This window comes from Cinclus cinclus, chromosome 11, assembly GCF_963662255.1.
Source record: "Cinclus cinclus chromosome 11, bCinCin1.1, whole genome shotgun sequence".
NCBI classification, from domain to species: domain Eukaryota; kingdom Metazoa; phylum Chordata; class Aves; order Passeriformes; family Cinclidae; genus Cinclus; species Cinclus cinclus.
This window is the reverse complement of record NC_085056.1, coordinates 22,129,910-22,271,010: the sequence shown is the minus strand read 5'-3', so window position 1 is coordinate 22,271,010 and position 141,101 is coordinate 22,129,910. Positions and strand designations below refer to the sequence as shown.

The 141,101-nt window shown below is 50.1% G+C and overlaps 1 protein-coding gene across 1 annotated transcript; it reads left to right on the top strand.

Moving 5' to 3' along the window:
* Nucleotides 1–59,541: 59,541 nt before the first annotated feature.
* On the top strand, nt 59,542–135,613 carry LOC134048162 (hydrocephalus-inducing protein homolog). The gene is made up of 68 exons (XM_062499761.1): nt 59,542–59,839; nt 60,705–60,727; nt 62,910–63,029; nt 63,796–63,897; nt 65,046–65,165; nt 66,913–67,047; nt 68,447–68,646; nt 71,800–71,930; nt 73,243–73,438; nt 76,714–76,906; nt 77,970–78,069; nt 79,257–79,375; nt 80,558–80,781; nt 83,207–83,274; nt 86,917–87,149; nt 87,860–87,960; nt 89,206–89,341; nt 89,789–89,953; nt 93,506–93,744; nt 94,860–95,118; nt 95,402–95,432; nt 95,790–95,890; nt 97,243–97,386; nt 97,877–98,193; nt 99,751–99,915; nt 101,149–101,446; nt 102,315–102,443; nt 105,320–105,497; nt 106,025–106,200; nt 106,912–107,045; nt 108,040–108,176; nt 108,813–108,934; nt 109,022–109,213; nt 109,614–109,766; nt 110,813–111,052; nt 111,304–111,496; nt 111,973–112,140; nt 112,369–112,611; nt 113,695–113,840; nt 114,915–115,013; nt 115,317–115,500; nt 115,962–116,100; nt 117,357–117,393; nt 118,561–118,806; nt 119,304–119,462; nt 119,899–120,086; nt 120,261–120,443; nt 120,683–120,802; nt 122,075–122,234; nt 122,340–122,512; nt 122,668–122,866; nt 123,524–123,623; nt 124,195–124,294; nt 124,788–124,956; nt 125,241–125,479; nt 125,804–125,864; nt 126,490–126,694; nt 127,070–127,302; nt 127,861–128,012; nt 128,945–129,137; nt 129,693–129,801; nt 130,388–130,642; nt 130,988–131,130; nt 131,480–131,701; nt 132,861–133,030; nt 133,540–133,640; nt 134,511–134,643; nt 135,451–135,613. Exons 1-68 carry the CDS (start codon nt 59,542–59,544, stop codon nt 135,611–135,613), a joined length of 11,064 nt encoding a protein of 3,687 aa, XP_062355745.1.
* The last annotated feature ends 5,488 nt before the right edge of the window (nt 135,614–141,101 follow it).

Genomic DNA, 141,101 nt, shown 5'->3' with positions numbered 1-141,101 from the left:
GGGGATTCTTCTGGGGAAACCAGGCACAGGCTGCTTTGGAGGACAGGAGGGATTGGTGGCATAAACAGCTCATGCCTTATAGGTGGTAATCTCAGTGTCTGACACAGAAAGTAGCTCATCTAAGCTGGAATCGAGGATAATTCTAGTTAATTAACCTTTCAAATGCTAGTAACTTTGGAAACATCTGTTTTAAAATGTCTTGTCATCTCTCTGAGCACAAAAGAAGATGTCAGAAGATTTCTGGGAACCTTGAGCTTTCTCTGAAAGAAAGGAAATGTGACATTTGAAGAGTTGTTGCAAGGATTTCAACTTCCATTAAAACCTATGCAAATGAGGATGCCAAATTCCCTGGATGGCACCAATCATCTGAACCTGGGCCACTGTGGCACTGCACAGAAATCAGTCACCAGGAAGGACTGGCAGTGCAGGCTGTGCCAGTGAACCTGAAGTTGGACAAAACAGTTGTTTCAACTCTCAGGCTGCTTATCTTTTAAGCTGAGTCTCTCCCCACCACAATAACTAGTTGTTCAACTGTCTGCCTGGTCTTAACCTGACATTTCTTCCAAAGCTTTTCCCTTGGGGCCAATAATTTGTACTTCGAAAGTTTGTCTTTACCTTGATCCTTTTGAATTTGGAGGTGAATGTGTAACTTTGTTTTCTTTTCCAAAAGCCCAGCATTTCAGCAGGAGAGTGGTAGCTGTCCCTAAAGAAAGTAACTTAGGCAGTGTTGAGCTGCTTAAGCTTTTCTAGGTTTCCCTGTTGAGGTTTGTTTTGGTTTTTCAAAAAATCTTTCTTGCTTGCTTCCTGGAACAGAGACAAGAATTACAGAGCACTGGACAGCTGGCAGACATCTACCCGAGTCCAAGGCTGATAGAGTTTGGCATGATCCCAGCACTACAGCCTAATTCACAAACTTTTACCCTCTTCAACAAACGTCTTGTCCCTACAGACTTCAGGGCAGAGATAGTAAGTATCTGTGGGGCTGTTTTCCAGGGAAATTGACTGGTCAGTAGCAACCATTACTTGGTTTGTAGATGCAAGCTAGATCGCCCTGTGTGAGAGGAGGCAAGATACTCCAATATTCCATCTGAGCGAGGCAAGAGAAACCTGGTTCTGGAGGTTTTAGCTGGGGCACCCCTCAGTGAAATCAGGGGCAGAGATGCTGGAGCACAAATTAGTCTGGGTTGTGTTGACAAGTTCTCCCTTAATTTTACGGAAGGCATTTAGCTGGGTGTGTCACAGTTTTGGAGCTCTGAGATCAAGAGAAACCTGTGGTCCTTTGCTCCCCGGAGCGCATGGATCGCCGTAATGGTTTCCCTACATTTCCCTAGGGGTTCCATCTATCCATTTGCTTTGTGCCAAACTGCTGTTAATAGAGGAGGGCAGGCTACAAGGTCTGTCCTCAGACTGCTTGCGGGGAGGCAATTTTCACAGCTCCTGTGGGTCGAGCCAGTTGGGCTGTCCACACAAAGACATGTCTGGGGGTTGTGCACCCCCACATCCTATGGTCTCTGTGCCTGACACGGTGCCAGAGCTGCTCAGCCAGCTCCCGAGCCCATGCCCAGAGTGGCTGCTCCCCGACCAACGCTGGGCTGGGTAGCAGGAGGGCAGGGCTTGCTCTCTACAGCACACAGATACGTGGAAGCGTGGAGGACAGAGGCAAAGAGAAGACAGGGATCTTCCCTGTGGAACCCAAGGCAGCCTATTCCAAGGAAGGCCCAGGCACAATAGACACAGACACTGAGTGTGCAGGAACTTTTATACAGGGGAGGTTCTAGGGGAGGGTACAATCCTCAAGCAATAGGGGGAAGATTGGGGAGGAGCACAAGGCAGGGTTTACAATGCTTTAACCAATGAGGAAACACAGGGGGAGGGAGCAATTCAAACAAACCCATGGAGCTTCAAAGCTTAGGGGATTGCCCAAGGGGATTTCCAAAGCAGGGGCTTGGCACAAGGAGGGATTGACAGCTTGGCAGGGGGAAGGGCAAAGAACATTCCACAGCAAGGGGCAGGTACAATGTGGGATTGACAATTCAGGAGGAGGAGGGACAGAGAACATTCTGTAACAAAGGGGAGGTCTTAGGGAAGATTGACAACTGGGTAGGAGGGTACAACTTGGACTAGACCAGCAATAGAGGGGGGAACAGGGGCAAACCATTAAAGAAAAAACACACCGCAACATGTGCCGCTGAAGAGCATCTTTGGGGACCAGCTGCAGAGAAAGGCAGCTCCTCAATATGTGGAGGTTGCATTGGGCAGAAGGAGCTGGGGCTACTCCCCAGGCAGGGGGAGCAGGGCTGGTGCAGCCAGTGGAGGGCTTGTAGGCTGGGGCTGGGACTGGGGGGATGACTGATGGAGGGGGTGATCTGTGAGGGGGTTGAGATTTGTTCTTCTTCACGTTGGGTGTGTTGAACTTGTGGAGCTGGTTAAAACCTGATACTACGGACTTGTTTGAGTCTGTGGATAAAGCATCAGGCCGTGTGGGAGAGTCCAGGCTCAGCCTCCTGGGCCAAGGAGGAGGGCTGTGAACTTTCCTCTTGCTGCTTTTCCTGCTGTTTGGGGATAAATGTAACCTTAAAGTGAGGGATTTTTCCAGGACAGCTTTCTCTAGCTCCACAATGAAATTCTGCTTTCAGCCTGTGCAGGGAGCAATGCACCTTGGCTGGGTGGGCCTGGCGTGTCAAGGATGGGTTTCACAAGCTCGTACCAGGGCCGGACCTGCAGAGCTGTGTCCGTGCAGCTGTGCTGCTGCAAGGCCTTTCCTCCCTGCCTGGGGCAGCTTCCCACTCTCTTGCCCAATCCATGAAGTCCATGAGAAAGCAGATGAAGAGAAGAGTGGTGGGAAGAGTGGGCCATGTCCACACGGCGCATGTTATCCAGTTTCCTTTTTGCTTCCTGCTTTTCTGCCCTGCTGTAACCATTCAGAGGTGACTTTTCCAAAGCAGAGGGCACTGGGGCGCCTCTCTACAGCTGATGATCAGTGGGAAGTGAGGGCTTCAGTCCTTCAGGGGATGTTGAGAAGCACTGATGGCCCTTTGGGAAAGAACAGTTTGGTGTTGGGGTTTTGCTGAACTGGTTTTGCGGAGTTAATTCTTCAGGCTCTCAGCAGTATCCTCCAGCTCTGTGGTTTCTGGAGTGGGATTTGAACGGTCCTGGCTTCCTCTGGCCTCGAGCCTTTGTAAGAAGCCACGAGAGACAAAGCAGCTTTCCTTGGCACATAGTGCAGAGAAAGACTGGGGAAGGAACAGTCTCCTGTGGAGGAGTGTCCCGTCGGTCGGGCAAAACTGGGATAATTAGGAGAGTCTGTTAAAGGAGGGGGAAATACAGGTTGTATAAGCTCTGCTGTTTCCCGATACTATAGCTTAAATTTAGGGAAATTAAGCCCTTACGATTTTTTATCCTCCCCCCTTTAGTCTTTCCTTTTCTTATATCCCCCAGAACACCAGGGTGTGTCATTTCCATCCTAAATGCGTAATATGCTTTTCTTACAGGCCTGCAATCTCCACTGCTATGTCATTGAACCCAGAGAAGGAGTGATCCCCGCTACGGGTGATATTCCTGTGACCATCACAGCAACGTTGGATGACACTGGGATTTTTGCTGACACTATTCAGCTTTTCATTGGGAACAGCCTTTGGACCACCTTCATGTTGCTGGCTGTGGGCACTGGCACCGCAATTGCCATGGACAAACCATTCATCCCAGAGCTCAGCTTGGGACACCAGTTCAGGTAGGAGATCTCTCCACTGCCACCTCTCCTCCTGTCTCAACAAGGAGCAGTTTTGCTGTAGTTCTTCAGAAAAGATCTTCTTCAATTTACAAAGCCCTGACACCTTCCCCAAAGGCAGAGACTCCTTTAGAAACATGGGATGGCCAGTTGAATGTTGTTAGATACCCTCAAAAGCCACTGAAAGGGAAACCAGTTGCTAAATGGCCAGTGAATTGTCTTTAGTTCTCATACATTGTCCTGACTTGACCAAGTAATGCTCTCACAGGCTCCCCAGAACAAAAGGTTCTGAAATGGTGCCTGGATGAGGCGGTCCCTCCGTGTGGCTGAGGGACCAAGGGAAGATGGCATCACAGCCTTCCCTTCCAAAATGGTGCCTCTCAGGCAAGCAGGGGCCCTGGGAACAAAGAGACAGGAGGGTGATAACGCCCAGCCGGAGGGCAGGAGCCCTCAGAGCAGTTCCAGAGGCAGATGGAAACTTGCTGGTTTGTGTGGGGTCCACAGCACCGCTGCTGCCGCTTCCTCGTGCTGTTCGTGGGCTCTGCTGCTGCCCTGCTCTGCCCAGGACCTCGCTTGGTTTTTCGCTGCCAGCAGAGTTTGCAAAGTTCACTTTAAAACAGCCTCTAATTGCGAAATGGATACCAGTGCAAAAGTTTCTACAAATGGCTACCAGTGCAACCCAAAGGTGCTATGAACCTGGAGGAGAGTCCCTGCTGCCCTGGTTTCCGGTCCTGGAGCAGGCAGATGATTTTTACCAGCTTGCTGGGATCATTCAGAAAGTGTCTCTGAGCTGGCTTTTAAAAATGCCTGCAATCACACCCCCCCACACAAAAGGTCCCCAAGTGCAGGATCTCAAAGATTCAGTAACGGTTTTGGATGTAGAATACAATTATACAATATTCAGTCACAGTATGAAGCAGCCCAGAACAAGCATTTTGGAGGAAAAACCAGGGCCTGAAGGGCACCTTATCAGACACTGTTTCTGATCCACATTAAGAGTTGGAAATGCAGACAGTCTCCAAGCTATTAACACCTCAGACTGCTCACTGCGAGCACTCTGTTGACCAAGGAAATAGCTACTCCCATACTGTTTTCCATCCTGGCCTCTATTCTAGGCTCGTTCCCTGTATTTGTCAGTTCAAAGTAACAAACAGGGGCCACCATTTCCATCGGCTCTTCTGGAGTGTGGAATGTCACAGCCCCCCTAAGAAGAAGGGCCAGAGCATCCCAGCCCTCAGTAGCCCCCTGGCCGAAGATGATTGCCAGAGCCCCAAAGGCACCAGCCCCGTGTTTGGGCTGGAGCCACTGTCGATGGAGCTGCAGCCGGGCGAGTCTGTGGACATGGTGCTGCGAGGCTTCTCCCCCATCGAGCAGGTGAGGTCCCCACCAAGGGCTGAGCCTGGGGAGCCATCAGATGCCCTCCCCTGGGCTTGTTCCACATTCCTTGACACTTGCCTGGGGAGATGAGCAGGGGCCTTCAAGAAACTGGTTTAAGGCCACATGTTCCTGTGGCAGCACCAGTTGCTTTCCTTGCTGGCCACCATCAGACCAGCTAAGGCTTTCTTGTGATTCCACAGCTACAAAACCCAGGGCTGATCCCAAAGCAGGGGCGGAAGGAAATGTTGCCCTTTTGAGGCAAACAGTGTTTCATGCTTAGTCAGCAAAGAAGGGCAGAGAAATAACTTACAGTTAGACTAGGAGCCCAAAAAGAAAGTGAATTTAAAAAGTGCCAAGCGGTTTATCTGGGGTAAGAACAGAATAAAACATAAGCTGTGTGAAGGGAGGGAGTTTCTCACAGGTGCCTTTTGTGGTTTTTGGGTGCACTGTTAGGGACAATTGAGTGGAGAATAAAGAAGCTGCCTCACAGGAAGAATAAAGGCACAGTGGCCATAACTCTAAGGCAACAATAGGGCCTGTGGTGGGTGGTGGGTGCTGAGCCAGGGCAGGGCATTTTCTGGAAGCTCTGCCACCACCCAGCAGTGACAAGAGACCCTTGCATGCAGGAGGTGCAGGATTATGTGATGTGTGAAGCTGTCACTGGGACAGCCAACAGGACAGAGAAGATAATGGAAACAACCATTACCTGCAAGTTTATTGATCCCTCCATAGAAATATCAGCCAGACAATTCTCTTTCTGGGTGGAGAAGGTAAGTTTCTGGATTGCATCCTGACATTTAACAGTATGGCTGAGGCGGGGTGTGTGCTTGTGTTAAAGCCACTCTTTACCTTTCCTGAGGCACTTTGTGAAGTGAGTGAAGATGCTTTTAGGGATGAGAGTGGTATTTAACTTCCCCAATGTAAAATTGCAGTTACAGTTTCACTGCCAAGGGGGATTGTGGCCACTTCCAGAGAAATGCCAGTCTCTCTGCTCAGTGTAAAGGGAGGTTTTTCAGGAACCTCCAAGGCACAGGGATGTCTGTACCCCGATGCTGTAGGGAGGCTGGGAAAAATGGAGATTCCTGTGAATTCCTCAGGCTGACAAGGAAAAACCCATCATCTCCTGTGTCTCTTTGCCCTCTCTGCTGTTGGCATGGATGCTTTATGATATAGCTATAGGGTATAGCTCTGTGCATTTCCCTGAGCCTCACCTGCTTCAAAGGACCCCCAGACATCCTGCAGCTGCAGCGATGATAACACTGAGGCAGAGCAGGTGTCCTTTAGTCTCTGGATCCCAACTCCAGCATCATCTTTTCCTCTCCTGACAGTTGTCTGAAAAAGAGAGGATGTTTCCTTATTTGGTGTCTGTAGTTTCAGGCCTCTCTTCCAATTCCTAGGCTTCCACTGAAGTACAGAATCCCTGGAACAGGCAGTTCAGGTGTAACTAGAAGCTTTTCAGCTCTCCCTGATTCTGCCTGGCTTCTGCTTGATGCCACACACACAAACTGATTCATTGCATGCCATGGCACAGCACCTGCCTGATATCAGTACATGCAGAACTAGTTTCCCAAACCCTCTGGTTTCTGCAAACCGTGCAGGAAGCCCATCACAATGGATAGAGAGGAAGGAGGAGCCTAGGCTGCTCATAGCTTTGAGACCAGACACTGTGTCCCTGTAGCAGAGGACACATGTTTCAGATGAACTGCTTTGATGAGGCTGCTAGAGCCATTAAGGTTGTAAGAAATGTCTGTATGTGAGTGATGACCATCTACTGCTGTTCTGCCCAACAGAGAGACAAAACTGGAGACAAATGGTCTGGATTAACTTTTCTGATTTAGATCTTGTTTAAGCAGTTGCCTCCTCTCAGGGGGCTATTCCCTCATCCATGTGTGGGAGTGTTTCCCTGTCCCCCAGGGAATGCTGTGGTTCTAAACATGAAAAACATCTGCTTTAAAGACAAATCTCCTGGAAGGGTAGAAACAAATAGAAGGGGGAAATAGAGATGTATGCACTTCTAGGGCTGAAAATTGTGAGATGCAGCAGAAGCAGAAGGAGGTCTGTGGCTAGCTGAGGCTTCTTTTTCCTTGTCTCCCGTTTCCATAGAAACCCAGTGATGATGTCCTGACTCTGCAGTACAAGCCTTTGGCTTTAAAGAACACCTGCTTGCTGCCACTCGACCTTATGCTGGACTTGGAGCAGCCGTTTCTGCTCTGCGATGCGGACCAGCAGCCCCTCCCGGATGGCCAGGTGAGCAGCCCTGGACTCCTCCAGTGGGGTCTGAAGAGGAGGGATGTGGTGGTGCCTTTCTGTTGGGAGAGCCTTGAGTCAAGAAGTTTATTCTGTAGTGTCAGCAGTGGATTGGCCTGAGCTGCATCAGCAGAGCTGCTGAAGGAATCAAAATCTTATCTGAATTGAGAAGGTCCATCCTGGCTTTAAGGCACAAGGAGAAGGAGCAGGCAACTAGGTCTGGGCCAGCCATGCAGTAAAGGTGTCTCCTGGAAAGCATCCCAGCTCTCCAGCAGCCACCCCCTTGTCTTGCTGCTGAGCACAGAAACAAGGGCTTGAGGGAATTCTGGACTAGACTGCTGTGGCTGCAGTCACACCCTTGCTGTAAAGAAATGCATGATGAACCAAGAAGCCCATGCTGGGAATCACATTTCAAGCATTTACTGTTTCAACTGTGAGACCTTGGGACGTCATCACACGGGTGATTAATTACTGTTCATCTCCTTGCAGCCTGTGACAGTGGATGTAGGACAGACCTGTCATCTCTACATTGCATTTGACCCATCTTATAAACTGGATTTTCATAGCTGGAAGGAAGAGAAGGTTCTGAAGATAAACATGGTCAACGGCCATCCTTATATGGAGTGTATCACCCTTCAAGGAGAAGTCCACTTCCCCAATCTCCAAATCCAGCCCAGCACCCTGGAGTTTGGCTGCATCCCAGCTGGCACTGAAGAAGTGCATTCTCCGGAGATAACCAACTGCAGCCCACTGCCTGTCCAGTACCACTGGTCATTCCATTCAGACGGCCAGGTGAGCAGGCTGAGGTATGTGCACCTTTGCCCTCTCCTTGAAGCTCTTCTTCCTGGCGTCCCGTTTGTACTTTGCAAAGAACAAAGCTGTTTGTGCACTGTACTGTAACAGTGGATAACAACTGGACATAGCCAGTAGGACAGCTGGATATACTTTTCAAACTTATTCTTAGTATTCATTGAAGTCTCATCCTTCTGTACACTTCAGCTCTGCTGTAAATTTCAGAGACTTTTTTTTTCATAAACTTCTAACAACTTACTCTGGATCTATAATCACTGAGACCAAAGTGAGCCAAAATGCCAAGTGGGATTACTCTTTCTCAAAGCCTGCAGTCACACAGAATGAAGCAGTAGATAAATCCTCGTGTGCATCCCCATACACATAATAGTCCAGTTACTGACAATACTACTTACAAAGGGAGATTCAACATGTGCAGTAACATTTTTACTTTTGCTACAAATTGCCTGAAAGAATAAGCTGCAAATAATAACTTGAACCTGTTTAAATTCAGGGATGGCATTGCAATACCCTAAAAAATTCTAAGGGTACCTGGTGCTGGTGCAGTATTACAAGAGAACTGTAAGTGTGTATTACTAGTTGTTATTCGTCTTAGGTAAAAATGGCTCAACTCAGCTTTACAAAGCAGGAAACAAGTCATGGAGAGTTGAAATGAAGGAGTTAGGACAGTGTCACCTGTCTGTTTTCTGTGAGAGATGCTCTTAAGCAGTAGCGGTAGTAATGTACTCATCTCCTATAAGTTTGCTCCTTGTCAACTACTATCCACCTCTGCAATTTTTTCTGACCTTTTTGTTTTCTCATTTCTGCAGTTGAGTGTCAAAAGGAAACAGAGAACTTAAATGTTACTTCCAAAATATTATGAATTGTTTTCAAAGTAAAAAATACTCAGAGCGTTTAGAAAACGCAACGGAAGGGTTGGAATGCATAAACAGTAGAAGATCTTGAACAGTATTTTTACATTATACTACGTCAGCCAAACAAATGGACAGTAGGGCTTGAGCAACAAGGATATAAATGAAGTTTTGTTAAAAGGGCTTGTTTTGGTCTCTATGTGATAACTGTCATCCCCATGATGGAAATACTTCACAATCCATTTAAATTTTCCTAGGCTGTATTATTTAGCGATCAGCCGTGATTTTTTTAATTTCTGTTGTACCCATCACTGAATCATCTGAGCACAATGTCCGAACAAGACAAACGGCAAAGTAGAAAAGGGCTGCAATAACTGAGCAGCCAACAGGATAAGTCATATTGGCATATATTGGCTTTGCAAAATCCTGTGTGAGTGCTTTCGTTTCTTCTCCTCTTTGGTTTAAAATGCAACACATTCTCATTACTTCTGATGACTCACCTCTGAAAGAAAAGGGCAGTAGATGCTTTTGGCAGGGTAAGTTGCATTTACAAATTGGTTCACCTTGTTGGCAGCAGGACTGCATTTTTTCTTATAAAAGCTGCTCATCAGCTTGAGTGGGGAGAAGGTGCAAAAGGGTGAGAGGGGCTGATGGATCTCTGATGGTCTGAGGATCCAATGGAGCCAAGAGCTGGAAGGTGAAATACCATTTATTGAGTTCAGGGGTCTTTAGGGGAAAGGAGTGTGTGCCTGAAAGCTCTGTTCTGTCAGCCACATTCACCTAGTCAAAGGGTTTTTTCCTGCACCCGTGTGTGTGGCCAGTGCCACGGGATGGCAGCTCTTTCTGCTGTGGGGGCACTGCAGCCTCCAGCTGCAGAGTATGCAAACTGAGCTGCATTGAAATGTGTTCCCCAGGGCTCAGTGTTGGGGCTGGTCCTGGTTAACACTTTAATCGACGATCTGGATGTGGGGATTGAGAGCAGCCTCAGTAGATCTGCAGGCTCCCGGTTGGGTGGCAGTGTGGATCTGCTGGAGGCCAGGAAGGCTCTGCAGGGAGACTGGGACAGACTCGATCCATGGGCCAAGCACAGAGGCGTGAGGTTCCACGAGGCCAAGTGCCACATCCTGCAGGTCAGCAGTCGCCTCAGCGTGAGCCAAAGCGTGCGCAAGGGGGCAAGAGGCCAATGGCCCCTGGCCTGTATCAGCACCGGTGTGGGCAGCAGGAGCAGGGCAGCGCCTGCCCCTCTGTGCTGGGCACTGGTGAGGCCACACGTCAAGTACTGTGTCCAGCTCTGGGCCCCTCACTTGGAAAAGGACATGGAGGGGCTGGAGTGTGTCCAGAGAAGGGCAGCAAGGCTCATGAAGGGTTGAGAAAATGTGCTGCGAGGAACAGCTGAGGGAGTTGGGTTTGTTCAGTCTGGAGCAGAGGCTCAGGAGGGGCTCCAGGGCTCTCTCCAACTCCCTGACAGGAGCGTGCAGTGAGGCGGGGCCGGTCTCTTCTGCTGGGCCTGCAGTGAGATCCAGAGGAACTGGCCTCACGCTGAGAGAGGAAATTCAGGTTAGATTTTAGGGAAAAAATAAATTCAGTGTTCAGGTGTTCAGGCCTAGGAACAGGTTGGCCAGGCAGGTGGTGGAGTTGCTATCCCTGGAGGTGTTCAAGAGGCCTCTGGATGTGACACTGGGAAATGGTTCATTGGTTTCGGGTTTGCAGTGGCAGTGCTGGGCTGACCTTGAACTGACGCTCTTCAAGATCTCTTCCACCCCTGACGCTTCTCCCATTCCAAGTGCTTCCCGCCGGGCTGAGGGGAAGGCTCAGTGCGGTCCCGAGTCCGAGGGTGGCCGCGCCCTGAGGCGCTCGGGCGGCGCAGCGGCTGCGGCGGATCCTGAGGGGCCGGGCCGGGCGCCGCCCTCAGATCCCCTCCGCGGGGCTGCCGCTGCCCCTCAGTCCGGGGATCCTTTCCCTCAGCCAGGGGATCCTGTCCCTCATCCTGGTGATCCTGTCCCTTATCCCGGCGGGCAGCACTCGGCAGCGCAGACCCGCCTCTCCTCGGGGTCTGCCCGGAGCCCCCCGCGCCGCCAGATCAAAGGTACCTGAGCCGTGCCCCATTTTCTCCCTCGGGAGTCCCCAGCCCTCCCACAGAAGAATGCAGCTGCCGTTTCATCTTTATAGACTGATGCCTTCCTGTCGTCCCCCCCCCCCCCCCCCCACCCCGTTTTAATCTTAAAATTTTGATATGTTCTTTTCCTTTTTTATATTCGGGTTGGAGTGCTTGCTAAGGCTTCAAAGTGGAGCTCTGATAATGAGCTGTAAATCACACACGGCTCCTCTGAGGGAGGACGATGGGAGGGAGCTGAAATAGGCCAGGACACCCCCAAGTCCTGCTCACAGCGCAGCGTCCTCACGGCCTCAGCTGCTGCTGTGGGCTTTGGTTTCCATAGGGAGCCAACAATCCACACTTCTCCCCTCCGGGCTTTGGTCCCTGGATTCCAAAGGATGAGTCCCACCGAGGCTGCCTGGTCTAGTGACCGTGCCAGCCATGTGCTCTAGTGCTGCTGAACACACACATTGACAGATCTGCACTTCTGCGGGAATGGCTTTGGAGGTTTGAAGGGATGTTACTGGGTTATTTTCTGTAACTGATGGAGAAGAGGTAATCTGTTGTATATGCAACATTTGCCAGGTGTTTGTTGAAGCAAATCTAGTTGCTTGTCTTCCCACCTTGCCTTGTGATGGGACAACAGAGGTGTGCTATTTGCATCTAATGAATGGAGGCTGCCTTATAAATACTCTTTTGTGTACCTTCTGTAGGTTGGAAAAGTAAAAGATCCAGGAAAGGTCAAGATGTACCCTTGTATACCTACAGTTTTAAACCCCTTGTGCTTCCTATATTGTATAATTGCATAAACGTGTATTAAATTAAACTCTTCTGAAATGCAATTAGCTCCAGAGTGAAGTCTTTTTTACAGCCTTCCTTTTGTTTGGGTGATTTTTGTTGTATTTTAGGCTGGAGGGGTGGTAGCAGTAGGACAAAGAGGTGAGGAAGACTCGCAAGCTCTTACCTGTTGTGGCAGGGTTGGATTTGCAGGAAAACGAAATGAAAGTCTGTTATCACTTCTGAAAGGCTAAAGGGAGATGAACTCTCTGAATTCTCCCTCTCTAATGGAAGCAGGAAAGGAACAGGGGCTATCAGTAACTCTAAACAGAAAGCAGGGCTGGCTATTTTCATTAAGATGACCATGATACTGCTTTGAGCCTTTGCTCCACTTTGAGAAGGTAAACAAATCCATTATTAAGCTGGATTTGCCACTGATAGGAAGTTTCTACCTGGAGCTAAGTCATTTTTTGAGTAAATGGCATAGGCTACTGTGATGCAGGACTCAGCACTTGGACTTGTTAAACTTCATGTTCTTGGATTCAGCCCCTCTATCCAGCCTGTCCAGGTCCTCCACAGAGCCCTCCTACCCTCCAACAGATGCTCCCAGATTGGTGTCATCTGCCAAATTACAGTCCACTCCCCTCTCATCCCACTTCTTTTTTAGTCCCTTCTTCAACCCCACCCCTCTCCCAGTTCACAGCAACACTGATCAAACCAAACAGAACAAGTCCAAACAATCCAAACAACAACACATAGAATCAACTACTTTCATTCTTTAACCTAATAACCTTTTGGCTTCAGCAAAATAGCGCCTCATCCCTCACAATCCACCCTTTCCTTTTATTCTCCTTTTCTGCTGAAGCCCTTGATTTAATTATCCCGTCTGGCCAGCTGTTGGGGATTGGTTCTTTCCCTTTTCCCTCTGTGGAATTTTCCCCATTGTCATGCTAAGATACCTGTTGGCTGGGCCCTGATGGCAAGGGGGAGGGGAGAGAAGAGGGAAACCCTGCGAGATTCAAACAGCCAGAAGAGGAAGCGGAAGGCTCTGGCTCGCCCCATTTCCCCAGCAGAGTTTGGACGAGAAGGACGATCGCCGCCTCTGACCCATTCCTGCCTTCCCAGCGGCGGGAGCCATCCTCACTGCTGTCGGACCCTGCACTGCTGCCTTCTCGCTGTAACCTGCCACCATCCAGCACTCTGCTGAGTCGGGACCGACGCCGTGAGCGGAGGGCTCTCTCTCCATCTCTCTCTCCCACCTGGGACAGCGCTGCCATCACCCCCAGCCCTCCTGAAGCTCTGCGGGACCTGCCCGTCCCCAGAGCCGGGAACTGCAGCTCAGGGAAAAGGTGCCTGCAGCCAGAAAGGGACTGGGACTGAGTTACTGTTCTGTTTGTGGGCAATTTTATAGCTGTTGTTTTTCTTGTTTGTCTTGTTAGATATACTAGTAAAGAACTGTTATTCCTACCCCCATATCTTTGTCTGAGAGCTCCCTTAATTTCAAAATCATCATAATCTGCAGGAAGGAAGGAAGGATCATATTTTTCAGTTCAAAGGGAGGCTTCTGCTTTCCTTGGCAAACACCTGTCTTTCAAACCAGGACACCAGCATAAACGGACTGCTTTTGCGATGCAATTACAAATAAGATCGATCGGTCTTTTATTAGGTAGGTGTTACATTCAGTCTATTTAAAAGTTCCTGATTTGTCAGTTCACGTTGCTGTCCGTAGTTCTCCTCCAACTCAAGTAAAGTGAGCTGTAGATATACTTGTATGCAGTGCCTCCCATCAGCAGTTCCATCCGCGCTTGCTCGGATGAAGCAAAGCTCAGATTGTAACTGTGGCCACAAAGATAACCTTCCTCATCCATACCTGCTTCCTAAGTTCTGTGCACTAGAACAGCACGCTGTAGGGATATAGAGGTGAAGCACAGAAGCCGTGACACTCCACCCAGCAATTTCCAGAGTCTTGGAACATCATTTTCTATTCCTCTTTTGTCAAGGTCTGGTATGATTTCTATTCCCACTGCTCAACACCCGAGCGATTCAGCCCACAGTGGAGCAAAAGTCTCGCTGGTGGCAAATGCAGAGGTCAGTCCAGTCTTACCCTTGACTGTTTACTATTAAATTATCTTTTGAAGATTAACTTTCAAGGGTCACTTCCTTGTACCACTGTCCAGGTTTGGGGAGGAGGTTCCACTGGTCCTTTGACTTGAGAGGTGTGAGACCACTCCTTTTCTGCAGTCCTGATAATTGCTTTGAGATGTTAAAAGTGCCTTAAAAGGATCTTCCCATGCAGGTGTTGAGGTATCATCTTTCCAAGATTTTATTAGAACCAAATCTCCAGGTTCTACCTGGTGTACGTGAAAATCTGGAGGTGATGCCTGGGGTAACAACCCTTTTCTTTTGAAGTCCGTGAGAGAAAGTGTGATTGCCTGCAAATAATTTCTGAGATACAAGTCATTAGTTTCAGCCCTTCCTCCCTTCCCAGATAAGGTAACCCAAGTAACATTTCTTAGGGAGAATCTCCTTTGTCCTTTCTTGGAGCAGTTCTGAGCTGTAATAATGCTAATCTGGTTTCAGTCATTAATTTGATAATATGGTTCTTAAGGAAAGCATTCATTCTCTCCACACATCCAGAGCATTGAGGGTGCCATGGGGTATGAAATTTCCAATTTACATCTAATGCAGCACAAGTAAAATGTGTTCCCTTATCTTAGTCCATTCTTTCAATGATCCCATGTCTGGGAATTATTTCTTCTAATAGCATCTTAGCCACTTTGGAGGTAGTTGCAGCTGAAGTAGGAAACCCTTCTACCCAGTGGGCGAGGTGATCAGCTATTACAAGAAGATACTTCCATCTCTGGAGTTTGGGAAACTCAGTGTAATCTATTTGCCTATTTTGAAAGGGTCTAAGGGCTCTTCCCTCACTAGGGTGTATTCTCATCACTTTCTTCTTTCTCTTTGAACAAATCAAGCACTGTTCAGTCACTATTTAGCTACTCTATAGACTCCCTCACAGCAATAAGTGTTTAAGAATTGATGACACAGCGCTCGACTTCTTCAGCGTATTCCTTGGTGTAGCTTAATTAAAACTTCTCTAGAAATTGCTTCATTCATTATTTGCCTCCCTTCCCTGCCCGGCTGGGACTGGAACTACACCACAGGGAAAGTGCCTGCAGCCAAGCGAAGGCTGTGGTTGGGTATCTGGTTCTGTTTGTTGTTGCTGCCAGTGCTGCTGCTTGTTTGTCTGGTTAGACATCCTAGAAAAGAATTGTTACTCCTTTTCCCGTATCTTTGCTGGAAAGCCTTTTAATTTCAAAGTTAGAATAATGTGGAGGGAAGGGGGTCACATTCTCCATTCCAGAGAGGTCCCGCAGAAACCTGTCTTTCCAAGCAAGACAAGCTGACAATTAACAATTTATTGCCAATTGTTTAATTAAAAATTAGTTAATTAACTTAGGTAATTAAAGATAGGATAAAGGTGTTCACTGGAGCTTGCAAGGGTAGCTGCAGAGGTCTCTGGTGAAGGGTGGAAGAAGCCAGTAGAAGACACGATGTTGCTGGCTCCTGCTGGATGCTGCAGCTAACACAAACGCTGTCACTCAGGTGTTAGTTTCCAGTGCACCTGCTTCTTGGGTCCTTGGCCTTTGTCTGTCTGCCGTAACGCAGAGCGTTTTGGTTTATCAAGACACTCCTGCTCCTGGGCTCTGCCTTTCACAATCACCTCTACCTTCTTCAGAGCTGGCTTCAGCTTATGAGTCCTAGGAAGAAAGGGACTGGTATTAGTCAGATGAACATTTCCAGCCAGCCACTTTTCTGTCTCCTTGCACTGCACACCGTGTTGCATCCTCTGTCTGTGCAAGCAGTGAGCAGCAAATTAAACAACTGCACTCGCTGCAGGGAGGCTGCAGAGGTGCAAGGGCAGCAACATGACCAGCTAAGTGCCTGGGGACCAACCACAGCACATGGGGTTCCATGTGGAGAAGCAGGCCTTGCTTGTTCCAAAAGGAAGCAGAGCTAGGGACTGGCTGGTCCCCGTATCTCTCGTTACAGATTTTGCAACCCTCCAGGAGCTTAATGTTTCATAGAGTGTCTTTTCACAGTGTCTCCCTAGCAAGGCCAGATGATGATCTTTCTGTGCTCCTCTGGGTGTTTTGCTGCCTCTCTGGGGCTGCCTGTCTCCAAGCCCACCTCCCCATCCCAGTCAGAGGGACTGAAGGGAGGGTCTTAAGGGATGAACCAGGCTGTGCTTGGTGATGGCCAGCAATAGGACAGGAGGCAATGGGCAGAATCTGAACAGGAAATTCCACTTGAACCTGAGGAAGAACTCCTCTCCTGTGCAGGTGACAGGTTGCCCAGAGAGGCAACAGTGAGGGAGTGTCCCTCACTGGAATTATTCCAGAGCCCTCTGGACACAACCCCGTGTCATGTGCTCTGGGATGGCCCTGCTTGAGCAGGGAAGCGGGACCAGATGACCTACTGTGGTCCTTTCCATCCCATGCCACCCTGTGACTCAGTGATACCCATCCGAAGCGGGAGTTCTGGGCAAGTGTGTAGACGTTGCCCACCTGAAGAGTATGGTGGTCCTAAACTTCCCCGCGTGCTTTGGGGAGAACAGCATGTGAAAGACCTGCTTTTGGCCAGGAGGGATGATGCCGTGGCAGGGGTGAATGGAGAACAGTGGCAGGTCTTTGATGTCATCTGGGCAGATTTCCAGGGAGGAACTAACACACTGCAAATAGAGGTGTTTTTGTTTGAAGCGCTGTAGCTTCTTGAAGTGGTCCTTCTGCTTGGGCTGCTGCTGAGAATAATGCTGCTGATGCTGCTGCTGCTCAGAATCCTGCTGCTGCTGATGCTGCTGCTGCTCAGAATCCTGCTGTTGCTTGGCAAGCTGCCGCAGTCCAGAAGGATGCATCTCAAAAGGATGGTCCTGCTGCCACCAGAAAGGATGCAGCAGCTTTCTGTGATGGCTCAGAGGATTGGAGGAGAGGAACTGACCTGCAGAGAAGAAGAGAACACCTTTCAAAGACCAATCCTATGTTCCCAGCAAATCTGCCTTCTGCTGCAGGTAAGTGGAAGAGATCTGGAATGCACTTGGAACATCTCTAGCCGAGTACTTTCAGCAGGAAATAGAGCATCTGGGAGCAAGGTCTCTGCCTGCAGCACACATTCCTGTGCCAAATGAGAAGAGTTGGTTTTAGACAGTGACTTTACATTTGCCCTGGAGTGGGGAACTGCACACAGACAGTGGCTGCAGGGCAGCTCACTCATTACACCATTGTTTTTCCCAGTCTCAGACTTCTCAAAGAGATGACCTGATGTCCCCTTTCCCAGTCCTGACCCAGCGTGTGGCTCTTCCCAGAGCCTGGCTCAGCTCCTTTGCAGAGCAGAAGGGGCAGAGCAAGAACAGAAGGGGCTGAAAGGCAGAGGGGGACAAGGAGAAAAATCTCCAGCTGCACTTGGGAAGATGCTGATGAAAGTGAACGTGTGGACAAGGATGCAAAAGCAATTCAGGGTCAAGTGGCAGGGTCTGCTCCCCAGGCCCTCAGCCACCAAGTGAAATGCCCTTACCCGTCCGAGTGGTTGAGTATGGTTTCTTCACTGCTTTACTATCTGCAGCTTCCATCCAGCTGTATTCCAGGGCTATATTTCCTGTGTTGTGTATCCTGAAACTGAAAAGCAAGAAGGAGGAATAAAAAAACCAAGTCCAATAAATATAAAGCAAATAGTGCAATAACATTGTCTGATGGACTCCTGGTACCACTTTCTGCTGAGGACCATCTTCTTCTCCAGGCAACTCTACTGTGCTCAGACTGCTGTCCTGCGTGGCCCAAAAAGTATTTCCAAGTCTGGAAGTTTAAGAGGAAAGGGCCAACGCGGTGCCCAGGACATTGAAGCTAAGAGGCTTACTCTGCACTTTAGGTCTTGGCTTGACTGCAAACTTATTCTTGAGCAGATGAGGACAAGTGACATGCAGTAAAAACAAACCCATGGCTGGTCTCAGCAGAAAGATATGGCAGCACTGAACCTCTGCTGACCACCGTCTCCTGCTTGGCTTTGTATGCACATAAATGGGCTTGTGCTGGTTTTGGCTGGGGTAGAGTTCGGGGAAGCGGGCACTGGCTCAGCCCTGGCAAAGGCAGCTCCCGCTCACAGGGCCCTGCTGGCCTCCAGCACTCACATGTCTTTCCTTGTCTGGTTGGGCAAGGTATCCTTGAGCTGAACCACTATCAGGTTCCGTTTGAACTCGGTGTAGCCAACAACAGCACTGAGGTACACCTTGGCCTCCTGGATGCTCTCATCCACAGTGTAAGCCGGTGCCGGTTCTGGTTCTGGGGCTGTCTGGACCATCTGCAAACAGAGGAGGGAAGAATCACTGAGCAGAGCCCAGAAAGTCAGGCTGACAAGGGAATCTGTTGGCCCCCAAGATCAGCCTCACAGAGGGACTAGAAAGGACCATTCACTTTTACTTTCCTGGAAAGATGACAAGACTGGGACTGATCCGCTACAGTAGTTGTTCCTACCTGTTGATCAAAGCAGTCACTACCACAGCTGTTAATATATCCATGGAGACTATAGCTGCATTCCAGTCCCTGTACTTCAACCTTGTAAGAGGGACTGGCTTTTTTCCTGGTCCCCTACAAATCCAGCAGGTCTCACAATTAGGATTAAGTTTGCCTGCTGGAGCTCTGTGGATGGAGAACCCCAGGACTGAAGACCTCTAGAAAGCGCCTTTTTCTTCTTGTCTTAAGAGCAAGTGCTCTCCAGGTGTCATGTGTGGAGCAACAGCCACACTGCTGGGAGCTGGGAGTGGGCACTTTGGGAAGTGAAAAATCTCAGTAGCAAAGTCTCCAACTGCAGATGTGCTGATAGAAAAGAGGATGGTTTAGAGGCCTTAAAATGGTCCAGATACTCGGACAGGACTTTCACCCAAGATGAGTATGTTTGGTAATAATGACAATAAAAGCAGGAGTCTCTGGAGATGATCCTTCTCCAGACTCCTCCATTCTGTCATACTGAGCCTGGGCTACTCCATGATGAGATATCCCACACAATACAGAGACCACAACCATACTCTGGTATCCATGCAGACAAAACTCGGAGTTCACCAGTATGTGCAGCAGAAGTGTATTTCTCTCCACTTCAAAAGAAGAGACATAGTGCAAGAGACTTAACTGCTCGTTGGTGAAAAGGCACCTAATGAGATGAAGAGATTTCTAACACCATTAAATGGGATAAAATCATATAACGTTGTCTCCCATTCAACATGGGCTGCAACACTTGTGCTTGTGGCACAGACTGATAGTTTGTGTGTGGCTAAAGGTCTCTTGTCAAAAGGCTCTTGTGTGATTGTATCTGGTCACTGTGCATCTCCCCTAGAATGCACTGCTGCTGAACCCCACGGCTGCCCAATGTCCAGAGGAAGCAGGAGCTGCTCAGCCAGCAGTGATAGTGTTAGGGTGGTCTTTTTGTAAAAGCTAGGTTGGCTTTTTGCTGTTTTGCTCCTTACCTTCTCTTTCTCAGGCCAGCTGGCTGACATGTCCTTCCTGGTGGTATCCTCCATTGTGACAATGGACATTCGGTCCTCCCAATCCTGAACCATCCTTTGTGGTAGCTCAGAGTTGGTCTTGATCACCTTACATTTCACAGGGTGCCTCCTGAAGGTGGCTGGGACATCTGATTTCAAGGTGACTGTGATGTCCTTGGCATAGCCAGGATGGAGGTGTCCCATCTAGGGAGAATCAGGCAGTCAAGACCAAACTGGAAGGAAGCACTGCCAAGGGCAGGACTGACAGCAAAAGGGACTGATGTGGTGAGGTGCTGTGCCAGGAATCTGCACCTCGGTGTGGATTTATGTGAACTCTGATAGACAAAAGTGAGAACAGAAGGTGCCACCTCCCATAACGTGAAGCCTTTTCTGCAAGGCTGGCAGCCTTGGCCCAGCCAAGCCAGGGACTGCATCTCCTACATGGATGGCACTGGAAGTGGCTATCACTGCTATGTCAGGACTCCCTGCCAGCGCCCAGGAACAGCAGGGCAGGGCTTGAGCAATGGGGAAAGGGAGAGCAGTCCACGCTCACCTTGGGGGAGAACTGGAATGCGGCGTCTGCCTCCCACTCAAAGCGCATGACCTTCGTACTGGTATGGTTGGTGATGGTGAAGGTCCTGCGGTAGGGCCTCCTGACAGGACAGTCCCCAAACTGGATGTGATTCAATCTGACAGCTGTTAAGGAGGAGAGCAAGAGATCTCAGTATGCAGGGAGCTCCACCCGCCCCTTTCATGTGCACAGACAGCTGTATGTTCAATGCTTCCTTGCTCCAAGCCTTCCTCCCCGTGGGAGGGAGTTCCCCAGGCCTCTCCCCATCCCACCACTTTCAGAGAAACACTCTGACACATCCCTAAGCCAGCGACATGCAGCACAGCACATGCTGCTCTGCATGCATGGCTGCCACAGCCATGGGCCACCAAGTCCCGTGGCTGACAGCCCAGGCCTGGCTAGAGAAAGGACACACTTGATCAGATACTTTCTTCTTCCTTGCTCCACCTTGGCAGCCTCTCCTCTCTTACCATCAATAATGTCTTTCTTCAGACTGCGCTTAGCTCTCCTCTCATCTGTGTCTTCCTCTAGTCCATCAAGGGTGAATTCATCCTTGTGGCCTTCACCCACCAGCTCTATTAGGGTCTTCTTAGAGTAGATGTCTTCCAGTAACACACAAATCTTCCCTTCCAGATGTTGAGTCAAGGTGGGTTTGAAAATGACATCAATATTTGTCGATTGCCCATGATGCAGAAGGAAGAAAGGCTTCTCTGGGGGCTTGCTCTCTGCACAGCAATGGAAATCAGAGTTAAGTGATACAGCTCTACAGAGGAAATACTTCCATAGGATATATGAGGAAGAAGAGGTTGAAACCAGCTGCCCTCTAAGCACAGGTTCTACCCCAGTGGTTCCAAACCCTCTTCCTATGTTCACGAGACTGCCACCTCCAGACACATCAGCACTTAGAGCAGCTGAACCTCACGTTGATGCCCAGCTGTCATTCCATCTGCTTCCAGCCAGTTCCAGCCATATGGAAAGCTGAGCCAGAGAGTGCTTTTGGCTTCTGCTGGCTGTTTGTGTGCTCAGGGGCTGCATCTGTTCCAGCTGGTACCTTCCCAATGCAGCAAATACCTCAGAGGGTCCACTGAGGTAGTGACAGTCCCCCACAGCTCAACCCACCGTGTCTAGAAGAACTGAACAACTTCTCACAACTTTCTAGGAGGAAACCCTGCAAAAGGTCCCCAAGAAAAGCTGGGGGGACAGAGAGCCCAAGGAAAGAAACTGTGTCTAACATCTGGCTGCTGCTCAGAGAAGCCAAGAGCAGGGCACATGTTTTCCCTCTGTGCATGATCACGCTTCATGGTTAATAAATTTACCATTTCCAACGCAGTCCTCTTCCACATCTTCAGTGTAGAATCTCTCGAGTGTGGAGCCCCTGCCTTTCAAGAAGAACGCTCCGTGCTCATCCTCCAGGTGTAACATAAACTGAGAAAAGGGAACAGAGAGCACAGTGATACTGGTGTGAGTACAGGATGGCACAGGGACTGACACCGCAGTGCTGCTGGTCCCGCAGGGGAACCCAGCACCACTCCCACTACAAACAGCCCTTAGCACAATAGGTTAAGGCAAACCAGCCAGGAAAAAAAGGGTCTTCAGAGACATCTGGATACCACTAACACAGAACCAAACGGGACAGAAAGTAATGAGCAGATTGTATTTAAACCACAACTAAGTTTGCTTGAAATGTAGTAAACTAGGATCAAATGCAATCTAATGGAACTGGGAAATCACACATCACCGTGAGAACAAAAGGTGACGAGAGACAGGGGGGAAAACACTCCATCACCACTCCACCTGTGTTTAACTTAAAGAAGAAAGACTGGATGGAAAATTCCCAAGAACTCCCTTCTTGGATGTCAGTCACTTGCTTAAAATTAATTTCTCACACCTCTTCTTAGGTGTGCCATGTTTTCTGGGACCCTTCCCCTGTGCCACAGGCATTTGTTCCCAAATCAGACCATTCCTTGAGCAGGTTCTCACCTTGACAGGTACGATGCCATTGTTATGGATGACCAGGGGGAGCATCTCTGAATCCCCCACCCGGAGTCTCTTGAAGCGCAGCACAGCATTTCCCCTCTTGCTGCGAGCACTTGGGCACACGACTGTCACCTGTGGCTCATGCCCCTTCCCACTGATGGTGAAGGTCAGGGTTTGGGGCTTAATTTGCACAGAGCTGCAGGAGAGGCACAGAAACAATTTCAGCTGGCACTAACCCATTTCTCTCTGGGCAAGGGAAGCAGCAAGCGCCACCCACAATGTTTTCCCTGCCTGGTGCCCCTGTACCCCACAACACAGCCCCCCACCAGCCTCTTCCCAATCCACGCAGGGCCATTCACAAGAGGAATCTGCTCCAAAGAACCAGAGCCTTCCACAATAACAGTTAATAATTTCACTTAATTGAATCATGCAGTACAGCAGGTAAATAATGAGGCACTAGATGAGATATGGCAAATCCCCTGGCTGCAGGGAGATGAGACATCTGCAACAAGCAAAAGCACAGCAGGAAAGCAATATAAAAGCAAGGAGGCAAAAGTAAATCATCACCATCAATAAAGATAATTTCCAAGAACAGTAAAATAGCAATTTTGTATTAGGAATGAGACTTCTCTTGTTCCAATTCAGCCACTAAAGGGTTGAGGAAGAACAGGTCAAAGCCCCACTAGAGAGGTCCCAGGGCAGAGGAACTGGGCTCCTCTTTCAAACCAGCTCCAATCACTCACATAAAACCGCTTAATGAATGCCAGGGAACCACAGAGGATCACTTAATTTTACAGAATCTAAGAGGAAATTTTGACTGCTGACTTGCTGGCACCAAACTGTTCATCTCAGCCTTTGTCCTTGGAAACCTGCAGCTCAGCTGCAGCACATCTCAGTAACTTCCAGTTGGCTACCTAGTATTTCTGTGTCTTCATAGTTCCTCCTCCAGGCTAAACCATCAGCCTCATTTTTCTGCTCTTTCTAACAGCTACTGCCTCCCAGATCAACTCATGCCAAGTACTCTGCCTAAGGCTACTGAAAGCATTAGAGCTAACAAGAGATCTGTGCCTTCCCAGTGGAGAGGCAGTTTTCAGTGAGGCCTCCCCCAGTATTCCACTGGCAATTTACCTTTTTGGGATGACAAGGGAAGCCTTGAAAGTACAGCTGTAGTTCTGCTTCTCTGGTGGGGTGAAGGTCACCGTAGCAACGGCATTGGATGAGCCAGGAATGGACATCATGTCAGGATACAACTTGAAAATGTTATTGATAGGGCTTTTTTCCTTGGGGAAACCCAGAGAGAAAAGTTAGGAGAAAGCACCTTTCAACATGACACAGTTTTATTCATAAATGCATTACTGAGAACAGCCCCAGACAGTGTGTCATCCTTCCTGCTTCCCGAGGCAGGCTCCCTCTCTCCCAGGGAATGCTGACCTCGTGCTAAAGCATTGTGTGTTTTGAGTGCTGGCAGCTGCCCCAGCATATACGGAAGGTGGGCGCTGCATGGAAAAACCCTGCAAATAACCTAGAACTGGCCTTCAAAGAGAAGGAAAAGCCAGGGAGCCCGAGGAAATGCTCTGCTTTGAGCCCTGGCATGTCAGTTCATAACAGCCCCTCTCTGAGTGTGCTTCCCACTGAAGACCCAGAGGTGTGAGCCAAAACCTTGCTTGGGACATGCAAAATTCAACACAGCTGTTCCCTGGCTCTGCTGCTCTCCCTTGCACTTTAACCTGCACTAAGCTAGACTAGTCTGGGCCACAGGAAGCAATCCATCTGGAGAACAAAACAAACTCTCACAAGGCCTTTAGAGGGCAGCCATCACCTTGGCCTCTTGATCTTACCTTTCCAGGCAGGGGTTTGTTGGAGAGGACCACGTCACATGGCAGACCACTTGTATTGTAGATGCTGAAATGAGCTTCAGCCTCTTGCCCAACCAGAACCTTGGTGAAGACAAATTTGTTCTCTTCTCTGACAAACAGACCCGTGCCTTTGACTGACCGCAGCTTGCAGCTGAGGTTGGTGCTGCTGCAGATCGGGTACTCCTCGAAGGTTAACGTGACATCCTCAACAAGTGCTGTGGACAGACAAGAGGAATGAGCGTGGAAAAGCCTCCCTGATGAATTTATCTGCACCCTGCTGGCCTCTCAGAAGGCTTGATGAGCCCCTTCTGCCGATGTGACTGCTAAACCCAAGCTTGGGTGGGGGAGCTGGCTGTGAGGATGGAGCTCAGTCATCCTCAGTCTCAGAGAGCATTGCTTTCCTTTTATCCTTCCGTGCATCCCTCTCAGCCTGGGAGGGATGAGTCCACTGGTGGACTTGAAGAGGGCTGGAACCTCTTCAAGGATTTTAAGGTGGGACACCAGGGTTAGTGTGCCTCTCTATCCTAGCAGCAAGTTGAGGTGCTGATCAGCAGCAGGTGTGACCAAGGGAACCTATGGACAGGATGTACCTGGGAGGCAGGATTCGGCAATCAGGGTAAAGGGAATGCCCAGGGGATTGTCCATGGGGTCTCTGCCCATGATGTCAATGTAGAGCTGCTCCTCACATGTCCCCTCCTGCCCTGCGAGGCATTCCACTGTGATCTTCTGCTGGCCCCACGGAGCGACAGAGCCGGAGCAGGGGGACACCGTGAACATGCCAAGACTGAGGTAACCCTGCAGAAAAAGTTCCAAGAGAGGCTGATGGCTAATAGCTGTGCCCTGAGCACCCCAACAAAGAGTATGTCCTGCCTTGGCCTCCAGCTGGGGCCAAGTACCCAGTCCCAGGGCAGGGAAGGATGAATCCATGGCCCAAAGGCAGCTCCAGGCTGAGACCAACCAGCCAAGAGGAGCTGCAAGCCTGTCACAAGTGACAGAGAGAAAGGAGTTTGTGTGTAAAGAATGAAGGTGGTAGCTGTGATCCTTCAACCTCCAGAGGTAACACAGGACAGTAGAAATGGCTGTGAGAAATGATGGGAGAGAGGTAAGGGACTGGGAAGAAGAAAAAGCAATGTGTTCTGAGCTCTGTGGACTGGGAGTTTAGTGGGGGATGTTTTTGCTTCTGTGGTGTTCACACACCTATGCTGGCTAGCAGCTGTCAAACACAGGACCTGCTCCCCTCTGTTGACCCCACAGCTCCAGGTCTGAGCCAGAGTACAGGACTGTCAGTGGGACTGAGCACATCCTGGACTCCATCCTGCAGACTACATCCCACCCTGTGGTGATCAGCCCCCAGCCTGGGCACAGCAGCATGTTCTCACATCCCCTGCAGCAGCACTGCTGGGGAGCAGGAGTCACCCACCTGTGTCAAGGAGCTTGATTTCAGCTTTGTCGCTGGTGGAGCGGATTCCTCTTGCTTTGAGCTGAGGAAGGAGAAAGGAGAGGTGTCTGTCATGCTGAGCTCCCCTGCCTTTCTCTGAGGTCAAAGCTGGCTTTCCTCCCCACAGAGGAAAGCCTTCCTGCTGCTGATGGCTCCCAGAGAGCAGCCTGCAGCACCCAGTGCTGCAGAGAGCAGCTCTACCACCAGCTTCATAGTACACATGGGGATACCAAGGTGATGTTTTGCTCCCTCTCCCCAAGCCAGGGATGCAGATGGATGATAGCCCAGGTCTCCTGGCTGCCTGCCACATACCAGCCATGGGGTGGTGCCTCCTCAGACAGGAAGGGTGGTGCAGGGCTTCTCATACCTTTTGCTTTCCAATGCAGATGCATCCTCGGGTGCTTGGAGGATGTGGAATTTGAAGTTGAGCATGCCTCTGTTCTCCAGCACGACAGTCTGGGTCTTCTTGGTGCCCTTGAGCATGGCCCCAAAGTTGATGGGTGAGGCAGGCTCAATACTGTACTTGCTGTACACAGCTTTTGCCGACACCCTCACTGGGATGGTGGCAACAGTCTGGCTTCCTTCCCCTGAGCTGGCATCTATCACCTGTGTGCACAGGAAGGGGTGGTAAACAAAGCCAAGAGGCCAGCTTGCTCTACCCCAGTCGCCAGCCTCCACCCCAGGCCTCCATCAGTTTACCACTCCCTGTTTAAGCACCTCCTCCAGAGTCAGATTCTCACCTCCACTTAGGAAGCCTCCCAATGGTTTTGAAAGACTTTGTGTATGTAGGAAAGAGGATTCTCCAGTTAAAGCCTTCCTTCCTTTAGATACCTATCCTGTTGATGCTCCCAAAACACTGTGTGATAACAGAGCCTGGCCCAGGGGGCTCACCTGGCAGTACAGGATGGGTTTGTTCTTGAGGAGCATTTCCCTTGTGGGGTGGAAGAGCATCTCAACATTCACACCAGGCTGGGAGGCAATCAGCATGCCCGACTGAGGCTCAATAGTGAAGTGGGATGCCAAATCTTGCATCCTGGGACCTGCATTCTTCAGCACAAAACTGAAGGGGAGAAAGGGAAGGAATGGAGATCTCTGCAGTTAAAAGTATACATCCCACTAGCACAGCCAGGACTTTGTATAGGATTAGGGAAAAAAAAGAAAAGGGAGAGTCCAACTCTGCTCAGGGAATCCTGGATCTTGTCAGAGAGTGCAGGCAATCACGAGGTTACTGCAAGAACCCTTGACACCAAAATTTTTCATTCACTTCTTTACAGAGTTTCAGAAAGAGAAAGGAGGTGACCATCAAAGAAAGGCAATGAATCTCAGCATTTCAGTGGCTGACATTTCGGGAACTCTCTTTTGGGTTCCTCTTGGGCTGTGGAAAACTGCTGGTTTATGGCTGGGTTCTTTGGTAAAATAGTTGAGATTAGAGAGCCCAGGTTTTGTATTTATCAAGAGGTAGCCAGCATTGAAACACGTTCTAGCCATTGACAGAGGCAGAAGGCAGGCCTGGCAACCCCAGGAAATGTTCACTACCAGGTAGATGGACTCACCGGTACTCAATGTTGTACATCCCTTTGTTCTTTAGACTCAGGACTTTCTTCACATTTTCCAGGACATGAATGGTTCCAAATTCCAAGCTTCCATCTGGACCTGCAGAAAACCCGCAGAACAAGGTCAAACACGGTATTTGTGAGCTGCTGCAGAATACACCAGGTCACAAGCTACATGGAGGTCTTGGCACAAAACCCTTTTCAGCAAGTTTCTGTTCTTGAAAGTGTTTTCCAGCTACTTGTCTGCCCATTCTCTTCTTACTCAAAATATCTGCAAGCTTAGTAGCTAAGCCTTAGGAGCTTGGCTTCCATTTCCTCACTTCCAAGCACAAATCCAATTACTTTATATGCTGTGCTGAGCCTGTGGCAGTTGCCAACTGCCTGTTCACATCTCTGTGGTTTCAAAGCCCCCAAATCCAATCTGCACGTGAAGCTGTACACTTGAAAGGTCAGAGGGGAGAGACTTAAGGCTGTAAGTGCCCTGATGAGGTTTTATTACACACAGCTTGCAGGGTATGTGCTTTATGTATCCATCCCATCCCTGCATCCCATCCCATTCCTGCATCCTATCCCATCCCTGCATCCCATCCCATCCCATCCCATCCCATCCCATCCCATCCCATCCCATCCCATCCCATCCCATCCCAAGTGCTTTGGTCTCCCACCTCCCAAGGCAGTGCAGTGCACCTGGACTGCTTTCTTTGGGAGGCATCCACTGACCTTCAGGCATGTCGATACTCAGAGAAACATCACAGACCTCTGCAGAGATCTCAATGTCTTCAGCCTGAACAATCCCCAGGATGTTTCCTGTATCTGAAACCTGAAGCAGCAAGAAACAAACATTGTTCAGATGATTCTTTTAGTAGACAGCCTGTAAGTCCTTGTCTCTGCTGGCGGTTTCCTCTGTGGCCTCCTTGGCTTCACAAATGTTGGTGGACTCCCATGCTTTGTTCACCTGCTGCAGTGGGATTCTGCTGCAGAAAAAAGCCCTATCACTCTGTGCTCCTACAGCAGGGAATGCTGCTGCCAAAGCATCCTTGAGAGGCACAGGGATGTAAGAACAACCACAAGAACTGTGAGGTGTCTCAGAGCAGATGGCATTGACATGCCTCTCCAATCACCTAGCACCCTCTCTGAAACGCAGCCCCTAAACCACGGGGAACAAAATCCCAGCGGGAGTGTTTGTTGCACTATGCAAGAGGTTCAGACAAAGTCCAAGAGGAATGTAGAGATAACACTGCAGTCTGTACAACCAAACAACAGCCTTCAGCCACTCACAGGGACAAAGTGGTTGTGGTACAGGCTCAGGATGCAGTGTCTGGTTATTTGGGGGGATGTGGATGCACTGCACGTCCTGGCAAACGCAGTGTAGAGGCAGAGGTTGGGGTCACAGCACCCTTGAATCTGTCAGGTGCAGCTCTTCCTGAGTCCACCCCTAAGAGCACACAGCTGCAGGGCAGGGCCCAGTCCCTCTCACCTCTAGTCGCAGGGTCTTCTCAATGCTGCCAATCTGCTCGGCCTTGAAATTCAGGGTCACTTCAAACTCTGAGTGGGGATCAATGATGCCGTTATCTTGTGACAAGGAGAAGGCCTCAACAAGGTCATCCAGCCCAGTGAGCTGCCAGGCCATGGGCAGTAGGGTGTTGTTTTTCAGGACCAAGGTCCTGCTGTCAGTCCTGCAGAGACAGGAAGGCACTTGGCATCAGCTGCTGGACGGTCACACCAGCCTCACCACTGAATGCAACTTGCAGCAGCTCCATCCATGCCCTGGAAACCAGGTCAAACATTTTCTCTTTGTCACAAGTCCTGGAGTGCTTGTGGGAGGACTGACCTGTGCAGAAGCAGCTTGTCAAAAGACAGCTCCAGGGGGCTGACCTCCAGCATCACGTGCACCCCATGGCAGCACAGGCTGAAAACCACTGGGTCTGGGTTCTTCTCAATGCAGCAGATGAGTTTGTCTTCCAGGAAGCCAGGGGAAGTGGGGTATGCCCAAATGGTCAGCTCCTAGACCCGGCCCCACAGAAAGAAATAGAAAGAGCACTGTGTGTGAGCAGGAGGAGCAGCTCCTGGGCACTTGTACAGTGCCAGCTCTACCTGCCCTCCTCCTACCTGCTTCTCCTTTGGTTTGAGTGTCATGCTGGGAGGGTCCAAAAGGAATGTCACTGCTTTCCCATCATTCTCAAAGGAGAACTGGACCTCTGCATCCACAGGGGAGTTGTTGAGGATGGTTAAATTCTCTGAGTTGCCGGGACAGTTCCGGGCCTTGTACCTGTCCACAAAAGGGGAAAAGGCTGCAGAGGAGACTGTTGCCTTTGCCACATGTCGAGGAGAGCTCCATGTGCACCCAAAGAAGCGGTGCTGGAAGACCCAGTTCTAACAAACAAGTGAGGGAAATGGATCCCAGTCAGGGGCATGGACGTGTGCTCATCCTTGCCTTACTTTGATGCCTTCCCCTGGACTTGGTGCCTCCACCCCAGAAGCCTGATGATGCTCAGGCCACTTCAAGAGTTTTTAATACAATGTAAATTCAAGGGTGCCTAGAAAAGCAACAGTACACCAGGCACATGGGTTCTTTCCCCTTCTTGGGGTGCCTTCCCTGCAGGGTATAAAGAAAGAAAACTCTTTCTTTAAACTCTTCTCTTTTGGAAAAAAGTTTAGCTAATCTCTTTCATAAAAGTCATAAAAATCCCTTGGATTTCATGCGTTAGCTCAACATCTGAGAAGGAAATTTAAAGCATCAATTCCCAAGAGGAATGCAAATAGATAACAAATGACCCTTCTCTCAGGTGTGGAAATGACTTTGGAGTGAAAGGGTTAAAGAGGCAAAGAGAAATCCCAGATTATCCATCAACCTGGCTAAAGATTGTCTGGTTGTTTAAACTATTTTGATTTCATTTCCTTACATTGGCAAAATAGACCTAGCCCTCCAGATCTCCCATGGAGACAAGAACTTAATGTTAAATAGTATTTAAAAAAAAAAAAGTGACAGTAAAAGTAGAAATACACAACAGCTTCAGTGACAGCATGTTTAGGCAGACTTTACCTAGCAGTGAGGATGCAATGTCATCACAGGAAAATGTACATGATGCTGTACATTCCCCCTGACACCCATTGGCAGGTGAACCATAAATCTTATTATTAATTACAGATTAATGAAAGGTTCACAAAACCATCTACAGAAGAATTGCTCAATCAGGCTACCTGCAGAGCTCAAAGCACCTCTAAAACCACCATACAGTTCATTCCCTACAGGGTGAAGCTGAGATGTGGAGGGGGACAGAAGTTGCCCCCCAAGTCTCCTTTGGTCTGGAAGCAGCATGCGGCTCTGGCCACCAAGGTGGCCACCAAGACACCCACCGGGTAGGCAGAGCAGCTCCTCCAAGGCCCATTTGCCTCTTATCTGCTCAAGTTCACACATCTGTGGTCCTTCAATCCCATGTGTCTCCCAGGACTCTGCTGGGGACTGCCCTGGATTGTGCCAGCAGGACAGCATGTCTCTCCAAGCATGTCCAGGAAAGAACAAGGCCCAGCAGGGAGCACATACCACTCTCTTGATTTCCCACACAGCAGAGGTCCAAAGTGGAATTGCTTTGTGCTCTCAACATATTCCTTGAAGATGATTTCATCTGCCTCCATGGTCTCCCTCCACTGTGGAAACACCAGCCTGGGCAGAGAAAGTGGGGAAGAAGGAATTACGAGATGCTCCAAGTAGGAAATGTAGTCAGAAAGCCATAACCCTTCCTGGTGGCTGAGGCACCATCTGCCTTCCCAGCTCCCAGCACAGGAAGAGATGCTGGGTGACCTCAAGCAGCACCACCTGCCCAGGCCAGAAGCACCAAGGGGCAGCCCTGGCTGTGAGTTCAGGGGGCAGCAGTGTGGGAGGCTGCCAAGGGCCAGCCTTACCGCGGGTTCTGGCTGATGCTGGGGTACACGCCCGTGCCACTGCAGGGCAGCTCGTACTGGCGCTTTGTCTCCACGAGCTCAAACCTCAGCGTGTGCTCAAACTTCCCTGGCCTTTTGGTGGAGAAGTGGACCTTCAGTTCCACCTCACCGTGGCCAGGCACTATCCATCGGTACCGTTTCAGCCTGGCAATTAAAGAGGAGGCTTCAGACATTGCTAAGGAGCAAATGAAACAAGGAGGGTGCACTGGCCATCCCGTGGAGGCACTGGCACAGGGTCACTGTGGAGCTGGGGATGACGGACCTTGTTTGGCAAGAGGACCAAGAAGCAGAGGCATCACCTCTTCCCATGTGGCTCACCTGTGGAATTCTGTGGGGGTTGAGGCTCTTTTCAGCACACTTTTGGATCTGGTTGCAGAGGAATCCTGGGGACTTTCTGTTCTGTGTGTGGAGATCTGGTTCTCCTTTGGAGAGTTGTCTCTGCTGGCTGCTTTATGTGTCTTTGGTTGGCCCTCGGCAGAACTGCCCTTGGCATCTGGGGCCTTGGCCTAAGGGGAGAGAGAAAAGGGAGGGACAGGTGAGCCCTAAGACATCCCCATCCTGGAAAGCAAAGCAGGTATTTCTCAACCAATGGAAGAGAGAATAAATAAACAAATAAGTCCACCTGCCCAGGGTCTTGGTCTTCCTTACTGGTGTTTGTTTTACCTAGGACACCCCTTCTCACTTCAGGACCCTGTTCTCAAAGGAAGTTGACAGTTTTAGGTGATTTTTTTCCCTCTTGTCTTACAGAACTGCTCTGTCTCCCGCAGAGCTGTCGCTTTTGCCCCATCCCTGACAGAAAGGAGACCTGCAGACACGGGGCCCCATCACATCTTCACTACCTCGCCACAGTGATCCTTCTCCATCCAACCTGTCCCCCATGCCCCCATCTAGCCTGGTCCCTGCCCTGGCACCTTCAGTGCCAGCACCACTGGAGCACCCACCCGATTGTCTTCCATAGCAGCACCTTCCGGTGCAACAATGGTGAAGGGCTTCACACACTCTGCAGAACCCAACCACTCCTCTGGGTAGTTGACTACGGAGAAGACAGCAGCAGGGGGCAGGGGAGGCCCTTCGGGATGCAGTCCCAGATGTCTCAGCATCTAAAACAGAAGAGAAAATCCTGCTTATACTTCTGTTGCCTTCATCCTCACAGCTCCTTCTTTCAAGGCACTGATCTTTTGGCAATGGGGTTTTTGATTTATCTGAAGTATACAAGTGCTTTGTTATGCCCAGTGGGGTGAGCAGGCTCCAGAGCAGAGGCAAGAGCTACAAGCAGGACTGGGACAGAAACCTCTCCCAAGTGACTCAGCTGAAGAAAACAATGACCATGAGCTGCCCTGTCCTGGGACCATTTCTAATGATTTCCAGGCTGGGAAACTCTGAACAGATGGGATACTTGTACACAGAGCACTCCCACTTTCTGCCCACTGAGGGATGGATGGTGATAACCTCCCCATCCACACAGATGCTACGGAGTCATTGTGGAACATCATCAGGGGCCTGGACAAGGCTCTGTGCCATTGTCACCTGGGGGGACACAATACTCCAGGATCCAAGACCACAGCATGCTCAAAATCTGAGCCTTGCAAGGTTTTACCTCATCTTTTGTTGGCAGCCTCCCATCCCTCAGGATCTCCCTAATCATGGCCTTCGGATTTGTGACCTGGATGTCCAAGCACCGCACCCTGACATGCTCATCTCTGACTGTCCCTTCTGCAACTTCACTTTGTGTCTCCAGCTGAGATGACTGAAGACTCCTTTGGCCTCCACATTTTTGTTCAGGCTTCTTCTCAACCTTCTCCTGAGACTTATAGGTCTTCTGACCTTTGTTTTCAGCTGAAGGCAGGGATGTATTTCTGTTTTGGATCACAGGTAACTGCACAGAAGAACCCTGAACCTTGTCACCGTAGGAGAAAAGCTGTGTGAGGTCCTGCTGCGATGACTCATAGATTTGAAACCTCTGGATCAAGTTCTTATCCATCTCAGCTGGGTACTCTGGGATTTCGGCTTCCCCCTTGTCATGGGCTTTGGTTTCCCCCATCCCAGGGGCTTTGGTATCCTGCTTGTCAGGGGCTTTGGGCTCCCCCTTCTCTACGTCCTTGAGTTCCCCCTTCTCTGGGGATTTGGGTTGTTCCTTCCCTTGGGCTTTGGGTTCTTCCTTCTCTGGGGCTTTGGGTTCACCCTTCTCAGAGGCTTTGGGTTCTTCCTTCTCTTGGGCTTTGGGTTCATCCTTCTCAGGGGATTTGGGTTCTTCCTTCTCTGGGGATTTGGGTTCATCCTTCTCAGGGGATTTGGATTCTCTCTTCTCTGGGGCTTTGGGTTCATTCTTCTTTGCAGCTTTGGTATCCCCCTTCTTTGAGTATTTGGGTTCCCACTTCTTTGGAGGTTTGGGTTCCCCCTTCTTTGGGGCTTTGGTTTCCCCCTTCTCAGGGGCCTTGGGTTCCCCCTTCTCAGGGGCTTTGGTATCCCCCTTCTTTGGGGATTTGGGTTCCCTCTTCTTTGGGGCTTTGGGTTCCCCCTTCCCAGGGGCTTTGGTATCCCCCTTCTTTGGGGCTTTGGGTTCCCTCTTCTTTGGGGCTTTGGGCTCCCCCTTCTCAGGGGCTTTGGTATCCCCCTTCTTTGGGGCTTTGGGTTCCCCCTTCTTTGGGGCTTTGGGCTCCCCCTTCTCAGGGGCTTTGGTAGCCGCCTTCTTTGGGGATTTGGGTTCCCCCGTCTTTGAGGCTTTGGGTTCACCCTTCCCAGGGGCTTTGGTATCCCACTTCTTTGGGCCTTTGGGTTCCCCCTTCTTTGGGGCTTTGGTATCCCACTTCTTTGGGGCTCTGGGTTCCCCCTTTGGGGCTTTGGGTTCCCCCTTCTCTGGGGCTTTGGGTTCCTTCTTTTCTGGGGATTCTGTTTCCTCCTTTTCTGTGGATTCCGTTTCCTCCTTTTCTGGGGATTCGGTTTCCTCCTTTTCTGTGATTTCCCAGATCCTTTGGCCTTTGTATATACGCTCCTCTAGGATTTCAGTTTCCTCCTCTAGGATTTTGGTTATCATATCCTCTAGGATTTTGGTTATCTTTTCCTCTAGGTTTTTGGTCTCCTTCTTCTCTGGGGCTTTGGGTTCCCCCTTCTCTGGGCTTTTGGTCTCCTTCCTCCCTGGAGATTTGATTTCCTTCTTCTCTGGGATTTTGGTTTCCTTCTTCTCCAGGGCTTTGGTTTCCTTCTTCTCTGGTTTCGCAGACTGCTTCCCCAAGGAGACACCCTTCTTTTCCTTCTTCCGCTTCTCTTCCTCCTTCTGCCTCTCTTCCTCCTTCCACTTCTCTTTTTCCTCTAAGGCTTTTGCCTCCTCCTCAAGCTTTTGAGCCAGCTGCTTCATCTCCCTTCAGCAAACAAAATAGAAAACATCTCTGAGAGTCACCACCACAAGCCTGGGCTCACTAGTCCTGGCTGGCCCTGCAGTTTATTCCTTGACCCTGAGGCCAGGCATAACCATGAGACCATTTCCCTGAATTTTCCTCAACCCACAGAGGTTGGGAACACCCCAAGTGAACTGTGGAAGGGGACCTCCAGGACCAGCCAAACCTAAGCATTGCCATTGTAAGGTCTCGACTGTGCAACCTCCCTCTTAAGGCACACCCAGACACCTCCAGCCCACTGCCAAAGGCTGATCCACCAGCTCTCTGCACTGATGACTGAAAACGCCCTTCGTCTCTTGATTTCCCAGTTTAAACCACTTCACAAATTGCTAACATCTGCTTGTCCCTCCCTACAATTCTTACTCGATTCATGCAGCCCCCTTCTCCCTGGACATAGCCTGCTCCTTAATGAGAATAATCCTATCAGTCAGAAAGCAAAGGCTGCAGGAACTCTTCTCCTGCAAGACAGGCTCTTGTCAGCCAGATTTCCTGCTGGAACCCAGCTGTAACCAAGGCAAACTTGTGCTATCTGCCATGGAAACAATTTGAAGCAGCCTCGTCTGTCTCCTCCCCATGAAACCAACTTCAGCCTGAGCTGAAAGAAGTCCTGATACACAGGCTTGCTTTAAGCAGCCTCACCTCCCAGCTCCACACTTTTCCTGTTTGTCCTGAGCTGGGCTGCCTTGCTGGAGCAGAGCTTGCCTACTTCTGCAGTTTCAGGGGAGCCTAAAGTACATGGGCTTTTATGGGTGGTGTCCCACCATAAGGAGAACCTTGGCAGGTCAGCATTGCAAGGATTTCATCTGTAGCAGGACCAGGACCCAAACCAAGGGTTTGTCTGTGCCCCACACCTGCCCGTACCACAATCCCACTGTTTTGGTGAAGAAGGGAGATGATGAATAAAGTGCAAATCAACACCATAGACTGAAATACACTTCTACAGGCAAGCCCTGAGCCCAGCTCCCTGCAGGCAGCATCTAAACTGGGAGAGCTCACCACTAAAATAGAGAAGATATTCTATCTCAGTAGAAGAAGGTCTTTCCTCTCTTGGGAGCCAGGGAGCTAAGAGTGGCCATCCCTGTGCTGCTTCTTGCCTTTGCTATCAAACTGAGCTCAGAGGCCTTGGAGCAGGGAAACCTTCCAGGGACACTACTCTAAGCAGTAACCCATGGAGGGCTTACTCACCTCTCCCTCCGTAGATGCTTTCTTCCCTGTATTATTTTATCCACTAGAGCTTGCTTCTCCTCAGGGAGGGCATAATACTCATCCTCATCCATTTTCAAGATACGTTGCATGTTCCTCTGAAAAGCTTTTGTCTGCTGCAATTCTTTAGCACAAACCAGAAGAGAAACCATGAGTGACCAGAAGCAGAGCTGGGTGCTCTGGGTCAGCCGCAAGGATTCACAGCTTTTCCCAACCCAGCCTATCATACCAGGAGATGTTGGGGAGCTCATAACCCTGCTCCAAAATTCAAACAATCACCCAAACTATGGCCGGGCGGTGAGTTCCTGTGCTTTGCCTGGCTTAAGCGCACCAAGGCTGAGGACAGTCATTTGTCACTGAGCTACAGCAGTTTGCACTTGTGCCCAAACTTTAATGTTAGAGATTAGGGTGAATCGTAAAACCTCAGATCTGCAACTCTGAGTTCTGGTTATGCTGAGGCAGAAGGTGGAAAGATTAATAAAAATGTTTCTTACAAGCTCTGCTGCAAACCCAGATACGCAGAGATAAGGTTGAGGGCTTGAGAAAGATTTGAGAGGGAGGGAGATATCTTACCTTCCTTCTCTCTTTTAGCGTCCCTCCTTTTTCTTTCATCTTCCTCCTTGGTTATCCAAGAAGCACAATCCTGATGCAGGTTCACTATGTAGATATGATGATGATTGTTAACAGCTTTGAGTACACAGAGCAGAGAAGATTCCAGGCTGCTTGTGAAGAGGCTCTCCAAGCCATCAAAGACCACTCCCTTGGAGCAGTCTTCATGCTGCAAATAAAGGGAAGAACAAGTCAGCCATTGCACGCAGGGGGCTCACAGCTGGACAGTTAAGAGATGTCACAGGGCACCAGCTATCCTTGTTCCAAGGGCATTAGCTAAGAACAGCTTGGATCTGTCCTTAGGCTCTGCCAACTAGGGGCATCTGCAGCTTCCCCCAAGGTTCCCTGCACACAGTCCAGGATCCTCCAGCAGCATGTACAGACCTCCTCCTCTCCAAGTCATACATCTCTGCCTGTCTCTCCAGAGCAGGAATGTCTCCTTTTCCCCCACCCCACACACCTTCAGCCTCTCACATAGGATGTCCACCAGCAGGTCCTCGGGCAGCACACAGCTCAAGCAGTTCAGCTTTTCCCCATGACTGCTGATGATGTTCAGCTGTTGTGGTGCAGGAGCAGTGGAAACTGTGAACTGTAATGTGGAGCATTGTTAGGAAAATAAACCACGGTGGAAAGCCCTGAACAATTCCCACTGCTGGGCTTGCAGCTGGGGTTCCTCACTAGTGGAGAGTAGAACAACCCTGCAGTGCAGTATGTGAGGCTCCAGGGGATGGTCCTGGAGGGTCCATGCCTTGGCCAGCAGAGACCCAAGCTTGCAAGCCCCCAGTGCAGCCTTCCAGCACTTTACTCACTGTCTGCAGCCATACTAGCCAGGACTGCACTTCACCAGCAAACCACTTAGAACCAGTATAGCTGTCTGCCAGAGCACATTCCCAGCTCAAGTCATACCCAGCCTGCCAGCTGGGCTTGGCACTATGGACCCACATAACAGGCCCTGGCTGGCACACAGCCTCCACGGTAAGCAGCCCCTGCCCATCTCAAAAACAATGCAAAGGTCCCAGACATCAACCAGAGCAGACTGTGTTTACCTTTTTGTTGGATTTGCTGGCTGGCTCCTTTTTCTTTTGTGCTGGAATGTTCTTGCCTTTGGCATTTTTCTTGATGATTTTTTCTCCAGAGGCTTGTTTATTCTTGGTCCGAGCAGTAAGCTTTTTACCTGCATAGGGGACAGATGGTTCAGGGGGGCTTTGAAAAACAATTAGGTACCTTTCCCCACAATGGGCGTAACCTTGGGCCCTTGAAGAAATGTGGCACTTTTTCCCCAGTCTGCCGGGCACTGGCAGCACGGTTTCCCAGAAGCAGCTCCTTCCCTCCTTCTCCTACCAGCATGGTAAAACATGCCATCCCGTATTTGATTTTAAAGCCAGCACTATGTCCCTCCTAACAACTGTGCATGCAGGTGACACTCTTGCACAGCAGCTCCCCTGCAGATCAAGCCAAAGATTTGTCCTTCAGGACCATTTTTCCATACACTGCACCCATCCTGCATTCTCATGTGGGGACCTGAAGCCCTACCCCACTTGCATCACCTGTCTCCACTGAAATGAAATCTTCCTTGTGGGAAAATCCCAGCTGGAACCCAGACTCTTCTTCCTTCCACCAGCTCCCAACCCAGCCAGGTTCAAAACTGAGCAATGCAAAACTTCCCCCTTGCACTGAGCCAGGTCTGCCTCACCCTGCAGAGCTCAGGGTACACACTTCCCAGTAAGTTTCATTAAAGTCTTCAGTCTTACACGTAGAACAGCCCAGCATGCATGAGCTGTGTGCCCTGACAGTGGGCATAGGTAAATCTCTGGAGAAAAGAGCTCATCTGTAGCATGTCTCTCATTGGAAATTCCTCTGGGAGGTTGTCCTTCCCTTCTTCTCCTTTGCAAGGTTAAACCCATAGTCAGTCCTCTTGTGCTTAATGAGCCACTTCAGAAGGCTTTTTCCTTGTTAAAGTGGGCAGCAGTTCTGCCTGCTGCCCATGAGGAGCAAGCTTGACTCAGCTTAGAGGAAATATAAAATATTTGGGAAAGGGACAGAAGTGCTTCACCACCCGCAGAAAAATAAACATGTACCAATTATGTGCCAAGAACGGCAGCAAAGGGGCTATAAAAGAACCCCTGACTGAGCTCTTAAAATTTATTTCTTTTTTTTTAGACAAGCCAGAGATGCACTTCACCCATGTTCCCTAGGAGACCCAAGGACTGAAAAGGTGCTGCTCTGAGTAAGCAGAAGTGGACAGTTATGGTAGGTTTCTCAAGCACTGGCTCTGGGTCCAGCATTTCTCCTTACCAGCATCATCTTGGTCTTCGCCTTTCAGCTCCATGGCAGCCTTGGTGCAAAGCTCCCGGGCGCGGCGCCCTGCTTGGCTCTGATCATTGGCGATGGCCTCTTTCACCATGGTGTCAATGGACAAGTGAGCAGTGTCATAATAGTGACACAGGGCCGCCACTATCTCTGTCTTTCCTGAGAGAGAGGAGGACTGCTTGGTGACACTTGCATACGAGGAATTACAGGGACAGGCCTTGGAAGAACCTCAAACAAGATGTCGAAGTAAAAAGGACAGTGGGAAAGCAAGTGTCCCTCTGGGGAGGCCATGAGGGAGGCAGCTGGAGTGTGGGTACAAGCTCTGAATTCTAGAGCCAAGAGGATCATCTCCACCTCCTGTTCAGCTGAGGACTTTGGCTTAAGCACCATGGTCCACCAGGATGTGTTCCTCCTGCCTGCCCCTCTCCCTGCAGCCCAGGGCTGCAGCTCACATACCTGCCCGGGGTGGCCCATGGACAATAACAACAATCCCTCTGTCCTGCTGTGCTTCACAACTCTCTGAAGATGGGTCGATGCCCAGGTGGCGCATGACAGCCTGAGAGATAGGGCTCCCAGTCACTTCCACCATGGGCTCAGGAGAGGGTGTGACAGCCCCATGATATGCTGCAGTGCAAAACCAGGGGGAAAAGTCAGCCTCCCGCCCTCCTTTGATCCTCATCATCCTCCCCATCTCCTCAGATCCCACGAAAGGAGACTTGGTGAAAGCAACATGAGCTTGTTCTTTTGTTGCTCGGAAGGTGCAAATATAAAAGAGCCAGGGATATTAGACCTGGTCCTACTGGCTGAAGAACTCATCCAATCCTAGTCTTTGTGGCTAAGGGACACAAGGGAATATCCTGATTTTATCCCCAGTCTATAGCAGCAGAGAGGAGCTTCCTTTGGTGACATTCAGGGTAGAGAGAGGATGCCCCAGCCCTTCACCCAAGAGTTCCTCCACCAAGCTGGGGAACAGGCAGCTGCTAAAAGCATGGGCTTTCCCTGGAGAACAAGGTGACAGACAGTTCAGGGTGTATGGGCTGGACTCCCTGCTGTGGCCACAATCAAGACAGACATGGCCAAACCCTCACTGTTTTCCTGACCTGGTGCTGCCTTGTCTATGGCCTCAGCCATGTCCTTGGCCTCTGCCATGGCCTTGAGCTCTGCCTGTTGAGCCTTCGGCCTCTTCTGTGCTTCACAGTCCTCCAGCACCTCTGGGGGCAGCATCCCACCCACGGTGCGTGGAGGCATTAGAAAGTTCTTTTGGTACTCAGACCCCGCTGCCATCCACAGAATCTGTGCAGGTAGGGAAGAGAAACCATACACAACGTTCCTTTTCTCGCCTCTCTTCACACACACTCAACAAACCCATTTTCTGTCTCCTCCCATCCTCCCAACAACACAAACTAGTTAAGTCCTCCCACAGCACATCAGCAGACTTGGCTTTACTCTGGGGATTGCCTCCATCTCCCTGGCACAAGCCTGGGAATGCTGGAGTGCTGTGAAGCTTCGGCAGCATGTACATGGGGACCAGACCTGCCTTCTCACCTTCTCCTCCTCAAGGTACTGCTCATCAAAATCCAGTGAGTAAAACTCAACAGGGAAGTTGCATGGGTTCTTCACCACCACTGTGGCATCCACCCCATCACTGTCCACCAGCACCCATCCCATCTTGAGTGCTGGGGGGCTAAACTCCAACTGTGGCTCTAGACCTTGTCCTGAGAGGTGCAGCTTTAAGTGATTGCTGCTTCCACAAATGTTAAGCTTCAGCTCATTCTTGTAAGACCTCTGAAAAGAGAAAAGTGCAGAAAACTCATCCACAGAGTCCCGGGTGACAGGACCCCAAATACAACGCTTGCCCCAAGGTCAGGGTGTTACCAGTCCCTCCAAGGTGAATGGAAACCAGGTATTTACTTATGCTAGATACTACAGCCTCTGTGTCCTGGGTCTGAGTAACTGGGATGAATCCTGGTGTGCATTCTAACTGCGTGTTTGGGTATCAGATGGAAGTACAATGGACTGTCAGGCGTTTCCACCTAGTCATGCAGGAGTGCAGTGCTCATGAGAAGGGCCCTCGGGGTTACAGTGTCCAGACACAGTCCTGGCACTGCCAAGTCAGGCAAACACCAGCTCCAGGAGAGAAGCAAATGAGCTCTCACTGGCTAGAAATAAGGGTCATCTTCTCTGCTTAGTGTCTGGCTCTGGTCATAGCCAGACACAAGATGGTTACATCTCTCGAGCAAATAAAGACCCCTGCGACTGTTAGCGGGCACAGAAGCACTTGTGTCCATACTGGTACACACTGTCAGTTTCCAAGAGCCAGCAGCCACAGGCAAACTGCTCTTGGGAATACTCCATCCTTTAAGTTGAATCCCCAGCTGCATAGGAATGAGCAGGCAGGCCAGAGCCCTGGCTACTGCTGGCAGCACACCAGTACAGGTGATTGTCCTGCCGTGCCCAGGAAGGTGTCTGGTGACTGTTTTGTCTGTCAGTTCTGCAGCAGGACGAGCCTAGACTGGCCATTCCAGGACTGTCCTCTGCAAGTGTGCAGCGGCAAATACAGCCAGGCAAGAGGGAGGCACAAGGGGAGTTGGGCACATCCCCCTCCTTGTGCCAGGAGGCAGCCACAGAGCCCTGATGCTCTCTCTCTGTGCAAGCTCCCTGTGGGCATTTCGAAGCACATCTCGCAGGAGTACTCTTGGGGTGAACTGAGCCATGCTGAGAACGGGGCTTGCAGAAAGCTCCCTGTGAAGGCAGAGCTCATACCTCTGCACCAGGCCCTCATTTCCAGATAGCCCTGACAGGCCTCCTGGGCTGACACCTGCCAATCTCACCTCCTGCTTGGGTGTAAACTGGATTTGTAAGTTCTGCCACCTTCCTGGATTGAGGGTTCCTTTGGAGGGCGTCACTTCAAAGGGACAGGGCTCATCCTCCAGCACCTGCTGCTTCTGACACATGGCTGGTGTAATGTGTTTGCGTTGATTGTCCTGGGCACAGAAACCAATTGTGTGAGGTCTCCTCAGTGTGTGAGGACAGAGCCTCAGTTCTTGTAGTGCTCTGAGACACTGATGATACTGTGCTCAGAGTACCCACAGCCAAACCAAGTGTGGCCCCCATAGCCTGGAGCTGCAGCAAAAACCTGTGAACTGGGCAGGCAGATAGGGAGCTACTGTCCTGAGAGAAGGAATGGGTGAAGATGGCAGAGAAGCAAAGCATCAGATAATGGAACAGGTCCAGGCAAAACAGTCTTGATTTAGACCCTCAGAAGCTTCCTCAGACACACTGTAGATCCAAGTGCTCAGGCAGCCACAGGAGCAGAAAAGGCAAGAGACACAAAGAAAACCCAACCAAGAAGTTACATGTTCGACGTCGCCTGTGCTTTACCTTCCTGACAGGCTTGATGGCAGTAATGAACCACTTGCAGGGTATTTGGAACCAGTTGTAGAGCTGGACTGTCTCAATCTGGCACTGCCCAACGAGGGTATCAGAGAACTGCAGCATGTTCTTGGAGAGGTTGAGCGACAGTCCCAACACAGTGGCATGGAGGCGGATGTTATACGTGGGGCCTTTTGCCACCTGGAGAAGGACAGAGAAGTCAGCGGAGGGTGCAGGTGACATCTGCTGCTGCACCCAGCCTGCTGCATGCCCCAAGAGCTCTGGTACCTCTATGGGCAGCAGCACATCCACATCACCCCATGGCCGGCGGGTGCTTTCAAAGCACACCTCAAACATTATGGTGTGTCTGTGAGGCAGACCCTGCATCTGGTCCAGATTCACTCTGAAACCTTGAACAGATGAAAACAAAGCAGCTGAGATACTCAAGAACCACAAAATGTGTCTTAAGCACGTTAAGGTCTTACAGGTGCCCTGGCTGAGAAGTCTGGGAAAAACCCCATGCCATGGTGTGACCTGGACAAAAAAGAGTGCACCTGAACACCCCTCAGACACAGTGAGCCCTTGTGTGATGGAAACACAGCCCTGCCTCAAGGCCTCTTTTGGAAGACTCTTTTGATCCACCAGAGGATGTCACAGGCTGTTTCCTCAATAAAGGCTGAATACAAGTGCTGTGACAGTGTGGACTCCAACCAAAGCACTTCCAAAACACAGCAGAGTCTGCTGGTTTGCAAAACAAGCCCACTGAGTGCCCAGAGAGACTTGATGCTTGTGAGAGCCAAGGGCAGAAGATGCTGAGAGGTGATCAGGGTGATGAGCCCTTCTGGCCTCTGCACTGAAGCATTAGGGCAGTCACAGACAGCCCAGGTCCCCTGGGCATGGCTGGCCAGGAGAATTCTGCCTCTAAAGCTCCCAGCAGGGGCACTGAGAAGAAAAAGCTCAAAAACCTCACCAAGTTCAGTGGCTTAAGCTAATCTGTCTGAGACACCTCCTTCAAGCCCACAGGAAGTGTCTCCAGCACTGCTTACCTGTGTCCTGCAGGGCAGATACATCGACCTGGAAGGACACTGGGATCTGCCCAGGGTTGGTGATCACCAGGGTGCGTCTCTCAGTGTAACCCTTACGTACAGTGCCCATGTCCAGCACATATTCAGGCAGCTCAACTCTGCAAGGAGGAATAAGGACAGTCCTTAAACCACAGCCTGGCTGCATGTCCAAGTGGATGGGGGATACAAATAAAGTGGCTAGTTCTTTATTCTCTGCTGTAAAAACTCAGCTCAAGCCCATGAAATCCATGGCCTGATCACCTGACAATGACTTTGGGAAGTCAGGAGTACAGGTCCTAGGTTTTATCAGCTACTAATGGTACGTGAAAATGAAATTAGTTTTAAATGGACACCTGCCACAGCTGCTCTGCCATGAAAAGCCAGTATAGGTGAGTACACTGGGCCTTCACTGATCTCAGTGAAACTGCTTAGCCTGTGTATAGCCTGAGCCTGAAATTGCTTTGGGGCCTAGCAATAAGTTTGGCCTGCACAGATCTTCATTGTTCTGCAACCAGATTACATGATCTGCTCTGCAGAGAATCTTCTTCCTGAATTGAAGCATCCTGTACTTGTGCTGCATCATGGTGGTGTAAAGGGACAGACCAAGTTACCTAGATAAGCCCTGCCTGCCCACCAGGATTCAAGCCATCTGATTTTGGGTTTTAAAGGGTTTGCTGACATGTGCAGTTCCCTTCCCTTCTCTTTTTTTTGTTTTGTTTTGTTATTGTTGTTGTTTTTGTTTTTGTTTAGTGTGCTCTGTTACTTGGAACCAAGACATCAGCTGGGAGTTGTCTCTTTCAGAGCTAGTCAGCAGGGACAGAATTTGTGCTGTCTGGAAGGCCTTGAAGGTCTGCACTGGGTCCCCTCAGCTCAAGGGACAGAACCCCACACCTGTGGGGAGCTGAGCAGTCCAAAGCTCAGCGTAGTGCTGGGGAAAAGAGGACACTCCGCTGCTCACATGGAGAGTGTCACAGCCACCAGGACCACATCCTGTCTCAAGTCCAGGCTATTCCCAGCTCTGCAGACACAAGGAGCTCTCAGGACAAGGGGACATTGCTGGGTGTTCCCCACGAGGCACCTGGTGATGGGGATGGGAGTCCCTACTCACTTGACAAGACTCTGGCGCAGCTTTTTGTCAGGGAACCTGCTGTATGGGGGATGGGATGGGAGCTTTTCCTGCAGCTCCAGGGCAGCCTCCTCTATCAGCATCATCACCGTCTCTATCTGCAGCTCAGTGTTTGGCTGAGGAAAGGGAAGACAGTGCCTGGTTAGCAAAGGTCTTTCCCAACGTTGGCATCTGAGAAAGGATCCCACCCTGCTCTTATGGACAGGGGGTGTGGGGTCCTCCTGTCTGGCTGCTCAGTGTCGGTGACACCTCCTGCTCTCTTAGCCAGGACCTCATCTCCACAGCAGTTAACTCCAGCATCTTCACCTGCCCAGCCACTGTTAGCAAAGTTTGCCTCATCTGGCCAGGCAGACAAGCCAGGAACCTTCCAGAGCTCCAGAGACTTGCCTGCCCCCAGCCAGTACCAAGGCAGCTTGGACAAAACCTGTCTTGAAAGGGAACTGGGACCAAGCTCATCTTGGAGGTGAGCACTACCAGCACAGTCCCAGGGCACAGTCAAGCAGCTGCTGTTCAGGTCTGTAAATCTAGCAGGGCTTGGGTTGGGACCAACAGACTCCCCAGCAATGACCTGCATCTCCTTCAAAGCACCATCAACTCCATCCCTTGAGCATGGCCTTCAGGATCTCTCCCTGGGGTAGCCAGGAATCTGGTGCAACCCCAGAAGAGAGCATGAGCAGAGTGGAAGCCCTAGGGGCAATGCTGTGGTGACACATGCTTGTAAGTGGGCAGGGAGGTCCCAGGTGCCATCAGGGCACCGGTGGGCTGTAAGGGGCTCGGGTGCCATGGAGAGGGTGGCATGTGCCAAACGGGGCTGCAGCTGCTCTTACTACAGTGCCAAAGCCAGGTGCGTGGGGCTTCAGGTTCTGAGTCTTCAGGGTCTGAGTCTTTGGAGTCTGAAACTTCAAGGCCTTAGTCTTCGGACTCTGAGTCTTCTGAACAACTGATTGATTCCTCTGACTGAATTGTTGCAGGGGTTTTATGAGCTTCTCATATTTTTCATTTCCTGAAGGAAGAAAACGTCCACAAAGTGAAGTGTGAGCAATGTGCCAATCCCATTTAAGCTGGGAAGTCCCCACCTCTCAACACTGGTTTCTTCCAGAAAGAAATCCCTCCAGCCATCTATGGAAGGTGGATGCTGCTGTTCCTCTCTGAATCCTCATTTTATTTGCTCCCACCCATCAAGTTTGTCCATCCCCACAGAGGAGCATCTCATTGCCTGCAATGTCACGCAAATCCAACCCTGTCAGAAGCCCTGCCAGCCTCTCTTACAGTTTTCCCAAGCCTTTCAGTCTAGCCATCATCCTTCAGGACCCTGCCAGATGTGCAGGCAAGCTCTGCAGGATGGCTTCTGAGACAAAGCCCACGTGGGATCCTCTGCTCAAGACTCATGAAGCAGTCAGAGGGCTTGAGTTGGTCCGGGAGTCCTGTAACCCTCAGGCTTGGTGGAGCTGAGCATGAGATACCCTATGTGCATATGGTAGGGAACAAAACCAGAGGGACCCTTCCTAGGGGCAGACAGGCAGTGCCCACCTTTGATGTTCCAGGGCAGGTTCACACTGATCACAGGAAAGAATGCTTCTCCTTTCAGGCAGATATTTTCTGGGTCCAGGTCACCCACTTTAAGCTGGAAAGTCCTGCTGAAGGCTCCTGGTACTCCTGGCATGTAAGAGAATTTCAGCACTTGCTTCTCACCAGGTGCAATGGAGCCCTGCAGGGATGGGAGAGGAGGGAGGGAATGCATCAGAGTGTTTGATGGGGGGATGGCTCAGGGGACAGACAGGCTGAGAGGACAGGTCCTCATCTAGAAGAAACCATCAGACCACATCACCTTCATGATAGACGTATTACAGTCTTGGCTTTGGCGATTGTTAAAGTGAATATTACGTGTTTCATAATGTTTTCTTTTGTAAAAGATGTTTTGCTAAAGTTTAGAGTTCTTTCAATGTGAATGTTATCTTGCATTGCAATACCAATGTTGGTGAAGAGTTGATGCAACATTAACATTTAACCAGTGGAGGAATGGAAACCTGTTGAATGTGCTGAAGAGTGACAAATGACCAGGACTAGGACAACTGCACGTGCTCCAAAAAGGTGGGACGGAGGAGGAACTATGTTAAAATATTTCAATACATATAACCATTTGTAAATATGTATGAGGCTGATGCAATACCCCGGGTATATAAGGGGTCTTGATGTGTGGTGTGGTGTGCCTCTGGCTGCAGCTAAGCACCCAAGTCAAGCACCCAGTGCTGTTACTTTTGCTTTATTGATTTTGTCCCCCTTTAGATTTTAACTGAGGAGTGGGCTTCGCTTCTCACACCTTCTACGTCTCTTGTGCCCATAAGGTCGAGCCTCCAGCCCCAGGGTGCAGTGTGTTTTCCCAAGGGCTCATAAGGCTGCAGCCTCAGCACAGCCTGATATAAACACAGCTCTGCTGCCAATGGGGTTTGCCCTCTGCCAGCAAGAGCCCGCCTCAACAAAAAAATTAAAAAAAAAAAAACAAAAAAAAAAGGCTCTTTTGCTGCTGCTGTGGAAGAGAAATCCCTGCGCTCAGCAGGGCCAGCAGCTCCTCTCATCCCTTGTAGGAGACAGGCATGAAGAAATGGGAACGCCATCGGCTTCCTCCTCCCGCTGCAAGGAGGGACAAAGGCAGGAGTGCTACTTCGGCTGGGAGACATCCAGGCAGGACTGAGAAGCTTGGACAGTGGTGGGATGCTGCCAATTTTTCTCCTTGCTCTTCCAGCCCTGCTGCTCCCTAGCTCCCTCACTGCCCCACAAAGCCGCTGCACAGCAGCAGAGCTGCAGGAGGCAGGGAGCAGCAAGCCTAGGAAGGGATATGGAAGTGCTGCTTAGCGCTGGCAGCAGGGAGGCAGGGCCAAGGGCTATGTCCTGTGTGATCTCACAGCCTGGCTAAGGTGACCCTCAGCAACGCTCCAGTGCCAGCACAGCCTGAGATCTCAGCTGTCAGAGTCCCAGAGTGACTGTGAGGAACCAGTTAAATTTTAATTTATGCCTCAATATATGTTAAGAAGACACTTTCTGATACGGGGTGAAAAATTACTATGGGGGCTGTACCCTAACCCTTAACACCCTCCACGAGGAAAGGAAGTTTCGAGGAGAAAATGCATGCAGGCTCCACCTCTGGGGGGCTGCGAGCAGACTCCAAAGCCCAGGAGAATTTTGCCTGTCTGAACAATAGTCTTCCTAAAAGGGCTGAATTACAGGAGGAATCTTTCCATATGAAAGCAGTCAACGCTGCCAGTTTTTCCCTGCCGTTTTTGGCTTTTTGTTGGGCTGGGAACAGCTGGAGGGTCCGGCTCCCGGCAGAGCCACTCCCCGCTCGCCGCGGCACCCTGGTGCTCGGCTGTTTGCCCGCGGGCCAGCCGCGCCTGCTGCCGGCTGCGGGTGGTGGCCAGCACTGCGGCAGGCGTGCCCGCTCGGGGCGGCTGGCCGCACACAGCTCCATCTGCCGAGCGGCACACGGACAGAGCGCCCCAGGGTTACAGCAGCACCGCTCTGTGCCTGCCAACTGTTACTTTGCGTTTCTCACTTTCTCTCTCCGCTGTTTTATCCCCTTCTGGTTGGGACCGCACACTTTCTTCATGAAAAAACAGTTTTCAGATATAATACTTGTTTTGTTTACACTTTGTTTTCATCTGAGAAATCTAGCAAGTAGAATTGTTCTCTGTTCCCCTTACAGCAGCACAAGACAATAACTGTGAAGGGCAACCAGCCTGCTACTGGCACTGTACCACTTCAGCTCTGGAGAGGCAGAAGCAGGCAAGGAGAAACGCCCCTCCAGGCTGGGGTGAGAAGTGCCTCCCTCCCAGAGGCCTTTGCAGGCACATGTTAATATCTTGAGTTCTATTGGTTTGTACAGTTGTTCCACCCCTGTTCACCTTGGATGTACCCTTTCTGGAAAGTTCTTCCTTTCCTTGATGCCCCTTGGCTATAGTTTGCCCTATTGCTCCAGCCCTGTTACCCTATTGGTTCCCCTGGTTGGCTGCCCCTCCTCTGCACCGCTTTTCCCTGTCCCTATAGGACCTTGATCCTCAGGACTCGCCTCTTTCGTCCCATATTTAACCCTGTGCCCTAAACCCAGTTTTGTCTTTGTCGCTGGATTCCCTTCCAGACCCAATAAAGCTTCACTCAGATTTCCATACAAAGACCTGCCCTTCGCCTGTTTTGTCAGCCACTTCTTGTTTTTAGCAAGTGTGCTCCGGGCTCCAAAAGCACAGCTCGTTCTCAGAGGAACCCAGTGAAGCGCATCACTTGAGGTGACCAACAGACTTGTGCCTCCTCCCACTGGTGTGTGCCCTGTGACAGCAGAGCCACCCACCAGCCAAGGCCATGAGGGAGTCTGTCAGGAGAGCACTTGCTTCTCTGCACCCAGCAGAAACAGCAGAAATTACTTACAGCCCTCTCTCTCTAACAGCTGGGTTTGGGATTTTCCCCTCTGTTTTTTTTTTTTCGCCCTTCCCCCCCTTCTTTTTTCCTTTTAACACTCTCCTGGGCCACTTGACACAGGACTGGGGTCGGTCACTTGTGGTACTTACAGTGGGGGGGATGACCAGAAACACGCCAGGCAGATGTTGCTCTGCAGTGCTAGGATTTAGCACCCAGTTGAATTCAGTGTTGCCAGTGTTCGCCAGGGTGACTGTGCTGTGACGAATTTCATTAAATATCTGGAGAGAAGGCATAGGAGTGGGAAGTTACAGACCCAGGCCTGCTGCTGGGAATCTCCTTCCTCTCTCCTGGGGCTGAAAGCAGACACATAATGGGAGCAGGGACCACGGAGGAGATACAGGCACGGGGGGACCTAAGGAACTCCCAGGCACAGGGCACCTGCACAGGAGCAGGGAGCTCTGGCAGCACACAGAGGTGTGGTAAACAACCATGTGAGGGCCAGTAATAAAGGAACCAGGGGACCCAGGCCCTCTGCACTGTGAGGGTTCACCAACAGCCAGGAGAAACAGAAACAGCACTGAGGCATCCCAGAAGAAAAGGCACCTGCATGCAAGTATTGGCAAGCAACATACATGCAACAAGGGAGTCACACAGGGCAAAACAGACAGGGCCAGCAGCTGGAAATATCTCTGTGCTTTCAACTGAAAAAGAGTGAAGTGGGAGTTATTCTGGGACAGACTCTCCAACTAGAGCAACTGGAAGCCCAACTTGTTCCCTTGATTATTGTGTGGATTAAGCAAGACCTTTAGACAAGAGCATGTCCTTGGGAGATCAGTCTTTAGGAGTGGATCAGCAAAGGGATGTCTCAAGACATGTCCCTCCGAGCATCCCCCCTGGGGCCCTGCCTGCCCCAGGAAGCAGTGTTAGGTACCCTGAAAAAGAGGCATTCCCAGCCTTTTGGAGAGGGTTAGAGATGGCCATTTCAAACCAGCTTGGATGCCAGATGTGTCCCTCAAAGGTTGCAATTCCAAGCCCCAGAGCCAACAAAGGGGCTGGGAAGGGGGAGGAGCCCTGGACTGAGGTGGGCAGGAACCCATCGGCCGTGGTTCAAAGGCAAGGAGCTGTGCCAGGGCACACGTGTGGTACCTGAAAGCCGCAGTTGATCTCCTGGAGGCTCAGGGCGTAGCTGATGCATGAGGCCTCCCCAGTCAGCTCCACCTCGTAGGTGGGGCCTCCCTCTACATGGCACAGCGCCGTGACACTGGCGATGGTGTTGAGGTGGCCAAAGAAGCTGAAGGAGACCTTCTGTCTCTCTCCTGGCTGCAGCACACCTGACTGCGGCAGGACACTGAAAACCTGGAGGACAGGAACGATTGAGATGTTCAGTGTGGAAATGGATGCAGAAGAGCACCTTGGAGCAAACTGCAGCTGTAGCTGGAGGTGCCTATTCCTCAAGCACAGCCAGAATCATCCTGATCTCATCCTGTGTCCATGCCACTGACCAGTGGAGAGACCACAGGGAAGATCTTTTCCCATACTCACAGATCAATGCATTAATTGTACATTCAAGTGAACTGGGATATCTCCTGGCAGTAGAAATTCCCTCTGATGCACAACTTGCCTTTAAAAAGCGTTTCCTACTGCTTTTAGAAAAGGAGGAGACTCAGAGTGAGAGCTCTTGGAGCTCAGGGATCTCAGTGAAGGACTCCAGCCCAGCTGCTCTGACTCCTGAGGCTTTTCCCCTTGCTCTCTGATTTATATGCTGCATTCACAAGGTGCTACAGCAAAAGGTCCTGCAAAAATGTCCTATGGACCACCTGATGAGCTCCAGGGGGAACAATGCCCTCCATAGGTGCTGCACAGTGTCCTTGGGCAGCCCTATGACATGTCCTGCACGGCCTCTCCAACAACCAGTTGCTTCAGCAGCGCTTTGTGATAGGTCTAGAGGGATGTGAGGCCCCTCTGTGGGCAATGCTGAGGGCTGCCAACGGGACTGGGAGCTACAGCTCTGCTTGCCATACCGAAAATGTGGAAGTGAGACAGATTCCCTCTTACATTCTCCACTTTGAGGGGAGTGTGCAGTACGTCCGTGGATAACCTGAATCCCCCCCCAAGCCTAGTGGGATGTAATACTTTTCACAAATATATGGCAGCACCTGAAAAACAAGCCATTTTCTATGCTAGGAGGAAGAGACAGCCACTTTGCAAAGTCTCAGTTTATAAGACAGCTTCAGGGCCACCACTGCAATACCAGCTCTTGGGTAAAAGCAGAGACCTGAAAACAGTTGGTTTTGGCTGGGTTGGGAAGAGGGTACATGGAGATCAGCACTCATCACAGCTTGCTCTGGGAAGGAAGCTGGAGGTCTTACCATCATAATGCAGATAAAAGCCTCATCTTATCTTTGTGAAGAAAACATGGCCACAAAGTCCCACACTCCGCACAGGTCTGTAGGATCTCAGCAGGCTTCTCCAAAGAAAACTCTCTCCCTCCCACACACCCCATGTCCAGCCACTGGCCCTGCTGCCCAGCGCACTCTCGGGGCACAGGACAGTAGGGCAGCAAAAAGGGAGGACAGCAGGAGCATGACTTGGTGGTGGTAAGCTGGGGAGGCAACACAAGCAGTAGGTGTACAAGAAAATCTACCTCTGCTCCTAAAGACTGGACAGGCACCCACGATTCTCTGAGGGCTGTGGCTGGGTCCTCCCCATTTCTAATCTTGAAGCGTCTCCTTTGAGATGCCGAGTAATCCAAGCAGGTTCTCTTCTCCTTTGGTGGTTGGGGTTTGAACTTAGGTGGGTAACGCTCATGCCTGGAAAATAATGTAACTAAGAACAGGGACCTGCCATGGGAGGAAGGGACACCTGCACGAATAGCTCCTGGTCAGGATGCAGCTGCTGGGTGGGTGCTGGTGCGTTGAACTGAGAAAGGCTTTGATCCAGCCCTTCTCAATCCAGGCTGGAGCAGCTCTGTTCTAAAGACAGCCCAGGGATGATACTGGTAGCAGTGGTGCAGGCAGCTGCAACTGCTTGCATTGAGGAACTCCAGAGGATGGGGATTAACACCTTGTGGGGATGCAAAAAGCACAGTGGGAGAGGAAAAGACAGAGAAGGCAAGCCAAGAAGGTGAGATCTGAGGCACCAAGGGGCACACCTGGCCAGTGATGAGCCAGCACAGCCCCCCCAGTGCCCAATGCCAGAAATTCTGCAGCTCTACCAGGTATTTATCAGGGATGTTTCCCTGACACTCTTGGGGGGTTGGATGATATTTTCCAACACTCCCAAGTGACTCAGGTCACATTCCCCATTTTAAATTGAAGCAGGTGCTCAGGGTAACTCTGCTTGTGCTTCTAATGCCACGTCAGAGACACAGTTGAGCCATGCCTGCCTGTCACCCTGCCGAGCTGCAAGTGCTCCCCACACAGTCAAACACAACCTGGATGTTCCATTCCCAGACCGGCATTCAGTGCCTATAATGACCTGCTCCCCAAAGAAGCCCTGTCTTTAGCTTTGTAGCTTGTTATCTAAAGCTGGGTTTTATTTCTGGATGAGGGGCTCTCTCATCATAACCCCCAAGAGCCCCCTAATCATCTGTTCTACTGTCTTTAGTTTTAATGAATGGTTTGAGGCAACTTCTCAGGACCATGGTGCCCAGACAATGACATTTTTCACTCTAAAGTAGAAACTCTCTCGGAGGCAGGGATAGGAGATGATGTGATGAACAAGTCCTGCTGTCAAGCAGTACAGTCCCCATAAGGGACATGTTGCAGTGGGGAAAAGTTAAAAATAGTAATAAGTGTCACCAAAAAAGAATCCAAGGTGTCCACTGAAAGCGGAGCCCTGTGAAAGAAATCATCCTGACACTAAAAGAGTTGCCTCAGAAAAGAAGGAAAGGGAAGGTAACAAGATGTTCAGCATCAGCCCAGGCTCTAAGTAGCTCTTTCTCTGGTGTTGGGACTTTCTGGGCATCCTCCAGCACAATGCAAGGGAGGAAGATAAGGAGCAGACAGGAGCTCCTGCAAAGAGAACCCATCCCAAAGCAGAGGGGTCAAAAGGGCCTACCAGAAGCACTGTGGGAGCTGGGACTAGGGGCCCTTCATCAAGGTGGACATTGCCTCAGGCCACAGAGGTCTGAGAAAGCAGCTTTCAGCCCAGCTTTAGCTTTCTTTCCCAAGGAAACCACTACGGGTTTGCCCCAGGAAGTATAAAATTGGTGGAAAACCAATTCCCTGAGCATCCAGCTTGACCACGGCTGGTCACTGCTACTTACAAAAGGAAAAGTCAGAAGCAGTCTGTCAGATCCTAGGCAAACAGCTTTGTTCTTTGCAAAGCAGAAACAGGACACCAGGAAGAAGAGCTTCAAGGAGAGAGCAAAGGTGCACATACCTCAGCCTGTTCACCTGGCCGTCTGAATGGAATGACCAGTGATACTGGACAGGCAGTGGGCTGCAGTTGGTTATCTCCAGAGAATGCCCTTCTGCAGTGCCAGCCAGGATGCAGCCAAACTCCAGGGTGCTGCGCTGGATTTGGAGATTGGGGAAGTGGACTTCTCCTTGAAGGGTGATACACTCCACATAAGGATGGCCGTTGACCATGTTTATCTTCAGAACCTTCTCTTCCTTCCAGCTATGAAAATCCAGTTTATAAGATGGGTCAAATGCAATGTAGAGATGACAGGTCTGTCCTACATCCACTGTCACAGGCTGCAAGGAGATGAACAGTAATTAATCACCCGTGTGATGACGTCCCAAGGTCTCACAGCTGAAACAGTAAATGCTTGAAGTGTGATTCCCAGCATGGGCTTCTTGGTTCATCGTGCATTTCTTTACAGCAAGGGTGTGACTGCAGCCACAGCAGTCTAGTCCAGGATTCCCTCAAGCCCATGTTTCTGTGCTCAGCAGCAAGACAAGGGGGTGGCTGCTGGAGAGCTGGGATGCTTTCCAGGAGACACCTTTACTGCATGGCTGGCCCAGACCTAGTTGCCTGCTCCTTCTCCTTGTGCCTTAAAGCCAGGATGGACCTTCTCAATTCAGATAAGATTTTGATTCCTTCAGCAGCTCTGCTGATGCAGCTCAGGCCAATCCACTGCTGACACTACAGAATAAACTTCTTGACTCAAGGCTCTCCCAACAGAAAGGCACCACCACATCCCTCCTCTTCAGACCCCACTGGAGGAGTCCAGGGCTGCTCACCTGGCCATCCGGGAGGGGCTGCTGGTCCGCATCGCAGAGCAGAAACGGCTGCTCCAAGTCCAGCATAAGGTCGAGTGGCAGCAAGCAGGTGTTCTTTAAAGCCAAAGGCTTGTACTGCAGAGTCAGGACATCATCACTGGGTTTCTATGGAAACGGGAGACAAGGAAAAAGAAGCCTCAGCTAGCCACAGACCTCCTTCTGCTTCTGCTGCATCTCACAATTTTCAGCCCCAGAAGTGCATACATCCCTATTTACCCTTTCTATTTGTTTCTACCCTTCCAGGACATTTGTCTTTAAAGCAGATGCTTTTCATGTTTAGAACCACAGCATTCCCTGGGGGACAGGGAAACACTCCCACACATGGATGAGGGAATAGCCCCCTGAGAGGAGGCAATTGCTTAAACAAGATCTAAATCACAAAAGTCAATCCAGACCATTTGTCTCCAGTTTTGTCTCTCTGTTGGGCAGAACAGCAGTAGATGGTCATCACTCACATACAGACATTTCTTACAACCTTAATGGCTCTAGCAGCCTCATCAAAGCAGTTCATCTGCAACATGTGTCCTGCAGCCCCTGCTACAGGGACACAGTGTCTGGTCTCAAAGCTATGAGCAGCCTAGGCTCCTCCTTCCTCTCTATCCATTGTGATGGGCTTCCTGCACGGTTTGCAGAAACCAGAGGGTTTGGGAAACTAGTTCTGCATGTACTGATATCAGGCAGGTGCTGTGCCATGGCATGCAATGAATCAGTTTGTGTGTGTGGCATCAAGCAGAAGCCAGGCAGAATCAGGGAGAGCTGAAAAGCTTCTAGTTACACCTGAACTGCCTGTTCCAGGGATTCTGTACTTCAGTGGAAGCCTAGGAATTGGAAGAGAGGCCTGAAACTACAGACACCAAATAAGGAAACATCCTCTCTTTTTCAGACAACTGGCAGGAGAGGAGAAGATGATGCTGGAGTTGGGATCCAGAGACTAAAGGACACCTGCTCTGCCTCAGTGTTATCATCGCTGCAGCTGCAGGATGTCTGGGGGTCCTTTGAAGCAGGTGAGGCTCAGGGAAATGCACAGAGCTATACCATATAGCTATATCATAAAGCATCCATGCCAACAGCAGAGAAGGCAAAGAGACACAGGAGATGATGGGTTTTTCCTTGTCAGCCTGAGGAATTCACAGGAATCTCCATTTTTCCCAGCCTCCCTACAGCATCGGGGTACAGACATCCCTGTGCCTTGGAGGATCCTGAAAAACCTCCCTTTACACTGAGCAGAGAGACTGGCATTTCTCTGGAAGTGGCCACAATCCCCCTTGGCAGTGAAGCTGTAACTGCAATTTTACATTGGGGAAGTTAAATACCACTCTCATCCCTAAAAGCATCTTCACTCACTTCACAAAGTGCCTCAGGAAGGGTAAAGAGTGGCTTTAACACATGCACACAGCCCCCCTCAGCCATGCTGTTAAATGTCAGGATGCAATCCAGAAACTTACCTTCTCCACCCAGAAAGAGAATTGTCTGGCTGATATTTCGATGGAGGGATCAATAAACTTGCAGGTAATGGTGGTTTCCATTATCTTCTCTGTCCTGCTGGCTGTCCCAGTGACAGCTTCACACATCACATAATCCTGCACCTCCTGCATGCAAGGGTCTCTTGTCACTGCTGGGTGGTGGCAGAGCATCCAGACAATGCCCTGCCCTGGCTCAGCACCCACCACCCACCACAGGCCCTATTGTTGCCTTAGAGTTATGGCCACTGTGCCTTTTTCTTCTTGTGATGCAGCTTCTTTATTCTCCACTCAGTTGTCCGTAACAGTGCACCCAAAAACCACAAAAGGCACCTGGGAGAAACTCCATCCCTTCACACAGCTTATGTTTTATTCCGTTCTTACCCCAGATAAACCGCTTGGCATTTTTTTAATTCACTTCCTTTCTGGGCTTCTAGTCTAAATTATCTCTCTGCTCTTCTTTGCTGACTAAGCATGAAACACGGTTTGCCTCAAAAGAGCAACATTTCCATCCACCCCTACTTTGGGATCAGCCCTGGGTTTTGGTAGCTGTGCCTGCAAAGGCCTATGGGAGGGAGGCACCTGTCACCATAACCTTAGAGGGGTGCTTCTCCTTGCCTGCTTCTGCTTCTGCAGGACTGCAGCATATGGCCCTAGTGGCAGGCCCCTGGACCTCCACACCCCTTCCCTTCCCTTCCCTTCCCTTCCCTTCCCTTCCCTTCCCTTCCCTTCCCTTCCCTTCCCTTCCCTTCCCTTCCCTTCCCTTCCCTTCCCTTCCCTTCCCTTCCCTTCCCTTCCCTTCCCTTCCCTTCCCTTCCCTTCCCTTCCCTTCCCTTCCCTTCCCACACCTTCCCACACCTTCCCACACCTTCCCACACCTTCCCACACCTTCCCTTCCCTTCCCACACCTTCCCACACCTTCCCTTCACCTTCCCTTCCCACACCTTCCCACACCTTCCCTTCCCACACCTTCCCTTCCCTTCCCTATTCCAGCATGTGTTAGTAGTAGAGGAAAGTAATGACTGAAGGAGGGGTGAAATGCCACAGATATTTTTCTCCCTTCGTTTCAAATTAATACGTCTTACATATAACAATAATTAATTGTGTTACTGGGCTGCCGGCTTCGTGTCCTCTAATTTAATCCACTGACAATCTGGTTTTCTTTTCAAATGTGAAGGATAACTTAATTTTTTTAACCTTTCAGGACATTATTGAGACTGGTAGAATGTGGACACCCTGAGAGGCGTTCCCTAGTTAGGGAGACCCAAGAGGTTTCTCTAGACGCTGCTCTGTTATGCCAATGTAGCCCTGTTTTGTTCCCTCAGTCAGCCCTGTGCCCCCTCCCTGTCCCTCAGTCTTTCAGTCACTCCCACACTGTTTCCCCATCGGCTCCCATACCCAAACTCCACCTTTGTGCCACCCCTATGTCCCCTGATAATTGATCTCTGATGCTCTCCCTGCCCCGACCACCCATATGCTTGAACCTAGACCCTCACCATGAGGCTTTTGCCTTGCCTTTGACCCTGGAGTATCCACGTGTGTGGCTGAAATAAACATCTCTGTGGAACCCATTCAAAGGCCCTTGCCACCTCTTTACCTTCCACCATATTAACAGCTAGCCAGGCTACAACAGTGGAACAATGAAAGCATTGCTTTCAAAAATAAAACACAAGGAACCAAGGATGGTAGAAGTTGTAAGGTGCAAGGATATAGCCACTCACTAACATATTCAAATCATCTGGGTGAATACTCAGTGTATGCTGACAGGTGCTTGTTTAACTTCAAGTTTGGGGGGGAGGAAGCAAATGCAGGATGTGATCCTTATCCAGCTGCTTAAAAATTAAGTTGCTTAAACTGGGAAATTCACCCATGCACCACCATCTCCACTGCTCAAATTAATAAAAAAAGGTTTTATGGCTCTTCTGTGTAGTCCATGATGTCTGATGGATTCCCTGTTTCTTACTTCATGTTTCAAGGAAATTCATCCCTTTCCATAGATTTTCTAATGACAAGACCCCGGATATTTTCTAATATCCTTAACTGTAGAAGTTTCCAGAATTTAAGTGTCTGTCAGCACTTGGAAGTTGACGTCAAGTAGCATTCTAGATCTACTTTTAGTAGATCACTAAAACAAAATTTTGTGGAATATCCCTGAGTCTGTCAAGTAACTACAATGCTTTAGAAAAAAACATTGCTTTATGCAGCAGTTATTCAGACAGTACTTCTAGTGACTGTCCAGGAGGTTCTCAGTTTCTTCTGAAGTGCACAGGCAAACCAAGAATAGAAATTATTTTGCAGAAGAAATTGTCTTTTTCTCCCTCCCTTCCTCCCTACCCACTGAAATCATTACCAGCCATTTGGACATGCTTCCCCCTCTGTGCTATTCTAGTGTCCTGGGGCATTGCTACATGGAAGGGAAGTGATCTGAGACACAGGACTGGAGGGAACTGGAGGGAACAACGTAGAGCCACTTGGATATAGAGAATGGACTTAGATCAGAGCCTTTGCTTCTCCCTCCACTCCAAGGCTGAGCACTACTTCCTTCTCTGCAATAATCTCCCTGTTTTGACTTAAAAGCATGATTCTAGAAGCCTATGGGGAGGCGTGGCAGAAGGGAAGTCTACAGCTTAGAGCAAGAGGTATTTTAATAACCAACCTTCTCTGCTCTGCCTTACAGCCAGCTTGTTTAAAGGATATGTCAGGGTCCAGGTTACACACAAGACTGTAAGTATTGTGTTTTCCTAGTATCTTTTTTCTGTATTTTCCCAAACACAGTCTTACAATTTCATTTCAGGCAGCACATCTGACAACTGGCACATAAGTTTAATGAAGGCCAAGAGAAATGGGGAGAAAGGACATAAAAACCTGTGAACTAATGACCAGCTATTCCATCCTGAGACACCTCATGACCACCTTCTTTTTTTCCTCTGCTTGGCCTGAGCACAGCTGTAGCTATTTGATATACAAATTTAACTATTTAGATAGCAGAAACAGAATCAAACCTTATCTCTTTTGCTTTGCTTTGACCCTCGAGGGCATATGTTTTGATTCTGCATTATTAAACCTGCCTTATTCCCAAACTGAAAAGTCCTACTCAATCACAGTTCATCTACCGTCACTCAAGTAAAATCTCGCTCCTTGTCTCCTCTCCTAGTTCTAACTCATAACTAGGTTTTAAACAACTACTTTGTTAATAAAAATCATTCATTTAGCACCTTAATTATCTCACTGAGTAAAGGGAATAGTTCAAATTCTAACCTCTGCCATCAGTTCACAGCTCAGATTCTTAAGGGAGCATCCTGAAAGAGATGATGCCTATTACTCTTAGCTCGAGTATGTGTTGAATAGAAACTGTGCACTTAAAAGCTACTTACACCACTGAAGTATAAAAAGAACTGTATTTTCTTACAGATACAGGCTTTGAAATTCCAGATAAATTTGTGGTTGGGTATGCTCTTGACTATAATGAATACTTCAGAGATCTAGATGGAAGTACATGCACATTCCTCCACTGCCAGGTGCCAGGTACCTACCTACCACAGGTACCCAGGGAGAATATTTGCTTCTACTCAGAGCTTTTCAACAATTAAAAACCCTTCAATCCCAGCTAGAAACTTCCACTGAAAGAGCAAAACCACTTTTAAAGTGACGAGTTGGTAATGCAATGTAGGTGCATAAGAAATGTTTGTGCTTCACCTTTTTCTAATTCTACTGCACAAGTCTCATGGCTCAGCTATGCTGCAGGACATTCGGAGCGCCCAGGCTGTTGAGCAGCATACAGTCTGCAGCCCCATCTGAAAAGAAAATAACTTGTAATGTGACTTTAACTGGATGTTTGTCTGTCTTAGTTCAATCCCATGTTGCTCTTCTGTCACCAGTCTTTAAAGCAGCCACGCAGGAGCTCCGTGTGAAGGTTTTCTGTACACTGAGGGATAACACGGCTGTAAGATCCTTCTTCCCTTGTTCCATTACAGCTTCCTTAGGCTGCACAGAGTAGTAGACCCGGAAACATCCTAAATTAATAGGCTTGATGGGTTTTCTTCCCCCTCCTTTGTTTTCAAAAGTACTTCTAAAATTCTGGGGAACTTGGAAAGTGTTTCACTTCAAGGTCTTTTTACTAAGACAAACCACTTCTGAAGACACAAACCATCTGTGCTATTGCTCAACAGCATGAAGGAGTATGCAGTTATTTAACAAACCTAAGTTCTTTAAAATATATAAACCTATGTATTACAGATAAACTTGGAAAGAATATTAAAACCCCAAGTTTACTGCAAGTAGGAAACTTGGAACCATTATGGTTCCAGCGCGTTTTAACTGCAATGCTGGTAATACAAACTGAAAATCAGTCTTGCATTTCATTCGAAGATAGAGGTTGATAAATATTGTACTTTTTGGTTTTTCTTTTAGCACATCTTTATTCTGAAAGACAATGACAAAGAGAAATAAATACAGGATGTGGTAATGCCAGTCTTCTGGAGCACCAATTCCTGGCTGCTGATTAGGTGCTGAACCATGACACCAGGAAATTACTTCTGCTGCTTGTGTGTCCCTAAGAAGAACGGGAAGCTGCACGCTAGTGCCCAGGACCTGCAGCTCGCTGACTGGCACTTGCACGATGCGCCGAACACAAACTGTTGAGACCCTGGGTTTTCCCGTTCTGACGGGCGGCGCGGAGCTGGGTGCGAGGCTCTGGCGGTACCGAGCGCTGCCGCCGTGCCCGTCACGTTCCGGGCCCCGGAGCGGATCGCTCCCGCTCGGCCCGGGGACCGAGGGGCACCAAGGCTGGAACAGGCGGGGACCGAGCGGGGATCGAGGGGGGGAACGAGACGGGACCGAAGGAGGGAGCGAGGCCCGGCCGGCTCCGCCGCCCCCGGGCCGGCCCCGCCCCGCCTGTCGGGTGCCGCGGTTGCCCGGTAACCGCGAACGCGGCCCCTGCGTCTGCGGCGGCTTTGTGGCCTCAGCACCCGCTGAACGCGCTCCTGGCCCGCTGGTCGCAGCCTGAGCGTGTGCGGGCGGCCACACTGCGCCAGTGGCCAAGTGAATTGTTCTCAGAGCTTTGGTCTCTGAGGGCGAGAACTGAACTCGCAGAGCTTTGCTCGGGCCCTGCGAGCCGATGCTGAATTAGGTTTGAAGGTAAAGGTTGACTAAAGTTGCACTTTTTGGTTTTGTCACATCTGTGCTCTGAAAGAGAATGCCGAAGGGAAATACAGGATGTGATAATGCCAGTCTTCGGGTGCAGCAGTTCAGTGGCATGTACTGAACAGGGGCTGAGTGGATGAACAACATATGGTCTACTGATTGGGCTTTTTTTCACTGAAGACATGCAACTTTTCCGAAGTATACTAGTCCATACATTGGTTTCCCTATAGTGACTACTTACACTGCCTAAAGGTGAACGAGTTCTGTTCAAGTTTCAGTGAGTTGTTACCATCTGGTTACTAAAATTATTAGGGAGACACTCCTGAATTAAGGAGTAAATGAGACCATATGCCAAAGTAAAGAATCTGCATTTCATGGAAATGGGAGGAAGAGAGAGAGAAAAACAAGTAGAAAAAGGGAGGGAGGGTGAAAGGCGTTTGGGAAGGGGGGGGACAAAGAGTGTCAGAGACGATTAAGTAGAAAATATCACCATACCTCCCTGGGGTGGGGCAAGTTTGACTCTTGTCTCTTGGTACTTTTGAATAATATAGAATCTTTAGCACCAGTACATCCTTCGAGTCTGCCATGAACTGGGCTCTGGATTTTCAGATCTGTTGTGTTACTTTGCATCTCATGCAGTCATCTGGTGCAAGGCCTCAGGCGTGGGTCTGGGGGCACTTTGGTGGGCTATGACACCCCCTCAGCTGCCCCCGTGGGAACGTCCTCTGGATGTGGTCTCGTGGGAGTGGGGAGTTTTAGAGCTAAGCCAGTTTGTGTGATGGAGGATGGGTGTCCACTGCCTATTGCCAGAGGTTACACCACACCCAAAATTTCCTCCTCCTCCTCCCTCTCTTGACGGGAGGTTTGTGTGCAAACCTGGCCTCAGCAGAGGAGCCTGTGGCTATGACTTCCCCACCCTGAACCCAGACAGAGCTGATTTTCTGGACAGCTGCTGCGTTTGGCTTTGTTGTGGATACATTTTTCTCCCTCAGCCTTGTTTACTTCTCCCCAGACATGAGATAATAGGACAATAGTGTTGCCTGTACCTTGTCTCAAGTTCCTTTAGGCAGCTTAGCTCACAGTCCAAAGTTCCAGCCAGGAGGCATTTTCAGCGAGGGGTGAGCTTCAGTGGTCACAGCTTCTTCATACAGTTTTGTCACAATGGGCAAAAAGTCCTTTAAAACAATATTTAAGCCATTCGGCATAGCATTCCAGTCTCTCACAAGTCCTGTGAGGAGCAGCTGAGAGAGCAGGGGTTGTTTAGCCTAAAGAAGAGGAGGTCCACTCTACCTATTTTAAAGTAGTATTTTAGCTACAGCTTTGTCTCTTTTAACTATTATTAATTTTCAGATTTTTAGCTCTGCTTTTCAGTATGATCCATCTTTGCATTGCAGAACATAGCCATATATTTAAAGTCCAACTAGAGGCCTAACAATACTAGCTACTTACTTCAGACAAGCACTTAGCTACTTTCAAATAATATAAAATTTTTAGCACCAGTATCCTTTGAGTCTGCCATGAATTGGGTTCTGGGTTTTCAGAGTTCCATTGTTGCTCCTTCCAGTTTTGTTGAGGCATTATCGTTCATCTGCGACATCCTGCCTCCACAATGGCTTCTGCATCCCCAAAAAAGACGTCGACACCTCGTCTTTTCTCCAGGGAAAGACTGAAGTCTATTACTGTAAGTACCCACTGGGGCTGTGTTGAGGCTGGAAACCCCCCTCGTGTCCCTCCTCTCCCTGCCCTGCCTGTTGTGCAGCAGCACTGTGAAGCTGCAGAACCCCTCCCCACCTCTCTGTGCCGTGTTCCTGTGGCTGGGGGCTGTCCTGGTGCAGTAGGGAACATCGTGTGTTTCTTCAGGAACAGTCCAGTGTCTTGCCTGGCTGTGCCACCACAGCCAAGTTAAGCCAGGTTCAGCCAATGTAAAGCTGAAGCCCTGAGCATGTGCTTCTTTCCCTTTCCATTTCCCACGGTGATTCCTTCTGTCAGGCTGGACACTCACCTGTGCTGCTCTGACCAACCTGCTCCTGGGCATGTGAGGAGGGGGGGGGGGGGGGGAAGCTCAAACTCTGCCCAAAGCCTTGAGAGACACGGCTGGTCCCAGCTGGGGGAGCTTCCACACCAGCTGCTCTGTCTCATCTCCTGTGTGGGGCACAGATCCAGCCCTGCAGACAGCAGAGGAGGAGTCAGGGCCACAGAAGTCCCATGGCTGGCTGGAGCTCACTTGACTGAAGATGCCCCAGTGCTGAGGTTCTGTCAAGGAGATCCCTTTGGTTTCTTCTGTGGAGGCATCTGTGAGCCCAGACAGAGAACACAAATGCTAATTAACAGAGAGAACTAAAACTTGGACACGCTCCTGTGCACCTCACTCTTGGTACAACTTGGCTTTCTTGTGTCTCTTGGACTCACCCAGCGGTGTTCTATCCACGCTGTGAGTTTTGACTGTTGTGCAGGGATGGAGTTAGGGGAGTTCTGAGAGTTCCTCCCCACTCTCTGAAAAGGTCACTGCCTCAGTCCAATGACAGAAAAGAGGAAACAGATGCCCAAAGAGCAGAAATCCCCAAACATGTCACATCTAATCACAGAGAAGCTAATGGCACAGAGCCATGTGTTTGGAGCATGTGCATTATGAATTTACTGATGCTAAGTATTTCAGCAGGTAACTTCCAGGGCTTCCAGAACTATCCTAGATGATGGGGTCACAAATTATTCACCGGTGCCACTTGTTCAAGGAAAGCCTTTCTGAACAAGTGCATCTCTGAGGTTCTAGCTAACTTTTTTCTTTTTTTTTTCTTTTTTTATTTTTTTTTTTTTTTTTTTTTTTTTTTTTTTTTTGCCTTTCAGCTGCTTCCTTCTAAGTTCCTGAAGGAGAAGTTTCTCAATGTGAAGGAGGTGGCCAGCACTGGGGCGAGTTTTCTGCCCAAAATTGGCCCATTTCGACACATGAGTGAGACTTGTCAAAAGGTAGCCTTTTCCTGCTCTTTTCTATTCTGTTTGATGCAAAGTTGGAAGAGGGCATGTGCTTGTGACAGGCTTGTCTCCAGCAAAATACTTCAGTGTCCAGGTCCTGTTGTCATTGCCAACTGCTGGTAGTGGTGGACTTGGAGTCCTGATCTGCACCAAGCCAACACAAATAACCTCTGCTGAAGCTGCTGGTGTTTACTGGAATGTAGCTGCCATTGCTAAAACAAGGGGGGAAAGGCTGGGGACACAAAGACACAAAATTGCCATTTGCCATTCTCCTGCTGAAATAGCCACCTCTTGCTTTGGTGTGGTCACCATCAAATGCTTGGGGTCATAGGATTCCCTCCAGAGTGGCAGTGTTGGCCTTTGAAGGCCGAGGACCTGCAGTAATTCCTTCAGATTTAACAAAACTTAATGTGTTAATGTTTTGGGTTGGAACAATGTGTTGGGACCCGGATGGGGTGTTTGATTTTGCAGGCTGCCAGATGTACAGGGGACTCCCCCTGGGCAGAGGCAATGGATGTGCTTTATCTGGATCAGTGCCTACATAGAGAGGTGTGTTTAAAGCTGCCTTTCTTGCAGGACTGGCTCAGTATAAAGCACTGTCCAAACAGGTAGGTGACCGAGGTGGGCTGTTGAGCAGGAAATTGGCAGCAAGAGACATGTAATACATGGGTTAAGGATTGCCCTGGAGAAGGGCCTTAGGAACACCTCAGAGAGGGGCACAACTAAGGGACAAGTGTGCTGCAGCCATTCCCTTCAGCAGATTGTGTCTCCTGTGAAGGCACACAGGAGACCTGCTTGTGTCTCTGCACTGACAGCAGTGCAGCTGGAGAAGGCAGACAAAGCAGGGGAGAGTTTTCTCAAAGTAATGTCTGCTCCAGAAACATTTGCTGCTGTTGTGTCATTCCAGACATGCCTCTGCAATGATATCAAATAAGACAGCAATAATAGATTACAAGAAAGCACCCATTTAAAGTTCATGGAAAAAGGAGATACCAACTCTACTCTTACCCAAGTTGCTGAGAAAAGAACTGAACCTTATCATCATTCAGCATTCACTTCATTTGTCTTTTTCCCAACTTCTCTATTACTTTACTTTTGCCTTTACCTATGTTAGGAACGCACTGACGCTTAAATACAAGGGGACAAAATCATTGAAGCAAAAGAAAACTGTTTATTAGTAATGTTTCAGCTGAGGCAGGCGTGTCTCCCTCACCGCTGAGACAAACACACCCTCAAGTAAAATGGCAATCTTTCTATACCCTTTATACCTGTCCAGGGCACTCCCTGTCCTCTTTGCCAGTGGATGGGTACTGGGGAACTCACGTACTCTCCAGACCGCCAACTTTCCTGTGCCCTCCCCTCTCATCCTACTTCCTTTTGGTCAGGTCTTCAAGCCCATCCCTCTCCCAGCTCACAGCAATAACCAACCAACCAACCAGAACAATCCAAACCACAAACAACACATAGAACCAACAACTTTCATTCTTTCACTTAATAACCTTTTGGCTTCAGCAAAATATCACCTCATCTCTCACACCTCCTCTGGTACTGTTCTCTTCTTACTGATGTCTAAGTTCTAGATCAAAAAAGATATTTGCAACTGCGTTGGCCTCGGTTTCTCAGAGTAAAGGACATCCCAAAATTGTTTCCCAAGGGTCTGATGTAAATTTGCGGGTTTTACTGACTCCATGAGTGCTCAGTCAGTGCCCCAGACCTGTGTGATCACATGGGCACAGAGCTGTGCGTAAGGTAAGTGCTGCCTGGCATTCTGGAGAGGAAACCTGGAGAAATACATGCCAAAAGAGCAGCTTGGCTTGAACCTGCTCTGTGTGGCCCAGCAGCTCTTGATCAGCTCAGAGCGGAGGTGGGTGAGCTACTGTTTCCCCAATGTGTCCGGGGCACATGTGCTCACCCAGAGTGTGTACTTCAGTGGGGATCAGTGTAAAATTCTCCTTCATGAACCTTCCTCCCAGCAGCTGAACCTCTCCCTGCTCTCTCTTGCCTCTCCAGTTGTTGCCAGTTCCTCCGATAGAGAGCTTGCTCCAAGTTTCCCCACCAGAGATGGTATTTCAGAAATTCATCGCTCATGAGGTCTCGGAAATGGTACTGTCTCTCACAAACAAGGACAAGGTAAGTGCTGGGACGTGGAGCTTCAAGACTGTGCTGAATGAGGAGAGTGGTGTAATTCCCACAGTGTACAGCAAAGCGAGTTATCTGCTGCAGCACATGCAGAAGAAAATGTCGCAGGTGGAAATCTTTGTGTGCTGGGAATTCTCCACTGACTTTGGCCATGCATTGATGGTATCCACTTCAAAGGAGTTTCCTTCTCTTGAAAGCTCTGGATTGATAGGAATGCTGGGGGCTGTACAGCTCTTACCTGCTCTCATGCTTTGTCTTGAGTGTATGCCACATCCTGTGTCTCCTTGGCTAATCTGGGTTCCTGGGAGGACTCTCTGCCTCTCTCAGCCTGTTTGGCTCCCTTTGTGCAGCTCACAGTCAAAGCCCAGAGGCTGAGTCTTCTCCAATTTATGCTGGAATCACTTCTCTATGGCATTGGCACTGCAGGAAATGTGTTCTGAGACATCCCTGCAATCAGACTGATGTAGCAGAAGCAGGAGGAGGCCTTTAGGTGCCACTTCAGGCTCCTGCTAAGCTTCATCCAGCTCCACTCAGGTTTTCCAAAAGCAACATGGCGCTCTGCTTTCCTTTTGGAGAAACCACAGCACATCCAAAGCCACATGGTCCTAGAGGTTTTCATCTTCGCTTGAAGAAGTTGAGATTGTTTTGCAGTTTCCCAAGAGAGCTGAATGGGAAAAAGGTGAAAATGTCAGCAGTTGTGTTCCACTGTAAAGAGGAAAACTGAGACCATTTGAATTTCAGTCAGGGAAACATTTTCTCAAATGAAGCTTGTGCCAAGGGTGGGCTGGTGGGAAGAGACAGGAGGGTCTCAAAATCAGCTGGTTTTGACTTTTTGAGAGCATGTTACAGGTGCTCAGGGTTGATTATCTAAGTGCTGCAAAATGCACGTTTGCTGTGTCTGTGGTTCCCAGAGGGCAGGACCTGTCAGGAATGCCCAGGAGCCCAGCTTGCCTGCACAGGCAGCAGGAACCCCTGGAGAGCCAAGACTGGCTTTTAATACTGGAACCAGAGTGTGAGTCAGTGCGGGTCATGTTTCTCCAGGAAGAAAATGCCTTTGTAGCCCATAGTCGATGGGCACAGCCTGGCTGTGTTTCTGTCACCTTTAACAAGCTGATTGCTCTCATCATTTTGTGATTCTTCCTTGCTACTTTACTGCCCATTTAAATGCTCTTTGCCAGCTCCTTGTTTTAGGGATTGTCTTGCTGTGTTCCTTCTTTTGCTTTTCAGTTTGCTTCCATTCCCAATAAGGCCACAATATTTGGTCTCCTCTCTTGCTGGTCTGCCTGCATGGCCGTATCCCCAGAACTGCCTTACCCAAACCTGACCTGCTAGAAGGGAATTTCTTCCTTCCCTCAGGACAATGTGCTGTTTTGCTTTCCGGTAGCACATCCCCCCTCTGGAACACGACAGCATGGCTGTGTGCAGGCAGAAGCCAGCAGGTGTTTTGGCCTTGTTGAAGATGCAGATCACTTGGTTCAGGGGCTCTGTCCCCATCCTGCTGGTGCTGACCTGCTCAGCCCTTCCTTCCCACCAGACATTGCCCTACTGCCCCTGGCCAAAATGCTGCACCCAGACAGAAGGGGTTCAAGTTCACCCTTGTGAATTATGTGCCTGTACCTCCACAGCTGCAAGTGCTTTGGAAAAGGGGTCAGGGAAGGATGTCACCAGGACATGGACAGGTCTCCTCTTGATCTGTTTCCACAAGCGGCAAAATCATTGTTTCATGTCTTTCCTGCAGTTTACTCGGCTGGTGAAGGTCTACATGGAGAGATCACCTTATTTTGAGCTGTTGTGCCCCAATGATGCATACCGCATCATCCCACCAGGCACATCTTCCCATGTGCGCATCCGCTTCACCCCCGACGAGACCAAGGTGAGACTGGAGGAGCCAAAACACAGAATTATCTCCAATGCCATTGTTTTCCCTGCACTCTGGGTACGGCCCACTCCATGCTGTGAGCTTGGCTCCAGGCTGGGGACAGGCAGCCTGCAGCCAGTCACACCTTGGCATGTGCTGTCAGGCACTGCAGCCAGGCCTGACGGGCTCTGCCTGCCCTCCTTGCACATTGCTGAGCATTCCCGAGGGAAGATGCACAGGGAGCAGTCTGAAAATAACAGAGGGGTGTTGATGGATATTCAGCCATCTCTAGGTACACTGGAAAGGGTTTAATTAGATGGAAAACAGTAGCGGAACAAAGAGCTTTCCTCCTTCCTGGCTGGCAACAGCTTCCCTGCCTCACCCTGGGCTGCAGCAAAGATGGTGCTTTTTCACACCCTCTGTTCTCCAGCCTTGCAGCTGTGCTGTCCCAGAGCACAAGTGACCATGACACAGCTGCAAGGCCAGGGCAGAGCACGTGCTATTCCTGTGAGCCCAGCCTGGCACAGGCACACTGAGCTCTAGGGGCCCTTAGTCAGCAGCAGGTTGCTGAGCTGCAGGGGACTTGGACACCTGCCTGAAAGAGCTCGTGTAGCACAGGTACAACCTGCGGGCAGACCTGTGACCCCAGAGCCTGTGGCGGTGACACTGCTGTGGCTCTGTCTTCATGCCTGTCACTGTGGTTGCTCTGTTAACTGGAACCCATTCCATGCCAAGCATGCTTTTGTGTGGAGGTTTGAATACCAGTGCTGAGGCCCTGGCAAGTCTGATCTCAGCGCTGTGATCTGGAGGCTTGTTCATGCAGAAGGGTTTAGGACATGGCATGGAAGGGAGGAGGGAAACAAAGACAGGCTCTTTCCAGTAGCATCCTGCTGCCTCTTAACACTGTTATTCTCCTGACTTGGTTGGAGAGGCAAAGTTAGAGTGCAGTTCTGAGCCAAGTGATGTTTCTACACCAGGCCAGAGGTGCAGGAGCTCTTTGGGTACAACTGTTTTCTCATCTTCCTTTTGCTGCTTAGAGTCACTTTAACACTTTGTCCTATTCTCAAATAGCGGGGATAGAAACCTAAAGAGGAATGTCCTGTGTTCCCTAACCCCATGTTCCTTAGAAGGAACTTAGGAATTACTTAACATCATGAAAATTTAGAGTAAAAATTGTGGTGGCCTAGAGCAGTTCTCTGTATGATCCAAGTGACACAAGATTTTAGTGCCACTGAGACAGGTTTTGCAAAGTGCACTGCTGCCTTTAAAATGTGACAGTTTAGTACAACTTAAGCATTCATTTTGGGGTGGAAGAGGTAAATTGATGCCCTCGAAGGGTTATAGGAAATGGCTTTTCTTCTGCCATGGGGATGGCACTAAATGCCCTGTGCTGAGACAGTTTCTTTTCCTGCAGGATTATTCCCACGAACTCATCTGTCTCACTGCAAGGGACAGGATAGTTGTGCCTATTCAGGCCATTGCTGCCCAAGCTATCCTGGACTTCCCTGACCAGCTGGACTTCTCACGGTGCCCAGTCAAGTACAGCAGCCAGAAGACTCTGCTGGTTCGCAATGTTGGTAACGTGGAAGCTCATTACCAGCTGAGCACCCAGAGGTGAGGCAGCTCACGTGTCCTTGTGCAAAACACCTTGAGGTGATAACAGAGCTGGTAAAGAGCAACAAGAGAACCAGAGCATGGGAGCTGCTGCCCTGCAGGCCTGGCTGGAAATGGGCAGGATGTGTGGGGTTTGCTGGTGCTTCTCATGTTTTAAGCAGGATGCAGCCTTTGAGTTTTCTGTGTCCCAGATTTTCTGGAGGCTGCTGGAACCCTCCTGGGCACAAGCAGCTTCTGAAATGGTTACTCAGCACTGTCAGCCAAACAGACCCGTTCTCTGGGAGGCCAGAGGCATGTGGCTTTCCTGTGGTCCCTGCATCAAATGCCCAACATGAGCTGTGTTACAGGGAGCTGGTGCCATTCCTGTCACTTAAAGCTGATCTGATTTCCCTTGTCAGCTGAGGGCATCAGTCACCTCTTCTGTTCTATGACAAGCCTTTGCAAGCCAGTTAAAATTTTCAAACAGATGATTTAAATCTCTGAATAAGGTCTTGCCCCCATTCTTTGAGATTTCTTTTTAAATACTCTGAAGTTCCTGTATTTCTGCTGGGTTTTCATTTTAGTTTGTGTACAATGTTTGCCAAAAGATCATGAATTCTTCCTTGGGAACCTTCATAAAGGGTGAGCTCCTCTAATGCCTGTCAACATACCACATGCCCTTAGGAACATGCACAGGTGTGTAGGAAATACAAGATATTTAGTGAATATGTGAAAAGCAATTGGGCTGATTTAGAAGATAGAAGTATAGAAGTACAGAATAACTTCTGCTGGATGGGACCTCTGGAAATCATCTGAGCAGACCCACTGCTCAAAGCAACACCGGTGTCTGGGGATTGCAAGGTTCCATTGGGAGATCTGGACCCGCCTTCAGATGCCATACAAGAAAACAAACATACAAATGGACCTAGTTAAAAAGCAGAAGAAAACAACCCATTAAAAACTCCCTCCCTACCTTCTCTTTTCTGCCTGTTGGGTGCAGTAGTGATTCATTGAAAGGGTAGATCTAGATCTAGATCAGGATGAGAACTATCTTAAGGAACAGCTCACAATTAACAGACAAAAGGCCAAAATTTAGCCTGCCAGCCCCATCTCTTGGTAGTGGTTTCTTTTGGTTCTAGCAGTGTCAGCGATGTCTTCTTCACAGCTCTTCTATCTGTGGGCTCAGGGAACAGCTTCGTGATGTTGGCTGAAATTCAGAGGAATTAACTGCAGAGCTTGTGTCCTTGGGTCTTGGGGAGCCAGGTCTATGTGAGAGATGACTGCTACAGCACTAACAGGGGAGTCTGCTGGGTACAGCCTGGGGTGGGATGTAGGAGATGCAGGGGCTGATTTGCGCTCAGTTTTTAGTCCTGACAATTGAGTCCTGAACTTGGCTGTATCCTCTTCTCTTGATCATTTGAAAATAAGAAGATCCCCTCTTTCTCAGGTGACTTCTGAAGTCACCCCCAGGACTGTTATTCCCATCCTGTCATCTGAGGGCAGGAGTATGTAACATGGGGCAAGAGTGGAAATGGGATGGATTGAGATGGGATGGCATGGCATGGCATGGCATGGCATGGCATGGCATGGCATGGCATGGCATAGAAAGTAGTGCTGAAGTGTGGCCAGAAATTCCCTTAACTGGTAGAATCTCTGTTCTGGTGAAATTTTTGGCAAAAGAATAAGGAAAAAGTCCTGTGCCTTGCCCACATCAAGCCCCAGCAGAGACCTGCAGCAGTCCTGGCATCACTCCTGGGGCAGATGCAGGAGCACGTACAGTAATCCAGCTCTGGGGCTGGTGGGGTCTTGTCTTCCCTCCCCTCTTTCCAAAGTCTCTCGTCCAGCATATGAACAGTGCTGGCCCAAGGCTTCTCCCTCAGCCAGTAGTGATGTTCTCACTGGTGGTAATGGGAACAGCTCAGGCCCATAACTGCAGCAAGAGGTCCTTAATGAGCACAACCTCAAGCAAGTTCATCAGCTGTCACTGCTCACATGAATAAACTTCAGCTTGCCAGATGTTCTCCTTATTTTTGCATGCGATGCATGCATCACCTAACTCCACAGAACACACTCTTAAGTGACAGATTGACCACCAACAAATCACCGAGGCCAGGAACTTTTGTTTCCTCGGTGGGACTGTAGAAGAGCACAAAGCCCAGTAGCTGCTGGGCAGAAGCACATTTCACCTGAGCTGTCCCTGAGCATCAAAGTACGGAGCCTTGTGTTTGTCAGGCAAGAGCTGTTGACCTGGTGACCAATCCTAATTGCTCCTGTTAAATCCAAAGTGCACCAACACATCTGCATAATTATTTCCAACACATTGCACAGAGTTTGTCTGGTGGGCCAAACAAACAGTTACCAGCCTGGATGACAACCCAGAGTCCCAGACTGCATTGCTGGTAAATACTCAGAAACCTCCTGTTCTGCTTCCTTGATGTGCTCCTGATAAGGATGCTACATTTAGCTGTGATTGGATCCTTCACACTGTACATGGCATCCTCCTTTTGGGTCTTGTTTCCAAAGTCACTGTATTCTCTGCATTTGCCCTCTGTTTCAGAGTGTGGACTGCTCCTTTTCTTAGAGCAGCTTCCATTGAAATGCTGATAAAATTTGCCCTTTCTAGGCTAAATCGGGATGTTATCAAGGTAAAATAAACCAAAGAACCACACTATAAATTCACAGTAATTATTCCTTGCTCTTCAAGGAAAAGTTAATTCTCCCTGTCTGATTCCTAGGCTGTAATCTCACAGGACAGGTAATGCCCTAACATTTGCATCTCTTGAAATGAGGTTTATAGGCAGCAGGAAAAGGGAAATTCCTGAGGCAGTCGGTGTCAAGTTGTGCATGCAAATAGCTCTTAAACTTCTCTGTGCTTTTCACAAACCATTCTCTGATGGGATTGCTGGCAGTCAGACCCTTGAGTCTCCTTGCAGGGGGCTGAATTCAGAGTACGGGGGACATAAGGTCATTTTATCCCACAGGATCATTTGAGGGCTGGATCTCCTCAGAAGTGGGTCAGTAGCTGTTCCTGATCCTGTCTGTTCTGTCTGTCTTCTGTTGACTGTGATCTGTTTGCTCCCTGCTTGCCCAAGTGAGCTGAAGTGACCTGCACTGCAGAAGGAGTATCATCCCCAGATGTGGCCCTGAGTCCTGATCCCTGTCTTTGTGTTGCAGTCCTTTCTGCGTGGTTCCAGACAGGGGAACTCTGGCCGCTGGTGACACCATGCAGGTGACAGTGGGATTTCACCCGCTGACGGTCGGTGACCATTCCGGGTCCCTGGTAGTGTGCTGCAACACAGGTGAGTGCTGGGCACTGCATGGGGCACAGGACAGTTCTCCACCATCACTCCCTGTTGTCCCATCCCCCTCGATTCCCTCTAGGTGTACCACCACCCCTGTTACAGCTTTACCCCAAAGAAAACTGAGAACTCATTGGTGTTTAGGGGGTTGATAAAGTGGATCCCCTCTAACAGGGCTGGGATTTTTGGAATCCTGTTTTGCTGGGAGTTGCTGAGTAGAGGAAGGAGGAATCCTGATTCTCCCCTATTGTGTGGCTATGCCTGGGTGCAGTTAAATTATTTTATTGTTGGGCAGTGCTGTATGTGAGGCGTGAGGTCTCCAGCACAGTCTCTCCAATGCAATGTATTCCTTGCACACCTCTGTCCCCATCTGCTGCTTCTCCATTGGCACGGACCCTTTTTCTGTTTTGGCCTCTACACACATATCTAGTTTCTGTCCAATAACATTTTCAGGCCCTCGAGTTCCTGTTTGGTGACAAATCAAGACAAATTTTTCCACGTCCCCATTTCCTAGGCCGCTCATGGATGTTGCAAATTTCTCACATCTATCTCCCATTTGATTTGTAGACTGAGAAATCCCATTCATTCTTCATATAGACGCTGCTCTGTACTTATTAATATTTCTTTTGTCCCTTTTAAATTTAATTTTAAATGGGTCTTGAGATCAGAACAATACAAAATATTTCAAGACTGATGTGGCTGTGGGTTTGGACAGGGAGATAATGATGATGATGATTTTCATGGTGTTCATTTTGTAGAGGTTTGTCATCTTGCAGAGCCGGGCTGGTTGTGTTTCCTCACCTGTGTCCCCTCCTGCTGTGGGCTGTCACTTCACTGGTTCCTCTGGGCCTCCTTTTTCTGCCCACATGCCCCCAGGCATATTTGCTTGTCAGCAACAAGGGGTCCAAGGGATCAGGAGAGACAGGAGTCTCGTGGGATGCCCAGGGGAGACCCTGGGCAAGGCCAGACTGAACAGGGCTCCTCAGCGTCACCTGGAGGGCTTTGATGCAGAAATCCTGGTGATCTGAGTGGGTCACCTGAGCACATCTGCCCAATCTCACTGTTCATACTGTCACCTTGGTGCCAAACCTCTACCAACACAGTGAGAAATAAGGTGTTTGAGGAGGTGCCCAGGACATCCTCACGCTGTACACACAGAGCTGTCAGGATGTGATAAATGTACTGATCCATAGAATGGTCATTCAGCTAAAAACTGTGACACTTCCTTGTGCAAACTGTGGTTTGCTCAGCTCCTTGTGCTTCCATCAGCAACTGAGCTGAGCAAAGACTCCTCTTTGCTTTGTTCCAGGTGAAAAAGGTATCTGCACAAACCTTCACGGAGAAGCTGTAGATGTCAACGTTGGGTTGAGCGCCAATTCCGTGAAGGTTGAGAACACTTTCATCACCACATCAAACTACACAACCGTGCTCATCGAAAACAGGAGTAACATCACAGCCCACTTCCAGTGGAAGACTTTTCCTACTGAGGAAGATGAGAATAAACTGAAGAGAAGGTTGGTTTGAAAGATGCATTTCAGAGAGATACATGGCCCAAGACTAAATCTAACGTATGGCCTCAGGGGGGTGTTGGTGCTTTTGAATGGTTTAGGCCAAGTAAACCATCCCTGGCATTAGGATGTGTGTCTTGGGCTTCAGGAGCTCAGCACTCAGCATTCCATTTCCATTTATACTCCAGCTAAGGATAGCATTTTGGGAAGGAAAGGTTGATTGCAGTGACTGGATTTCCTGAAGTTCTGATTGGGCTTTTGACTCTAATCTTCTTCCCACATGATTTGGCAACATCCTTAAACATTTCCTGAGTTGCCAGCCCCTCTTTCCAAAGGTGATACACCTACTTCCACCCCCCCCCCCCCCGCTTAGTTCCTTCAAAAGTTCCTTGCCCATCCAGGCTGGTTGTGTTCCCTGTCAGCTCATCTTTCAGCACACAGGGACAGTCTGTTCCTGTGCCTCCAAGACTTCTTTCTTGAAGTATGTCTATCCTTCCTGGACCCCTTTGCTTTTAAGGGCTGTTTCCCAAGGTACTCTCCAAACCCGTCTCTTGAACAGGCTGAAGTCTGCCCTCCAGAAGTCCAGAGTGGAAGTTTTGTTGATGCCTCTCCTTGTTTCACTGAATATTGAGAACTCTTTCACAGTCACTGTACACCAGACAGTGGTGAACAGATGAAGTTCATTAGTTCTTAGGGAATCTCCTGCTGATATCCAGTATCTGGGTCCCAGGGAGGCAGCAGACTTCCCTGTGGAATGGATCTGGTCAATACACAGGGCCCTCAGTTCCCCTTACAGGGGAGTCACCCACTACCCTTCTTTTCTTCTTAATACTTGAGGCTGTGATCTGGCTGACAGACAAAGTGCAACTGGGACATTCTCCAGACAGAATTTTTTCTTTAGTGTCATTTGCCTGACCCTCTGGATGCAGGGCCTCATACCTATTCTGTCAGGGCACTGGGTAGGTGATAGGGGTCAGGATATAATTTTATTGCCTCTCCAATAGAGAGCCATTTCCATTCCCCACTGTCTCCTAGGTCTCCTCCTTCTGCCTGATTGCAACAAGGGCAAGGCTCCTCTGACTCCTGCTGAGCTTCTCTCAGGGTTGGAAGGGTGTAACTCCACCAGTTAATTTCTGTTTTGCTCTCCCTAATGCTCCTCAGCCTTTGCACTTCCTCCTAAAGCTTTGCCTCCAGACAGAGCAGATCATTCACCTGCTGACACTGCACGCAGGTGTCTTTTGCACTATCCTCTGATATTAACACCAGGCTCAGACCCTCCTTGCAGCCAGGGGCTGGACAGCTGAGTCCTTCCTGGGGGGTTCTGTTTGAGTTAGTACACTCTTGCTGGCAGAAGCAGCAATGGCTTTTGATCATTTGTAAACCATTGCTGGGGGGGGAGGGGGGGGAAGAAAAAGAAGAAAGAAAGAAAGAAAGAAAGAAAGAAAAGAAAGAAAGAAAGAAAGAAAGAAAGAAAGAAAGAAAGAAAGAAAGAAAGAAAGAAAGAAAGAAAGAAAGAAAGAAAGAAAGAAAGAAAGAAAGAAAGAAAGAAAGAAAGAAAGAAAGAAAGAAAGAAAGAAAGAAAGAAAGAAAGAAAGAAAGAAAGAAAGAAAGAAAGAAAGAAAGAAAGAAAGAAAAAGGCAATCACCTCTCAACCAGCCAAAAGACACAATCCACTACACAACGAGGGTGGATGGCTGCACCCTTTCTGCTCAGCTGCTTGCATGAACTGAAGTGCAAAATTGAAAAAACACCACACAAACTGCTGTGCCAAAACTGCCATGTAAAAACTGCTGTGCCAAAACTGCCATGCCAAAAAACTGCCATGCCCAAAACTGCCTTGGCAGAACTGTTGTGCCAGAACTGCCATGTCCAAATTGCCAAGCTCCAGTTTCCTTTGGGTCAGGTTGCTCACACTCCCCAGAGTAATTTAAAATTGCCTCCAAAGCACCAGGAGATGGACCCTCACCCACTTGAATGGCTGGCAAGAGGATCCTTTAGTGCCCTGGACTTCTTGGTTTTCCACTGTTCTCTATCTACTTAGACAGCATCTCACTTCCATACAAGCTCCCTGTGCTAAAAGAAAATCCTCTTACCTTCTCTGGCTACTTTCCTGGGCTGTTGATTTCCATTTTTTCTCATTTGGCTGCCTCAGCCTGAATGCCAGTTGATCCACTTTTCCCTCTGAAGCAACTAGGTTTCCCCAGGGTAAATTTCCAACTGGTTTTGGTTTTGTGGGTTTTTTTCCCAGTTACATCTGTCCACATGCTAGTTAAACTATCACCAGGACATTTTCTCCTTCCTTCCTTCCTTCCTTCCTTCCTTCCTTCCTTCCTTCCTTCCTTCCTTCCTTCCTTCCTTCCTTCCTTCCTTCCTTCCTTCCTTCCTTCCTTCCTTCCTTCCTTCCTTCCTTCCTTCCTTCCTTCCTTCCTTCCTTCCTTCCTTCCTTCCTTCCTTCCTTCCTTCCTTCCTTCCCTCCATCTTAGGGATGGTTTTATCTCCAAGACCACTGTCCTGCTGTCACAGAAGCTTCTGAGATCTCAGAGCAGAGAGGACTTGTTTATGAGAGGAGGTAGTGCAAGATCCTTTCCCTCTCAGGACATTCTACTACCATGTACTGGCATGGGACCCAAAAAGCTCTGGATCATGAAAAGGTCTCTCCAGGAGTTTGCTGTCTCCCTCCTGCACAACAAAGTCCCTCGCTCTCTCAGAGCCTCTCTTTTCATCCATATAAAACCTTGAATGTCACTGAAGGGGTGCGGTGTCTCAATTAATTGATTTCCTTTGGAAGTGCTCTGGGATGCTCTTGTGAAAGACAGAGTAGGGAACAGGCCAGGTCCAAAATGGAAGAAACAAAGAGTGATGCTGGTAACACGTAGCTGCAACCCAGAATTGTCTCCCCTTCCCAGGGAAGTCCTGCAGTGGACACTCCGTGATCTTTATCTGCCTCCCCACAGCAGCTCAGGGGTAGGAAAAGCCAGTTGAGGTGCCTGGTGGATTCTCCCTCAGTTTTGGCAGAGGCTTTGAGCCAGGGGGTTCTTCTGAGGGGTGCTGGCTTTCCAAAACTCTCCTGAGCTTGCAAGTGTACAGTAAAACTACCTGCTGTGCCAGTGAACAAGTTATCCTCTCATTGATTTGGGACCCCCGTGGTTTGGGGTCAGCACTTGCTGGGGAGCTGCTGCTGCTCCTCCCCAAGTGCTTTGCTCTCCTGCACTCAGACTTCTCTCTGCAAATGCGTGGTTTATTAAATGATCTGCTGGCTTTGTCTCTCCCTGTGGCTGCAGGCAGTGCTATTTTCTGCAGCCACTGACAGAGGTATCGCTGGAAAACTTCATTGAGGAGAAGAATATAGAGCAGGAGAAGGGCTATTGTGAAGATAAAACTGCCCTTGTGAGCCACACAGTCCAGGAGGAGATGGCAAAGGTGAGAGAAGACCCCATGCTGTTCTCCGATGACATTTTTTCCATTGAACCAGTGGTAAGTGATAGCATTTTCCTCCTCTTCCTCCTCCCTCTCTTCCTCCTCCCACCCTCCCTCCCAATCCTCCTGGATGCCGATGCACTCACTCAGCAGATCCTCAGGTGGATCCATGTGCTGGGAGGAAAGACATCAAGTCTCTGGTGTGGCTGCAGAGCTCGCTGCTAAAAGCAGTTCTGCCCTGCAGGCTCAAGGCAGGGAGCCTGACAAGGCTGAGCTCTGCTGCCAGGGCTCCAGCTCAAGGGCACTCGTTGCGTGTCCTTGCACTGTCCACAGGGTCCAGTTCTTGTAGGTACGTGGTGTGCAGGGTTTAGCAGAGGGTGTTGGAGCTCTGCCAGTTCCCATCTTGACCTGAAGCATGCAATGGTTTGCTGGGAAAAGGAGGCCAAATTCAGCCCAAGGTTAATCCTAGAAATGCCAATCCCTTCCTGCATCCATGACTTGCACTATTTCTGAGTCTCCCTTCCTGTGTCATCTGTGAGCCTGGACTCAAGGCTGGAAGGTCTAAATGGGCCTTTTGAGTTCTCTTGCACACAGGGACAGAAAGCCTTTCCTGTTTGTGCAAGCAAACCCCCATGTCCTCCCATCTGCCAGAGCCCTGATTCTGAGTATTGGTATTGTGAGAGATGATGAATGCCTGGTGCCTGCACAGTGCAAAATCCCTTCTCATCCTGGAGTAAACCCTAGAATAATGCCAACCTCCGCTTTCTTTCAGAACACGTGAAACTATTCTTTTTATTTCCAAGGAAGGGGATCATGTTCTCTTCTTGAGAAGAGCCACCAGTGCACAATGGCAGTTCCACACTGCTGTAGCTGACAGCAGCATGATGTGACCAAGAGCTTGTGTCAGAGCAGTAGGATTGTTGTGGAGAGTGGGAGCTGATCAGCTGAGCATTAACACACACTTCCAGCACTGTGTTGAGCTGGGTTTGGAGTGTTTCCTTGGGCTCCTTGTGTTGTTCATTCATCATTGATGCTCTAAATAAAGGCTTAGAGGACTGAGGTTGAAAACAAGAAATGTGAAGTTGGAAGATTAACGTTTTGCTGTCTCTTTGTGCCTTAGGAGGGAGAAATTGGGCCGAACTGTTGCACCAAAATCAAGGTGACCTTTAAACCTGTAGAAGCACTGGAGTATCGAAGTGTGGCTTACTGCAACATCTCAGGTACAGCTCCTTTCCCCTGCTTGTCTCACCCACAGTGAAGCCATGGTGCAAGCCTGAGCCCGCTGGGCTCCCCTGTAACTGCTGGGAAGAGTCCCTGCTCAGCAAGGCAGAGCTGGCACATTCCCACTGTCCCTGCAGCTTCCAGGGAGTCTCTCGTGCAAGGCCAGGGCTCAGAACACCTGTGTCTGGATTACTGATCCCAGAACAAGCCAGGCAGTGCAGGGAGACGTTTTCATGCCATGACTTTGCCAGCATTTCCACAAAGGGCAAAGAGCTACAGAGCAGAACAGCTTTAGTGAACCAGCACTAAGCCCCTCTAGACCACTGACCTCCAGGATGGGTCCATTTGACATGGATCCATCATCAGGCAGTAGGAGCTGAGTTAGAAATGTGCTCCCTGCCCCTGGATCACATCCCACTGCCCAGACACCAGCAGACCAGAGGTGGCTGAGCCCTGCTGAGCCCAGGGTGTTTGTAGAAGGACCACCCTCAGCCAGCAGCTTCTTCTCTCCCTGTGTGGGAATTGTCGCCTTGCAGCTCTGTCTGTGGAAATAGAACAGAGTGCCGAGTGTCAGAAGTTGAGGGCTTTGGCAACAAAGTTGTGTGCTACTGGGCTAGACAGTTTGGCAGTTGCCAAACCATGAGCTTTGTGCCTTCATTGAATGGATTTCAAAGCTCCTCTAAGTGCATGAGAAGGAAAGCATAGAATCTTAGTAAGTTAATGATATTAAGGATGGAATGGACCTTAGTGGCAAGACCAAGTAGCTCCAAGCCCCATCCAGCCTGGCTTTGAACACTTTGGGGCTGGAACCTCCACAACTCTCCTGGGGAACCTGCTCCAGTGTCTCCCCACCCTCACAGTACAAAATTTCTTCCTAATATCTAACCTAAACTTCCTTTCTTTCAATTTTCCCCATTACTTCTTGGCCTGTCACTACAAGATATCAGGGATGTTTTAAACTCGGCAGATGGGTGGCTAAAATTGGAAAGCAGCCCAAGGAATGGCTTAGAAATTGGAAGTCAGCCCCAAGGAATATCTCACAAGGGAAGAGAAGAATCCAGATCTTCTCCTGTAGCAACAGGAGCTGGTTGCATCTAGCTCAGAGTCAGGGACTAGCATTGAGGCAGCCTGGAAAATGCAGTATAACAGAGAGAATTATTGTACTGAAATGGACATCTCTCCCCAGGCCGAGAGAGCAGGCTGCCCCTGCACCTCATAGGGGAAGGCCAAGGACCCTTCGTTGAACTCAGCTCTCATACACTGAACCTTGGGAACATTTTTGTCAACACCCCCTACGTCTATGAGGTGAGCAGCAGGCCTAGGGATGGATCCTGATGGCTCCTGAGGCAGCAGCAAGCCTGGTGGATCTGTGGAATTCCTGCCAACCTGGCTAGTTGTGAGCAGGGAATATTTGATGTACTGGTCAAATCTGGGAGGTCAGGAAGGTGTGTCTGTTGTTCATGAAACCCCAATCCCTGCTTTTGTGTGGCCTTCCTTGGGGATCAGCTGGGAGGCTTCCTGCAAAACAGCCCCCTGGCATATGAAACCAGCACTGGGTTCAAAAAGCTGCATGTTCAGAGGCTTTTGTGGCAGCTCCAGACACAAGGCACCTTTGTACTGAGCTGTTCAGAAGCAGCTGGAACAAACTGGCTACGTTTGAGCTTCGGTCCATTGCAAACGATTTTCAGTCAGGTGTCTCCTGCTTATTCCTGGAAGTCACAGGAAAGCCATCCAGCCCTCTGGCTCAGTGCTGGCCCTTTCAAAGGGCTTGGCAGTTCTTCCCTTGCTGACCAGTCCCGCACCACACTTCAGCCTTGGTGCATCTCTGACTCTAGAAAGAGAAGAGTGTTCCTAGGAATAAAGCAAAGGATTTTTCTACCTATTTGCCTTCCCCCTCCCCGCCACAGTAGTGTCAAGTTTGCAAAAGAAAACGGAGAACAACTAAAAGAGGTAAAAAATGAGGCACTACATCATGCTAGACACTTTCAAGAGCTTGGCTGTGGAAGAGAAAGACATGCTGAGTTTTCTTACCAAAAGATGGTGCTGTCTATACATTTTGATGCTGATGCCTCATTTTCAATGTATTGTTTTCATGATATGGGACAAGGTGAATGAGTAGATGGTACTGCTGGAGCTCTGTTAACTGGGGCAGCAGCAGCAGCTCTGTGGTGATTCACTGTGCAGCTGCAATCACCCCATGCTGCTCTCAGGGCCAGGTCTGAATGAGCTTGCTGATGCTGACCAGAGGTGGACTGCTCTGTGTCCATGGGATAGCCCCAGAGTGACTCTGGTTATGTGGAGTTACCACTGCTTTGCATGCAAACCCAAAGGCAGAACTTGTCCTGTTGTATTTTTTTGATTTCTGCCATTCAGCATCACAAAGCATCTTCTGCTGCTTTTTCTGGGTGTTAATTGTGTCATTAGACAACAATTCACACAAAGGGAAGACTGCACGTGCATTTCCGTTTTGCTTTCTTGCTGCTGCAGGTGAAACTGATTAACCAAGCACCTATTGATGCTCCCTTCACCTATATCTGTACAACTGCAAACGTGGGCTACTGCTTCAAGTTTGCACCTGAGGAGGGCATCATTGCACCAGGTGGGATCCAGACCATCCAGATCTCCTTCAATGCCACCGTACTGGGGAGGTTTGAGGAAGAATTCCAGTTCAGTGTGGCTGGATCTCCTACGCCTGCAATCCTGACAATCAAGTAAGGACTCTGGGAGCTTGCTGGGCACATCTGTAGCTGTCTCTGGGACATCCCCCACCGACCTCATTTTGGGGTCAGGAAGAGAAGAAAAGTGCTGCCTGAGGTCCTCATCTCTCCTCTGATTGTGGCATTGCCTTAGGGGGGAGGTGCCTGCTGCCCTGTGTGCTACCTGAGAGCTGGAATGACACCTCCCTGCAGGGATCTCCCTCTGCCTTGGGCCATAGCAGGCAGTGGGAGGGATCAGCTTTGGGCAGTAGCTGCTCTGGGATGTCCCACCTGAACACCCAGCAAGGCTCCCAGGGCTTTGGAGATGGGCCAGCCTGGGTGATTCTGCACCAGCAGCAGTGATTTTAAAAACTTCTGTGAATAATCCATCCCAAATGGGCAGCAGCAGCCTCACCTCTCATGGTCATGCTGTGGGGGACAATCTGTGCTCCCAACTCCTGTGCAGAGAGTGCTCTGGTACCTCCTTTCCACAGCCAGGAAAGGGCTGATCCCGTGGGCTGGTGCCATTGCAAGAGATAATCCTGGTCCAGTAGAAGGGAGAAGGGGTGATAACAGGGGAGGCCGAGCTCAGTCCTCAGGACCACAGCAGCATGAGGGCTTGTCCCTGCTAGCCCGAGCCATGTGCTGGAAGGATGATGTAGTGTAAGCAGGAAAGCTGATGCTGGCTGCACTGGAGCTTTGGAGCTGGGCTGTTGCTGTTGGGAGGCCCTGGATCAAGGCAGCAAAGAAACAAAAACAATCTGCAGTCCATTATACCAATGAGATAAGGGAGATGGATAAAAAAGGACAAGCAAGTGATCACTTAGCAAGAGAAAAGTGGTGAGTAGGTCTTCCCACAGTAGAGAAACAATTATGCTGGCTTTGTCTTTGGAGTACTGCTTTTTTATTTTGGAAATTAAGAGGGAACCATCCACCATCAAATGATTGATTCTCCTCTGTCCCTCCCCCAAAGTGGTCACAGGATGTTATTGCATAAGCAGCTTTCTCCTTGAGCAAGGGCAGGTGTGCCCTGTTGAGGTGTGTAGAGCAGAGCCAGTGGCAGTCCCGTGAACACAACAGAAGGCACAGTTCACTGGTCCTGGATTTTTAACCAAAGGCCGAGTGGGCATTGATTGGCATCAGCCATGAAATAAACTCGTGAGTGTTGTGCAGCTTCAAGTGCTGATTTCAGTGGATGTTGGGGCCTGTCTGCTGAGTTCAAGCACAGCTGAGGTGGTGTGGTAGATTCAGGACATCCACGTCCTGAACGGATGAAGTGCAGTAGCTGTTGGCTGTGCCAGCTGGTGCACTTGTGACAAGCTGATCCTTTCCTGAAGCGATGCACTTCACTGGGCTCCTCTGAGAACGAGCTGTGCTTTTTGGAGCCCCGAGCACACTTGCTAAAAACAAAAAGTTGCTGACAAAACAGGCGAAGGGCAGGTCTTTGTATGGAAATCCGAGGAAAGTTTTATTGGGTCTTGAAGGCAGTCCAGGGACAAAGACAAAACAGGGTTGAAGGCAAAGGGTTAACTATGGGACGAAAGAGGCACGTCCTGAGGATCAAGGTCCTATAGGGACAGGGAAAAGCAGTGCAGAGGAGGGGCAGCCAACCAGGGGAACCAACAGGGTAACAGGGCTGGAGCAATATGGGCATATCAGGAGCAATAGCGATCAGGAGAAGGGAGAACATTCTAGGAGGAATAGCAATGAGGTGAACAGGGGCTGGACAGGGGTGGAACAACTCTACAAGCCAAGAGAACTTCAGACATCACCATGTGCCTGCAAAGGCCAATGGGAGGGAGGTACTTCTCACCCCAGCCTGGAGGGGTGTTTCTCCCTGCCTGCTCCTGCCCCTCCAGAGCTGAAGCGGTACAGCCCCAGTGGCTGGCTCCTGAGCCTCCGTGCTTTCCTCTAGGATTCATCTGTTGACTGGGTAGAATTGTTGCTGCTGTTTCCAGAGAATTCTTGAGGCTCCCTTGACTCCATGTCTCAAAACTCTGTAATGATTGTGTAGGTTAAAATCTGCTGAGAAAGTTCCTCCATGGGAACACCAGTTACAGTTAAGAAGCAGCAAAGCAGGGAACCTGTGGCTGGAAAGGCTGGTTACAGAAGTTTGTGGGGACACCTTTATGTCTGTCATCTTACAGATGGGGAAACTGAGGCACAGAGCCATGTCTGGGTGTGTGTTCAGGGTCCTTCATGGGACCACCAGCAACTTGGGGGCTTTTCCTGCCTGCCCTGTGCCCGAACCCCATCCGTGGCTGTGGCTGCTAGCCACTTGGGCTTTAGCTGCCTCCTGTCCACATGACACTGTGCTGAGCACATGGTGGTGTGTTGATCTGAAACCCACAGTGCCCCCGACTAGGTTTTCTGCCCCCAAGCCACTACAGCCAGACACTTTGCAATTGCCTTTAACCAAGCCATTTCCTCCTCATCGCAGGGGACATGTCTGTGAACCGACTGTACACTTCAACGTCGATGAGCTCAACTTCGGTGACATTTCCTTTGGTGAGTGTTCCCTGGGCTTAGACACAGCATGAGGGATCTGTGCATTCCAAAGTGGACCACTTGAACGTGAAGGCATCCGTCACTCATGTTCTACCACTGCAGCAGCCTCTTCAGGGTGTGAACTCCAGGACTGCTTGTGCCTCAGGTAGCATTTTGCCATTGTGAGATCAAATAGTACCAGGGAATAGAAAGGCATTATTTTCTGGTGTCTCCATCCTGGTGTAAAAGACAAGATGTCTGCCAAGAAAGGAGGGAATCTTGCTGAATGGGAAGATGACTCCCTCCCTCCAAATTATTGTACCTGTGGAATTCCAGGGCTTCCAGGCAAAACTATGGGAAAAGGAATGACAGTTCTTTACTAGAATATAGCAGAACAGCACAAACAACAAGGCAGTAACAGAAGTTTCCAACCAGCCAAGTACTGTTTTTCCCCTTTGGTGTAGTTACGATCACAGGCAGGAGGAGCTGTGGGATCTGGCAGGGCAGTGATCCCCTCCCAGCTGGCAGGGAAGGTGTGGGAAGGTGTGGGAAGGTGTGGGAAGGTGTGGGAAGGTGTGGGAAGGTGTGGGAAGGGAAGGGAAGGGAAGTTCCGGGAAGGGAAGGGAAGGGAAGTTCCGGGAAGGGAAGGGAAGGGAAGTTCCGGGAAGGGAAGTTCCGGGAAGGGAAGTTCCGGGAAGGGAAGGGAAGGGAAGTTCCGGGAAGTTCCGGGAAGTTCCGGGAAGTTCCGGGAAGTTCCGGGAAGGGAAGTTCCGGGAAGGGAAGGGAAGTTCTGGGAAGGGGAGTTCCGGGAAGGGAAGGGAAGTTCCGGGAAGGGAAGTTCCGGGAAGGGAAGGGAAGGGAAGGGAAGGGAAGGGAAGGGAAGGGAAGGGAAGGGAAGGGAAGGGAAGGGAAGGGAAGGGAAGGGAAGGGAAGGGAAGGGAAGGGAAGGGAAGGGAAGGGAAGGGAAGGGAAGGGAAGGGAAGGGAAGGGAAGGGAAGGGAAGGGAAGGGAAGGGAAGGGAAGGGAAGGGAAGGGAAGGGAAGGGAAGGGAAGGGAAGGGAAGGGAAGGGAAGGGAAGGGAAGGGAAGGGAAGGGAAGTTCCGGGAAGGGAAGTTCCGGGAAGGGAAGGGAAGGGAAGGGAAGGGAAGGGAAGGGAAGGGAAGGGAAGGGAAGGGAAGGGAAGGGAAGGGAAGGGAAGGGAAGGGAAGGGAAGGGAAGGGAAGGGAAGGGAAGGGAAGGGAAGGGAAGGGAAGGGAAGGGAAGGGAAGGGAAGGGAAGGGAAGGGAAGGGAAGGGAAGGGAAGGGAAGGGAAGGGAAGGGAAGGGAAGGGAAGGGAAGGGAAGGTGTGGGAAGGGAAGGTGTGGGAAGGGAAGGGAAGGGAAGGGAAGGGAAGGGAAGGGAAGGGAAGGGAAGGGAAGGGAAGGGAAGAAGGAAGGGAAGAAGGAAGGAACTCTGCAAACTCACGGGCAGCAGGGGATCTCCGCAGTGCCAAACAGCAGCAGGCAGAAGCAGGGAAGGCAGGCGAGTTTGATGATGGTGCTGAGCTGCAGCCTAGTGAAGTGCTGGGGACAAGCACTCAACCTCCCACAGCACCACACGGCTGAGCTTCCCCATCCCCGAGTGGAAGGAAGGAAAGGTCCGCTCCCTGCAAAACCTCAGGTCCCACTTCAAAACTGCCCATGGCATCATGCCATAACTCCCAAAAAACCATGAACAGAAAAACCCACCCCCCCACAGCCAAAACCCCCCAAACCCCTATCCCCTTCCCAGACCGAGAGGGAAATTCACTACAAAGGCTAAACCCATAACAATGAAGTTCATGAACTTTTCAAGAAAACTAATTGCCTTTCTTGAGCTGCTTATTCCCGACTCTACATCACCCCTGAGGCACTTGTTAAGTTGCTTTTTGAATCAATGAAGCAAGAAAGGCAACAGGTTCTGTAATAGCAGATTCTTGCTGCTTAATCCGATTTCATTCCTGAGGTCTCTTCAGCTGAAGGCAGCTGTTGTAGTTTTGCTTCTTTTTAACTGTTGATTGCTGTCTGCATGTGGTGACCTCAGTCTCATTGGAGGTTTTGAAATCTGTGTTTGTCCTTCTTGTGGCCTCTCTTGCCTCCCTGCTGGAGTCACTGCTGGAGCTGGCACTGATCACTGTTGATGTGCACAAAGAAGCCCTGGGCTGTGCCCGCAGTTGTTTTTTCCCCCCATCTGTGTTCAAATGACTCTTGGTGAGCAGGCCTGGAGAGAAGTCTCCTCCCCACCGAGCTGGCCAGCCAAGCCAGATGTCCACTGCAGAGCAGGTTGTGGCTGGTGTCCGGGCTCTGCAGGACATCCTCACCGTAGCAGCGTGCACTAGAGGGTGAAGTGCCGCTACCTTCCTGAAAAGTGCCTTTAGTAGAAGGCGGTCAGGCAGGCACACAAACACACACTAAGTCCACACGGCCGCAAGGAGCAGAAAGGAGCCCACGGAGAAAAGACGAGAGGGATCCTCTGTATGGAGTTCTGATGGAGGTTTATTGTAGCCACACACCAAAGGGGTCCAGGAGCAGAAGAGCCAGAAAAAAGGAGGGTCGAGGCTTAAGTACAAGGCAAGAGGGGGCAGAGTAGAACACGAGGGTCCAAGGGGCTGAGAGCACAGGGGCGGTACAAAGGTGGGGCAAAGGGCAACAACCAACAAAGAAATGGGGGTGGAACACTGTGGAAAATTTGGGCCAATGGGTAAAGAGGGAAAGGAGAACTTTGCAGAACTGGGGAGGACATTAGGGATGACATAACTGGGGTACATTAACATAGAGGAGCAAAGAATTGTGGGGAGAATCCCTTTTTGTCACCCTGGGTTAAATGCCCTTTAGACGTCTCCTTGTCTTTCCTTCCAGGGCATGGAGATTGGTATCTCCCTGGCAGGCCCCTGGGTCTCCACGCTTCACCATGTGTGGCTGTATCTCTGGCTTTCCAGCAGGGAAAGCAAATCTCAGAGCTAAAGCGGGGTAAACACTTGCAGGCAGCAATCACAGGGAGCAGCACGGGTGTGATGTCCGGGTTTTTTGGGATGAGGTGGGACATGTTACTAATTGCTAATCTCAAAGCAAGGCTCGGGTTTGCCTCCAGCTGAGTGGGCTCTGAGATGTCACGTGCTCAGTGTGTTTGGCCCAAACCAAGAGATGCCTTAAGGATCCTGCAGAGAGAAACTGCATTAGGGTGCTTTGCATCATATTCTAGTTCCTGATTCCATCCTCACTTTCTTTGATGTAGCTTCTCTCAATGACGACTCACTGTTTATGTATCTTAAAAATTGTGAGAGTGTTGGCAGACTTAACAGGGAATTTTACAGCTTGGATTTTCAGAGTAAATGCTTGGTGTGGGTGCACACTCATCAGTGGGAAATAACTGGTGCCGGTTTGGGGCAGGTGAGGGAGCTCCTCCCCATCAGAGAGAAGCTTGCAATACTCAGCAGGGCTAAGAGTGGGCATTTTCAAGGCTGCAGTCTGGAATCAGCATCAAAGAGAACTAAATGACAATTAATTTCTCATGCAGCTTCTCGGTGAGCTGTAGTTCAGACAATAAAGAGCTGAACTCCAATGACACTTTAATCCTACCAGGATATGCACACCAGGAGTCATGACATAACTGGTGCCTAAATGGAATTTTATGTCCTTTTCCTAGGCTTTCCGTACACCATGACCTGTTGCCTCACTAACCCCTCCCCAGCATCCCTGAGGTTCAAGCTCCGCATGTCTGACGATGGCACTCAGCCTGCTGTTAGTAGCTTTGATCAAATACAAAAGCAGAGTGACCCATCCTGGAGGCAGGGAATTCATTTTTATGTGGAGCCAAGGGAGTTTACAATGAATCCCAGCCAAGGGACCATCGCTCCCCAGGGACACCAGGATATCAAGGTATGGGAAGAATCCAGCTGAAGCTTCACTGCAGTGTGGGAGGGCTTTAGCTCTGCTGCCAGCTTTGAGCATCGTGTGAGTGAGATCTGCACTGGCGTGAGGCCTCTGTTAGCTGGGTTAATCGGGACGCTCCTGAAGAAGCACTGTTTTGTTTCCAAAATCGTACGCCGAGATCACATACAAACAAAAAACTCTGCAGCTATGAACTGCCCAGCACCTGCTGGGCCACACTTTGCCCTCAACTTCCTGCTGTAAAGCTGATTCTGTGCAAGTCAGCAGATTTCCTCTGCATTTATGTCATTGTAGTGAGATGAAAAATTGGCCCCTTAATTTGAATACAGTGGTGTGTAGAGCTTTCGTCTAATGTTTTAATTTATTTGACCTATACCCTGATAGCAAGGTGTGTTTAACAAATCTGGTATCGCCAGGAGTCTTTTGTTACTCTCAGAGACTGTGCTCTACACATGGACCAGCAGAAGAATTAAGGCAAAATCCTCCCTCTCCTTTAGCATGAAAAAAGAACTGGAGGATATCACACGTGGGTAACGAGCTTTTGTATGGAGGAATTTACTCCTCTCCTCTCCTCTCCTCTCCTCTCCTCTCCTCTCCTCTCCTCTCCTCTCCTCTCCTCTCCTCTCCTCTCCTCTCCTCTCCTCTCCTCTCCTCTCCTCTCCTCTCCTCTCCTCTCCTCTCCTCTCCTCTCCCACCAGGTGACCCTGTGTTCCAACACCGTGATGGATTTCTGCCGGAGAATGCTGGTGGACCTGGAGGGTATTGGCAATGGAGTGGCATCAGTGACCATCATGGCCAGGTACCAGCACTTCCCTGGCCTCCCCCAGCACGCTGCCTTGACCTGGATTTTCTGGCTGGAGCTGCCAAGGAGACGTGTTGTTTAATGACCTCATGTTCTGCCCAGCCGGATGAGAGAACAGCAGTGCTTGGAAAGCAGCCTGTGCTGAAAAGCACCCCTGCTCACAGCCCAGCATGGTCCTGGGCCTTTTTCTAAAGGGACCAGGAATGATGTGATTTATTGGCCTGGTTTTTGGTGCTTGAAGTGGAAGAAATTTCCCGGGGGACTCCTCTCGTCCTTCCTGCAAGAGGTGGAGTTGTGCTGGGTTGTAACCAACCTGCACTGGTTTGGGACACACCAAGCAGCTTGCTGAGAGTCAGGGCCTGCTTCTGTTAATGAGGGCACGTGACCGTGGGGAAGTGGCTCACAGCAAGAGTGGTGAGGGCAGGATCTTACAAGGGGGAAACAGCCCTTGAAGTGACAGGCCAGCTCTTGTTTTTCTCCTTGCCTCTGCTTCCCATTTTGAGCGTTAATGTTCTCAGACTAAAACCAAAAGTTGTTCTTGCTGCAGCTGCATTCCATTCTGCTATGCTGCCGCAGGCGTCAGTTTAATGACAAGAGAGATGCAGTTCCCTGGTGCTGTTCCCTCTCCCAGGCAGAGCCATCCAGTCAATGCCTGGGCTGCATTTTTTTTAAGCACGTGCAACTGGAAACAGGCATAGACCTGTGGACTGAAGGACTGAGGGAGATGTAGGAACTGGGAAGGGGTGATCACCCACTCTGCAGGACAGGTGGTGTCTCATGCCCTCCAAGGTTAGGGCAAATTGTTGAGTTCTCAGGCAGGGCAACAGTGCCAAGGGAGAGAAGGGAGTCATTTTTATTGAGACACTAGAGTCGTGTGTTCCTTGAGCCTTGGTGAGCACTGCTCCTTGTTGGGAAGGTTCCCCCAGAGCTCATGGATCACTGGAACTGTTACAGGAGTCCTTGTAAGCCTTCTTGGGTAAAGGAGGGGCTGAGGCAGCTGTGGGACAGCTGTGCTCTGCTTGGGGCACTTGGCAGTCTCTGGGTGCTGCCTCTCAGGATTTGCCCCTCCTTGACAGGACATGTTTGAGTGGGAAGACTTTGAAGGCAATTTATCAGTGTCGGGCTGTTAAACGTCTATTTGACAGTGACAAACGTGTTATGCTCCATTTCACAATCTTCGAGGGTAAACGTTCCCCATCCTCTCAGTATCTCTGATTCCCCTGGGGTCATCTCATTGCCCAGATGTCTCGTTCCTGAGCTGCGAGTGTACCCTCACGTCCTGCTGTACGACGAGTGCCGCCTCAAGGTGCCCTACGAGAGGAAGTTCCTCGTTGTGAATAACACCGACCTTCCTGGCTGCTACGGGCTTATTCCCCAGGTTTGGCATCACATGCGCCTCCTTCTTGCAAATATTACTGAGGAGATTATTGCAGGGGAAAAGGGTTTGGATAAGTCCTTGCTGGTTTCTATTCAGTCTTAAAGATCTGCTGAGAGCAGGATCCTACCTGAATGTAAACTTTAGGATGCAGTGTAATCTCCTGAGGAAACAGTTTATGTTTTAGTCTTCAGGGTCTTTTCTTGTGGGACACCTTAGAGGGCTGTGAAAAGCTGCTGCACACACAGACACCCATGCCTGTGTTGGCAGCCTCCTTGCAGGTCCCCCTGAGGATGCTAAGCCTACAATTCTTGCATCTTGTTTCTGCCTTTTATCTTTGCCCTGGGGATTTTTAAAAATGTGTGTAAGTTGCCGTTGTGGTGGATGTTAAGGAGTTTGAAATTTCTTCAGAGGTCCCTCCTAAATTGCATTTGATTCTGTCCCTTCTAGAAACGCAAGGAGGACACTCCTGTGTTCTACTCCAGCCCCAAACCCTGTGGGATTGTCCAGCCTCACAGCATCGCAGAGATTCCAGTTACAATCGAAGTCCAAACATTGGGCGAGCATCGCACCAGTGTTCTTATCAGCGTGTTTGGGGATGAGAGAAACCCACGGGTGAGTGCAAGGGGAGATGTGTGCCTTTGTGCAACTCGTCCTGGCAGGCTGCAAAGGGTATGGGGATTGTTCTGGGGAAACCAGGCACAGGCTGCTTTGGAGGACAGGAGGGATTGGTGGCATAAACAGCTCATGCCTTATAGGTGGTAATCTCAGTGTCTGACACAGAAAGTAGCTCATCTAAGCTGGAATCGAGGATAATTCTAGTTAATTAACCTTTCAAATGCTAGTAACTTTGGAAACATCTGTTATAAAATGTCTTGTCATCTCTCTGAGCACAAAAGAAGATGTCAGAAGACTTCTGGGAACCTTGAGCTTTCTCTGAAAGAAAGGAAATGTGACATTTGAAGAGTTGTTGCAAGGATTTCAACTTCCATTAAAACCTATGCAAATGAGGATGCCAAATTCCCTGGATGGCACCAATCATCTGAACCTGGGCCACTGTGGCCCTGCACAGAAATCAGTCACCAGGAAGGACTGGCAGTGCAGGCTGTGCCAGTGAACCTGAAGTTGGACAAAACAGTTGTTTCAACTCTCAGGCTGCTTACCTTTTAAGCTGAGTCTCTCCCCACCACAATAACTAGTTGTTCAACTGTCTGCCTGGTCTTAACCTGACATTTCTTCCAAAGCTTTTCCCTTGGGGCCAATAATTTGTACTTCGAAGGTTTGTCTTTACCTTGACCCTTTTGAATTAGGAGGTGAATGTGTAACTTTGTTTTCTTTTCCAAAAGCCCAGCATTTCAGCAGGAGAGTGGTAGCTGTCCCTAAAGAAGTAACTTAGGCAGTGTTGAGCTGCTTAAGCTTTTCTAGGTTTCCCTGTTGAGGTTTGTTTTGGTTTTTCAAAAAATCTTTCTTGCTTGCTTCCTGGAACAGAGACAAGAATTACAGAGCACTGGACAGCTGGCAGACATCTACCCGAGTCCAAGGCTGATAGAGTTTGGCATGATCCCAGCACTACAGCCTAATTCACAAACTTTTACCCTCTTCAACAAACGTCTTGTCCCTACAGACTTCAGGGCAGAGATAGTAAGTATCTGTGGGGCTGTTTTCCAGGGAAATTGACTGGTCAGTAGCAGCCATTACTTGGTTTGTAGATGCAAGCTAGATCGCCCTGTGTGAGAGGAGGCAAGATACTCCAATATTCCATCTGAGCGAGGCAAGAGAAACCTGGCTCTGGAGGTTTTAGCTGGGGCACCGCTCAGTGAAATCAGGGGCAGAGATGCTGGAGCACAAATTAGTCTGGGTTGTGTTGACAAGTTCTCCCTTAATTTTACGGAAGGCCTTTAGCTGGGTGTGTCACAGTTTTGGAGCTCTGAGATCAAGAGAAACCTGTGGTCCTTTGCTCCCCGGAGCGCATGGATCGCCGTAATGGTTTCCCTACATTTCCCTAGGGGTTCCATCTATCCATTTGCTTTGTGCCAAACTGCTGTTACTAGAGGAGGGCAGGCTACAAGGTCTGTCCTCAGACTGCTTGCGGGGAGGCAATTTTCACAGCTCCTGTGGGTCGAGCCAGTTGGGCTGTCCACACAAAGACATGTCTGGGGGTTGTGCACCCCCACATCCTATGGTCTCTGTGCCTGACACGGTGCCAGAGCTGCTCAGCCAGCTCCCGAGCCCATGCCCAGAGTGGCTGCTCCCCGACCAACGCTGGGCTGGGTAGCAGGAGGGCAGGGCTTGCTCTCTACAGCACGCAGATACGTGGAAGCGTGGAGGACAGAGGCAAAGAGAAGACAGGGATCTTCCCTGTGGAACCCAAGGCAGCCTATTCCAAGGAAGGCCCAGGCACAATAGACACAGACACTGAGTGTGCAGGAACTTTTATACAGGGGAGGTTCTAGGGGAGGGTACAAATCCTCAAGCAATAGGGGGAAGATTGGGGAGGAGCACAAGGCAGGGTTTACAATGCTTTAACCAATGAGGAAACACAGGGAGAGGGAGCAATTCAAACAAACCCATGGGGCTTCAAAGCTTAGGGGATTGCCCAAGGGGATTTCCAAAGCAGGGGCTTGGCACAAGGAGGGATTGACAGCTTGGCAGGGGGAAGGGCAAAGAACATTCCACAGCAAGGGGCAGGTACAATGTGGGATTGACAATTCAGGAGGAGGAGGGACAGAGAACATTCTGTAACAAAGGGGAGGTCTTAGGGAAGATTGACAACTGGGTAGGAGGGTACAACTTGGACTAGACCAGCAATAGAGGGGGGAACAGGGGCAAACCATTAAAGAAAAAACACACCGCAACATGTGCCGCTGAAGAGCATCTTTGGGGACCAGCTGCAGAGAAAGGCAGCTCCTCAATATGTGGAGGTTGCATTGGGCAGAAGGAGCTGGGGCTACTCCCCAGGCAGGGGGAGCAGGGCTGGTGCAGCCAGTGGAGGGCTTGTAGGCTGGGGCTGGGACTGGGGGGATGACTGATGGAGGGGGTGATCTGTGAGGGGGTTGAGATTTGTTCTTCTTCACGTTGGGTGTGTTGAACTTGTGGAGCTGGTTAAAACCTGATACTACGGACTTGTTTGAGTCTGTGGATAAAGCATCAGGCCGTGTGGGAGAGTCCAGGCTCAGCCTCCTGGGCCAAGGAGGAGGGCCGTGAACTTTCCTCTTGCTGCTTTTCCAGCTGTTTGGGGATAAATGTAACCTTAAAGTGAGGGATTTTTCCAGGACAGCTTTCTCTAGCTCCACAATGAAATTCTGCTTTCAGCCTGTGCAGGGAGCAATGCACCTTGGCTGGGTGGGCCTGGCGTGTCAAGGATGGGTTTCACAAGCTCGTACCAGGGCCGGACCTGCAGAGCTGTGTCCGTGCAGCTGTGCTGCTGCAAGGCCTTTCCTCCCTGCCTGGGGCAGCTTCCCACTCTCTTGCCCAATCCATGAAGTCCATGAGAAAGCAGATGAAGAGAAGAGTGGTGGGAAGAGTGGGCCATGTCCACACGGCGCATGTTATCCAGTTTCCTTTTTGCTTCCTGCTTTTCTGCCCTGCTGTAACCATTCAGAGGTGACTTTTCCAAAGCAGAGGGCACTGGGGCGCCTCTCTACAGCTGATGATAAGTGGGAAGTGAGGGCTTCAGTCCTTCAGGGGATGTTGAGAAGCACTGATGGCCCCTTGGGAAAGAACAGTTTGGTGCTGGGGTTTTGCTGAACTGGTTTTGCGGAGTTAATTCTTCAGGCTCTCCGCAGTATCCTCCAGCTCTGTGGTTTCTGGAGTGGGATTTGAGCAGTCCTGGCTTCCTCTGGCCTCGAGCCTTCGTAAGAAGCCACGAGAGACAAAGCAGCTTTCCTTGGCACATAGTGCAGAGAAAGACTGGGGAAGGAACAGTCTCCTGTGGAGGAGTGTCCCGTCGGTCGGGCAAAACTGGGATAATTAGGAGAGTCTGTTAAAGGAGGGGGAAATACAGGTTGTATAAGCTCTGCTGTTTCCCGATACTATAGCTTAAATTTAGGGAAATTAAGCCCTTACGATTTTTTATCCTCCCCTCTTTATTCTTTCCTTTTCTTATATCCCCCAGAACACCAGGGTGTGTCATTTCCATCCTAAATGCGTAATATGCTTTTCTTACAGGCCTGCAAACCCCACTGCTATGTCATTGAACCCAGAGAAGGAGTGATCCCCGCTACGGGTGATATTCCTGTGACCATCACAGCAACGTTGGATGACACTGGGATTTTTGCTGACACTATTCAGCTTTTCATTGGGAACAGCCTTTGGACCACCTTCATGTTGCTGGCTGTGGGCACCGGCACCACAATTGTCATGGACAAACCATTCGTCCCAGAGCTCAGCTTGGGACACCAGTTCAGGTAGGAGATCTCTCCACTGCCACCTCTCCTCCTGTCTCAACAAGGAGCAGTTTTGCTGTAGTTCTTCAGAAAAGATCTTCTTCAGTTTACAAGCCCTGACACCTTCCCCAAAGGCAGAGACTCCTTTAGAAACATGGGATGGCCAGTTGAATGTTGTTAGATACCCTCAAAAGCCACTGAAAGGGAAACCAGTTGCTAAATGGCCAGTGAATTGTCTTTAGTTCTCATACATTGTCCTGACTTGACCAAGTAATGCTCTCACAGGCTCCCCAGAACAAAAGGTTCTGAAATGGTGCCCGGATGAGGCCGTCCCTCCATGTGGCTGAGGGACCAAGGGAAGATGGCATCACAGCCTTCCCTTCCAAAATGGTGCCTCTCAGGCAAGCAGGGGCCCTGGGAACAAAGAGACAAGAAAGAGGGTGAGAACCCCCAGCAGGAGGGCAGGAGCTCTCAGAGCAGTTCCAGAGGCAGATGGAAACTTGCTGGTTTGTGTGGGGTCCACAGCACCGCTGCTGCCGCTTCCTTGTGTTGTTCGTGGGCTCTGCTGCTGCCCTGCTCTGCCCAGGACCTCGCTTGGTTTTTTGCTGCCAGCAGAGTTTGCAAAGTTCACTTTAAAACAGCTTCTAATTGCGAAATGCATACCAGTGCAAAAGTTTCTACAAATGGCTACCAGTGCAATCCAAAGGTGCTATGAACCTGGAGGAGAGTCCCTGCTGCCCTGGTTTCCGGTCCTGGAGCAGGCAGATCATTTTTACCAGCTTGCTGGGATCATCCAGAAAGTGCCTCTGAGCTGGCTTTTAAAAATGCCTGCAATCACACCCCCACACACAAAAGGTCCCCAAGTGCAGGATCTCAAAGATTCAGTAACGGTTTTGGATGTAGAATACAATTATACAATATACAGTCACAGTATGAAGCACCCCAGAACAAGCATTTTGGAGGAAAAACCAGGTCCTGAAGGGCACCTTATCAGACACTGTTTCTGATCCACATTAAGAGTTGGAAATGCAGACAGTCTCCAAGCTATTAACACCTCAGACTGCTCACTGGGAGCACTCTGTTGACCAAGGAAATAGCTACTCCCATACTGTTTTCCATCCTGGCCTCTATTCTAGGCTCGTTCCCTGTATTTGTCGGTTCAAAGTAACAAACAGGGGCCACCATTTCCATCGGCTCTTCTGGAGTGTGGAATGTCACAGCCCCCCTAAGAAGAAGGGCCAGAGCATCCCAGCCCTCAGTAGCCCCCTGGCCGAAGATGATTGCCAGAGCCCCAAAGGCACCAGCCCCGTGTTTGGGCTGGAGCCACTGTCGATGGAGCTGCAGCCGGGCGAGTCTGTGGACATGGTGCTGCGAGGCTTCTCCCCCATCGAGCAGGTGAGGTCCCCACCAAGGGCTGAGCCTGGGGAGCCATCAGATGCCCTCCCCTGGGCTTGTTCCACATTCCTTGACACTTGCCTGGGGAAATGAGCAGGGGCCTTCAAGAAACTGGTTTAAGGCCACACGTTCCTGTGGCAGCACCAGTTGCTTTCCTTGCTGGCCACCATCAGACCAGCTAAGGCTTTCTTGTGATTCCACAGCTACAAAACCCAGGGCTGATCCCAAAGCAGGGGCGGAAGGAAATGTTGCCCTTTTGAGGCAAACAGTGTTTCATGCTTAGTCAGCAAAGAAGGGCAGAGAAATAACTTACAGTTAGACTAGGAGCCCAAAAAGAAAGTGAATTAAAAAAGTGCCAAGCGGTTTATCTGGGGTAAAAGCAGAATAAAAATTAAGCCGTGTAAAGGGAAGGAGTTTCTCACAGGTGCCTTTTGTGGTTTCTGAGTGCACTGTTAGGGACAACTGAGTGGAGAATAAAGAAGCTACTTCACAGCAAGAAAAAGGCACAGTGGCCATAACTCTAAGGCAACAATAGGGCCTGTGGTGGGTGGTGGGTGCTGAGCCAGGGCAGGGCATTGTCTGGATGCTCTGCCACCACCCAGCAATGACAAGAGACCCTTGCATGCAGGAGGTGCAGGATTATGTGATGTGTGAAGCTGTCACTGGGACAGCCAGCAGGACAGAGAAGATAATGGAAACCACCATTACCTGCAAGTTTATTGATCCCTCCATAGAAATATCAGCCAGACAATTCTCTTTCTGGGTGGAGAAGGTAAGTTTCTGGATTGCATCCTGACATTTAACAGCATGGCTGAGGGGGGGGGGGGGGGTGTGTGTGTGCTTGTGTTAAAGCCCCTCTTTACCCTTCCTGAGGCACTTTGTGAAGTGAGTGAAGATACTTTTAGGGATGAGAGTGGTATTTAACTTCCCCAACGTAAAATTGCAGTTACAGCTTCACTGCCATTGGGGATTGTGGCCACTTCCAGAGAAATGCCAGTCTCTCTGCTCAGTGTAAAGGGAGGTTTTTCAGGAACCTCCAAGGCACAGGGATGTCTGTACCCCGATGCTGTAGGGAGGCTGGGAAAAATGGAGATTCCTGTGAATTCCTCAGGCTGACAAGGAAAAACCCATCATCTCCTGTGTCTCTTTGCCTTCTCTGCTGTTGGCATGGATGCTTTATGATATAGCTATTTGGTATAGCTCTGTGCATTTCCCTGAGCCTCACCTGCTTCAAAGGACCCCCAGACATCCTGCAGCTGCAGCGATGATAACACTGAGGCAGAGCAGGTGTCCTTTAGTCTCTGGATCCCAACTCCAGCATCACCTTTTCCTCTCCTGACAGTTGTCTGAAAAAGAGAGGATGTTTCATTATTTGGTGTCTGTAGTTTCAGGCCTCTCTTCCAATTCCTAGGCTTCCACTGAAGTACAGAATCCCTGGAACAGGCAGTTCAGGTGTAACTAGAAGCTTTTCAGCTCTCCCTGATTCTGCCTGGCTTCTGCTTGATGCCACACACACAAACTGATTCATTGCATGCCATGGCACAGCACCTGCCTGATATCAGTACATGCAGAACTAGTTTCCCAAACTCTCTGGTTTCTGTAAACCGTGCAGGAAGCCCATCACTATGGATAGAGAGGAAGGAGGAGCCTAGGCTGCTCATAGCTTTGAGACCAGACACTGTGTCCCTGTAGCAGGGGCTGCAGGACACATGTTGCAGATGAACTGCTTTGATGAGGCTGCTAGAGCCATTAAGGTTGCAAGAAATGTCTGTATGTGAGTGATGACCATCTACTGCTGTTCTGCCCAACAGAGAGACAAAACTGGAGACAAATGGTCTGGATTAACTTTTCTGATTTAGATCTTGTTTAAGCAGTTGCCTCCTCTCAGGGGGCTATTCCCTCATCCATGTGTGGGAGTGTTTCCCTGTCCCCCAGGGAATGCTGTGGTTCTAAACATGAAAAGCATCTGCTTTAAAGAAAAATCTCCTGGAAGGGTAGAAACAAATAGAAGGGGGAAATAGAGATGTATGCACTTCTGGGGCTGAAAACTGTGAGATGCAGCAGAAGCAGAAGGAGGTCTGTGGCTAGCTGAGGCTTCTTTTTCCTTGTCTCCCGTTTCCATAGAAACCCAGTGATGATGTCCTGACTCTGCAGTACAAGCCTTTGGCTTTAAAGAACACCTGCTTGCTGCCACTCGACCTTATGCTGGACTTGGAGCAGCCGTTTCTGCTCTGCGATGCGGACCAGCAGCCCCTCCCGGATGGCCAGGTGAGCAGCCCTGGACTCCTCCAGTGGGGTCTGAAGAGGAGGGATGTGGTGGTGCCTTTCTGTTGGGAGAGCCTTGAGTCAAGAAGTTTATTCTGTAGTGTCAGCAGTGGATTGGCCTGAGCTGCATCAGCAGAGCTGCTGAAGGAATCAAAATCTTATCTGAATTGAGAAGGTCCATCCTGGCTTTAAGGCACAAGGAGAAGGAGCAGGCAACTAGGTCTGGGCCAGCCATGCAGTAAAGGTGTCTCCTGGAAAGCATCCCAGCTCTCCAGCAGCCACCCCCTTGTCTTGCTGCTGAGCACAGAAACATGGGCTTGAGGGAATCCTGGACTAGACTGCTGTGGCTGCAGTCACAGTGTTGCTGTAAAAGAAATGCACGATGAACCAAGAAGCCCATGCTGCGAATCACACTTCAAGCATTTACTGTTTCAGCTGTGAGACCTTGGGACGTCATCACACGGGTGATTAATTACTGTTCATCTCCTTGCAGCCTGTGACAGTGGATGTAGGACAGACCTGTCATCTCTACATTGCATTTGACCCATCTTATAAACTGGATTTTCATAGCTGGAAGGAAGAGAAGGTTCTGAAGATAAACATGGTCAACGGCCATCCTTATGTGGAGTGTATCACCCTTCAAGGAGAAGTCCACTTCCCCAATCTCCAAATCCAGCCCTGCACCCTGGAGTTTGGCTGCATCCTGGCTGGCACTGCAGAAGGGCGTTCTCTGGAGATAACCAACTGCAGCCCACGGCCTGTCCAGTACCACTGGTCATTCCATTCAGACGGCCAGGTGAACAGGCTGAGGTATGTGCACCTTTGCTCTCTCCTTGAAGCTCTTCTTCCTGGTGTCCTGTTTCTGCTTTGCAAAGAACAAAGCTGTTTGCCTAGGATCTGACAGACTGCTTCTGACTTTTCCTTTTGTAAGTAGCAGTGACCAGCCGTGGTCAAGCTGGATGCTCAGGGAATTGGTTTTCCACCAATTTTATACTTCCTGGGGCAAACCCGTAGTGGTTTCCCTTGGGAAGGAAAGCTAAAGCTGGGCTGAAAGCTGCTTTCTCAGACCTCTGTGGCCTGAGGCAATGTCCACCTTGATGAAGGGCCCCTAGTCCCAGCTCCCACAGTGCTTCTGGGGGGCCCTTTTGACCCCTCTGCTTTGGGATGGGTTCTCTTTGCAGGAGCTCCTGTCTGCTCCTTATCTTCCTCCCTTGCATTGTGCTGGAGGATGCCCAGAAAGTCCCAACACCAGAGAAAGAGCTACTTAGAGCCTGGGCTGATGCTGAACATCTTGTTACCTTCCCTTTCCTTCTTTTCTGAAGCAACTCCTTTAGTGTCAGGATGATTTCTTTCACAGGGCTCTGCTTTCAGTGGACACCTTGGATTCTCCACTCCCTTTTTTTGGTGACACTTATTACTATTTTTAACTTTTCCCCACTGCAACATGTCCCTTATGGGGACTGTACTGCTTGACAGCAGGACTTGTTCATCACATCATCTCCTATCCCTGCCTCCGAGAGAGTTTCTACTTTAGAGTGAAAAATGTCATTGTCTGGGCACCATGGTCCTGAGAAGTTGCCTCAAACCATTCATTAAAACTAAAGACAGTAGAACAGATGATTAGGGGGCTCTTGGGGGTTATGATGAGAGAGCCCCTCATCCAGAAATAAAACCCAGCTTTAGATAACAAGCTACAAAGCTAAAGACAGGGCTTCTTTGGGGAGCAGGTCATTATAGGCACTGAATGCCGGTCTGGGAATGGAACATCCAGGTTGTGTTTGACTGTGTGGGGAGCACTTGCAGCTCGGCAGGGTGACAGGCAGGCATGGCTCAACTGTGTCTCTGACGTGGCATTAGAAACACAAGCAGAGTTACCCTGAGCACCTGCTTCAATTTAAAATGGGGAATGTGACCTGAGTCACCTGGGAGTGTTGGAAAATATCATCCAACCCCCCAAGAGTGTCAGGGAAACATCCCTGATAAATACCTGGTAGAGCTGCAGAGTTTCTGACGTTGGGCACTGGGGAGGGGGCTGTGCTGGCTCATCACTGGTCAGGTGTGCCCCTTGGTGCCTCAGATCTCACCTTCTTGGCTTGCCTTCTCTGTCTTTTCCTCTCCCACTGTGCTTTTTGCATCCCCACAAGGTGTTAATCCCCATCCTCTGGAGTTCCTCAATGCAAGCAGTTGCAGCTGCCTGCACCACTGCTACCAGTATCATCCCTGGGCTGTCTTTAGAACAGAGCTGCTCCAGCCTGGATTGAGAAGGGCTGGATCAAAGCCTTTCTCAGTTCAACGCACCAGCACCCACCCAGCAGCTGCATCCTGACCAGGAGCTATTCGTGCAGGTGTCCCTTCCTCCCATGGCAGGTCCCTGTTCATAGTTACATTATTTTCCAGGCATGAGCGTTGCCCACCTAAGTTCAAACCCCAACCACCAAAGGAGAAGAGAACCTGCTTGGATTACTCGGCATCTCAAAGGAGACGCTTCAAGATTAGAAATGGGGAGGACCCAGCCACAGCCCTCAGAGAATCGTGGGTGCCTGTCCAGTCTTTAGGAGCAGAGGTAGATTTTCTTGTACACCTACTGCTTGTGTTGCCTCCCCAGCTTACCACCACCAAGTCATGCTCCTGCTGTCCTCCCTTTTTGCTGCCCTACTGTCCTGTGCCCCGAGAGTGCGCTGGGCAGCAGGGCCAGTGGCTGGACATGGGGTGTGTGGGAGGGAGAGAGTTTTCTTTGGAGAAGCCTGCTGAGATCCTACAGACCTGTGCGGAGTGTGGGACTTTGTGGCCATGTTTTCTTCACAAAGATAAGATGAGGCTTTTATCTGCATCATGATGATAAGACCTCCAGCTTCCTTCCCAGAGCAAGCTGTGATGAGTGCTGATCTCCATGTACCCTCTTCCCAACCCAGCCAAAACCAACTGTTTTCAGGTCTCTGCTTTTACCCAAGAGCTGGTATTGCAGTGGTGGCCCTGAAGCTGTCTTATAAACTGAGACTTTGCAAAGTGGCTGTCTCTTCCTCCTAGCATAGAAAATGGCTTGTTTTTCAGGTGCTGCCATATACTTGTGAAAAGTATTACATCCCACTAGGCTTGGGGGGGGGGATTCAGGTTATCCACGGACATACTGCACACTCCCCTCAAAGTGGAGAATGTAAGAGGGAATCTGTCTCACTTCCACATTTTCGGTATGGCAAGCAGAGCTGTAGCTCCCAGTCCCGTTGGCAGCCCTCAGCATTGCCCACAGAGGGGCCTCACATCCCTCTAGACCCATCACAAAGCGCTGCTGAAGCAACTGGTTGTTGGAGAGGCCGTGCAGGACATGTCATAGGGCTGCCCAAGGACACTGTGCAGCACCTATGGAGGGCATTGTTCCCCCTGGAGCTCATCAGGTGGTCCATAGGGCATTTTTGCAGGGCCTTTTGCTGTAGCACCTTGAGAATGCAGCATATAAATCAGAGAGCAAGGGGAAAAGCCTCAGGAGTCAGAGCAGCTGGGCTGGAGTCCTTCACTGAGATCCCTGAGCTCCAAGAGCTCTCACTCTGAGTCTCCTCCTTTTCTAAAAGCAGTAGGAAACGCTTTTTAAAGGCAAGTTGTGCATCAGAGGGAATTTCTACTGCCAGGAGATATCCCAGTTCACTTGAATGTACAATTAATGCATTGATCTGTGAGTATGGGAAAAGATCTTCCCTGTGGTCTCTCCACTGGTCAGTGGCATGGACACAGGATGAGATCAGGATGATTCTGGCTGTGCTTGAGGAATAGGCACCTCCAGCTACAGCTGCAGTTTGCTCCAAGGTGCTCTTCTGCATCCATTTCCACACTGAACATCTCAATCGTTCCTGTCCTCCAGGTTTTCAGTATCCTGCCGCAGTCGGGTGTGCTGCAGCCAGGAGAGAGACAGAAGGTCTCCTTCAGCTTCTTTGGCCACCTCAACACCATCGCCAGTGTCACGGCGCTGTGCCATGTAGAGGGAGGCCCCACCTACGAGGTGGAGCTGACCGGGGAGGCCTCATGCATCAGCTACTCCCTGAGCCTCCAGGAGATCAACTGCGGCTTTCAGGTACCACACGTGTGCCCTGGCACAGCTCCTTGCCTTTGAACCATGGCCGATGGGTTCCTGCCCACCTCAGTCCAGGGCTCCTCCCCCTTCCCAGCCCCTTTGTTGGCTCTGGGGCTTGGAATTGCAACCTTTGAGGAACACATCTGGCATCCAAGCTGTTTTGAAATGGCCATCTCTAACCCTCTCCAAAAGGCTGGGAATGCCTCTTTTTCAGGGTACCTAACACTGCTTCCTGGGGCAGGCAGGGCCCCAGGGGGGATGCTCGGAGGGACATGTCTTGAGACATCCCTTTGCTGATCCACTCCTAAAGCCTGATCTCCCAAGGACATGCTCTTGTCTAAAGGTCTTGCTTAATCCACACAATAATCAAGGGAACAAGTTGGGCTTCCAGTTGCTCTAGTTGGTGAGACTGTCCCAGAATAACTCCCACTTCACTCTTTTTCAGTTGAAAGCACACAGATATTTCCAGCTGCTGGCCCTGTCTGTTTTGCCCTGTGTGACTCCCTTGTTGCATGTATGTTGCTTGCCAATACTTGAATGCAGGTGCCTTTTCTTCTGGGATGCCTCAGTGCTGTTTCTGTTTCTCCTGGCTGTTGGTGAACCCTCACAGTGCAGAGGGCCTGGGTCCCCTGGTTCCTTTATTACTGGCCCTCACATGGTTGTTTACCACACCTCTGTGTGCTGCCAGAGCTCCCTGCTCCTGTGCAGGTGCCCTGTGCCTGGGAGTTCCTTAGGTCCCCCCGTGCCTGTATCTCCTCCGTGGTCCCTGCTCCCATTATGTGTCTGCTTTCAGCCCCAGGAGAGAGGAAGGAGATTCCCAGCAGCAGGCCTGGGTCTGTAACTTCCCACTCCTATGCCTTCTCTCCAGATATTTAATGAAATTCGTCACAGCACAGTCACCCTGGCGAACACTGGCAAGATTAAATTCAACTGGGTGCTAAATCCTAGCACTGCAGAGCAACATCTGCCTGGCGTGTTTCTGGTCATCCCCCCCACTGTAAGTACCACAAGTGACCGACCCCAGTCCTGTGTCAAGTGGCCCAGGAGAGTGTTAAAGGGAAAAAAGAAGAGGTGGAAGTGGGAAAAAAATCAGAGGGGAAAATCCCAAACCCAGCTGTTAGAGAGAGAGGGCTGTAAGTAATTTCTGCTGTTTCTGCTGGGTGCAGAGAAGCAAGTGCTCTCCTGACAGACTCCCTCATGGCCTTGGCTGGTGGGTGGCTCTGCTGTCACAGGGCACACACCAGTGGGAGGAGGCACAAGTCTGTTGGTCACCTCAAGTGATGCGCTTCACTGGGTTCCTCTGAGAACGAGCTGTGCTTTTGGAGCCCCGAGCACACTTGCTAAAAACAAGAAGTGGCTGACAAAACAGGTGAAGGGCAGGTCTTTGTATGGAAATCTGAGTGAAGCTTTATTGGGTCTGGAAGGGAATCCAGGGACAAAGACAAAACTGGGTTGAGGGCACAGGGTTAAATATGGGATGAAAGAGGCGAGTCCTGAGGATCAAGGTCCTATAGGGACAGGGAAAAGCGGTGCAGAGGAGGGGCAGCCAACCAGGGGAACCAATAGGGTAACAGGGCTGGAGCAATAGGGCAAACTATAGCCAAGGGGCATCAAGGAAAGGAAGAACTTTCCAGAAAGGGTACATCCAAGGTGAACAGGGGTGGAACAACTGTACAAACCAAGAGAACTCAAGATATTAACATGTGCCTGCAAAGGCCTCTGGGAGGGAGGCACTTCTCACCCCAGCCTGGAGGGGCGTTTCTCCTTGCCTGCTTCTGCCTCTCCAGAGCTGAAGTGGTACAGTGCCAGTAGCAGGCTGGTTGCCCTTCACAGTTATTGTCTTGTGCTGCTGTAAGGGGAATAGAGAACAATTCTACTTGCTAGATTTCTCAGATGAAAACAAAGTGTAAACAAAACAAGTATTATATCTGAAAACTGTTTTTTGATGAAGAAAGTGTGCGGTCCCAACCAGAAGGGGATAAAACAGCGGAGAGAGAAAGTGAGAAACGCAAAGTAACAGTTGGCAGGCACAGAGCGGTGCTGCTGTAACCCTGGGGCGCTCTGTCCGTGTGCCGCTCGGCAGATGGAGCTGTGTGCGGCCAGCCGCCCCGAGCGGGCACGCCTGCCGCAGTGCTGGCCACCACCCGCAGCCGGCAGCAGGCGCGGCTGGCCCGCGGGCAAACAGCCGAGCACCAGGGTGCCGCGGCGAGCGGGGAGTGGCTCTGCCGGGAGCCGGACCCTCCAGCTGTTCCCAGCCCAACAAAAAGCCAAAAACGGCAGGGAAAAACTGGCAGCGTTGACTGCTTTCATATGGAAAGATTCCTCCTGTAATTCAGCCCTTTTAGGAAGACTATTGTTCAGACAGGCAAAATTCTCCTGGGCTTTGGAGTCTGCTCGCAGCCCCCCAGAGGTGGAGCCTGCATGCATTTTCTCCTCGAAACTTCCTTTCCTCGTGGAGGGTGTTAAGGGTTAGGGTACAGCCCCCATAGTAATTTTTCACCCCGTATCAGAAAGTGTCTTCTTAACATATATTGAGGCATAAATTAAAATTTAACTGGTTCCTCACAGTCACTCTGGGACTCTGATAGCTGAGATCTCAGGCTGTGCTGGCACTGGAGCGTTGCTGAGGGTCACCTTAGCCAGGCTGTGTGATCACACAGGACATAGCCCTTGGCCCTGCCTCCCTGCTGCCAGCGCTAAGCAGCACTTCCATATCCCTTCCTAGGCTTGCTGCTCCCTGCCTCCTGCAGCTCTGCTGCTGTGCAGCGGCTTTGTGGGGCAGTGAGGGAGCTAGGGAGCAGCAGGGCTGGAAGAGCAAGGAGAAAAATTAGCAGCATCCCACCACTGTCCAAGCTTCTCAGTCCTGCCTGGATGTCTCCCAGCCGAAGCAGCACTCCTGCCTTTGTCCCTCCTTGCAGCGGGAGGAGGAAGCCGATGGCGTTCCCATTTCTTCATGCCTGTCTCCTACAAGGGATGAGAGGAGCTGCTGGCCCTGCTGAGTGCAGGGATTTCTCTTCCACAGCAGCAGCAAAAGAGCCTTTTTTTTTTGGTTTGTTATTTTTGGTTTGTTTTTTTTTTTTTTTTGTTGAGGTGGGCTCTTGCTGGCAGAGGGCAAACCCCATTGGCAGCAGAGCTGTGTTTATATCAGGCTGTGCTGAGGCTGCAGCCTTATGAGCCCTTGGGAAAACACACTGCACCCTGCGGCTGGAGGCTCGACCTTATGGGCACAAGGGATGTAGAAGGTGTGAGAAGCGAAGCCCATGCCTCAGTTAAAATTTAAAGAAAATTAAGTAAGAGACAACAGGGGACAAAGTCAATAAATCAAGTCACAGCACTGGGTGCTTGACTTGGGTGCTTAGCTGCAGCCAGAGGCACACCACACCACACATCAAGACCCCTTATATACCCTGGGTATTGCAACAGCCTCATACATATTTACAAATGGTTATATGTATTGAAATATTTTAACATAGTTCCTCCTCCGTCCCACCTTTTTGGAGCACGTGCAGTTGTCCTAGTCCTGGTCATTTGTCACTCTTCAGCACATTCAACAGGTTTCCATTCCTCCACTGGTTAAATGTTAATGTTGCATCAACTCTTCACCAACATTGGTATTGCAATGCAAGATAACATTCACATTGAAAGAACTCTAAACTTTAGCAAAACATCTTTTACAAAAGAAAACATTATGAAACACGTAATATTCACTTTAACAATCGCCAAAGCCAAGACTGTAATACGTCTATCATGAAGGTGATGTGGTCTGATGGTTTCTTCTAGATGAGGACCTGTCCTCTCAGCCTGTCTGTCCCCTGAGCCATCCCCCCATCAAACACTCTGATGCATTCCCTCCCTCCTCTCCCATCCCTGCAGGGCTCCGTTGCACCTGGTGAGAAGCAAGTGCTGAAATTCTCTTACATGCCAGGAGTACCAGGAGCCTTCAGCAGGACTTTCCAGCTTAAAGTGGGTGACCTGGACCCAGAGAATATCTGCCTGAAAGGAGAAGCATTCTTTCCTGTGATCAGTGTGAACCTGCCCTGGAACATCGAAGGTGGGCACTGCTTGTCTGCCCCTAGGAAGGGTCCCTCTGGTTTTGTTCCCTACCATATGCACATAGGGTATCTCATGCTCAGCTCCACCAAGCCTGAGGGTTACAGGACTCCCGGACCAACTCAAGCCCTCTGACTGCTTCATGAGTCTTGAGCAGAGGATCCCACGTGGGCTTTGTCCCAGAAGCCATCCTGCAGAGCTTGCCTGCACATCTGGCAGGGTCCTGAAGGATGATGGCTAGACTGAAAGGCTTGGGAAAACTGTAAGAGAGGATGGCAGGGCTTCTGACAGGGTTGGATTTGCGTGACATTGCAGGCAATGAGATGCTCCTCTGTGGGGATGGACAAACTTGATGGGTGGGAGCAAATAAAATGAGGATTCAGAGAGGAACAGCAGCATCCACCTTCCATAGATGGCTGGAGGGATTTCTTTCTGGAAGAAACCAGTGTTGAGAGGTGGGGACTTCCCAGCTTAAATGGGATTGGCACATTGCTCACACTTCACTTTGTGGACGTTTTCTTCCTTCAGGAAATGAAAAATATGAGAAGCTCATAAAACCCCTGCAACAATTCAGTCAGAGGAATCAATCAGTTGTTCAGAAGACTCAGAGTCCGAAGACTAAGGCCTTGAAGTTTCAGACTCCAAAGACTCAGACCCTGAAGACTCAGAACCTGAAGCCCCACGCACCTGGCTTTGGCACTGTAGTAAGAGCAGCTGCAGCCCCGTTTGGCACATGCCACCCTCTCCATGGCACCCGAGCCCCTTACAGCCCACCGGTGCCCTGATGGCACCTGGGACCTCCCTGCCCACTTACAAGCATGTGTCACCACAGCATTGCCCCTAGGGCTTCCACTCTGCTCATGCTCTCTTCTGGGGTTGCACCAGATTCCTGGCTACCCCAGGGAGAGATCCTGAAGGCCATGCTCAAGGGATGGAATTGATGGTGCTTTAAAGGAGATGCAGGTCATTGCTGGGGAGTCTGTTGGTCCCAACCCAAGCCCTGCTAGATTTACAGACCTGAACAGCAGCTGCTTGACTGTGCCCTGGGACTGTGCTGGTAGTGCTCACCTCCAAGATGAGCTTGGTCCCAGTTCCCTTTCAAGACAGGTTTTGTCCAAGCTGCCTTGGTACTGGCTGGGGGCAGGCAAGTCTCTGGAGCTCTGGAAGGTTCCTGGCTTGTCTGCCTGGCCAGATGAGGCAAACTTTGCTAACAGGGGCTGGGCAGGTGAAGATGCTGGAGTTAACTGCTGTGGAGATGAGGTCCTGGCTAAGAGAGCAGGAGGTGTCACTGACACTGAGCAGCCAGACAGGAGGACCCCACACCCCCTGTCCATAAGAGCAGGGTGGGATCCTTTCTCAGATGCCAACGTTGGGAAAGACCTTTGCTAACCAGGCACTGTCTTCCCTTTCCTCAGCCAAACACTGAGCTGCAGATAGAGACGGTGATGATGCTGATAGAGGAGGCTGCCCTGGAGCTGCAGGAAAAGCTCCCATCCCATCCCCCATACAGCAGGTTCCCTGACAAAAAGATGCGCCAGAGTCTTGTCAAGTGAGTAGGGACTCCCATCCCCATCACCAGGTGCCTCGTGGGGAACACCCAGCAATGTCCCCTTGTCCTGAGAGCTCCTTGTGTCTGCAGAGCTGGGAATAGCCTGGACTTGAGACAGGATGTGGTCCTGGTGGCTGTGACACTCTCCATGTGAGCAGTGGAGTGTCCTCTTTTCCCCAGCACCGTGCTGAGCTTTGGACTGCTCAGCTCCCCACAGGTGTGGGGTTCTGTCCCTTGAGCTGAGGGGACCCAGTGCAGACCTTCAAGGCCTTCCAGACAGCACAAATTCTGTCCCTGCTGACTAGCTCTGAAAGAGACAACTCCCAGCTGATGTCTTGGTTCCAAGTAGCAGAGCACACTAAACAAAAACAAAAACAACAACAATAACAAAACAAAACAAAAAAGAAAGAGAAGGGAAGGGAACTGCACATGTCAGCAAACCCTTTAAAACCCAAAATCAGATGGCTTGAATCCTGGTGGGCAGGCAGGGCTTATCTAGGTAACTTGGTCTGTCCCTTTACACCACCATGATGCAGCACAAGTACAGGATGCTTCAATTCAGGAAGAAGATTCTCTGCAGAGCAGATCATGTAATCTGGTTGCAGAACAATGAAGATCTCCTGTGCAGGCCAAACTTATTGCTAGGCCCCAAAGCAATTTCAGGCTCAGGCTATACACAGGCTAAGCAGTTTCACTGAGATCAGTGAAGGCCCAGTGTACTCACCTATACTGGCTTTTCATGGCAGAGGAGCTGTGGCAGGTGTCCATTTAAAACTAATTTCATTTTCACGTACCATTAGTAGCTGATAAAACCTAGGACCTGTACTCCTGACTTCCCAAAGTCATTGTCAGGTGATCAGGCCATGGATTTCATGGGCTTGAGCTGAGTTTTTACAGCAGAGAATAAAGAACTAGCCACTTTATTTGTATCCCCCATCCACTTGGACATGCAGCCAGGCTGTGGTTTAAGGACTGTCCTTATTCCTCCTTGCAGAGTTGAGCTGCCTGAATATGTGCTGGACATGGGCACTGTACGTAAGGGTTACACTGAGAGACGCACTCTGGTGATCACCAACCCTGGGCAGATCCCAGTGTCCTTCCAGGTCGATGTATCTGCCCTGCAGGACACAGGTAAGCAGTGCTGGAGACACTTCCTGTGGGCTTGAAGGAGGTGTCTCAGACAGATTAGCTTAAGCCACTGAACTTGGTGAGGTTTTTGAGCTTTTTCTTCTCAGTGCCCCTGCTGGGAGCTTTAGAGGCAGAATTCTCCTGGCCAGCCATGCCCAGGGGACCTGGGCTGTCTGTGACTGCCCTAATGCTTCAGTGCAGAGGCCAGAAGGGCTCATCACCCTGATCACCTCTCAGCATCTTCTGCCCTTGGCTCTCACAAGCATCAAGTCTCTCTGGGCACTCAGTGGGCTTGTTTTGCAAACCAGCAGACTCTGCTGTGTTTTGGAAGTGCTTTGGTTGGAGTCCACACTGTCACAGCACTTGTATTCAGCCTTTATTGAGGAAACAGCCTGTGACATCCTCTGGTGGATCAAAAGAGTCTTCCAAAAGAGGCCTTGAGGCAGGGCTGTGTTTCCATCACACAAGGGCTCACTGTGTCTGAGGGGTGTTCAGGTGCACTCTTTTTTGTCCAGGTCACACCATGGCATGGGGTTTTTCCCAGACTTCTCAGCCAGGGCACCTGTAAGACCTTAACGTGCTTAAGACACATTTTGTGGTTCTTGAGTATCTCAGCTGCTTTGTTTTCATCTGTTCAAGGTTTCAGAGTGAATCTGGACCAGATGCAGGGTCTGCCTCACAGACACACCATAATGTTTGAGGTGTGCTTTGAAAGCACCCGCCGGCCATGGGGTGATGTGGATGTGCTGCTGCCCATAGAGGTACCAGAGCTCTTGGGGCATGCAGCAGGCTGGGTGCAGCAGCAGATGTCACCTGCACCCTCCGCTGACTTCTCTGTCCTTCTCCAGGTGGCAAAAGGCCCCACGTATAACATCCACCTCCATGCCACTGTGTTGGGACTGTCGCTCAACCTCTCCAAGAACATGCTGCAGTTCTCTGATACCCTCGTTGGGCAGTGCCAGATTGAGACAGTCCAGCTCTACAACTGGTTCCAAATACCCTGCAAGTGGTTCATTACTGCCATCAAGCCTGTCAGGAAGGTAAAGCACAGGCGACGTCGAACATGTAACTTCTTGGTTGGGTTTTCTTTGTGTCTCTTGCCCTTTCTGCTCCTGTGGCTGCCTGAGCACTTGGATCTACAGTGTGTCTGAGGAAGCTTCTGAGGGTCTAAATCAAGACTGTTTTGCCTGGACCTGTTCCATTATCTGATGCTTTGCTTCTCTGCCATCTTCACCCCTTCCTCCTCCTCTCAGGACAGTAGTTCCCTATCTGCCTGCCCAGTTCACAGGTTTTTGCTGCAGCTCCAGGCTATGGGGGCCACACTTGGTTTGGCTGTGGGTACTCTGAGCACAGTATCATCAGTGTCTCAGAGCACTACGAGAACTGAGGCTCTGTCCTCACACACTGAGGAGACCTCACACGATTGGTTTCTGTGCCCAGGACAATCAACGCAAACGCATTACACCAGCCATGCGTCAGAAGCAGCAGGTGCTGGAGGATGAGCCCTGTCCCTTTGAAGTGACGCCCTCCAAAGGAACCCTCAATCCAGGAAGGTGGCAGAACTTACAAATCCAGTTTGCACCCAAGCAGGAGGTGAGATTGGCAGGTGTCAGCCCAGGAGGCCTGTCAGGGCTATCTGGAAATGAGGGCCTGGTGCAGAGGTATGAGCTGTGCCTTCACAGGGAGCTTTCTGCAAGCCCCGTTCTCAGCATGGCTCAGTTCACCCCAAGAGTACTCCTGCGAGATGTGCTTCGAAATGCCCACAGGGAGCTTGCACAGAGAGAGAGCATCAGGGCTCTGTGGCTGCCTCCTGGCACAAGGAGGGGGATGTGCCCAACTCCCCTTGTGCCTCCCTCTTGCCTGGCTGTATTTGCAGCTGCACGCTTGCAGAGGACAGTCCTGGAATGGCCAGTCTAGGCTCGTCCTGCTGCAGAACTGACAGACAAAACAGTCACCAGACACCTTCCTGGGCATGGCAGGACAATCACCTGTACTGGTGTGCTGCCAGCAGTAGCCAGGGCTCTGGCCTGCCTGCTCATTCCTATGCAGCTGGGGATTCAACTTAAAGGATGGAGTATTCCCAAGAGCAGTTTGCCTGTGGCTGCTGGCTCTTGGAAACTGACAGTGTGTACCAGTATGGACACAAGTGCTTCTGTGCCCGCTAACAGTCGCAGGGGTCTTTATTTGCTCGAGAGATGTAACCATCTTGTGTCTGGCTATGACCAGAGCCAGACACTAAGCAGAGAAGATGACCCTTATTTCTAGCCAGTGAGAGCTCATTTGCTTCTCTCCTGGAGCTGGTGTTTGCCTGACTTGGCAGTGCCAGGACTGTGTCTGGACACTGTAACCCCGAGGGCCCTTCTCATGAGCACTGCACTCCTGCATGACTAGGTGGAAACGCCTGACAGTCCACTGTACTTCCATCTGATACCCAAACACGCAGTTAGAATGCACACCAGGATTCATCCCAGTTACTCAGACCCAGGACACAGAGGCTGTAGTATCTAGCATAAGTAAATACCTGGTTTCCATTCACCTTGGAGGGACTGGTAACACCCTGACCTTGGGGCAAGCGTTGTATTTGGGGTCCTGTCACCCGGGACTCTGTGGATGAGTTTTCTGCACTTTTCTCTTTTCAGAGGTCTTACAAGAATGAGCTGAAGCTTAACATTTGTGGAAGCAGCAATCACTTAAAGCTGCACCTCTCAGGACAAGGTCTAGAGCCACGGTTGGAGTTTAGCCCCCCAGCACTCAAGATGGGATGGGTGCTGGTGGACAGTGATGGGGTGGATGCCACATTGGTGGTGAAGAACCCATGCAACTTCCCTGTTGAGTTTTACTCACTGGATTTTGATGAGCAGTACCTTGAGGAAGAGAAGGTGAGAAGGCAGGTGTGGTCCCCATGTACATGCTGCCCAAGCTTCACAGCACTCCAGCATTCCCAGGCTTTTGCCAGGGAGATGGAGGCAATCCCCAGAGTAAAGCCAAGTCTGCTGATGTGCTGTGGGAGGACTTAACTAGTTTGTGTTGAGGGAGGATGGGAGGAGACAGAAAATGGGTTTGTTGAGTGTGTGTGAAGAGAGGCGAGAAAAGGAACGTTGTGTATGGTTTCTCTTCCCTACCTGCACAGATCCTGTGGATGGCAGCAGGGTCTGAGTACCAAAAGAACTTTCTAATGCCTCCACGCACCGTGGGTGGGATGCTGCCCCCAGAGGTGCTGGAGGACTGTGAAGCACAGAAGAGGCCGAAGGCTCAACAGGCAGAGCTCAAGGCCATGGCAGAGGCCAAGGACATGGCTGAGGCCATAGACAAGGCAGCACCAGGTCAGAAAAACAGTGAGGGTTTGGCCATGTCTGTCTTGATTGTGGCCACAGCAGGGAGTCCAGCCCATACACCCTGAACTGTCTGTCACCTTGTTCTCCAGGGAAAGCCCATGCTTTTAGCAGCTGCCTGTTCCCCAGCTTGGTGGAGGAACTCTTGGGTGAAGGGCTGGGGCATCCTCTCTCTACCCTGAATGTCACCAAAGGAAGCTCCTCTCTGCTGCTATAGACTGGGGATAAAATCAGGATATTCCCTTGTGTCCCTTAGCCACAAAGACTAGGATTGGATGAGTTCTTCAGCCAGTAGGACCAGGTCTAATATCCCTGGCTCTTTTATATTTGCACCTTCCGAGCAACAAAAGAACAAGCTCATGTTGCTTTCACCAAGTCTCCTTTCGTGGGATCTGAGGAGATGGGGAGGATGATGAGGATCAAAGGAGGGCGGGAGGCTGACTTTTCCCCCTGGTTTTGCACTGCAGCATATCATGGGGCTGTCACACCCTCTCCTGAGCCCATGGTGGAAGTGACTGGGAGCCCTATCTCTCAGGCTGTCATGCGCCACCTGGGCATCGACCCATCTTCAGAGAGTTGTGAAGCACAGCAGGACAGAGGGATTGTTGTTATTGTCCATGGGCCACCCCGGGCAGGTATGTGAGCTGCAGCCCTGGGCTGCAGGGAGAGGGGCAGGCAGGAGGAACACATCCTGGTGGACCATGGTGCTTAAGGCAAAGTCCTCAGCTGAACAGGAGGTGGAGATGATCCTCTTGGCTCTAGAATTCAGAGCTTGTACCCACACTCCAGCTGCCTCCCTCATGGCCTCCCCAGAGGGACACTTGCTTTCCCACTGTCCTTTTTACTTCGACATCTTGTTTGAGGTTCTTCCAAGGCCTGTCCCTGTAATGCCTCGTATGCAAGTGTCACCAAGCAGTCCTCCTCTCTCTCAGGAAAGACAGAGATAGTGGTGGCCCTGTGTCACTATTATGACACTGCTCACTTGTCCATTGACACCATGGTGAAAGAGGCCATCGCCAATGATCAGAGCCAAGCAGGGCGCCGCGCCTGGGAGCTTTGCACCAAGGCTGCCATGGAGCTGAAAGGCGAAGACCAAGATGATGCTGGTAAGGAGAAATGCTGGACCCAGAGCCAGTGCTTGAAAAACCCTCCATGACTGTCTGGGAATGTGAGTGAAATGCATCTGTAGCTTGTCTTTAAAAAAAAAAAAAAAAAAAAAAAGAAAGAAACCAATTACAAGGGCTCAGTCAGGGGTTCTTTCATAGCCTGCTTTGCTGCCGTTCTTGGCACATGTTCATTTTTCTGCGGGTGGTGAAGCACGTCTGTTTCTTTCCCAAATATTTTATATTCCCTCAAAGCTGAATCAAGCTTGCTCCTCATGGGCAGCAGGCAGAACTGCTGCCCACTTTAACAAGGAAAAAGCCTTCTGAGGTGGCTCATTAAGCACAAGAGGACTGACTATGGGTTTAACCTTGCAAAGGAGAGGAAGGGAAGGACAACCTCCCAGAGGAATTTCCAATGAGACATGCTACAGATGAGCTCTTTTTTCCAGAGATTTACCTATACCCACTGTCAGGGCACACAGCTCATGCATGCTGGGCTCTTCTCCATGTGAGACTGAAGACTTTAATGAAATTTACTGGGAAGTGTGTACCCTGAGCTCTGCAGGGTGAGGCAGACGTGGCTTGGTGCAGGGGGAAGTTTTGCATTGCTCAGTTTTGAACCTGGCTGGGTTGGAAGCTGGTGGAAGGAAGAAAAGTCTGGGTTCCAGCTGGGTTTTTCCCACAAGGAGGATTTAATTTCAGTGGAGACAGGTGATACAAGTAGGGTAGGGCTGCAGGTCTCCACATGAGAATGCAGGATGGGTGCCGTGTATGGAAAAACAGTCATGGAGGACCAGTCTTTGGCTTTCATCTGCAGGGCAACTGCTATGCAAGCAGTGTCACTTGCACGCACAGTTGTTAGGAGGGACATAGTGCTGGCTTTAAAATCAAATATGGGATGGCATATTTTATCATGCTGTTAGGAGAAGGAGGGAAGGAGCTGCTTCTGGGAAACAGTGCTGCCAGTGCCCAACAGACTGGGGAAAAAGTGCCACATTCCTTCAAGGGCCCAAGGTTATGCCCATTGTGGGGAAAGGTACCTAATTGTTTTTCAAAGTCCTCCTCAACCATCTGTCCCTTGTGCAGGTAAAAAGCCTCTGCTTACTGCTCAGAGCAAGAACAAACAAGCCTCTGGAGAAAAAAACAACATGAAGAAGAAGAATCCCAAAGGCAAGAACCCTGCAGCACAAAAGAAGGAGCCAGCCAGCAAACCCAACAAAAAGGACACCAAGGTAAACATGACCTGCCCTGGGACCTTTGCATTGTCTTTGAGATGGGCGGGGGCTCTTATGTGGGTCCATAGTGCCAAGCCCAGCTGGCAGGCTGGGGATGACTTGGGCTGAGAATGTGCTCTGGCAGACAACTCTGACACGGCTACTGGAGTCCGGGCTAGCTCAAGAGAAACACTGGCACCACAAAAGGTGCGGGGAACTGCCTCAGTGTGGGTTTACTGCAGGCAGAACCTTATGTGCCACTTGCTCAAACGGTATAATAGCATCAGAGGTCAGGCAAAGGAGAAAAGGGAAGGCTCTCAGCTGCTGAGGTTCCAACAAAAGGCTTATTAGGCCTGAAGGGAGCAGGAGCAATAGAGCCCCAAGCACTGCTGTGCCCGGGATTTGTACCCACTGGGGGGGTGGGTACAAACGATCAACCAATAAGGAATTCTTAGGGGACGAGTGAATGGCAGGGTCTAACAAAGTACAAACCAATGAGGGAAGCCGGGGGGGAGGGAGAAAGGGTGACATGGGCCAATGGGGCCAATGGGGCCAATGGGGCATCGAGTATTAGGGGATTTCCAGGGGGGCAGAGCAACAAGGGATTGGCCCAGGGTATTCTCAGAATGACAGGGAAGGTTTGGGAACAAGGGGTGGGGAATGTCAAACAAGGTAGTTTCAGGGGCGGGTAGAACTTAGGGATAAACCAACTTGGGGAAAACACAGAAAACGACACGGAAAAGTAAGAACAAGCCATTATGACAACTTTAACAATGAACTGAATGAAACAAATACGCACCGCAACAAACTCCACTGGTTCTCAATGGTTTACTGGCAAGTATGGCTGCAGGCAGTAAGCAAAGTGCTGGGAGGCTGCACTGGGGGCTTGCAGACTCAGGTCCCTGCTGGCCAAGAGATGGGCCCTTCACCTGGAGCTCCAGCCTGCACTGCAGGGTTGTTCTACTCTCCACTAGTGTGAACCCCCAGCTCCAAGCCCAGCAGTGGGAATTGTTCAGGGCTTTCCACCGTGGTTTATTTTCCTAACAATGCTCCACATTACAGTTCACAGTTTCCACTGCTCCTGCACCACAGCAGCTGAACATCATCAGCAGTCATGGGGAAGAGCTGAACTGCTTGAGCTGTGTGCTGCCCGAGGACCTGCTGGTGGACATCCTCTGTGAGAGGCTGAAGGTGTGTGGGGTGGGGGAAAAGGAGACGATCCTGCTCTGGAGAGACAGGCAGAGGGGTATGACTTGGAGAGGAGGAGGAGGAGGAGGAGGTCCATACGTGCTGCTGGAGGATCCTGGACTGTGTGCAGGGAACCTTGGGGGAAGCCGCAGATGCCCCTAGTTGGCAGAGCCTAAGGACAGATCCAAGCTGTTCTTAGCTAATGCCCTTGGAACAAGGATAGCTGGTACCCTGTGACATCTCTTACCTGTCCAGCTGTGAGCCCCCTGTGTGCAATGGCTGACTTGTTCTTCCCCTTATTTGCAGCATGAAGACTGCTCCAAGGGAGTGGTCTTTGATGGCTTGGAGAGCCTCTTCACAAGCAGCCTGGAATCTTCTCTGCTCTGTGTATTCAAAGCTGTCAACAATCGTCATCATATCTACATGGTGAACCTGCATCAGGATTATGCTTCCTGGAAAGCCAAGGAGGAAGCTGAAAGAGAGAAGGAAGGTGAGATATATCTGTCCCTCTCAAAGCTTCTCTCTCAAGCCCTCAACCTTATCTCTGTGCATCTGGGTTTGCAGCCAGAGCTTGTAAGAAATGTTTTTATTCATCTTTCTGCCTTCTACCTCAGTGTAACCAGCACTCATCTCAGAGTTGCAGGAGATCTGAGGTTTTAAGACTCACCCTAATCTCTAACATTAAAGCTTGGGCACAAGTGCAAGCTGCTGTAGATCAGTGACAAAAGACTGTCCTCAGCCTTGGTGCGCTTAAGCCAGGCAAAGCACAGGAACTCACTGCCCGGCCATAGTTTGGGTGATTGTTTGAATTTTGGAGCAGGGTTATGAGCTCCCCAGCATCTCCTGGTATGATAGGCTGGGTTGGGAAAAGCTGTGAATCCTTGTGGCTGACCCAGAGCACTCAGCTCTGCTTCTGGTCACTCATGGTTACTCTTCTGGTTTGTGCTAAAGAATGGCAGAGGAAAAAACCTATTCAGAGGAGCACAGAATATGTCTTGCAAATGGATGAGGATGAGGATGATGCCCTTCCTGAGAAGAAAGCTCTAGTGGACAAAATAATACCAGAAAGGAAGTGTATACAGAGAGAGAGGTGAGTAAGCCTTCCATGGGTTACTGCTCAGGGTAGTGTCCCTGCAGGGTTTCCCTGCTCCAAAGACTCTGAGCTCAGAGGTGTTTGATAGCAAAGGCCAGCAGCAACACAGGATGGCCACTCTTAGCTCCCTGGCTCCCAAGAGAGGAAGGATCTTCTTCTGCTGAGATAGAACATCTTCTCTATTTTAGTGGTGAGCTCTCCCAGTTTAGATGCTGCCTGCAGGGAGCTGGGCTCTGGGTTTGCCTTGGCACTACCTGTAGAAGTGTCTTTAAGTCTATGATGTTGATTTACACCTTCTTCATCATCCCTCTTCTTCACCCATACAGTGGGATTGTGGTATGGGTAGGTGTGGGGCCCAGACAAACCCTTGGTGCTGGTCTTGCCACAGATGAGGTCCTTGCAATGCTGATCTGCCAGGGTTCTCCTTATGGTGGGACACCATCCATAAAAGCTCATGTCCTTTAGACTCCCCTGCAGCTGCAGCAGTAGGCAAACCCAGGAGAAGCTCTGCTCCAGCAAGGTAGCCCAGGTCAGGTCACGTCACACAGGAAAAGTGTGGAGCTGGGAGGGGAGGCTGCTTAAAGCAAGCCTGTGTATCAGGTCTTCTTTCAGCTCAGGCTGAAGTTGGTTTCATGGGGAAGAGACGGACGAGGCCGCTTCAAATAGTTTCCATGGCAGATAGCACCAGTTTGCTGGGTTCTAGCAGGAAATCTGTCTGACAAGAGCATGTCTTGCAGGAGAGGAATTCCTGCAGCCTTTGCTTTCTGACTGATAGGATTATTCTCATTAAGGAGCAGGCTATGCCCAGAGAGAAGTGGGGTGAATGAATTGAGTTAGAATTGTAGGAGGGACAAGCAGATGTTAGCAATTTGTGAAGTGGTTTAAACTGGGAAATCAAGGGACGAAGGGCGCTTTCAGTCATCAGTGCAGAGAGCTGGTGGATCAGCCTTTGGCAGTGGGCTGGGGGTGTCTGGGTGTGCCTTAAGAGGGAGGTTGCACAGTCGAGACCTTACGATGGCAAGGCTTAGGTTTGGCTGGTGCTGGAGGGCCTCTTCCACCATTCCCCTCACTTGGGATGTTCCCAATCTGTGTGGGTGGAGGAAGATTGTGCTTCTGCCTGGCCTCAGGGTCAAGCAGTAAAGTGCAGGGCCAGCCAGGACTAGTGAGCCTAGGTTTGTGGTGGTGACTCTCAGAGATGAGCGCAGGTTTGTGGTGGTGACTCTCAGAGATGTTTTCTATTTTGTTTGCTGAAGGGAGCTGAAGCGGCTGGCTCAAATGCTTGAGGAGGAAGCAAAAGCCTTAGAGGAGGAAGAGAAGCGGAAGGAGGAAGAGAAGTGGAAGAAGGAAAAGAAGGATTTCTCCTTGGGGAAGCAGCCTGCAAAAACAGGGAAGAAATTAAGGAAATCCCCAGAGAAGAAGAAAAGCAAACCCCCAGATAGGAAGGAAAGCAAACTGCTAGAGAAGGATAGCAATCCCCCAGAGAGTAAGGAAAGCAATCCCCCAGAGAGTAAGGAAAGCAAACCCCGAGAGAAGAAGGAGACCAAAATACCAGAGAAGAAGGAAAGTAAACCCCCAGAGAGGAAGGAAGGTAAACCCCCAGAGAGGAAGGAAAGCAGATCCCCAGAGATCAAGGAAAGCAAGCCCCCAGAGAGCAAGGAAAGCAAACCCCCAGAGAGGAAGGAAAGCAAACCCCCAGAGAGGAAGGAAAGCAAACCCCGAGAGAAGAAGGAGACCAAAATACCAGAGAGGAAGGAAGGTAAACCCCCAGAGAGGAAGGAAGGTAAACCCCCAGAGAGGAAGGAAGGTAAACCCCCAGAGAGCAAGGAAAGCAAACCCCGAGAGAGGAAGGAAAGAAAATCACCAGAGAGGAAGGAAACCAAAATACCAGTGAAGAAGGAAAGTAAACCCCCAGAGAGGAAGGAAAGCAAACCCCAAGAATGGAAGGAAAGCAATCCCCCCGTGAGGGAGGAAAGCAAACCCCCAGAGAAGAAGGAAACCAAAATACGATTGAAGAAGGAAAGCAAATCACCGGAGAGGAAGGAAAGCAAATCACCGGAGAGGAAGGAAAGCAAACACCGAGAGATGAAAGAAAGCAAAACCCCAGAGAGGAAGGAAAGCAAATCCCCAGAGAAAAAGGAAACCAAATTACCAGACAGGAAGAAAATCAAAATCCTAGAGAGGGAGGGAACCATAATCCCAGAACAGTGGAAATACAAAGCCCCAAAGATGTGGAAAAGCATAATCACAGAGAAGGGGGAACCCAAAGCCCTTGGAAAGGGGGAACCCAAAGCCCCAGAGGAGGGGGAAACCAAAATCCTAGAGTACTCAGCTGAGATGGAGAAGAGGTTTCAGATCTATGAGTCATCGCAGCAGGACAACGCACAGGTTTTCTCCTCCTGTGACAAGGTTCAGGGTTCTGTACAGTTACCTGTGATCCAAAATGGAAACACATCCCAGCCTTCAGCTGAAAACAAGCTTCACAAGACCATAAAGCCTCAGGAGAAGGTGGAGAAGAAGCCTGAACAAAAAGGTGGAGGCCAAAGGAGTCTTCAGTCATCTCAGCTGGAGACACAAAGTGAAGTTGCAGAAGGGACAGTCAGAGATGAGCATGTCGGGGTGTGGTGCTTGGACATCCAGGTCACAGATCCAAAGGCCATGATTAGGGAGATCCTGAGGGATGGGAGGATGCCAACAAAAGATAAGGTAAAACCTTGGAAGGCTCAGATTTTGAGCTTGCTGTGGTCTTGGGTCCTGGAGTATTGTGTCCCCCCAGGTGATAATGGCACAGAGCCTTGTCCAGGCCCCTGATGATGTTCCACAATGACTCCGTAGCATCTGTGTGGATGGGGAGGTTATCACCATCCATCCCACAGTGGGGAGAAAGTGGGAGTGCTCTGTGCACAAGTATCCCATCTGTTCAGAGTTTCCCAGCCTGGAAATCATTAGAAATGGTCCCAGGACAGGGCAGCTCATGGTCATTGTTTTCTTCAGCTGAGTCACTTGGGAGAGGTTTCTGTCCCAGTCCTGCTTGTAGCTCTTGCCTCTGCTCTGGAGCCTGCTCACCCCACTGGGCATAACAAAGCACTTGTATACTTCAGATAAATCAAAAACCCCATTGCTAAAAGATCAGTGCCTTTAAAGAAGGAGCTGTGAGGATGAAGGTAAGAGAAGTATAAGCAGGATTTTCTGTTCTGTTTTAGATGCTGAGACATCTGGGACTGCATCCCGAAGGGCCTCCCCTGCCCCCTGCTGCTGTCTTCTCCATAGTCAACTACCCAGAGGAGTGGTTGGGTTCTGCAGAGTGTGTGAAGCCCTTCACCATTGTTGCACCGGAAGGTGCTGCTATGGAAGACAATCAGGTGGGTGCTCCAGTGGTGCTGGCACTGAAGGTGCCAGGGCAGGGACCAGGCTAGATGGGGGCATGGGGGACAGGTTGGATGGAGAAGGATCACTGTGGAGAGGTAGTGAAGATGTGATGGGGCCCCATGTCTGCAGGTCTCCTTTCTGTCAGGGATGGGACAAAAGCGACAGCTCTGCGGGAGACAGAGCAGTTCTGTAAGACAAGAGGGAAAAAAAATCACCTAAAACTGTCAACTTCCTTTGAGAACAGGGTCCTGAAGTGAGAAGGGGTGTCCTAGGTAAAACAAACACCAGTAAGGAAGACCAAGACCCTGGGCAGGTGGACTTATTTGTTTATTTATTCTCTCTTCCATTGGTTGAGAAATACCTGCTTTGCTTTCCAGGATGGGGATGTCTTAGGGCTCACCTGTCCCTCCCTTTTCTCTCTCCCCTTAGGCCAAGGCCCCAGATGCCAAGGGCAGTTCTGCCGAGGGCCAACCAAAGACACATAAAGCAGCCAGCAGAGACAACTCTCCAAAGGAGAACCAGATCTCCACACACAGAACAGAAAGTCCCCAGGATTCCTCTGCAACCAGATCCAAAAGTGTGCTGAAAAGAGCCTCAACCCCCACAGAATTCCACAGGTGAGCCACATGGGAAGAGGTGATGCCTCTGCTTCTTGGTCCTCTTGCCAAACAAGGTCCGTCATCCCCAGCTCCACAGTGACCCTGTGCCAGTGCCTCCACGGGATGGCCAGTGCACCCTCCTTGTTTCATTTGCTCCTTAGCAATGTCTGAAGCCTCCTCTTTAATTGCCAGGCTGAAACGGTACCGATGGATAGTGCCTGACCACGGTGAGGTGGAACTGAAGGTCCACTTCTCCACCAAAAGGCCAGGGAAGTTTGAGCACACACTGAGGTTTGAGCTCGTGGAGACAAAGCGCCAGTACGAGCTGCCCTGCAGTGGCACGGGCGTGTACCCCAGCATCAGCCAGAACCCGCGGTAAGGCTGGCCCTTGGCAGCCTCCCACACTGCTGCCCCCTGAACTCACAGCCAGGGCTGCCCCTTGGTGCTTCTGGCCTGGGCAGGTGGTGCTGCTTGAGGTCACCCAGCATCTCTTCCTGTGCTGGGAGCTGGGAAGGCAGATGGTGCCTCAGCCACCAGGAAGGGTTATGGCTTTCTGACTACATTTCCTACTTGGAGCATCTCGTAATTCCTTCTTCCCCACTTTCTCTGCCCAGGCTGGTGTTTCCACAGTGGAGGGAGACCATGGAGGCAGATGAAATCATCTTCAAGGAATATGTTGAGAGCACAAAGCAATTCCACTTTGGACCTCTGCTGTGTGGGAAATCAAGAGAGTGGTATGTGCTCCCTGCTGGGCCTTGTTCTTTCCTGGACATGCTTGGAGAGACATGCTGTCCTGCTGGCACAATCCAGGGCAGTCCCCAGCAGAGTCCTGGGAGACACATGGGATTGAAGGACCACAGATGTGTGAACTTGAGCAGATAAGAGGCAAATGGGCCTTGGAGGAGCTGCTCTGCCTACCCGGTGGGTGTCTTGGTGGCCGCCTTGGTGGCCAGAGCCGCATGCTGCTGCCAGACCAAAGGAGACTTGGGGGGCAACTTCTGTCCCCCTCCACATCTCAGCTTCACCCTGTAGGGAATGAACTGTATGGTGGTTTTAGAGGTGCTTTGAGCTCTGCAGGTAGCCTGATTGAGCAATTCTTCTGTAGATGGTTTTGTGAACCTTTCATTAATCTGTAATTAATAATAAGATTTATGGTTCACCTGCCAATGGGTGTCAGGGGTAATGTACAGCATCATGTACATTTTCCTGTGATGACATTGCATCCTCACTGCTAGGTAAAGTCTGCCTAAACACGCTGTCATTGAAGCTATTGTGTATTTCTACTTTTACTGTCACTTTTTTTTTTAAATACTATTTAACATTAAATTCTTGTCTCCATGGGAGATCTGGAGGGCTAGGTCTATTTTGCCAATGTAAGGAAATGAAATCAAAATAGTTTAAAAAACCAGACAATCTTTAGCCAGGTTGATGGATAATCTGGGATTTCTCTTTGCCTCTTTAACCCTTTCACTCCAAAGTCATTTCCACACCTGAGAGAAGGGTCCTTGTTATCTATTTGCATTCCTCTTGGGAATTGATGCTTTAAATTTCCTTCTCAGATGTTGAGCTAACGCATGAAATCCAAAGGATTTTTATGACTTTTATGAAAGAGATTAGCTAAACTTTTTTCCAAAAGAGAAGAGTTTAAAGAAAGAGTTTTCTTTCTTTGTACTCAGCAGGGAAGGCACCCCAAGAAGGGGAAAGAACCCATGTGCCTGGTGTACTGTTGCTTTTCTAGGCACCCTTGAATTTACATTGTATTAAAAACTCTTGAAGTGGCCTGAGCATCATCAGGCTTCTGGGGTGGAGGCACCAAGTCCAGGGGAAGGCATCAAAGTAAGGCAAGGATGAGCACACGTCCATGCCCCTGACTGGGATCCATTTCCCTCACTTGTTTGTTAGAACTGGGTCTTCCAGCACCGCTTCTTTGGGTGCACATGGAGCTCTCCTCGACGTGTGGCAAAGGCAACAGTCTCCTCTGCAGCCTTTTCCCCTTTTGTGGACAGGTACAAGGCCCGGAACTGTCCCGGCAACTCAGAGAATTTAACCATCCTCAACAACTCCCCTGTGGATGCAGAGGTCCAGTTCTCCTTTGAGAATGATGGGAAAGCAGTGACATTCCTTTTGGACCCTCCCAGCATGACACTCAAACCAAAGGAGAAGCAGGTAGGAGGAGGGCAGGTAGAGCTGGCACTGTACAAGTGCCCAGGAGCTGCTCCTCCTGCTCACACACAGTGCTCTTTCTATTTCTTTCTGTGGGGCCGGGTCTAGGAGCTGACCATTTGGGCATACCCCACTTCCCCTGGCTTCCTGGAAGACAAACTCATCTGCTGCATTGAGAAGAACCCAGACCCAGTGGTTTTCAGCCTGTGCTGCCATGGGGTGCACGTGATGCTGGAGGTCAGCCCCCTGGAGCTGTCTTTTGACAAGCTGCTTCTGCACAGGTCAGTCCTCCCACAAGCACTCCAGGACTTGTGACAAAGAGAAAATGTTTGACCTGGTTTCCAGGGCATGGATGGAGCTGCTGCAAGTTGCATTCAGTGGTGAGGCTGGTGTGACCGTCCAGCAGCTGATGCCAAGTGCCTTCCTGTCTCTGCAGGACTGACAGCAGGACCTTGGTCCTGAAAAACAACACCCTACTGCCCATGGCCTGGCAGCTCACTGGGCTGGATGACCTTGTTGAGGCCTTCTCCTTGTCACAAGATAACGGCATCATTGATCCCCACTCAGAGTTTGAAGTGACCCTGAATTTCAAGGCCGAGCAGATTGGCAGCATTAAGAAGACCCTGCGACTAGAGGTGAGAGGGACTGGGCCCTGCCCTGCAGCTGTGTGCTCTTAGGGGTGGACTCAGGAAGAGCTGCACCTGACAGATTCAAGGGTGCTGTGACCCCAACCTCTGCCTCTACACAGCGTTTGCCAGGACGTGCAGTGCATCCACATCCCCCCAGATAACCAGACACTGCATCCTGAGCCTGTACCACAACCACTTTGTCCCTGTGAGTGGTTGAAGGCTGTTGTTTGGTTGTACAGACTGCAGTGTTATCTCTACATTCCTCTTGGACTTTGTCTGAACCTCTTGCATAGTGCAACAAACACTCCCGCTGGGATTTTGTTCCCCGTGGTTTAGGGGCTGCGTTTCAGAGAGGGTGCTAGGTGATTGGAGAGGCATGTCAATGCCATCTGCTCTGAGACACCTCACAGTTCTTGTGGTTGTTCTTACATCCCTGTGCCTCTCAAGGATGCTTTGGCAGCAGCATTCCCTGCTGTAGGAGCACAGACTGATAGGGCTTTTTTCTGCAGCAGAATCCCACTGGGGCAGGTGAACAAAGCATGGGAGTCCACCAACATTTGTGAAGCCAAGGAGGCCACAGAGGAAGCTGCCAGCAGAGACAAGGACTTACAGGCTGTCTACTAAAAGAATCATCTGAACAATGTTTGTTTCTTGCTGCTTCAGGTTTCAGATACAGGAAACATCCTGGGGATTGTTCAGGCTGAAGACATTGAGATCTCTGCAGAGGTCTGTGATGTTTCTCTGAGTATCGACATGCCTGAAGGTCAGTGGATGCCTCCCAAAGAAAGCAGTCCAGGTGCACTGCACTGCCTTGGGAGGTGGGAGACCAAAGCACTTGGGATGGGATGGGATGGGATGGGATGGGATGGGATGGGATGGGATGGGATGGGATGGGATGGGATGGATACATAAAGCACATACCCTGCAAGCTGTGTGTAATAAAACCTCATCAGGGCACTGACAGCCTTAAGTCTCTCCCCTCTGACCTTTGAAGTGTACAGCTTCACGTGCAGATTGGATTTGGGGGCTTTGAAACCACAGAGATGTGAACAGGCAGTTGGCAACTGCCACAGGCTCAGCACAGCATATAAAGTAATTGGATTTGTGCTTGGAAGTGAGGAAATGGAAGCCAAGCTCCTAAGGCTTAGCTACTAAGCTTGCAGATATTTTGAGTAAGAAGAGAACGGGCAGACAAGTAGCTGGAAAACACTTTCAAGAACAGAAACTTGCTGAAAAGGGTTTTGTGCCAAGACCTCCATGTAGCTTGTGACCTGGTGTATTCTGCAGCAGCTCACAAATACCGTGTTTGACCTTGTTCTGCGGGTTTTCTGCAGGTCCAGATGGAAGCTTGGAATTTGGAACCATTCATGTCCTGGAAAATGTGAAGAAAGTCCTGAGTCTAAAGAACAAAGGGATGTACAACATTGAGTACCGGTGAGTCCAGCTACCTGGTAGTGAACATTTCCTGGGGTTGCCAGGCCTGCCTTCTGCCTCTGTCAATGGCTAGAACGTGTTTCAATGCTGGCTACCTCTTGATAAATGCAAAACCTGGGCTCTCTAATCTCAACTATTTTACCAAAGAACCCAGCCATAAACCAGCAGTTTTCCACAGCCCAAGAGGAACCCAAAAGAGAGTTCCCGAAATGTCAGCCACTGAAATGCTGAGATTCATTGCCTTTCTTTGATGGTCACCTCCTTTCTCTTTCTGAAACTCTGTAAAGAAGTGAATGAAAAATTTTGGTGTCAAGGGTTCTTGCAGTAACCTCGTGATTGCCTGCACTCTCTGTCAAGATCCAGGATTCCCTGAGCAGAGTTGGACTCTCCCTTTTCTTTTTTTTCCCTAATCCTATACAAAGTCCTGGCTGTGCTGGTGGGATGTATACTTTTTACTGCAGAGATCTCCATTCCTTCCCTTTCTCCCCTTCAGTTTTGTGCTGAAGAATGCAGGTCCCAGGATGCAAGATTTGGCATCCCACTTCACTATTGAGCCTCAGTCGGGCATGCTGATTGCCTCCCAGCCTGGTGTGAATGTTGAGATGCTCTTCCACCCCACAAGGGAAATGGTCGTCAAGAACAAACCCATCCTGTACTGCCAGGTGAGCCCCCTGGGCCAGGCTCTGTTATCACACGGTGTTTTGGGAGCATCAACAGGATAGGTATCTAAAGGAAGGAAGGCTTTAAGTGGAGAATCCTCTTTCCTACATACACAAAGTCTTTCAAAACCATTGGGAGGCTTCCTAAGTGGAGGTGAGAATCTGACTCTGGAGGAGGTGCTTAAACAGGGAGGGTAAATTGATGGAGGCCTGGGGTGGAGGCTGGCGACTGGGGTAGAGCAAGCTGGCCTCTTGGCTTTGTTTACCACCCCTTCCTGTGCACACAGGTGACAGATGCCAGCTCAGGGGAAGGAAGCCAGACTGTTGCCACCATCCCAGTGAGGGTGTCGGCAAAAGCTGTGTACAGCAAGTACAGTATTGAGCCTGCCTCACCCATCAACTTTGGGGCCATGCTCAAGGGCACCAAGAAGACCCAGACTGTCGTGCTAGAGAACAGAGGCATGCTCAACTTCAAATTCCACATCCTCCAAGCACCCGAGGATGCATCTGCATTGGAAAGCAAAAGGTATGAGAAGCCCTGCACCACCCTTCCTGTCTGAGGAGGCACCACCCCATGGCTGGTATGTGGCAGGCAGCCAGGAGACCTGGGCTATCATCCATCTGCATCCCTAGCTTGGGGAGAGGGAGCAAAACATCACCTTGGTATCCCCATGTGTACTATGAAGCTGGTGGTAGAGCTGCTCTCTGCAGCACTGGGTGCTGCAGGCTGCTCTCTGGGAGCCATCAGCAGCAGGAAGGCTTTCCTCTGTGGGGAGGAAAGCCAGCTTTGACCTCAGAGAAAGGCAGGGGAGCTCAGCATGACAGACACCTCTGCTTTCTCCTTCCTCAGCTCAAAGCAAGAGGAATCCTCTCCATCAGGAACAAAGCTGAAATCAAGCTCCTTGACACAGGTGGGTGACTCCTGCTCCCCAGCAGTGCTGCTGCAGGGGATGTGAGAACATGCTGCTGTGCCCAGGCTGGGGGCTGATCACCACAGGGTGGGATGTAGTCTTCAGGATGGAGTCCAGGATGTGCTCAGTCCCACTGACAGTCCTGTACTCTGGCTCAGACCTGGAGCTGTGGGGTCAAGAGAGGGGAGCAGGTCCTGTGTTTGACAGCTGCTAGCCAGCATAGGTGTGTGAACACCACAGAAGCAAAAACATCCCCCACTAAAATCCCAGTCCACAGAGCTCAGAACACATTGCTTTTTCTTCTTCCCAGTCCCTTACCTCTCTCCCATCATTTCTCACAGCCATTTCTACTGTCCTGTGTTACCTCTGGAGGTTGAAGGATCACAGCTACCACCTTCATTCTTTACACACAAACTCCTTTCTCTCTGTCACTTGTGACAGGCTTGCAGCTCCTCTTGGCTGGTTGGTCTCAGCCTGGAGCTGCCTTTGGGCCATGGATTCATCCTTCCCTGCCCTGGGACTGGGTACTTGGCCCCAGCTGGAGGCCAAGGCAGGACATACTCTTTGTTGGGGTGCTCAGGGCACAGCTATTAGCCATCAGCCTCTCTTGGAACTTTTTCTGCAGGGTTACCTCAGTCTTGGCATGTTCACGGTGTCCCCCTGCTCCGGCTCTGTTGCTCCATGGGGCCAGCAGAAGATCACAGTGGAATGCCTCGCAGGGCAGGAGGGGACATGTGAGGAGCAGCTCTACATTGACATCATGGGCAGAGACCCCAAGGACAATCCCGTGGGCATTCCCTTTACCCTGGTTGCCGAATCCTGCCTCCCAGGTACATCCTGTCCATAGGTTCCCTTGGTCACACCTGCTGCTGATCAGCACCTCAACTTGCTGCTAGGATAGAGAGGCACACTAACCCTGGTGTCCCACCTTAAAATCCTTGAAGAGGTTCCAGCCCTCTTCAAGTCCACCAGTGGACTCATCCCTCCCAGGCTGAGAGGGATGCACGGAAGGATAAAAGGAAAGCAATGCTCTCTAAGACTGAGGATGACTGAGCTCCATCCTCACAGCCAGCTCCCCCACCCAAGCTTGGGTTTAGCAGTCACATCGGCAGAAGGGGCTCATCAAGCCTTCTGAGAGGCCAGCAGGGTGCAGATAAATTCATCAGGGAGGCTTTTCCACGCTCATTCCTCTTGTCTGTCCACAGCACTTGTTGAGGATGCCATGTTAACCTTTGAGGAGTACCCGATCTGCAGCAGCACCAACCTCAGCTGCAAGCTGCGGTCAGTCAAAGGCACGGGTCTGTTTGTCAGAGAAGAGAACAAATTTGTCTTCACCAAGGTTCTGGTTGGGCAAGAGGCTGAAGCTCATTTCAGTGTCTACAATACAAGTGGTCTGCCATGTGACGTGGTCCTCTCCAACAAACCCCTGCCTGGAAAGGTAAGATCAAGAGGCCAAGGTGATGGCTGCCCTCTAAAGCCCTTGTGAGAGTTTGTTTTGTTCTCCAGATGGATTGCTTCCTGTGGCCCAGACTAGTCTAGCTTAGTGCAGGTTAAAGTGCAAGGGAGAGCAGCAGAGCCAGGGAACAGCTGTGTTGAATTTTGCATGTCCCAAGCAAGGTTTTGGCTCACACCTCTGGGTCTTCAGTGGGAAGCACACTCAGAGAGGGGCTGTTATGAACTGACATGCCAGGGCTCAAAGCAGAGCATTTCCTCGGGCTCCCTGGCCTTTCCTTCTCTTTGAAGGCCAGTTCTAGGTTATTTGCAGGGTTTTTCCATGCAGCGCCCACCTTCCATATATGCTGGGGCAACTGCCAGCACTCAAAACACACAATGCTTTAGCACGAGGTCAGCATTCCCTGGGAGAGCGGGAGCCTGCCTCGGGAAGCAGGAAGGATGACACACTGTCTGGGGCTGTTCTCAGTAATGCATTTATGAATAAAACTGTGTCATGTTGAAAGGTGCTTTCTCCTAACTTTTCTCTCTGGGTTTCCCCAAGGAAAAAAGCCCTATCAATAACATTTTCAAGTTGTATCCTGACATGATGTCCATTCCTGGCTCATCCAATGCCGTTGCTACGGTGACCTTCACCCCACCAGAGAAGCAGAACTACAGCTGTACTTTCAAGGCTTCCCTTGTCATCCCAAAAAGGTAAATTGCCAGTGGAATACTGGGGGTGGCCTCACTGAAAACTGCCTCTCCACTGGGAAGGCACAGATCTCTTGTTAGCTCTAATGCTTTCAGTAGCCTTAGGCAGAGTACTTGGCATGAGTTGATCTGGGAGGCAGTAGCTGTTAGAAAGAGCAGAAAAATGAGGCTGATGGTTTAGCCTGGAGGAGGAACTATGAAGACACAGAAATATTAGGTAGCCAACTGGAAGTTACTGAGATGTGCTGCAGCTGAGCTGCGGGTTTCCAAGGACAAAGGCTGAGATGAACAGTTTGGTGCCAGCAAGTCAGCAGTCAAAATTTCCTCTTAGATTCTGTAAAATTAAGTGATCCTCTGTGGTTCCCTGGCATTCATTAAGCGGTTTTATGTGAGTGATTGGAGCTGGTTTGAAAGAGGAGCCCAGTTCCTCTGCCCTGGGACCTCTCTAGTGGGGCTTTGACCTGTTCTTCCTCAACCCTTTAGTGGCTGAATTGGAACAAGAGAAGTCTCATTCCTAATACAAAATTGCTATTTTACTGTTCTTGGAAATTATCTTTATTGATGGTGATGATTTACTTTTGCCTCCTTGCTTTTATATTGCTTTCCTGCTGTGCTTTTGCTTGTTGCAGATGTCTCATCTCCCTGCAGCCAGGGGATTTGCCATATCTCATCTAGTGCCTCATTATTTACCTGCTGTACTGCATGATTCAATTAAGTGAAATTATTAACTGTTATTGTGGAAGGCTCTGGTTCTTTGGAGCAGATTCCTCTTGTGAATGGCCCTGCATGGATTGGGAAGAGGCTGGTGGGGGGCTGTGTTGTGGGGTACAGGGGCACCAGGCAGGGAAAACATTGTGGGTGGCGCTTGCTGCTTCACTTGCCCAGAGAGAAATGGGTTAGTGCCAGCTGAAATTGTTTCTGTGCCTCTCCTGCAGCTCTGTGCAAATTAAGCCCCAAACCCTGACCTTCACCATCAGTGGGAAGGGGCATGAGCCACAGGTGACAGTCGTGTGCCCAAGTGCTCGCAGCAAGAGGGGAAATGCTGTGCTGCGCTTCAAGAGACTCCGGGTGGGGGATTCAGAGATGCTCCCCCTGGTCATCCATAACAATGGCATCGTACCTGTCAAGGTGAGAACCTGCTCAAGGAATGGTCTGATTTGGGAACAAATGCCTGTGGCACAGGGGAAGGGTCCCAGAAAACATGGCACACCTAAGAAGAGGTGTGAGAAATTAATTTTAAGCAAGTGACTGACATCCAAGAAGGGAGTTCTTGGGAATTTTCCATCCAGTCTTTCTTCTTTAAGTTAAACACAGGTGGAGTGGTGATGGAGTATTTTCCCCCCTGTCTCTCGTCACCTTTTGTTCTCACGGTGATGTGTGATTTCCCAGTTCCATTAGATTGCATTTGATTCTAGTTTACTACATTTCAAGCAAACTTAGTTGTGGTTTAAATACAATCTGCTCATTACTTTCTGTCCCGTTTGGTTCTGTGTTAGTGGTATCCAGATGTCTCTGAAGACCCTTTTTTTCCTGGCTGGTTTGACTTAACCTATTGTGCTAAGGGCTGTTTGCAGTGGGAGAGGTGCTGGGTTCCCCTGCGGGACCAGCAGCACTGCGGTGTCAGTCCCTGTGCCATCCTGTACTCACACCAGTATCACTGTGCTCTCTGTTCCCTTTTCTCAGTTTATGTTACACCTGGAGGATGAGCACGGAGCGTTCTTCTTGAAAGGCAGGGGCTCCACACTCGAGAGATTCTACACTGAAGATGTGGAAGAGGACTGCGTTGGAAATGGTAAATTTATTAACCATGAAGCGTGATCATGCACAGAGGGAAAACGTGTGCCCTGCTCTTGGCTTCTCTGAGCAGCAGCCAGATGTTAGACACAGTTTCTTTCCTTGGGCTCTCTGTCCCCCCAGCTTTTCTTGGGGACCTTTTGCAGGGTTTCCTCCTAGAAAGTTGTGAGAAGTTGTTCAGTTCTTCTAGACACGGTGGGTTGAGCTGTGGGGGACTGTCACTACCTCAGTGGACCCTCTGAGGTATTTGCTGCATTGGGAAGGTACCAGCTGGAACAGATGCAGCCCCTGAGCACACAAACAGCCAGCAGAAGCCAAAAGCACTCTCTGGCTCAGCTTTCCATATGGCTGGAACTGGCTGGAAGCGGATGGAATGACAGCTGGGCATCAACGTGAGGTTCAGCTGCTCTAAGTGCTGATGTGTCTGGAGGTGGCAGTCTCGTGAACATAGGAAGAGGGTTTGGAACCACTGGGGTAGAAGCTGTGCGTAGAGGGCAGCTGGTTTCAACCTCTTCTTCTTCATATATCCTATGGAAGTATTTCCTCTGTAGAGCTGTATCACTTTGATTTCCATTGCTGTGCAGAGAGCAAGCCCCCAGAGAAGCCTTTCTTCTTTCTGCATCATGGGCAATCAACAAATATTGACGTCATTTTCAAACCCACCTTGACTCAACATCTGGAAGGGAAGATTTGTGTGTTACTGGAAGACATCTACTCTAAGAAGACCCTAATAGAGCTGGTGGGTGAAGGCCACAAGGATGAATTCACCCTTGATGGACTAGAGGAAGACACAGATGAGAGGAGAGCTAAGCGCAGTCTGAAGAAAGACATTATTGATGGTAAGAGAGGAGAGGCTGCCTAGGTGGAGCAAGGAAGAAGAAAATATCTGATCAAGTGTGTCCTTTCTCTAGCCAGGCCTGGGCTGTCAGCCACGGGACTTGGTGGCCTGTGGCTGTGGTAGCCATGCATGCAGAGCAGCGTGTGCCGTGCTGCATGTCGCTGGCTTAGGGATGTGTCAGAGTGTTTCTCTGAAAGTGGTGGGATGGGGAGAGGCCTGGGGAACTCCCTCCCACGGGGAGGAAGGCTTGGAGCAAGGAAGCATTGAACATACAGCTGTCTGTGCACGTGAAAGGGGCGGGTGGAGCTCCCTGCATACTGAGATCTCTTGCTCTCCTCCTTAACAGCTGTCAGATTGAATCACATCCAGTTTGGGGACTGTCCTGTCGGGAGGCCCTACCGCAGGACCTTCACCATCACCAACCATACCAGTATGAAGGTCATGCGCTTTGAGTGGGAGGCAGACGCCACATTCCAGTTCTCCCCCAAGGTGAGCGTGGACTGCTCTCCCTTTCCCCATTGCTCAAGCCCTGCCCTGCTGTTCCTGGGCGCTGGCAGGGAGTCCTGACATAGCAGTGATAGCCACTTCCAGTGCCATCCATGTAGGAGATGCAGTCCCTGGCTTGGCTGGGCCAAGGCTGCCAGCCTTGCAGAAAAGGCTTCACGTTATGGGAGGTGGCACCTTCTGTTCACACTTTTGTCTATCAGAGTTCACATAAATCCACACCGAGGTGCAGATTCCTGGCACAGCACCTCACCACATCAGTCCCTTTTGCTGTCAGTCCTGCCCTTGGCAGTGCTTCCTTCCAGTTTGGTCTTGACTGCCTGATTCTCCCTAGATGGGACACCTCCATCCTGGCTATGCCAAGGACATCACAGTCACCTTGAAATCAGATGTTCCAGCCACCTTCAGGAGGCACCCTGTGAAATGTAAGGTGATCAAGACCAACTCTGAGCTACCACAAAGGATGGTTCAGGATTGGGAGGACCGAATGTGCATTGTCACAATGGAGGATACCACCAGGAAGGACATGTCAGCCAGCTGGCCTGAGAAAGAGAAGGTAAGGAGCAAAACAGCAAAAAGCCAACCTAGCTTTTACAAAAAGACCACCATAACACCATCACTGCTGGCTGAGCAGCTCCTGCTTCCTCTGGACATTGGGCAGCCGTGGGGTTCAGCAGCAGTGCATTCTAGGGGAGATGCACAGTGACCAGATACAATCACACAAGAGCCTTTTGACAAGAGACCTTTAGCCACACACAAACTATCAGTCTGTGCCACAAGCACAAGTGTTGCAGCCCATGTTGAATGGGAGACAACGTTATATGATTTTATCCCATTTTATGGTGTTAGAAATCTCTTCATCTCATTAGGTGCCTTTTCACCAACGAGCAGTTAAGTCTCTTGCACCATGTCTCTTCTTTTGAAGTGGAGAGAAATACACTTCTGCTGCACATACTGGTGAACTCCGAGTTTTGTCTGCATGGATACCAGAGTATGGTTGTGGTCTCTGTATTGTGTGGGATATCTCATCATGGAGTAGCCCAGGCACTGTATGACAGAATGGAGGAGTCTGGAGAAGGATCATCTCCAGAGACTCCTGCTTTTATTGTCATTATTACCAAACATACTCATCTTGGGTGAAAGTCCTGTCTGAGTTTCTGGACCATTTTAAGGCCTCTAAACCATCCTCTTTTCTATCAGCACATCTGCAGTTGGAGACTTTGCTACTGAGATCTTTCACTTCCCAAAGTGCCCACTCCCAGCTCCCAGCAGTGTGGCTGTTGCTCCACACATGACATCTGGAGAGCACTTGCTCTTAAGACAAGAAGAAAAAGGCGCTTTCTAGAGGTCTTCAGTCCTGGGGTTCTCCATCCACAGAGCTCCAGCAGGCAAACTTAATCCTAATTGTGAGACCTGCTGGATTTGTAGGGGACCAGGAAAAAAGCCAGTCCCTCTTACAAGGTTGAAGTACAGGGACTGGAATGCAGCTATAGTCTCCATGGATATATTAACAGCTGTGGTAGTGACTGCTTTGATCAACAGGTAGGAACAACTACTGTAGCGGATCAGTCCCAGTCTTGTCATCTTTCCAGGAAAGTAGAAGTGAATGGTCCTTTCTAGTCCCTCTGTGAGGCTGATCTTGGGGGCCAACAGATTCCCTTGTCAGCCTGACTTTCTGGGCTCTGCTCAGTGATTCTTCCCTCCTCTGTTTGCAGATGGTCCAGACAGCCCCAGAACCAGAACCGGCACCGGCTTACACTGTGGATGAGAGCATCCAGGAGGCCAAGGTGTACCTCAGTGCTGTTGTTGGCTACACTGAGTTCAAACGGAACCTGATAGTGGTTCAGCTCAAGGATACCTTGCCCAACCAGACAAGGAAAGACATGTGAGTGCTGGAGGCCAGCAGGGCCCTGTGAGCGGGAGCTGCCTTTGCCAGGGCTGAGCCAGTGCCCGCTTCCCCGAACTCTACCCCAGCCAAAACCAGCACAAGCCCATTTATGTGCATACAAAGCCAAGCAGGAGACGGTGGTCAGCAGAGGTTCAGTGCTGCCATATCTTTCTGCTGAGACCAGCCATGGGTTTGTTTTTACTGCATGTCACTTGTCCTCATCTGCTCAAGAATAAGTTTGCAGTCAAGCCAAGACCTAAAGTGCAGAGTAAGCCTCTTAGCTTCAATGTCCTGGGCACCGCGTTGGCCCTTTCCTCTTAAACTTCCAGACTTGGAAATACTTTTTGGGCCACGCAGGACAGCAGTCTGAGCACAGTAGAGTTGCCTGGAGAAGAAGATGGTCCTCAGCAGAAAGTGGTACCAGGAGTCCATCAGACAATGTTATTGCACTATTTGCTTTATATTTATTGGACTTGGTTTTTTTATTCCTCCTTCTTGCTTTTCAGTTTCAGGATACACAACACAGGAAATATAGCCCTGGAATACAGCTGGATGGAAGCTGCAGATAGTAAAGCAGTGAAGAAACCATACTCAACCACTCTGATGCGTAAGGGCATTTCACTTGGTGGCTGAGGGCCTGGGGAGCAGACCCTGCCACTTGACCCTGAATTGCTTTTGCATCCTTGTCCACACATTCACTTTCATCAGCATCTTCCCAAGTGCAGCTGGAGATTTTTCTCCTTGTCCCCCTCTGCCTTTCAGCCCCTTCTGTTCTTGCTCTGCCCCTTCTGCTCTGCAAAGGAGCTGAGCCAGGCTCTGGGAAGAGCCACACGCTGGGTCAGGACTGGGAAAGGGGACATCAGGTCATCTCTTTGAGAAGTCTGAGACTGGGAAAAACAATGGTGTAATGAGTGAGCTGCCCTGCAGCCACTGTCTGTGTGCAGTTCCCCACTCCAGGGCAAATGTAAAGTCACTGTCTAAAACCAACTCTTCTCATTTGGCACAGGAATGTGTGCTGCAGGCAGAGACCTTGCTCCCAGATGCTCTATTTCCTGCTGAAAGTACTCGGCTAGAGATGTTCCAAGTGCATTCCAGATCTCTTCCACTTACCTGCAGCAGAAGGCAGATTTGCTGGGAACATAGGATTGGTCTTTGAAAGGTGTTCTCTTCTTCTCTGCAGGTCAGTTCCTCTCCTCCAATCCTCTGAGCCATCACAGAAAGCTGCTGCATCCTTTCTGGTGGCAGCAGGACCATCCTTTTGAGATGCATCCTTCTGGACTGCGGCAGCTTGCCAAGCAACAGCAGGATTCTGAGCAGCAGCAGCATCAGCAGCAGCAGGATTCTGAGCAGCAGCAGCAGCAGCAGCATTATTCTCAGCAGCAGCCCAAGCAGAAGGACCACTCCAAGAAGCTACAGCGCTTCAAACAAAAACACCTCTATTTGCAGTGTGTTAGTTCCTCCCTGGAAATCTGCCCAGATGACATCAAAGGCCTGCCACTGTTCTACATCAACCCCTGCCACGGCATCATCCCTCCTGGCCAAAAGCAGATCTTTCACATGCTGTTCTCCCCAAAGCACGCGGGGAAGTTTAGGACCACCATACTCTTCAGGTGGGCAACGTCTACACACTTGCCCAGAACTCCCGCTTCGGATGGGTATCACTGAGTCACAGGGTGGCATGGGATGGAAAGGACCACAGTAGGTCATCTGGTCCCACTTCCCTGCTCAAGCAGGGCCATCCCAGAGCACATGACACAGGGTTGGGTCCAGAGGGCTCTGGAATAATTCCAGTGAGGGACACTCCCTCACTGTTGCCTCTCTGGGCAACCTGTCACCTGCACAGGAGAGGAGTTCTTCCTCAGGTTCAAGTGGAATTTCCTGTTCAGATTCTGCCCATTGCCTCCTGTCCTATTGCTGGCCATCACCAAGCACAGCCTGGTTCATCCCTTAAGACCCTCCCTTCAGTCCCTCTGACTGGGATGGGGAGGTGGGCTTGGAGACAGGCAGCCCCAGAGAGGCAGCAAAACACCCAGAGGAGCACAGAAAGATCATCATCTGGCCTTGCTAGGGAGACACTGTGAAAAGACACTCTATGAAACATTAAGCTCCTGGAGGGTTGCAAAATCTGTAACGAGAGATACGGGGACCAGCCAGTCCCTAGCTCTGCTTCCTTTTGGAACAAGCAAGGCCTGCTTCTCCACATGGAACCCCATGTGCTGTGGCTGGTCCCCAGGCACTTAGCTGGTCATGTTGCTGCCCTTGCACCTCTGCAGCCTCCCTGCAGCGAGTGCAGTTGTTTAATTTGCTGCTCACTGCTTGCACAGACAGAGGATGCAACACGGTGTGCAGTGCAAGGAGACAGAAAAGTGGCTGGCTGGAAATGTTCATCTGACTAATACCAGTCCCTTTCTTCCTAGGACTCATAAGCTGAAGCCGGCTCTGAAGAAGGTAGAGGTGATTGTGAAAGGCAGAGCCCAGGAGCAGGAGAGTCTTGATAAACCAAAACGCTCTGCGTTACGGCAGACAGACAAAGGCCAAGGACCCAAGAAGCAGGTGCACTGGAAACTAACACCTGAGTGACAGCGTTTGTGTTAGCTGCAGCATCCAGCAGGAGCCAGCAACATCGTGTCTTCTACTGGCTTCTTCCACCCTTCACCAGAGACCTCTGCAGCTACCCTTGCAAGCTCCAGTGAACACCTTTATCCTATCTTTAATTACCTAAGTTAATTAACTAATTTTTAATTAAACAATTGGCAATAAATTGTTAATTGTCAGCTTGTCTTGCTTGGAAAGACAGGTTTCTGCGGGACCTCTCTGGAATGGAGAATGTGACCCCCTTCCCTCCACATTATTCTAACTTTGAAATTAAAAGGCTTTCCAGCAAAGATACGGGAAAAGGAGTAACAATTCTTTTCTAGGATGTCTAACCAGACAAACAAGCAGCAGCACTGGCAGCAACAACAAACAGAACCAGATACCCAACCACAGCCTTCGCTTGGCTGCAGGCACTTTCCCTGTGGTGTAGTTCCAGTCCCAGCCGGGCAGGGAAGGGAGGCAAATAATGAATAAAGCAATTTCTAGAGAAGTTTTAATTAAGCTACACCAAGGAATACGCTGAAGAAGTCGAGCGCTGTGTCATCAATTCTTAAACACTTATTGCTGTGAGGGAGTCTATAGAGTAGCTAAATAGTGACTGAACAGTGCTTGATTTGTTCAAAGAGAAAGAAGAAAGTGATGAGAATACACCCTAGTGAGGGAAGAGCCCTTAGACCCTTTCAAAATAGGCAAATAGATTACACTGAGTTTCCCAAACTCCAGAGATGGAAGTATCTTCTTGTAATAGCTGATCACCTCGCCCACTGGGTAGAAGGGTTTCCTACTTCAGCTGCAACTACCTCCAAAGTGGCTAAGATGCTATTAGAAGAAATAATTCCCAGACATGGGATCATTGAAAGAATGGACTAAGATAAGGGAACACATTTTACTTGTGCTGCATTAGATGTAAATTGGAAATTTCATACCCCATGGCACCCTCAATGCTCTGGATGTGTGGAGAGAATGAATGCTCTCCTTAAGAACCATATTATCAAATTAATGACTGAAACCAGATTAGCATTATTACAGCTCAGAACTGCTCCAAGAAAGGACAAAGGAGATTCTCCCTAAGAAATGTTACTTGGGTTACCTTATCTGGGAAGGGAGGAGGGGCTGAAACTAATGACTTGTATCTCAGAAACTATTTGCAGGCAATCACACTTTCTCTCACGGAATTCCAAAGGAAAGGGTTGTTACCCCAGGCATCACCTCCAGACTTTCACGTACACCAGGTAGAACCTGGAGATTTGGTTCTAATAAAATCTTGGAAAGATGATACCTCAACACCTGCATGGGAAGATCCCTTTAAGGCACTTTTAACATCTCAAAGCAATTATCAGGACTGCAGAAAAGGAGTGGTCTCACACCTCTCAAGTCAAAGGACCAGTGGAACCTCCTCCCCAAACCTGGACAGTGGTACAAGGAAGTGACCCTTGAAAGTTAATCTTCAAATGATGATTTAATAGTAAACAGTCAAGGGTAAGACTGGACTGACCTCTGTATTTGCCACCAGCGAGACTTTTGCTCCACTGTGGGCTGAATCGCTCGGGTGTTGAGCAGTGGGAATAGAAATCATACCAGACCTTGACAAAAGAGGAATAGGAAATGATGTTCCAAGACTCTGGAAATTGCTGGGTGGAGTGTCACGGCTTCTGTGCTTCACCTCTATATCCCTACAGCGTGCTGTTCTAGTGCACAGAACTTGGGAAGCAGGTATGGATGAGGAAGGTCATTTCTGTTGCCACAGTTACAATCTGAGCTTTGCTTCATCCGAGCAGGCGCGGATGGAACTGCTGATGGGAGGCACTGCATACAAGTATATCTACAGCTCACTTTACTTGAGTTGGAGGAGAACTATGGACAGCAACGTGAACTGACAAATCAGGAACTTTTAAACAGACTGAATTTAACACGGAACTAATTAAAGACCGATCGATCTTATTTGTAATTGCATCGCAAAAGCAGTCCGTTTATGCTGGTGTCCTGGTTTGAAAGACAGGTGTTTGCCAAGGAAAGCAGAAGCCTCCCTTTGAACTGAAAAATATGATCCTTCCTTCCTTCCTGCAGATTATGATGATTTTGAAATTAAGGGAGCTCTCAGACAAAGATATGGGGGTAGGAATAACAGTTCTTTACTAGTATATCTAACAAGACAAACAAGAACAACAACAGCTATGAAATTGCCCACAAACAGAACAGTAACTCAGTCCCAGTCCCTTTCTGGCTGCAGGCACCTTTTCCCTGAGCTGCAGTTCCCGGCTCTGGGGACGGGCAGGTCCCGCAGAGCTGCAGGAGGGCTGGGGGTGATGGCAGCGCTGTCCCAGGTGGGAGAGAGAGATGGAGAGAGAGCCCTCCGCTCACGGCGTCGGTCCCGACTCAGCAGAGTGCTGGATGGTGGCAGGTTACAGCGAGAAGGCAGCAGTGCAGGGTCCGACAGCAGTGAGGATGGCTCCGGCCGCTGGGAAGGCAGGAATGGGTCAGAGGCGGCGATCGTCCTTCTCGTCCAAACTCTGCTGGGGAAATGGGGCGAGCCAGAGCCTTCCGCTTCCTCTTCTGGCTGTTTGAATCTCGCAGGGTTTCCCTCTTCTCTCCCCTCCCCCTTGCCATCAGGGCCCAGCCAACAGGTATCTTAGCATGACAATGGGGAAAATTCCACAGAGGGAAAAGGGAAAGAACCAATCCCCAACAGCTGGCCAGACGGGATAATTAAATCAAGGGCTTCAGCAGAAAAGGAGAATAAAAGGAAAGGGTGGATTGTGAGGGATGAGGCGCTATTTTGCTGAAGCCAAAAGGTTATTAGGTTAAAGAATGAAAGTAGTTGATTCTATGTGTTGTTGTTTGGATTGTTTGGACTTGTTCTGTTTGGTTTGATCAGTGTTGCTGTGAACTGGGAGAGGAGTGGGGTTGAAGAAGGGACTAAAAAAGAAGTGGGATGAGAGGGGAGTGGACTGTAATTTGGCAGATGACACCAATCTGGGAGCATCTGTTGGAGGGTAGGAGGGCTCTGTGGAGGACCTGGACAGGCTGGATAGAGGGGCTGAATCCAAGAACATGAAGTTTAACAAGTCCAAGTGCTGAGTCCTGCATCACAGTAGCCTATGCCATTTACTCAAAAAATGACTTAGCTCCAGGTAGAAACTTCCTATCAGTGGCAAATCCAGCTTAATAATGGATTTGTTTACCTTCTCAAAGTGGAGCAAAGGCTCAAAGCAGTATCATGGTCATCTTAATGAAAATAGCCAGCCCTGCTTTCTGTTTAGAGTTACTGATAGCCCCTGTTCCTTTCCTGCTTCCATTAGAGAGGGAGAATTCAGAGAGTTCATCTCCCTTTAGCCTTTCAGAAGTGATAACAGACTTTCATTTCGTTTTCCTGCAAATCCAACCCTGCCACAACAGGTAAGAGCTTGCGAGTCTTCCTCACCTCTTTGTCCTACTGCTACCACCCCTCCAGCCTAAAATACAACAAAAATCACCCAAACAAAAGGAAGGCTGTAAAAAAGACTTCACTCTGGAGCTAATTGCATTTCAGAAGAGTTTAATTTAATACACGTTTATGCAATTATACAATATAGGAAGCACAAGGGGTTTAAAACTGTAGGTATACAAGGGTACATCTTGACCTTTCCTGGATCTTTTACTTTTCCAACCTACAGAAGGTACACAAAAGAGTATTTATAAGGCAGCCTCCATTCATTAGATGCAAATAGCACACCTCTGTTGTCCCATCACAAGGCAAGGTGGGAAGACAAGCAACTAGATTTGCTTCAACAAACACCTGGCAAATGTTGCATATACAACAGATTACCTCTTCTCCATCAGTTACAGAAAATAACCCAGTAACATCCCTTCAAACCTCCAAAGCCATTCCCGCAGAAGTGCAGATCTGTCAGTGTGTGTGTTCAGCAGCACTAGAGCACATGGCTGGCACGGTCACTAGACCAGGCAGCCTCGGTGGGACTCATCCTTTGGAATCCAGGGACCAAAGCCCGGAGGGGAGAAGTGTGGATTGTTGGCTCCCTATGGAAACCAAAGCCCACAGCAGCAGCTGAGGCCGTGAGGACGCTGCGCTGTGAGCAGGACTTGGGGGTGTCCTGGCCTATTTCAGCTCCCTCCCATCGTCCTCCCTCAGAGGAGCCGTGTGTGATTTACAGCTCATTATCAGAGCTCCACTTTGAAGTCTTAGCAAGCACTCCAGCCCGAATATAAAAAAGGAAAAGAACATATCAAAATTTTAAGATTAAATGGGGGTGGGATGGAACAGGAAGGCATCAGTCTATAAAGATGAAACGGCAGCTGCATTCTTCTGTGGGAGGGCTGGGGACTCCCGAGGGAGAAAATGGGGCACGGCTCAGGTACCTGTGATCCGGCGGCGCGGGGGGCTCCGGGCAGACCCCGAGGAGAGGCGGGTCTGCGCTGCCGAGTGCTGCCCGCCGGGATAAGGGACAGGATCACCAGGATGAGGGACAGGATCCCCTGGCTGAGGGACAGGATCCCCGGACTGAGGGGCAGCGGCAGCCCCGCGGAGGGGATCTGAGGGCGGCGCCCGGCCCGGCCCCTCAGGATCCGCCGCAGCCGCTGCGCCGCCCGAGCGCCTCAGGGCGCGGCCACCCTCGGACTCGGGACCGCACTGAGCCTTCCCCTCAGCCCGGCGGGAAGCACTTGGAATGGGAGAAGCGTCAGGGGTGGAAGAGATCTTGAAGAGCGTCAGTTCAAGGTCAGCCCAGCACTGCCACTGCAAACCCGAAACCAATGAACCATTTCCCAGTGTCACATCCAGAGGCCTCTTGAACACCTCCAGGGACAGCAACTCCACCACCTGCCTGGCCAACCTGTTCCTAGGCCTGAACACCTGAACACTGAATTTATGTTTTCCCTAAAATCTAACCTGAATTTCCTCTCTCAGCGTGAGGCCAGTTCCTCTGGATCTCACTGCAGGCCCAGCAGAAGAGACTGGCCCCGCCTCACTGCACGCTCCTGTCAGGGAGTTGGAGAGAGCCCTGGAGCCCCTCCTGAGCCTCTGCTCCAGACTGAACAAACCCAACTCCCTCAGCTGTTCCTCGCAGCACATTTTCTCAACCCTTCATGAGCCTTGCTGCCCTTCTCTGGACACACTCCAGCCCCTCCATGTCCTTTTCCAAGTGAGGGGCCCAGAGCTGGACACAGTACTTGACGTGTGGCCTCACCAGTGCCCAGCACAGAGGGGCAGGCGCTGCCCTGCTCCTGCTGCCCACACCGGTGCTGATACAGACCAGGGGCCATTGGCCTCTTGCCCCCTTGCGCACGCTTTGGCTCACGCTGAGGCGACTGCTGACCTGCAGGATGTGGCACTTGGCCTCGTGGAACCTCACGCCTCTGTGCTTGGCCCATGGATAGAGTCTGTCCCAGTCTCGCTGCAGAGCCTTCCTGGCCTCCAGCAGATCCACACTGCCACCCAACCGGGAGCCTGCAGATCTACTGAGGCTGCTCTCAATCC

Coding starts and splice junctions, on each gene's coding strand:
- LOC134048162 (XM_062499761.1), top strand. CDS start 59,542: ATGCGCCGAACACAAACTGTTGAGACCCTGGGTTTTCCCGTTCTGACG. Junction 63,898..65,045: donor CAGGGGAGAGTTTTCTCAAA/GTAATGTCTGCT, acceptor TTGCCTCTCCAG/TTGTTGCCAGTTCCTCCGAT. Junction 118,807..119,303: donor GGATGCCAACAAAAGATAAG/GTAAAACCTTGG, acceptor GTTCTGTTTTAG/ATGCTGAGACATCTGGGACT.